Consider the following 144,179-nt stretch of genomic DNA (forward strand, 5'->3'; position numbering starts at 1 on the left):
AGTGGTTTGAATGTGAGGCTAGGATCTGGGGCTGGTTTCACACTGTGAACCATGAAAAAGAAATCCAGCTCAGTTTGATCTGTTTCTGAGCTATCAGACAGCTGCTGCTGAAGCAGTAGGATCCCAGCAGCAGTTCATGGTTGCGCATTCACACTGCTAGCATGCCTCAACCATGGATCTGCTGCAGAAAGGGTTGGGTTTTTGTTTTTTTTTAAAGTCCCCCAGTTTTTGTGCTCAAGCAGAAAAGTGCAGAAGCACTCCTCAGAGAGGGGTTGGAGTGGGGGAGGTCAGGTCAAATATCTTGTGTGAAACCACCCTGGGAGACCCAGATTCCAATCCCCATTTCTGCCAGTCACACACTTTGACTCCTTGGTCATCCAACAGTCCTTCTGCCTCCCTGATTGGTTTTCTGCTTCTAATGTCTTTGAAGATGTTTTTATTTTTTTTGTTTTCGTGTGTGTGTGTGTTTGCAATATATTCCTCATAGTCCCTTTTTTGCCTGTCTGATCACCTACTTGCATTTTATTTGCAAAATCCAGTGGCTCCTTTTATCTACCACACTCAGACTAGTCCTCCACTGCTTAAAGGAATTTATGTTTTACTGCTTCCATTACTTTGTTTATTTACCATGCAGTCCTCTTAAAATACCTATTTGTACCTTTCTAGACCTGCAGTATACATTGTATCAAGGACTATAGTTTCATATCATTTCTAGGGCTATAGTTTCATATAGTCTCTATAATAATAATAAATTTTATTTGTACCCCGCCCTCCCCCGCCAAAGCAGGCTCAGGGCGGCTAACAATATGATGACCAATGGTACATTAATTAAAATAGTAATAAACCACATAGTGATCAATGGTACATTAATAAAACAATTACATTAAGAACATTAAAGTTAAGCATTAATTAACCTTAAAAACCAGTTAGAACAATTAACTAAAACAAACTATAACACTATCATTGACGCTATTCTAGTTAGTGCTGATGGCGGATTTTCTTCATTGTAAAATTATAATTCAGCTGTTCATAAAAGCTAATTTAAAAAGGGTGGTCTTGCAGGCCCTGCGGAACTGATCAAGGTTCCGCAGGGCCCGCACCTCCTCTGGGAGTTGGTTCCAGAGATATGGGGCTGCAGCCGAAAAGGCCCGTGAGCGAGTGTTCTGTAGTTTAATTTCTCTTGGCCCAGGGGTAGTCAGTCTGTTTTTTCCTACTGACCTCAGTGCTCTCTGGGGTTCATACGGGGAGAGATGGTCCTTCAGGTAGGCTGGTCCTCGGCCATATAGGGCTTTAAAGGTAATAACCAGCACTCCAAGTTTCTGCTTACCTTTCCTTTTATTTTCTCCTTCACAAGCCCCCTTCATTTGAGAGAAGTTACCACTTCTAAAATTAAATGTGGTTGTGTTGGTTTTCTTAGGCAACTCCCTATTTACATAAATGCTAAACGTAATAGTATTATGGTCACTGTTAATGTTGATACTTAATCTATGCTTCAGTTCTGTTTTTTAGATTTCTGATTGGTTCTATAACACAAATCCTATTGCATTATGTAAATGTCCCATCCTGTTGATTATATCAACTATCTCTGTGTATATCGACTCACTAAATGAGAAAGGTGGACTATAAAAATGTAAATAAATAAAAAATTAAAATGCCATTTTGAGCAATCTCTGCATATTTGTGTTTTTATGGCTACCTTCTTTTTTTAACACATGGAAATAATGCAAAATGCGTTTTCTTTTAGTGCTACAAAAAAGTTTAGAAATAAGTTTTACAGGTTTATCATTAAGAAATGCCATAAAGAAAAATGCCTTATTCATAATTATTAAAAATCTTTGATGCAACATGAAAGGTGAGCTCACTTTATCATCCAGTGTCTGAGTTGAGCCCACCTGTCTGCTTGATCATCTTGGAAGAATAGTCCTCACGTCCTTATGAATTTCCTACTTTAATTAAAATAACATTTCGATAACAAAATTGCTCTGCAAAGAGAATAAACAGCAGAACAACAGCTGTCATGATTAGCCTGCCAGGGACTTACATAATGGAATGCTGATGAGATGAACTAAACTCTTAGTGAATACAAAAGGAAGGATATTTGGATGAAGCATTTAGGAAAGTTTTTCTTTGATTCTAAAGTGGGAGCTGTATTAGTTCTCTGCAACAAAAATAAACAGGGTCTCCTAGCACCATGAAGACTAACCGGTTAGTGGTATAGAAAAAGATTTCATGGGCTGGACCCTGTTTTGTGAGCTCCATTTAGCAAATATACACATAGAGAGAAGACTTGTGGGGTGCATATTATTTCCCCCTCTTCCACCCACTATTTCATTATTCCATTCCCTGAAAGCCCCCATAGCCTCTTCTTGTCCTGCTTCCTTCTCTCTGTCCCACCCATCAGTCAACGTATCTTGATTTTCCCTACCTAACTCCAAGGAAGGTGTTGATGTTCTGAACTGGGGCTTGAAGTCAGTAATGGGCTGGATGAGGGTAAACAAGCTAAAATTTAATATTGATAAGACAGAGGTTACTTGGGTTAATGGAAAGGCAAACCTGAGACTAGAGATCTCTCCAGTCTTGGAAGGGGCTAGACTCCCACTGAAAAGCAGAGTTTGTAGCTTGGAAGTAATAATTGACACAGCAGTCACCTTAGAAAACTAGGTGCCTTTGTCCAGCATTGGCTGCTGTGTCAACTGTATCAATTTCTGGATCAGTCAGATCTAGATAATGGCCGCGGTCACACTCACCATTAAACCCATCCCTAACCCGTCGCTATTATACCCCGCAGCTTTTTTTACAACGAATTTCCTGATCAGACATCCCTCCATCCTTCAGTTCTAAGCAGCGTTGGTCCCGTCGTTGGTTGATCAGAGGTTTCAACCGGACTTCATTTTTTGAGATGGCATTCCACACTCGCGCAAGCGCAGTACCGTGGATATCGTGCTTGGCGCTTTTTTTTAAAAGGTGCCAGAAAAGGTGGGCGATCTGCCCCCCCCCCCATTTAAACACCCGGAAAGGAAGGGGAAACCCAGGAGCTCCCTTTGCTGTCTCTCCGCCTGGCGGGGAAACAACAAAGGTGGGTGATCTTCCTCCCCCCCCCCCCATTTAAACACCCGGAAAGGAAGGGGAAGCCCAGGAGCTCTCTTTGCTGTCTCTCCGCCTGGCGGGGAGACAGCAAAGGTGGGTGATCTTCCTCCCCCCCCCCCCATTTAAACACCCAGAAAGGAAGGGGAAGACCAGGAGCTCTCTTTGCTGTCTCTCTGCCTGGCGGGAAGACAGCAAAGGTGGGTCATCTTCCTCCCCTGTCAGGGAGACAGCAAAGGTGGGCGATCTGCCTCCTGCCCCATTTAGGAAAGGTCCCCTGTGCAAGCACCAGTCGTTTTCGACTCTGGGGTGATGCTGCTTTCACAAAGTTTTCACGGCAGACCTTTTACAGGGTAGTTTGCCATTGCCTTCCCCGGTCATTACACTTCCCCCCCCCCCCCAGCAAGCTGGGTACATATTTTACCGACCTCGGAAGGTTGGAAGGCTGAGTCAACAATTGCTGGCGCAATGATATCATTTGGAGTGGGCTCTCACAGGGAAGCGGATGTGCGCTTGCAACAAGTCGGCTACAATGGAGCATTCAAACATAGAAAGTACGCGCGGGAGTCGTCGGAAGCATTCTTATTCAGGATTTAATGTACTATCAAAAAAGTCCGCATCTCAATCGTGGCAGTTCGGGACATGAACGAGCCAACGACCATTGCCAGATGCTGATGTTTGGACAACCGCATAAAATCTGACATGCATCTTCCTCCCCCCCCCCCCATTTAAACACCCGGAAAGGAAGGGGAAGCCCAGGAGCTCTCTTTGCTGTCTCTCCGCCTGGCGGGGAGACAGCAAAGGTGGGTGATCTTCCTCCCCCCCCCCCCCATTTAAACACCCAGAAAGGAAGGGGAAGACCAGGAGCTCTCTTTGCTGTCTCTCTCCATGCCCATCTTGTCAGTTTATGTGCATCTGACCTCGGCCATAGTGATCCATGCCTTAGTTACATCTAAACTGGACTACTGCAATACACTGTATTTGGAGTTACCCTTGAAGAGTGTTCAGAGGCTGCCGCTAATACAGAATGCTGCAGCTAGGTGGCTGGTCCAGGCCAGCTGTCAGGAACATGTGCCACAATATTACCACAATTACACCGGCCACCAATCCAACATCACCATGAACATGCATCTCCCCCTCTCACTTTCAGTTTTTAGGAGACAGTTGAAGATGGTTTTCTTTAGGACTGCATTTTGTTAAGTTTAGTAGCAGTCCTGAGTAGTGATTTTAAATTTTGGTTTTATGTTTTTACCCTATGTGCTTTTTCTATGTTTGTAAGCCACCTGGAGCTCTGTAAGGAAGAAAGAATAACTAAACAAAAAGGACCAGTGTTCCCTCTAAGATGTGCATGTGTGTGGCCTCTCATCAACACAGGAGGCCCAGCTCAGCAGCAATCTGGAGCTGTGCAGGGTCTTGCACTGCCCATTTTAAGTCTATAGCAGTTATATTCTGCTCAGGATGTAAACTGCTCTGCTGTGGGGGGGGGGGTGGATTAGAGAGAACATTGATAAGGACTAACATGCCAGTGTCAAAGCTCATAGGAAACTTACACTAGAATAAATTTTGTTAGTCTTTTAAGGTGCCACTGGACTCCTATTTTAATTTTGTTGCCACAGACTAACACAACAATCCCTTTGCAGTTACCCTAGTTTTGCTAAGACTGTAAAGACTAAGGAATGCCCAGTCCTTGTTAAATTCTTGGAAGATGGCATCAAACTTCTTGATAAATTCTAATGCAGCAGTTTCATGCTGGAGCTTTCCTCTGAAGTTTTTTGGCCAGAGATCAGTGACATTTAGAGTATCAGCAGTGTGTCCTTGGAAATGTAAATGTTCTCCCACTGACATCTGAATATTGCCATTTTATAATACCAGTCTGTGTCCTTTTATTCTTTTATCCTACACAAACATTTAAATGGGCACAAGCTAGCCATTGAAAATGGCAAGATGTACAGTTGTTGAAGGGATCTCAGCTACTTGCGACAAAGGACTTGGTGGTCCTTTTCACCTTCCCTAAATCACAGGCAGGGAGTTTTATGATACCAGCACTTGGAAAGCTAATACAAATAATGTCCAGTTTTGGACTTAAGCATTCATACTGAAAGTTACTTTATGCCAGAACACCTTTACTATCTCTGGGATGTAGCAACCACTTTGAATAACACCATCACAGTGAAAGTATAAGGTCATTGGTCTATCTTTGCCAACATCATGCTGCTTTGTTTCCAGTTTCACAGCATGGTTCATGTTTTAAATAGATTATGTACTCTGCTCTGGGCTGCTACTGCTAGCTAATAGCCAGCAGCTGAGTGATAAACTATTGTTACTGACAAGGACCTATAGAGCTCCAGGCTTTGTGTGTGTTTTCGGAAGTGCAATTATCATGCATCGGGTCAGCAAATACATTGCCTGTTAATTATTTTGAGACTGTTGCAATTAAGTACAGTAAGCCCCACTGCCAATGCAATTCATCATGAATACTATCAAGATTAGTTGTTTGCTTTTATGATACCAGCACTTGGAAAGCTAATACAAATAATGTTACTTCTTGTCCTTTACTGTGGGAGCTTATTCACAATAAGACTGTGCATATTTGTTGTTCTTTTCACTGCAAATGGAGTCCAAATAGGAGTGCCTAGTTAATCCATCCTGGGTACTTTTGAGCATAGCTTCATCTAGGTTGCAATATATTGTACAGGATATCACAGGGTGGATCGATTTTCTGATTGTGCCCCAGTTCAGCTATGCACAAATTGATTTCAGTGGGGATTCATATGGCAGAAACAGTTAAGAAAAGACAGTAGACTGAGCTCTACAATTTACTATAATAAGCTGGCTTATAATGACCTATTTATTGGCAACCAGTGAATTGGGATTTTTATTTATCCATTTTAACATCATAACAGAGGACAAAAAAACCCTAAGTACAGGACTAGCAAACTTTAAGTTATTACCAGAGTAGATTAAAAGTTTAGTGTCAGTGGTACATGATATGGAAGTGTTGCTGCATAGATTCGAGCTTTAAAACCATATGCAGGATTTGAATCAAGATATACATATTCTCTATTTACTGCAAGAACCAGAATAGTCTTGCTATATGCCAATGGTCAATCATACAAAACGGTTAAGAGGCAAATATTCTATCCTTCCCATTCATTCCTAAGCAAGTACTAAACACCAAAAATTGCTTAAAAGATTCCAAATATAAATGCTATCATAGCCCCACTTTAGATATTACATTTTCTAGGAATATGCTTAACAATGTAACCTGTGTACATGACAGGCATATATTTAAAAAGATCCTGGTGGGTGGCCGTGTTGGTCTGAAGCAATAGAATGAAGTCTGAGTCCACAAAGTTTAATTGTGGGTATAAGCTTTCATGTGCATGTATGCTTCTTCAGATACATTGAAACAGATTTCCTCAAGCCTTACATACAGGTAGAGAGACAGTGTCAGGGTCAGTTGTCTGGAAGGACTAATTAGAGAGTCAAGATGTACAAGTAACTGTCACTCTAACTAGCCTTTTCTGGTAACTAACCCCCCACCCTCTATCTATATATAAGGCTTGAGGTTGTTTCAATGTATCTGAAGAAAAGTGTAAGCACACAACAGTTTATACTCAGAATTAAACTATGTTAGTCTTATGCCTTTGGAAATATATTTTATCAGGTGCACTCAACAGAGAATCAGGACCAGGCAGTTCTCTGCCAAATGTATACTTGATTGTAAATTTGAGTTTGCAACCTAAAATGCCACAAAGGTTGTCTCCTATGTTTATTGCAGCCAACCACCAAAGAAACCATCCCCATCCCACCAGAACCCAGCAAGCTGCTAACTCCTTGCCTGCAGATAGCTCACCTGCTACACTGATCAGCCACACCCACTCAGAACCAGCAAGGCTGATTTTGGATGGGGAGGGCACCTAATCCAGATGAGTAGGGTTTAGCTAGGTATATAAGAAACTTCGCTTCTTCACAGGTCTATTGGGCAGAAGAAAAGAGGAAAAGAAGTAGTGCCCAGACAAGTTCACAGCTTTTCCCAAGGCAGCATCTGCTACATCTGACAGAAGAGTCACAACCCAGACAGGAGATTCAGAGGAACCTGCAAGAGCCACAGGTAGATGGTCACACTGGAATACAAGTGTAAACCAGAGAGAATGCAGGAGGATCAAACCCACTTCACAGAACTGTGAAGTAACCAGTAGCTGAGCTGATGGGCAAGGAATTAAGAAAGCCAAAATTTTGCTTCTGTGACAAAGAAAGAGGTGTACCTAACCTATGGTTTGTTAGCAGTTTTCTTTCAAATGACCCAGAAGGGCCCAAAACAAATATCCATTGAGTCCATGGAGCTTCTGTCTAGTGAAGTCCCACTTTCCACAACATCATCTTTTCTGCCTTTCCATTCAAATGTAACATGTTTTTTAAAAGTGTAAAATTGGGTATTTACTATAATAGAAAGCGGTGGGATAGAAAAAAGGTAACTCTAGAAGAAAAGCATCAAGAATGTAGACAGCACTAAAGATCTGCAGTGGCAGGCTCTTCTCTCACATTGCTTCTTTATTGGGATGCTGTACTTAGTTTCAGGCACAGATGATGGTTTACAGTGCAAGCCTAAACAGAGTTATAACCTTCTAACCCAGTGACTTAAATAGAAGGGTGTGACTCCGCTTAGGAGTGCACTGTTTGTCTCAGAAAATGCATAATACCAGGCTTACATGCTATGTTTTTGCTATATGAAAATAATCAATAGCACGAAGAAAGCATTGTTTCTTATGAATAGGAGATATTCTTTGCATTGCAAGCAGCTCATTTTATTCTGATCAAGCAATTGCTGTGCACATCATCTTATATCTTATTGTACCAGATGCCCTCTTTGCAACAAAAAAGAACACATGGGCCTGTACTTCAAATTATACCTCACTTATTATCAAAATAAGAATAACTAGCATTTGTAAGAGTAAGAATTATAAATACTATTAAAAAGGCATTTGCAGCATGCAGCTTGCTACAAAATGTGTACAATAATATAGCTTGGATCCAATTAAGTGATACCAGATATGAAAAGCACTTATACTCACACAAGGGAGAGGGAAGTCCCCAATTGAGTTGGTTTTCCCCTTCCTGTTGCAGTGTCCAATGTCAAACGAAGAATCCCCTTGCCTTCCTGAGCAGGTTTTCAGGCATTATGAGGGGGTGCATCAAAGAGAGAGAAGAAATCCTTCATTCCATGAAATGAACTCTGCTTACAGTTTGTTGGATCCAGGCCATGAACTTAGATGATTTGTCAGAAGCAGGCATTATTATCTGATTGCTTTCTCAATCAGGTCTTTAAGTCTTCTTATAGTCAAAAGTATGCAAAAAGGAAATATAAGATGAAATCATCCTAAATGGAAGAACTTTTCAGCTGTACTTAGGGAATCAATGTTCTTTTTTTTTCTGAAGAAAAAGGACAAACCCCCTCCTTGTATCTCTGTGCAAGTCTGCTCGTTAATCTTGTGTGCTATTCTCATTTATTTCAGTGATTCACACTATTAGGTATGAACACTAGAAAATGCATTTTGATTTTTCCAAAACTTAATGTGACCCAACAATATTTGAGCAAGATCATAAATGACTTTGTCTTTTAATACATGAGTATGTTGCCTACATGCCCATTCGCTGAGCAGGTTTTCAGCAACTCTCCAAATGAGAGTTCCATCACCCACTTTTCTTGTACATGAAACACAGATCTTATTAAGCTGAATTTCAACTAGTAAAAATGTTCCACAGCTACATGTAACAATGTCCTCCTACATCACTCCATACATGTGAACTGCAGACAAGGGGGAAAACACTGAACCCTTATTCTCAAGTGACTGCTGAGTAATTAGAAACACAGAAGTCCATTTGGAAACCTGCTGAAATCTTACAATAATTGTCAGTTGCTGTAATTATTGAGCACAGCACTGTAGGATAAAATTTTTTGACATCATTTAATCTTGTTTGACTAGTGAAACATTGTCTCTGCTCTGTAGTCCATAGCTTTCAATACTGACTGATCCTAATTATAAACTTTGTGTTCCTTTCAGATTTGAATTAGGACAGGATGGTCTCTTCACCTGTAAGTATGCATTGGATGGGATGAGAAAATCCACCATTTTACCGCTTGTCAACTAATACATAACAAATATCTTCTTGGCTGTGTGCCTTCCAGGGCTTTTTTGTAGCAGGAACTCCTTTGCACATGAAGCTACACACCACTGGTGTAGCCAATCCTCCAAGAGCTTACAGGGCTCTTAGTACAGGGCTTACTGTAAACTCTTGGAGGATTACCTACATCAGGGGTGTGTGGCCTAATATGCAAAGGAGTTCCTGCTACACAAAAAGCCCTGGTGCATTCAATTAATTTTTAGCATTGACACCATAATTCATTCTCTCCCTTCTTATTATTCCACACCCTTTTGGAATATGGCAATTAATTGATTCTGCAGCTGGGTTTAAAATTCAAAATAAAAGCAAAAATAGCTTTTCTTAAATTCATCATTGATTTTCAGGTGCCACAGGGTTTTATTCTTGTTGTTTCGTTAAAAAAAAACCCAGCTTCCTAATAATTTCTGTTTTCAATTTTTTTACACTCCTATCTAGAACTGAGGTGAAAACAGGCTGATATCTATCAATTTGTTTAAGAGATTGCTTATAAAAATTCAAACATAGTGGTAAACAACAATTCACATATAATTAATTCAGTGATAATCACCAGAATTCCTGTTAGCGTGTTATAGTATAGTCCTATGCAGAGTTACTCTGCTCTAAGCCAAATGAAATCAAGGGGTTTGGACTGGAGTAATACTGTGTAGGGTTGCAGTGCTGGAGAATTAAATTGACAAAAAAAAAGCAAAGTCCTACTACACTCCATGAGGGGAGGAGGAGATTGGATTTATACCCCACCCTTCACTACGCAAAGGAGTCTCAGAGTGGCTTACAATGTCCTTTCCCTTCCCATCCCCATAACATACAACCTGTGAGGTAGATTGAAGCTGAGAGAGAGCTCTGACAGAAACTGCTCTTGAGCTGAACAGCTCTGCGAGAACTTGTGACTGACTCAAGGTCACATCAGCAGGTGCATGTGGAGGTGTGGAAAATCAAACCTTGTTATCCCAGATAAGAGTCTGTACACTTAACCACTACACCAAACTGGATCTCTGAGGTAGGGTAACAAATGTGTCTGCTAATCCATATGATGTTGCTTTCACAAATAGCAGAGTTAATGTTGAAAATAGAATTATATTAATGAAAATTGCATTATTCTGAATTCTTTTATCTTTCTATAAAGTTAGGAATTAAGGGGAACTGATTCTCGTTACATTTGAGAGTCTCTCCAATTATTTAATGTGCAAGCTGGTTACAGCTCTAGGGTATAAGAGAAATTGTACTTCACTTGCTCCTTCAGTCCTTATATCATGTCACAGCAGATATCATGATGATATGGATAAGGTTAGTTAATCTTGTGAATAATAATGACGAATCATGGGTCAAGGAAGTGGAGAACTGGTGTTAAGGCAGTGAATTGAAGCTGCAGATATAAGCAACAAAATTACCCTCTGTTCTAAGCAAGCTGATTACAGTATACATTGTACCTCTGCTTCCTTTACAAGCATTCCCTCCTACCTTTTGACTGGGCTATAAAGACTCAGATCTTCATTCCTACTTGTGTCTGACAAAGGGAACTTTGACTCTCAAAAGCTCATGTTGTATTACTCATTAAAGTGCTACTGGACTAAAATCTAACCAACACAGCTAAAAATTATCCCTGTAATTGTTCATCAGGAAAGACAAAAAGATGTGATAACTACACTAAGACAAAAAGATGTGATAACTACACTTTTTTTGCTTGAGGATCAGTACTTAATAATAATCACAGATGTGAGGAAGATGTAATCAGTTTCATAAACACTCAAATGTTCAGTCAAAACTTGCATTTCCTTTTTAAACTGTTTGCAGAAAAATTAGCTAAAAGGACTGGATATATATTTTAATTTTATTTTAATTAAAAAATGCAACTGTGGAGAAACGCCATCTTAGTTAATGGTGGTGCTTGGTTGGGAGGGAACATGAAACTGCTAAGGCAGGCTTTGTGGCCTAGCCTTCCCTTCACTCCCTCCTCCCTTCCGGAGTTAAACCATCAACTCTAGGGGGAAAGCCTCCTAGAGGGGCAGGAAGTTCTTTTTTTTTTTATTGGAGTGAGGCGGGAAAAGGTCAGTTCTCGGCCGGCCCTCAAGGCGAGAGGTTGTCAGTCTGTGGGCTCCTGACTGTGGGAGAGGCCTTCTCAAGAGGGAGAGGAGGAGTGGACTCCAGGCAGTCAGACCGAGGAAGTCATCCACAAGGCAGGGCAAGTTTAGACCAGGGATGGGAAGATGCGTTTATTTGTCCTTCTGGTTGCTGTTCGGGTGCTGTGCTAAACTGTTACATGCAACTGCTTTTGTTTTTTTCTTTTCTTTTTCTCTTCTAATTAAATATTTTTACTGTTTTGAATGCTGGCAGTCAAACTTTGTACCACATAGATCCCCAACCGCTTTAGACCACGCTGCTTTATGAAGGAGGCCCCGGGGAAAGGGGGAAGGCATGTAGTTGGATAAGGTGCCAATCCTCCAGGGGTTCCTCGAAGAAGTGCTGTGGTCTCTGTGATACCCAAGTACAGGCCTTGAGGCCTGGCCTCAGAGCTGGAGAAGGGGATTGGGAGTCCTGTTCCTCTCAATCCGAACCCCTAGACTGAGCAGGTGGTGGCAGCGAGCCCAAGTGGCTGGAGGAGAAATAGCTCCCTCCAAAAAGGGGAACGGGGTCTGGTAGGCAAACCAGGGCCATTCCGTCACAGCAACCAAGATGGCTTCTCTGTCAAATTACAAATAACATCTGTCACACCAATGATGTCCTTCAGCAGTGTCTATCTAGTCAAACAAATATTTTTCAGCTGTCACATTCCTTTGATCTGGAACATTAAAAATGGTCTGTGGATCTTTTGCTATTTTGTTGGTAGCAAAGCCTGTTCCAGGTTTTCAGAGGCCCTGGGCAGAGAGTGCTTAGCCCCACTCCCTCCACTCTTCTGTCCACTAGCAGGATCCCCATTCAAACTTCCCTTGCTGCCAGTGCTTACAAGCCCCCTGTACACCCTTTCATCAATAGCACTGTGTGGTATGTGCAGCTGGGGATGCTCAGGAGTATCCCTTGCATTACCTGCACACTCTTCTATGGTGGTCAGCCAGAAGCACAGGACATGGAGCACTTGCAAGTAAGCAGGTGTGAAAAGGTCATACAGGCAGGTGGCAGAGAAGGTATAGGCATGAGCATCAGTGGGCCTTGTTACTGGCAGATGTTCCACTTCAGGGTATGCTGACAGCAATCTTGGTATGTAGCACCTTTCAGTGCAGTGCACCATGAATGGCACAAATCTCATAAACTGTCAGGGAGACCCAACAGCCTGTGCCAAGAGAACTATGTTTTCCTTGGGCATTCTGGAAATTTGAGGCATCCCCATCAATTCACTGGCTCTTTGTTTGCAAAATGTGGATAGCCTGACATCATGTAGCACTGGAGACTTTCTCAAAGGTCAGGAATCCCACAGTTATAATATCCTGAACTGAAGTCTGCATCTTAGACATGAAGGTATTTAATCAAGAAAATACAACGGTAGGAAAGCAATTGCAGAATGAAACAAAAAATGGTTATTGCACTGTATAATTGTACACAGTAGTAGTACACAGTCTGTGGCTCATGGAGAGCCACTCTAGCAATTACCAGGGCTTTTTTTTTTTTTTAGCAGGAATGCAGTTCTGGCTGGCTTGGTGTCAGGGGTGTGGCCTTATATGCAAATAGGTTCCTGCAGGGCATTTTCTACAAAGAAAGCTCTGGCAATTACCATCAACCAAAAGTGTCCCTGAGGTACAGGCCTCATGGCAGAGCTGAAGGCAAATATGGTTATATTTGCCTTTATCTCTGGCATGAGGCCTGTACCTCAGGGACACTAACTTACCCATTCCTCCAGTGGTGGTAGTTTTGAGGTGGAAACCATCTGCCAACCACAAGCCCACTGGGCAAGACCCTTGCCCACTTTCCTGAAACATGTGGTAGGTGCCACATTGGGGAATGGTGCTCAGAATAGCCATAGATGACCTGTCACATGACTCCCAAACCACTTAGTGAGTATCACTGCTATGCAATCTAATAAGTCTCTTATTATAAAGCAACATGAACATATTCTTTATTCCTTTGCCGTATGTTTGTTCAAATTAATCCAGGTTGGTGATACAGAATTCACACTACAAACAAGACATTCTTAAGTGATGATATTGCAGCCTCATTGTGATATTTAAATGAGAAGAAACAAGATTAGGTGTTCAACCTGCTGTTGATACTACAATAACATAGTATGTCCTAATAACATCTGGTGTATAGTTATAAAACTATTTCTAGTCATATGCCATTGTTACCGTATAGAACATCTCTTGTCAAGGCTGAAGCATAGAAGACCAGGAAGAGTCAGTATTAGTGAGAGGCAAACTTGTAATTATTTCCCACAATTCTACAAACATTAGGAAAAAAGAACAGACTTTGCTTACTATAAAAACCACAATAATTGTTTGTTTTTAGTGAAAGTCAAATCAAAGTCTGAAATAAGATTTTCCTCCCTACTCCAATCTATTTAAATCACTTACTTCATTCTTGCTAAAGTTAAAAGACAAGGTACGCATCTCCCAACGCTTCCCTCTGCTGGATGGAATTAGAAATGTTAAACTGTTTTCAACTTGGGATCAAAGGCTTTAATGGCTTTTTATCCCAAAGCAATTGAACAAAGCAGGAGTCAAGTTGCACCTTTTCAGAACAACAGGGCTGCCCACTTGGATCTATCCCAAAGCAAGAAGATCTTGCCCAGAGTATCTACTGCAGCCATTTGATCGTTGCCTGCTGTCATTTTTTATTAGTGATTTTACAGCACATTTGTCACAAAGCCATAAAGTATGTAAGAATTTTTGTTACTGTGATCTGTGGGAAAAGAGCTGGCTCACTATCAGTGTGCTCTTGGTTTTGTCCTCCTGTGTTACTGACTGCTACCACGTCAGTACCATGGGGCTTTTTTGGGGGGGGGGGGAGGCTGGAATGGAATTCTGAAACCTCTTCATGGAAACAAAATTCTCAAAAAAGTCTAAAATTTTTTGAGGAGCACTAGGAGAACATTACAGACTTTGATGCAACAAAATATGTTAAGGCATGGTTGCTACAAGATCATCATTCAGCATTAAGCATCAAAAGCAAGACCCAAAAAAGAACTGAGGAAGTTGGTGACATGTCTAAAGTTTGGAAACTGCTTTAAAGTAGAGATAAGTCCATAGTGCATGAAAATAGTATTGTTTTTTAAAAAAATCCCAACTGTTTCTCCTTCTTGGGAATTCCAGCACTTTTTTCCAGAAAAAAAAGCACCTTGTATTATCATAATGATAACAGAGTGGCCTGGGATGTTAAAATGACTCAGGAGGAAGCTGAGCAGTCCCTTCAATACTGGCAGCCTTTCAGGTTCACAGCTGCATGGGAGGTGGCAACAGGTGAGCCTCCAGCTGTTGCCTCAGCCACTGACTGGGTGTCGGCCAAGCCAGCCAGCAGCCTCCCCCGGGGTTCAGCTGAGCTTGCTTCTGGTTGCCAAGAGCCCACTGGGAACTTTGCCAGCAAGTTAAAGCCCTTCCCACACCCAGATAACAAGTGATTTTCAGTGGCAACCTAATGGCTGCGGGAATGTTTGGACCTGATCTAAAAAGACATTTCATTATGTGCCATGAGAATGTGAACTCTTTTCCAAGCAGAATCTTCAGAAAGAACCTTCAGAAACATTTTGATTGTTAGGAGAGGAACCAAACATGAGTTTCTCAGTTGAGCTTTTACAAGTCCTGGCTGTGTATTTGCATGCAGAGTCTGAAGGCATGTTTTATGACTTTGTGGTTGACAAATATTCAATTTGCTATTAAACATATATGCATATGTTATTTGGAGACACAAACTAGGCTGCGGCACTCATGGTTCATTGTGGCATGTGCACTATAAGGCAGTTCTGGCTACCTGGAATAGATTGATTCTGTTCTTTCTGATTATTTTTCAAAGTTGTTGATCAGAATGTATGAATTTGCAAACTTTGTTATCTAAGGGCTATGTGATTGAGGCTGGTGAATTGTAATTTGTGATTAATTCATCAAGATTCCTGATTTCCTTCTTTGCAAAAGCCTTACTCCTTCTTTAGGTTAGTTGTTCCTAGCGCTAACTGGCAAATTTGGAATTCTATGTTCTAGAAAACGTCTCATGAGTGACTGTCATTCAGCCTTCAATATTTCGAAGAGATCAGCCTTGAGGACTCTTTCTTGGGAGTAAGCGCCATGAAACAGACCAGAGTAGATTCGTTTAGGCTTGCTCTGAAAACCCAGAATTGGTTATTCAGCCTTTAACATCACTGGGGAGGCAACTCCCCGGAGAGACGCCCCCACCCCCAGTTTCCACTCCCTATGTGTGGACTGTCGGGGAGGGTCTCTTCTCAGCTTCCTCCTATCAGAAGCCGGGAAGGGCCCCGTGACGGCTCCATTTGCGCTGAGCCTCCGCGGGAGACGGTAGTTGGCACGTGGCCGCGTCAGGAGTGAAGCCAGAGGAGCGGGTGGGCGGGAAAAGTTGCGGGCTGCCTAAATGAGCGCTCCTCGCGCGCCTGCCCCAGGAGTCAGCCGGCGCCCCTCTGGGGACCTCCCCTGAGCATCCGTGGCCGCCCGCGTCCCGCTTTATGGCACTAGGACCCAGGCGGAGCGCGAGCGAGTGCCTCTCGTGAGTCAAGGCGCTCCGCCGGAGTTGAGGGAGCGCTGTGAATGAGGCTGCTGCGCGCGGGCGAAGTGAATGGCTCGCGTGCGTCGGGCAAGTGGCCACGGAGCAAGGCGCTGGGGGATCCACCGCAGCCTGGGCGGCGACGACGACGCCTCTAGCAGCAGCCGCCCCTAGGGGGTCTTTCCACCTGCCCGCAGCGCTGAGGTGAGTGAGGCCGCTGTAGCCGGGCGCTCGCTCGGCGAAGTTCAGGCGCCCAGGTGCTGCAGGGGGCACGCGCGGTCTGCTAGCTGTGGGCGCGGGGGCAGTTCGGAAGGCGAGCCTGGGCTGGGCCTGCCAATTGCGCCCACCTTCAGGGGGGCGGCCCGGTCTCGCCCTTGTCACATCCCCAGAGAAACCTCTGCACGGCGCCCTGTGCGGCGCACGTCTGGCTGCGTTGGGGCTCCGTGCGAAAAGGCGAGAGAAGGAGCGTTTCAGGTTTTGCCTTCGTGGCCCGTGGCAACAAAGTGGCCCGTCTATCGAGGCATGTGGAAGTGGGACTGCCTGGTGTTGCTCGTGGCTCCCCCCGCCGAACTTTTAAAGCTCTCAGACGCCAGGAAGGTTGCCTGTGCAGTCAGCCCTCCCTCTAGCTGCAGACTCCCAGCTGCTCGCCTAGGAGGGACAGGATGCCAAGGGACGGTGCTCACTGATTTATGGCCGCTGATTAAACTGGAGGTGTGTGTGTTCTGAAGGGCAGCCACCGACCCCGGGCGGGAGGGAATGATGGGATCAGGAGACCCTGAACGCAGGTCAGGCTGCTTGGGTTTTTTCTTTTCTTTTTGTAGCTTATTGAAGTTTCAGCCACTTTAATCTTCTTCTGTTTAACTTTAAACCTTCCTTCCTCTTGTCAGGAATTTTGGAAACAAATGAATCCATAAAGTGAGTGTGCTCACTTGCTTATCAGGCTAGTTTTTCCAAGTTGTTGCAGCTTTGGAAGTTCCATGGTTAACTTTTTAAAGGGAGATTCATGGTTGTTTACAGGATATACCGTCCATATAAACTAGAGTAGAATGTAGGTTTCCCAGTGTTTATTGTGAAACCTCTGCAGTACCTTAGCTAAATTGGTATGATTGGGTTGTGGGGTCTTGCATCCTTCAGTTGGCTGAGAAATTCCTTCTGAAGCTCCTCCACTAACTATTCTTTTTATTTAAAACCCACTAGTTCCCATGAGGTGTCTTTAGTGGAGGATCTACTAAGCTATTTTTGAAAAATAAGTGTATTATGATAGTTCGTGAAAGTTGTGTATGTTGACATGTGATGCTGTTGCAAAATGAGGAGTATTTCGTTATGGACCATGGAGCTGTGATCTGAAAAGAATGGACTTATAGTATTCCTTCCCTGATTTTTTTAAACCAAAAGCTGATTGACTTGAATTGGTCCCATGCCATGATAAGCCAAAGATGGTCAGGACCTTAATGTCAAGTGTCACTGTCTGAGTCATCAGTTGACAGTCTTAACATCTGGAGACATTGTTCAGCAATATAATAGTCACTGTCAAAAGAGTCTGGAGAATTGGGATAATGATTATTCAACAACTTGAGAAATGCAGAGAACTCACCCTAAAGGGACAGAATGTGCTTCGCAATGCGGTAGCAGTGGAAGTCATGATGACTTTCTCCAAGCATTAGATACTGAGCACAAAGTGAAATCATCCCCCCCCCCCAGCATTGCTGTTTTTCTTTTTAAGTGGAATATGTTCAGTTTTATTTAAAATGTGTTCAGAGTGGTCAGTAGTCTTTCTTTTTCTTTATATATTTCTTTAAAATATATTCAATGCACGAAGCTTTAACAGATTTTTTTTCTTAGTAATTTAAACTGACAATCAGAGTTTAGGGCTGCATTCAGGAAACAGATTAACAGAACAGGTTGCTGTTTTCTAAGTAGAAAGTGACCATCTTTTGCATCCCAGCATGCAGAGACAAATGGGAATGGTACATATATGACCCCACTTGTTAATGTAGATTTTTTAGTCCTTCTTTCAAAACTTGCATATAAATCATTATATTCCATTTGATCAGTTCCAATTTAAGCAAAAAGACAAAAAAGCAATATCATATTTAGCTTTGTTTATGTAATGTTATGCAGCTTTTTTTTAAAAAAAGATAAAAAGTAGATATGCTTTTCTTAAATATTGTATATTTATTTATTTTATTTGTATACACAATATAACATTTTTTAAAAAATCATCACATATTTCCTTGGTGGAATGTTAACACTCCTGGTGTTCCCTTAAAGTTCTTCTGTAATAAAGAAACATCATGCCATTTAAAGCAATGGTGACCTCTGCTGGCAATTCCCTCAAACCAGTATACTGGGAGTACAGCCATATGATAAAAGTTTAGTTCTTGGTGTATTTAATGAACTCCATTAAATGAGGTTAGTTAATATAAGTCTTTGATCCTAAACACACATACACATAAGTAAATCCTACTGACATGATGAGGTCTTGCTTCTGAGTAAACAAACAGGATCAAGCTATAAAAAACAGTGTACCATCTCTTCACATGTGGTCTTTACTTTTGTGTTGAGCTGTGAGCCAGATTACAGACACATCCCAGTACTGAGCAACAGAAGACATTGCTTTACGTTGTCTGCCAGAAAGCTTTGTGATTCTGTCATCAATCTGAAATGGAGGAGCAATTTTAATAATAAAGCAAAATTTCTGGGGGGAAATTGTTCCACATGAGTATCTGGCATTTCAGATGGAAATAGTTCACTCTGTTATAGGTTAAACATTAAACAGTTCATAGTCTGGAATTAATTCACCTATATAAACTAGGGGGAGGGGAAGTGTACTTTTTGCTCTGGTGTTTTTTGCTAAGACTTTGTATGATTATAAGGAGAAAGAAGGGAACTGAAGTTAAAGAGACAGAAGCTACTTATGGGTATGCATGAAACTGCTTCAGAATTCATGGTACTTACTCAATTGACTCTGGGTCTCTGAGCAAGTATAAATCAGCATAAGAGTGTCAGTGTGATCCCGGGAAATGACAGGTGGACAAATAAAGAACTGTGATGATGGCAGTGGAGTAAACATCAAGGAGACCTCTGCCTTCAGATTAATTTTGTTTACTGGGGCTGGCTTATACTGTTGGTTCAGAATGTGAGATGGATGAGAAAAACAACAGGACTTGGAACCATCAGTTTCTGTATAACAAAAAATTAGGAATGTTTTGCTTAGAAAAATAACCTAAATGTTTGTTTCAAAGCCTTGCTGAAGTGTTAAAAGTGAATGTTGTGTGTGAGTGAGTAAAGGGACGAGATCTTCGCATGCACTGTTCCATTTGGATTTGGTGGTTATCCCAAGGGCCAGCATGTGTTCCCTATCTCAGAAGTTACTTTGAGAAATCAGAACTCCTGGTTGCATTTCTCTTTTTTGGGCAATTATCATAAGACTAAGTAGGGCTGAAGTTATTTTAAAACCATTATCCGATTGTTGCTGCAATTTAGACTGAGATACTACAGCCATCTTTTGACATTGAGAGCAATGTGTCTATGGATGTTTATCTGGGGATAAAGTATAGATGACTGAGGAAGGCAATGGCAAATCACCCCGTAAAAAGTCTGCTGTGAAAACATTGATGCAATATTACCCCAGAGTTGGAAATAACTGGTGCTTGCACAGGGCACTACCCTTACCTTTACAGAGTCTGTAATATGATATACAAGGAGTGAACCCTCCAAATCAGTAAAGATGCTGTATATTTTAGCACTAGACCAAAGAATATAATTATCTTGAAATTTGCCCCTTAAATCAAACTCAGAACTGACTGAGCAACAAAATATCATTGAGAAAGCACTACAAGTCTCTTCAAGATACAGAGTAGCCACTATATTATCTGTTAGCATCCTACTCCTACCAAGATTTGTTTGGGTTTCTATTCTAAAAGTGCATTCCCACTAACAGTTTTCTATTGTAACCATGCCTGCAAAGTATTACTATTAATTCTAGAAGAATCAGCAATACTCCCAAGTATTGTAGGTGAATCAGTGTTGTAATTTTTTTCTTGTCCTGCATTGAATTGAATTTTTCTTATCCTGCACTGAATGCTTTACAGTTGTGTAAACATCCTTTTATTGTCAGATAAAAAAATCCTCATTCTCTTTGGCACAGGGAAAACCTGTAGAGGAACCCTGGTTAAAAGTCAATACACAAGTGAAATATTTAAATCTTTTAACAAGTTCTTATACCTCTCTTTGAGCAAATTAAAGAATCACTGTCAGTTGTAATTGGAAAGTTACTTTGTAACATTTAGTAACAGAATGTATTGTAAAAGAGCATCTGCAGTACCACATCCAATGAGCTGACTTGGGATAAGGCAGTTTCAGATGTATGTTCATTTTTTCCTCTCTATTTGACCTCCCATTGATTCAGAAATCCCAATTTTTACAGCTATCATTCTCAATATGATGTGTTTTGTTGGTCTTGCAACATGCATGTCTGGCTTCATGATGACATGTTTATGAGGACCTTGTGAGTCATAGGTGGTCCAACCCTCCATTTTGCAACCTTTCCTTTAAATGGCCTGTTGTGTCATGAAACTCTCTATCCATGATTAAAACAGGACCTTCAGCTGCTATGTAGATATAGTTACCATGGCAGCATTGCATCTGCCCAGGCCACAGATTTGTGGTGTGCAGATGATGCATGCATAGGCAAGGTAATCTAATGTAAACAAGGTGTCCATCATTTGGAATGTCTCATGTGCATCATTTTGTACATGACTGCTACTACATTTACATCAGGCACATGTCCCATTGTTGTCAGTGGGACCTACTTCCAAGTATTTAATTGTTTAAAATGTTTGTATACCACCTCATAATAACACTCCTTGGCGTGGCTTGGAATCTATTATGAAGTACAATAAAACAAATATGATACTGTGTTTTAAAATAAAAAACTTATAGTATTAAATTTTCAATGTAAATTTCAATCAGATAGCAACCAATAAAAGCAGCTTAAGAATATGATTAAACAGTTATCCATCTCCCAAGGCTAGGGTTGCCAAGTCCAATATAAGAAATATCTGGGGACTTTGTGGGTGGAGCCAGGAGCAAGTATGTGACAAGCATAATTGAACTCCCAAGGGAGTTCTGGCCATCACATATAAAAGGGACTGTGCACCTTTTAAATGTCTTCCTTCCATAGGAAAAAATGAAGGATAGGGGCACCTTCTTTGGGGGCTCATAGAATTGGACCCCCTGGTCGAATTCTTTTGAACCTTAGGAGGTATTTTGCGGAGAGGCACTGGATGCTATGCTGAAAATTTGGTGCCTCTACCTCAAAAGACATATTCAGGAACAGTTGTATTTGGTCAAAGGAAGAAATGACTCCTTCCTTTGGTCAAAGGAAGAAGTGTCCCCAAATTGGCTACAGATCTGGGAGGGATCTGATTTCTTCTTTGAATCTCTCTGAATAATCTGGTTTATCTGAGTCATCTTTGCAAACACTTTCTACACTGCACCCACTCTCTGCTTGTGGCATTTGGGGCCCAGGTTCCATAAATGTGGTTTTAGTGCCTTCTTTTTTGTGGTGGTGGTGGGGGGGAAGGACAGGATTATCTTTGTGCCCTTTCAGTTCTGTGAGTTGCTGTACACAAATTAACAACAGGTTTCTGCAGATATTGTCATACCACTAAATTTTGTTGATATAAGTTTACCATACTTTATACAATCACCAATACGTTACAAGCAATCTTGCTAGGCATATTGAAGCCAATCTTATTTGTTCCATAGTGGGTTTTTTAATATACTTTTATAGAATATTTATTCATTACATTATTTATCCACCTTTCCCACTGAGACTCAAGGGGAATTATACAGAATGAATCAATACAGTTAACAGATTGGAACATTCAGTTAACAGTGAAAGAAAATTTGAGTTGTACAACCAACCAGTAATCTAAAAGACAGAACTGAAGTAAAGCATAAGTGGTAAATTATGCAAAATTTCATAGTAGGATCCAACTTAAAGCAAACTATAGACCACAGTTCCTAATGATTTACCCAAGTAACTTTGTCACTAATTAGTAGATGGCAGTGAGATGTTTTATAAAAGATTATTAATTCACTTGTAAAATAAATTTTACTTCTCCAGTGGTTTAACTGCAAAAGTCTGTGTTTGTGTGATTTTTGCATTAGCCACTATGAATCATTATTTGTCCTCCGGAGAATGAAGGTACAGGATAGGTGTCAGTGTAGTAGATGTCAATGTGGAGGTATCATATGTTGAAGTTTAAACAGAGATTAATTGTACAGTGACAGATTTTATTACTTCTGGAAGTTATGAATGAAAAAAGCCTTAAAAACCTAGAACCACTTGGTTTATATTAAGTAAAATCTAGATGTGTGTAAAATGACTTAAAGGCTCATCACTATAGGCTGCAGCAATATGTCAGCAAAGCTAAAAAGGCAATAATGGATTGCTTTACAATGGCATTGTGGAAAATTTAATTATGATAGCATTGTGCAAGATTAAACTTGCAGAGCCTGATACGTGGTGCAGGCCTGGTAGCCTTATGGTAAACATGTTTACACGGAAGTAAATCCCACTGATTTCAATGGGACATTTCCTGGTAAGAATGGATTGTAGCCTTGTGCTGTCATCCAAAACACACCTGCCAATAAAGTTCTATGGAAATAACATGTTTACAAAAACAAATAAGCCCCTATGGTCTAGATCAGAGGTGGCCAAACTGTGGCTTGGGAGCTACATGTGGCTCTTTCACATGTATTGTGTGGCCCTCGAAGCCCCCACTGCCCTGTTGGCTGGCAGCTTGGAGAATATATTTGAAGTTAAAGTTGCTTTCTTTCAACTTCTCTCTCTCTCACTGATTTCCTTCCCTCCCTCCCTTCTGCCTTGTGGCTCTCAAACACCTGACATTCCTGTCTTGCAGCTCTCAAACATGGATGTTCATGCCTTGCTGCTCTCAGCCGTCTGACATTTATTCTGTGTGGCTCTTGTGTTAAGCTAGTTTGGTCACACCTGATCTAGATACTTGTAGACTTTGTGTATAAATAATAAAATGATTAATTTTATTGTAAATTACCATTCAAAGCAATTAATATAAATATTGGCACTGCAGTAATAAGATACAACTTTTCCTTGTCTTTACTATCATAATAGTTATCTGTATTGTGTATGGTTAAAATTAATATAGAAGTGAAATATGTAAGATCACGGGCCTGTGCAGGAGTTTATACCTCTTATATGTTTGTTAAAATGTGGAATTGCTTTCACCCTTGTCTATGCACTATGTGACTTCTGTGTCTTTAAAATCAGACTGAAAACATACTGGAATCAGTAACTACAAGGATGAGTTTTATCCTGCATTTTAAATTGTATATATTTAATTTATGGTCTTCCTTGAGTTGTAGTCTTTGGAATTTATGTCAAGTAGATGTTCAAAACTAAAACCTTAAAAAGTGCAAAACAGGGCATGCAAAAAGGTTTGCCACTTTATGCATTTCAAGAGTGCCTTTCTCTTAGAGCAATGTTTCCCATTTGCAGGGTCGTGACCCGGTACCGGACCATGGAAGCCTCACTACTGGGCCACAAGAAAAGCCAAAGCTAGCCCCGCCCCCAGAAAAGCTAGCCCCGCCCCATCTCTGTGTTGTGCAGAGAGGAGCTGGGCTGCCTCTCCTTCCATCTCCCCCGCTCCCAGTGTTTGAGAGAAAAACTGGCATCCATTGGCATTTTAGACCCATGAAGTGTTTTTCAAGGTATGAGCTTTCATGTGCCTTGCAGTGTGTTTCTTTGGGGAGGCCTGGATGGCAAAGAAAGGGTGTGTGTGTTTTTTTCAGCTGGGAGGGGTAGGGAGTGCGCATTCCAGTAGCTGTTTTTTTAACCAAATAACCCCTGGGCAGAATTTTTGCTGGCTGGGGTCATGTGATGGTGAGGAAGACTTTTTTTTCTTTGTCCCCCCTCCTTCTTTCTTTCTTTCCCTGCAAATGATGTTCTATCTATATTCTTGATGCTGGGGGGGGGGGAGGGGAGGAAAGCAACCGTGGGAGGGCTTCTAGTGCCCTGGCCTCACTGGTGGACATTCTGGTGCTTTTTGAGCATTGTATGGGGGAATTTTGGACTGGATAGTCCACTGGCCTGATCCAACATGGCTCCTCTTATGTTTATGTTCTTTCTTTCCATGTCTTTCCTTTCCTTTCCTTCCATGTCATTCTTTCCCTTTCTCTTTCTTTCTTTCCTTCCATTTTCTACTGGATGAAACTTTTCTGTTCATCATACTGTTGTTGCAGACACAGGAGCTCTGCCAATGAAAAGTTGGCACCCCCAGTTGTAGCCAGGTGGCCTTCTATGAGAATTCTGTGTGAGTGAATGAGAGTAAGAGATGTGGGACAGAAAGAGATTATTGGAGATTACTGTGGTATATCTCAACAGCACTGGAAGAAATGGTACTATTAACTTGGCACCATTTTACTGGTATTGCTTTTAACAGCTGTCTGACACCAAAACTAAACTCCAGTAGATATTAAAAAGGATGAAAGTAGTTCACTGGCTAAGTATCTGCACAACAGGTTGCTTTTAAAGGAATGGAAACACAGCCAGTAAAAAGCTGCAAGCCCCTCATAAATATCCTTTTTGGAACACCTGCAGAAAAGCTTGTATGAACTTCATATAACTTGAAATTAATTCATTAATTGCAGTACAATTCTCTGCTACCTTTCACAGCAATTTCCTCGTGTTTCAACCAAAGAAAAGTATGAAAAATAGCTGTCAAAAGATTTTCTTGAAACCAAGCAAGCTTGAGATGTGTCAGCATATTTTGAGATAGAGCAACTGCCAGGGCCCAGTGTGGGTGGTACACAGTGCTGACATTTCTGGTGGCAATGGTAACAGCACTCCCAACTGCATACACTGGCCAGTGCTGTTGAGGAAGGGATGTGTAGGTGGTGGAGGCAATTGAACATGGGCATTATTATTTATTAATTTCATTTATATCCCGCCCTCCCCCACCTTGGCAGGCTCAGGGCGGCTAACAACATTCTATAAAGCATACAATAGTAAATAAAACCTTTAGATTTACAATATAAAACATTAAAATTAAAATTAAAACCAATCCAATAAATGCAGTTATACAGCGGTATAGATCTTTAGACCGCATTGGTGGATCCTTAATTACCAACCTTCTTAGCAGTCTGAGTGTGCGAGTTTAAAAAGGGTGGTCTTGCAGGCCCTGCGGAACTGATCGAGGTTCCGCAGGGCCCGCACCTCCTTGGGGAGTCGGTTCCACAGGGTAGGGGCCGCGATCGAAAAGGCCCGTGCTCTAGTGTTCTGATATTTAATCTCCTTCGGCCCAGGGATAGTCATTAGGTTTTTCCCAGTTGACCTCAGTGCTCTCTGGGGTTCATATGGGGAAAGACGGTCCCTCAGGTAGGCAGGTCCTCAGCCATATAAGGCTTTAAAGGTAATGACCAACACTTTGTACTGGACCCGGTATATAATCGGCAGCCAGTGCAGTTCATGTAGCCCCGGCCGTATATGTTCCCGTTTCGGGAGTCCCAACAACAGCCTGGCTGCCGCGTTCTGCACTAGCTGCAGTCTCCGGGTCCGGCACAGAGGTAGCCCCAAGTAGAGGGCATTACAGTAGTCTAGTCTTGAGGTGACCGTTGCATGGATCACTGTTGCGAGGTCCCGGCGCTAAAGGAAAGGGGCCAACTGCCTTGCCCGCTTCAGATGGAAGAATGCTGACTTGGCAGTGGCTGCTATCTGGGCCTCCATTGATAATGAAGGCTCCAATGAAACACCCAGGCTCTTTACCTGGGGCGCTGCTTTCAATGGCACACCATTGAAGGCCGGGAGAGCTATTTCCCTTCCTGGAGCGCCGCGACCCACACACAGGACCTCTGTCTTCACTGGGTTCAACTTCAGCCCGCTCAGCCTGAGCCATGTCGCAACAGCCTGTAAGGCCCGGTCGAGGTTCCCTGGAGTGGGGTCGGGCCAGCCGTCCATTAGTAGATAGAGCTGGGTGTCATCTGCATATTGATGGCAACCCAGCCCAAACCGCCGGGCAATCTGGGCAAGGGGGCGCATATAGATGTTAAACAACATCGGGGAGAGCACTGCTCCCTGAGGCACCCCACAATCTAGTGTGCGTCTCCGGGACCGCTCATTCCCAATAGCCACCCTCTGTCCCCGACCTAGGAGAAAGGAGGAAAGCCATTGCAAGGCCGACCCCTCAACCCCAATGTCGGCGATGCGGCGCATCATTAGGAGTGCTTGCAAGCTGGAGAAGAATACACAAAAAAGTTGGTGCATGCAGGTGTGGGGGTGAAAAGAGAGGACCACCCACTTTTCACCCTCATTTTGGCTCAGCATGAGTTTCAGAGAGATTTTTTCTGAAAATGAATTTACTTCTGAAGAAGAGGCAGGTTTGGGGGAGTGCCCTGGAAGTGACATCATAGGAAAAGGTGGAGTTTTGGTTCAGTGTGCCCCGGAAGTGACATCACTTGGTCCTTGACACCATAGGAAATGACATAATTCCTGTCTCCCGGCTCCACCCCCAAAGTCTTCTGGCTCCACCCCCAAATTTTAGTGGGCCATGAAGGATAGGTGTAAAAATAACCAGGCCACAGGAAAGAAAAGTTTGGGAAACTCTGTCTTAGAGTGATAAAATGCCTAACCAATAATCTTGCCAAGCACAAGTTTCAGTTACAATACCCAGTATTTGATGTGACTATTTTTTTTTTTTAAAAAAAGGAAGTTTTAGTCACCAATAAGACTCTAGTATGAACCTGAAGTTTGTCCTGATCTCCTTCAGTATTTTCATATATATATCATTGTTCACTGTAAGACATTCATTAAGAGGAGAGAAATATGTGCTCCTTGAGGAACATGTTTTTCTTTTCAAGTCCTCTGAGTTTATAGCAGTATAGTTTTTATAGAGAAAAAAAGAGGCAGATGGCCATATCAGATTCTAGACAAAATTCTTCATTACTGGGAAGAATGCTAACACTTTCCAGTTATTCTAAGATATCTGCCTTGGACAGTGGGAACAAAGAAAATGTGGGGTTAAGTATATCATGGTTAATAACTGCATGTATGATGGAGGCTCTTTGATTGCTTTGTATAGCATTATATTGCAATGCTGAATTCTTAACTGTACCAAGTCAGTTTCTTTCTGGAAACCTTTGCTTTGAAACCTTGCACTTTCCAAATAAGATCATGCAGTTTCTCTTAAGCAGTTTCTCTGAATGGACTTTAAAGGCTTGTATCTGCTTGAGAGTTCATTGTTTAGAGAGGTTCTATTGCCCCAAACTCTTAAGTGTGAACCTTTGGTAATATTTTGAACAGGGATTTCAAAAAGATATGTAGTGAAGGTTCCATCTTCTAAAATGTATTTCCTTTTCACAGATATTGTCTGAGGGGAGGGTTGGGCATAAGACCAGGGAGAGACCATGGCTCAGTGGCAGAGAACATGCTTAAGTCCTAGGTGGCATCTCCAGTCACAAGGTCTCAGTCAGGAGATGCTAGGTAAGAACTTTGTGTGCTTGAGACACTAAAGGATAGGTTTCCATTCAAACTTGATTATATTGAGTTTGGTAGACCCTTGGTTTGACTTTTTATAACAGTTTCTTATACTTACGTATAAAATACGTAATACATCTTATAATGTCCTCCTGAAAGGCAAAACAATACAATAATTTAACTAAGAGAACTTAAAACAATTAATCTCTAACACAAGTAATTTCACCGTGAGCAGAAATCTTCCAGAGATTAATGAAATGAATGCTGCAGTTCTCAGAGGTTTGCTTGGCACACTGGCTGTGTAAGGTCCAAAGTTTAATCGTTAGCATCTCTAGTTAAAAGGATCAGGTAGTAGGTAATATGGAAGGCTTCTATCAGGTTCTGGAGAGCTGCTCCCAACCCAGGTAGACACTATTGATAGATCAGTGGTCTGACTCAGTGTAAGATAGCTTCACATGTTCCGATTCATGGTTTGTATTGTGATAGAAGACTGTTGTTCAAGCCAATTAAGATTCTATTTAGTGCTTATAATATATGAAATAATGAAGTAATAGGATCTTGCTTCTGGGTCTATTATTTATGTATTTCAATTTGTGAGGCCGCCTTACCTGCTAGCAGGACTCAGGGTGGCTTACATCAAAACCAAATACATACAAATAGGATCAAGATAATATTAAAATACATTAAAATAACTCCTCTAAATAGACAGTGTTCAAGATGATGGTCATTTCAGTATCTGCAAGCCCCCTGGGTGGAGGGGATATGGGGAAAAGATGTGGGGGAAGTGGGAGTATGAGAGTGCCTGACTGTTGCCGTCCTCAATCAAATACCTGTTGGAACATCTCTGCCTTGCAAGCCCAATGGAAAGGTAATAAATCCCGTAGGGCAAGGATGTTCTCTGGCAGTGACTTCCACCGGGGGGGGGGGTGCAGAAGAGGCCCTGACTCTAGTTGAGGACAGCCAGATCTCTCTCGGGCTGGGGTCTACCAGAAGGTTCTTACTGCTGGAGTGTAGCACTCTTCCAGGGGCATTATTGTGATAGGCGGCCCTGAAAATATGTAGGTACCTGACAGCTGATGGCCTTAAAGGTCAACACCAAAACCTTGAACTGTCTGAATCTTTGTTTTTTTAAATTTTGTTGAAGATTGAAAGGAACTATTATGTAATATTTCTCCCGTGTAATTAGGGGTCCCAAATCCCCCGCTAGGCCTGGAGACCCCCGATTTGGAGCCTCCTCCTCCCGCTGGCCATAAAAGGGAAAGCGGGGGGGAGGGGGAGAATGGCAGCCCTTCCCACCCAGCCCCGATCGCAGCAGCCAGAGCTCTTCCGTTTTCTCAGGCTGCTTCCCGCCCCCAGTCAGCTGGCCGGTGAAGGGAGGGGAGCCCAGCCACGCCCCCAAAGGACCATGTGCCTTTGCACTTCCGGAGGTGAGTGAGTTCTGTCTCCTGCATCAGATTTCCCAGAAAGGGGGGGGGGGGCGGGGGTGGAGGGGGGTGGAGAGGGAAACGTCTTCTCATAGGGTATAATGGGGAATTGATCTGGAGGTTTTGGGGGCTCTGGGGGAGCTGTTTTTTGAGGTAGAGGCACCAAATTTTCAATATAGTATCTAGTGCCTCTCCCCAAAGTATCCCCCAAATTTCAAAATGATTGGACCAGGGGGTCCAATTCTATGAGCCCCAAAAGAAGGTGCCCTTATCCTTCATTATTTCCTATGGAAGGAAGACATTTAAAAAGGTGTGCTGTCCCTTTAAATGTGATGGCCAGAACTCTCTTGGAGTTCAATTATGCTTGTCACACTCTTGTTCCTGGCTCCGCCCCAATGTCTCCTGGCTCCACCCCCAAAGTCTCCTGGCTCCACCCCCAAAGTCCCCAGATATTTCTTGAATTGGACTTGGCAACCCTACGTGTAATACTGCTACAGATGTGAAATTTCTGGAAATCTTGAAAGCCTGGATTCCCCTCCCCTCCCTTTTCCAGAAAAAAATAGAGATTGTGGGGGGAAGTTGAACAATCTAATATCAAGTCTAAATTAATTTAACTATTTTAATCTAAAATGCATGAAATATAATGGAATATAAAATTGTACTTCTAGCAAATTTATGGAATATATTAAGTAGGAAAGCTTTAGTCTTTAAGCAAAATGTCAAAGTCATCTAACACTTCAGAGGGAGATGTCAACTGCTACACCCTGTGCTATCTTACCACCTGCATTGTATTTCTTCCTTGTCAGATAAGGGGGGGGAAACTAAAAGTTTAAAAGCGGATCATACTAAGGAACATATTTGAAATTACCAATGCATGTCATGTTGCATACCCAAATGATCTGTTAGAACAAATTATTCAATCGATATATATTTGTGCATACTTTCCACGATTTATTTGGTTTCCTAAATGCTGGCTTTTAGTTCAGCATTTTTGGCCGAAAACCTCAGGCCTGCCTGAATATACATGAACTAATGTTAGTAACAGATATGGATGATGGAGCATTATATTTTGGTTGGGTAGGCAGGATGTACAGTAAAATTGCCATGAGTGGTTGTCTGTCTTAGTTCTGTTCCAGATTTAGCACATATTATTACTTTAATAGATGCATGCTTTTATTTTTCTTCCCGGCCACTACTTCCCAAGCCAGTACTGCAATTCAGGTTCACAGCTTATGGGAAAGAAATGCCATTTCTGCATGAATTTTTTTTGTCACGTAGGTCTCGTTGGAGGAAAAGAGCTGGAAACCCTGCTCATAGGGCAGAAGGACAGGTTCTAAGAACTGGGAATTCCTAGCTTCTGACTATCTAGCTTCCAAACTGGTATAGGATGATTAGAAAAAATTAGCATAGACATGTATTTGTAAGACTAGGAATAAGGCCCGTTGTGAAGAAAATTACAACGGGCTCTAGAAAAAGGGTCTGAATGAGTGCCCCCCACCCTTGCTATCTTCCCACCCCCCTTCAACTACCACCTCCAACCACCTCTTCCTTTCAGCTGTCCCTGCATCCTTGGCACGCCACTACTCCCCCACCTGTGACACTCACTCACCAGCCACCTTTGCCATCTTCCCCCCACCTGCAACCCTCACCCTTGCTGTCCTCCCACCAATCCAACCCTTGGTATTCAGTCACCCCCTCACTGTTTTCTCACCCACCCCGCAGCTGAAATAGATGCTTACTCCCCCACCACATGTGTATGTATGTGTCCCTGTGTCTGTGGTGACTCAGAGCCCTGAAACAAGCTCAGAATGGAGTGAAAGAAGAATGATTATGGAGAGGTTCAGGGGAGCATGATGACAGTCACACAGACATTGAAGCTCAGCATTGAACCCGCCCTGAGCCTGTCCTATGGGAAGGCCGGGCTAAAAATAGAATAAAATAAATAAATTGTTTGCAGTGCATTGTTGCTGCCTTTTCCTGACATACTCAGCCTTGTGGCATGAGCTTTGTGACATGATCTGAGTTTTTTGGTCTGGCATGGTTCTGCCTAGGAAAAATGCAGTTTTTCTTCACAGTGTGGACCAAAGCAGGAGAGAAGTGTCCTCAGCAAGGTATAATGACACAAAGTTCACCCTACAAAGCAGCAGTTTCTCCAGGGGAGCTGATCTTTGTCATCTGAAGAGCAGTTGTAATTCTGAATGATCTCTAGCCCTCACCTGGAGGTTGGCAACAGTGGTTCTTCAGGCAGAAATGGCTGGTTTAGAGGGTGGACTTTGTGTCATTATACCCTGCTGAGGACACTTCCCTCCTGCTTTGGTGCACACTGTGGAGAAAAATTGTATTTTGCCTATGGCATTGTACCTGTCCGTGGCCCCACTGCTCCTCAAACACCACCCTCTCCTTGCTCTGCCCCTCAAATCTCCAGGAACCTCCCAATCTGGAGTTGGCAACCCTGTCTCCTTTCTAGCCTGAAACAGGCCCAGAATGGAGAGAATAATTATGGCTCTATCAAGGAAAAGTGCAGTCTTTCTCCACAGCAGGGACCAAAGCAGCTTACATCATTCTCCTCTCCCCCTTTTGATCTGCACAACAACCCTGTGAGATAGGTTAGGCTGAAAGTCTGTGACTGGTCCAAAATCATCTAGTCAGCTTCCGCAGCAAGAACCTAGGTCTGACAGACCCTGCTCTGAAGTGCTAACTGGTATGTCACATTGAATGTCATAGGGGAGTTGCCGCTGTTGAACAGTAGCAATCACCTAACCTAGGGCAGTCAATATCCAGGTAGAATCTGAAGATCTCCTGGCATCACAACTGAACTCCAGACAACAGATCTCTCTCCTGAAGAAAATAACTGCTTTGGAGGGTGGATTCCATAGCATTATATTCAGCAGAGGCCTCTCCCCTCCCCAAACTCTGGCTTCCTTAGACTCCACCACAAAATATCCAAGAATTTCTCACCAACCTTGAGCTGGCAACCATAGTCCAATGAGTTTTACCTCAAAAGCCAAAATAGGCCTGGAAAAGGCCTCCTCTCCCTGCCTGTTACTGATAGAACCAATAGAACAAAGTAGGAGTCAAGGTGCACCTTTAAGACCAACAAAGTTTTATTCAGACCACTTTGTTAGTCTTAAAGGTACACCTTGACTCCTACTTTATTATACTGCTTCAGACCAACACGGCTGCCCACTTGGATCTATCTGATAGAACCAAGTTTTCTTGGTTTTCACTGACAGAAGCAAGCTTGGTTGCCTAGCAACAGTCATTGCCTAAGAGCTTCCCCAGTGGCCCAGAGGGTGGGAGAGAGGAGCAGACTCAACCAATGGGAGGTAAGTACAGTTTATTTGTGGTTAACATTCAGTGGCTGATGTGGTACGCATCGCAGGACAATGGGAGAGTCAGAAAGTGTCAGTACACTGGACTTGGTAAATATATATATATATACACACATACATACACACACACACACAGCAAGTCCAGATACTGAGAAAATTCTTGTGCTCTAAAGAGAGGCACCAAAGTGAAACTATCCTCTGCTAAGATTGCCACCAAGAGAGCAATTTGAGAGACTCAAAACTGATATTCAGTATAAAATGTTGGAAACTTCTGAAGTAATTTAACTGACCTTGTTCTTTCTGAATGTTTTCTGAATGTTTTCCTGGTTTTTTGAAGGTTGATACACAAGCACTGGAATTGTTTTGGCAGGTTCTTCCACATGTTTGCCCACCTAGTGCATTATTATAGTTTAGAATCAGTTTATTTTCTTCTGCATATGGCTTAAATAATGAGCATTTTCAAGGGAGAGTGCTATTGTCATCAGTGTCATTATCAGTGGCATCAGATCACCCTTCATTTTTTAAAAAGGCCCTAAAATATAGATATAATGCTGTAGTGTTGTAATGATAGCTTAAGCAAGTTCTTTGAATTCCCAGTTTTCATTTTTTTTAAAAAAGTAAGCCTCTTCTTTCCCTCGCTGAGCTATAAGAGGAAATACATATTTCCATGAGGAACGGTAGTAGAGACTTACTTTTTTAAAATGAAATCTGGGAATTCAAAGAAGTATTTAAAACTATCAACACCACAGCACTATAGCATTGTTTGGGGGCCACTTAAAAAAACCCCATGCATTTTGTGGGGGGGGGGGAGGGAGTACTTTAACAATGATGACAGTCCAGTCATTGAAAAGTGGACTGGAGTTGGGTGGGACAAAGAAAACCAGTAGAAACATGATGCACTAAGAAAAAGCGAACTCAAAATCAGCTTCAAGAAAACATTAGGGTAAAAGTGGTCTCAAAAGAGCTGGAAGGAACCCGGGGTGGAGTGGGGGAACTGAAGTGAAAGCTAAAAGTACAAAACAAATGTGGAAATCAGGGGCTAAAACAAAACAGTATTGGGTCAGAACTGATTTGGTGTGGGGTGGGAGAGACATGTGGAAAAGCCTCTAATGTTGGAACATTTGCACTGGAAATTAAGCCAGCACTACAGACAATTCAGTGAATTCCACTCCTAATGAACACACTGGGCTGTTCCAGTCTGGCCACTGTTTTGTTGATACATATTTAAGGAACACTCATTTTCAAATGAGCATGTTCAGACACAGAGATAGGAATTCACCCAACAGCAGGTTTGGTGATTTATTTGGCATGCTTTGGGGGATTTTCTTCTGCCTTGGTTAAATATGACAAATGTTGTCAAAATATATAATCGCAGGTCTTGCCTCCTAACACTGAGGTGTCATAAACATGACTGCAAAATTCACAGCTTGGCAGTTGGTCATTTATTTTATTTTTGAGAATTGTGCTTGTAAAGCAGGCTTCAGTTCTGAAAGCTGTTATGCTTAAGACTTATTTTGTTTCCCTGTGAGGTGGTGACTGCTTGAGAAACTAATATAAGATTAGTCTTCCTTGACAGCCTTGAGGAAATTAACAAAAATCATATTCCAATGGGAAGTAGATTATAGTTCTGCCAGTTTCATATTACTTGAAATGTATCTGCCTTCACAATATAAGGCCTAACTATGGCTTGGGTTCTTTAACCATTACTATGTCTATTGTGAAGGTTTTTGCCTTGTTTTTACAGCTCTCATTAATTTCACAGTTTTTTCTTCTAAGTACCTGGGCATGAAATTATAAATTAAAAAAAATTAAAGGTTTTTTAAAAACACACACAGACTTCAGCCTCATTTTATATATGCAGTGATAAAGGTATATGGAATCCAGATTAAAGAAAATACAGATTTAGTAGCACCCAGACTCTTAAAGCCTAGCTGCAACACAGTGACATACTGTGGCAGTGGATAAATAAGAAGACCAATATTCAATAGCCCAGGTGGTGGCAGATTCTCATTTATTTTTCACCCCACTCCTCAGATAAGAAGGCAGAATGCTGAGCATTATGCTATGTTTCCTCTTCCATCTGGTAATCCTGTACCGGGGGTCCTGGAAAATCCTCCATTTTCACAGTCCAGCTACTGTACAAGCCTTAAGGTTACTGTGGTAAAGCATCTTCTTCGCATAGAGAAGTCCCAAGATTCAGTCCCTCAAATATCCACTTTTAAGGATCAAGTAGTACGCAATGGAAAAGACCTCTGAATGGACCCATGGAGAGCTGCTGCCAGTCAGAGAAAACAATCCTGACCTTGGTAGACCAGGAATCCGACTCTGTATAAGGCAGCTTCATGCATCCATTTTAATTTTATTTAGAAGTGTTATATGCTGCCTCTGTAGACTGACTTAAGGCAGCTCACAACAATAAAGCTAAGAAGACAGTTGAAAACAAATCATACTTTTAAAAGTCAGTGTAAAAGCTGCCACTATTTCCTAATTCCTAATGTAGCTTCTGTTATTTTCTTATCTACCTGATGAGTTGACTTCTTCCTCCAAGTCATGGACAAACAGAATCTCTAAACCAGGGGTGTCAAATGTGTGGCCTGTGGGATGGATTGGGCCCCCCGGAAGGCTCCTATTAGGCCCATCATTGTCTGCTTCCTTCTCCCTCTCTTGCTTCCTTCTGCATCACAGCTTGCTTTGCCAGACTTGCTCAATCACACAGGAGCTACAGAACAAAGCCTCTGTTTTCTCCATTGGCTAAGAGCGAGGGAAGGAGAGTTTGCTTTGCCAGACTCTCTCAATCACACAGCAAAGCTACTGAGCCAAGCCTCTCTTCCTTCTATTGACTGAGGTTGCTTCCACTCCTCGTCCCCAGGGAATGGAGGGAAAGAAGAAGAACTTCCTTTGCCTAGTTCCTTTAGTTGCATGGGAGAGATATAAATCACCTTTAAGGCTGGTTCAGGGTTTAACAGCTAGTGAAGGGAATATAATGTACTTTTCAGCTCTCAAATTTGCTTTCTAGGGTGATTCTTCAGAGTAAAAAAAAAGGGGGGGGGGGGTCCACAGGGTCTGTCCTGCTTAGATTGCAACCCAGCCTTTCTTATTTCCTGCAGTTGCAAAAGATGCACAGACTTGCATGGGTTCCATTGAAATACATTACAGTTATGGCATTACATTCAACCTTGAATTCCTTCATCTTGTGCTTTCAAAAGCCCCCCCCACACACACACCACCACCACAGCTATCTGACTTGCCTTTCCAGGCCTCTATCTCCCCAGCTAAGTCTGCTAAGGTAGTCTTCCAAAGGGATCTGTTGAGGCTGGGCATCAGCATGGCAGATGAGGTTCAACGTGGCCAAGTGCAAAGTACTGCACATTGGGGCCAAGAATCCCAGCTACAAATACAAGTTGATGGGGTGTGAACTGGCAGAGACTGACCAAGAGAGAGATCTTGGGGTCGTGGTAGATAACTCACTGAAAATGTCAAGACAGTGTGCGATTGCAATACAAAAGGCCAACGCCATTCTGGGAATTATTAGGGAGGGAATTGAAAACAAATCAGCCAGTATCATAAGGCCCCTGTATAAATCGATGGTGCGGTCTCATTTGGAATACTGGGTGCAATTTTGGTCACCGCACCTCAAAAAGGATATTATAGTATTGGAAAAAGTTCAGAAAAGGGCAACTAGAATGATTGATTAAAGGGTTGGAACACTTTCTCTATGAAGAAAGATTAAAACGCTTGGGGCTCTTTAGCTTGGAGAAACGTCGACTGCGGGGTGACATGATAGAGGTTTACAAGATTATGCATGGGATGGAGAAAGTAGAGAAAGAAGTACTTTTCTCCCTTTCTCACAATACAATAACTCATGGGCATTCGATGAAATTGCTGAGCAGTCAGGTTAAAGCAGATAAAAGGAAGTAGTTCTTCACCGAAAGCGTTGTTGTGAGCCGCCCTGAGCCACACTGTGGGAAGGGCGGGATATAAATTATAGAATAAATAAATAAATAAATAAATAAATAAATTAACATGTGGAATTCACTGCCACAGGAGGTGGTGGCGGCTACAAGCATAGACAGCTTCAAGAGGGGGTTCGATAAAAATATGGAGCAGAGGTCCATCAGTGGCTATTAGCCAAAGTGTGTATATATGTGTGTGTGTGTATATATATAATTTTTTTGGCCACTGTGTGACATAGAGTGTTGGACTGGATAGGCCATTGGCCTAATCCAACATGGCTTCTCTTATGTTCTTATGTTTTCCACTATTTACATTTAAGCTCTTTCCTGTTTATTACTTTTTATAGCACACTTTATTATTTTCATGGCAGACCAGTACGCAAATATCTTTCAGAGTTCAGCAGGTTACTGAATTCATTAAAAGTCTTTGATATGTGGTTGGTTGCAAAATATGGCTCCTTTTCCATGGAAAGGAATACTCCCAATGGAATGTATGTGGGTATTGGAATGTATGTAGGAGTGTTGGTACCTGTACTTAGGGTATAGGTATGTAGGACAGTAATTGTTTAAGACTGCAGACGGATGCAGATATGCTAAGGAGTAGGCCATGTTGAATTGTGGGATGTACTTCTGAATAAGTTGGCTGTATGGGGTTTTTTTTAATGTCATAACCAGCACCTTGAATAGGTGCCAAAATAAGGGCAGCAGAAATGACTTGCTCATACAGCCATCCAATGTAGGATGTGTTGTTCCAATTGTAAAAGTATGGCTTTGCTCCTCTAGAAAGGATTGTGTGCTTGATGCTAGACATTATTTAATGTGTCATGTTAATATCTTGTTTCAGCTCTGTTTTCAGATTTCTGCAATCCAATCCCTATTGCATTTTTATTAGACGTTCCATTCCTGTTAATTTAAAATGATTAGCACTGTGTAATCCAGTGGGAAAGGTATACTATAAATGATGTAAATAGATAATTCCCTACACCCTGACATCAACTTCTTTTTTTCTTTCTAAAGAATCTAAATCATTTTATTTGTTACATTTTATTTTTTCCCTCATCCTCCAGTGTTCTGATAGTAACCTCTCTTTTATTGTCATAACAATCCTGTGAGGTAGTTTAGTCTTAAAGAGAGCAACTGGCTCAAAGTTACCCTGTGCTATTCATTGTCAAGTAGGGGTTTGAAGTCACATTTCAACTGTCACCTCTGTTGTTACCTGTAAGGGTGGCTTTCCCACTGCCTATGACCAGCCACACCAAGCTACCTCTGAAGCCAGATTCTTATCTAATGCCTGAGAAGGTGGCTGAAGGAATTGGCTGTCCAGAGTAGCGTCTTTAAATTGTGGAAGCCACCCTAGGGAGCCCACACTTGAAGTTCCTCCATCCCTTGACCAGACTGAACATTGAGGTCATGACTAAGAGATGAAAGGTTGAGAAGCCAATGTAGTGGTTAACATGCTGGAGTACAATCTGGGAGACCCAGGTTTAAATACATGTAGATGTTCACAAATTTGTAGCAGGTTTGTTGCTTGAGAGTACTGCTGGAGTCTGGCCTTCAGTTGGACAGTCAGATTTCCTTTATGTCATATAAGCTCCTTATATAATCTTCAGCTAATACACAACCTATGGCTGTTCCTTGGAAAGTATGAGCTGGCCACCGTGAGCCATGCTCTGATCACATCCAAGTTAGATTACTGTGGTCTGCTATTCATGGGGCTGCCTTTGAAAATCATCCTGAAATTTCAATTGGCCTCAAATCCAGTGGCCAGATCAAAGGTTGGTTACAGGGGTTGTATCACCACTGTACTGACAGATCTGTTTCCAGGCGCAATTTAATGTGCACATTCTTACCTTTAAGTCTCTGTACAACTTGAAACCAGGGAACTGTTCTAAAGGACCATCTCCTTCCATATTATCGCCCTTACCACAAAAGATCTGCCTCTGTGCTCCTGCCTTCAGAGGTGAGGCAGCTGACCACCAGAGATGGTGTTTTCTGTGGTGACAGTGATTTTGGAACATCTTCCCCTCAGAGATTTACCAGGAGCCTACTTTACTGTCTTTTTAGGTGCCAGTCAAACATGTTTATATTTTACCTAAGCTTTTAATTAGGGGTTTTATCTGTCCAGTTGTTTTGTGGCCTGCTTCTAGACTAAGGTCTGTTTTATGGGTAGGTTGATGCTGTTGTTAACTCCCTGAGGGTTTTTTAAATGATTTGTTGTTTTATACTGATAATTTATTATTATTATTAATTGTAAGCTCACTTGAACAGGATTCTGAAGAAGCTGCGTGGAAATTATCTAAATAAATATTTGCTCTGGGTCTGCCACCTCCCTCCTTGTCCCATGCTGTAAAAGCCATGTATAGCCATGTAAAGAGCCTTTATAGAAGAGCTCCAGATGGTTGCAGCTGCATAGGCTCTGGGTTGTTTCCAGACTAAATTAGTAATTTCCACAGATTCCTTCTTCCTGCTTCAGACACTATCCCATGATATTCCTCAAGCCCCTCTGTCCTCCATAAGTAGCATTTCATGGAGATCTGTGTATTGCTGTGGAAAGAGGAAAGCAGGAAAATTCCACTACTCTGACAGAAGATTTAGTCTGGATCCTATCGCCTGAGGCCAGACTCAGGATTGCCCCCTTGTATCAGCAGTGGGACCCTTATGTGCAACTACTTTTAAAAAGCAAAACATGTGAAAAGAACGCAAAACAATTTGTGTCTCATCATTTAAATATGTGAGCTCTAAAGCCTTTAGGTCAGGTGTCTGATGTCCCATCCCAGTTCGTTGGCAACTGAACCCATGGTTATTTTTTGTGAACTGGCTCACAGCTTTCTTTACTTTTTTTTTTTTTTTACTGAGCCCATATACTCCTATAAGTTTTAAACTAGTAGAATGCAGTAGTTAAATGAATAGTTCTAAAAGAAATGAATACTGACACAGATAAAAGTAGAACAGAAGCCTGGAACAGACTGGTTGATTAAGAGAAAAAGACAATGAATGCATAGCATTCAAACACTGAAAGAAAATTAAAAATATGGGCTAAAACTTAGATTTAGTTCCATTTAAATAAGTAGGACTGTAACCAGTTTTTCTATGGATTGCCATCATAGAAAGTTCCTGAAATATCCTTGTATTATTTGATCTTTTGGATGCCCCATTGTTTGGAAGTAATTTATTTCAGTGAAACACTTTTATGTAATATGTTCCAGAGTAGAGAGAGAGTATTGGTACACAGGGACCAACTGGCTCAACAAGATAAATTAACCCTGTTAAAAGATTCTATAATCTCATTTGCAAGATCCGAAGCTTTGCAAAGCAACATGCTAATATTAAAGACTGGACAGTGTGATCGAAAGGTAAAACACATTGCTTCAAAGCAGAAAGGCTGGATAGCATGTGTGCAACAAAAAAAAAAATCTTCAGAGAGCCTGAGAAGTTCCTTCTTCAAGACAAGAGATAATGCAGCACATATTTGGATTACTAAAGTTACAACTGTCAGAAACAATTTAAGGAAGCTTCACACATGAGCTCAGAACAGAAAATATTTTGCAGTTACTTGGGAAACTTCTCTTATTCTACTGAATCTAAACATTGTCAAACATGTTGTAAGAGAACAATATAAACTGCAAGTGAATATCTAGTAATTTCAATTTACAAGTTGTAAATTATGGATTTATAGTATTAGAACATTCAAAATTTAGTTAAAATAAACCATTTGAGGACATTTTTAATATGCAAATCCATAACATTTCTATCCACTGGGTAAGGCATTGCAGGCCATGGCTGGTTGGTTGCATCAGAGCTAGCTGAAATTGAATCCATCAAAGACAGAAGTCCTGGGTCTGGACTGTGGGGGAGCGGGAGTTGGGATCAGGCTCCCACCCTCTGACAGTACCCAACTGGTGCCGTCAACAAAAGTGAAGAGTTTGGTGGTACTCCTGGATGCCTCTCTATCTATGGAGGCCAGGTTGCCACCACTGCAAAGACTGCCTTTTTCCATCTGATGCAGACTCGGCAGTTGGTCCCCTATCTCACCTCTTGCAATCTAGCCACAGTGATTCATGCAATGGTCACTTCCAGATTGTAACTGTCTCTACCCTTGATCCTGCTCCGCAAACTCCAGCAGGTGTAGAACACAGCAGACTTCCACACCTGTGTGGGTGCAGATCCACCCAGTGCTGTGCGAGCTGCACTGGCTACCTCTTGAGTACCAGATCCACTTCAGGTTGTTGGTCCTTACCTTTAAGGCCCTATACAGCCAGGGGTCAGCATATCTTTGAGACCACCTCTCCCCATATGAGCCCCCCCCCCAGGTTCTGAGATCTGCTGCACAACATCTTCTTGTGGTCCATGGTCCTAAGGATGCCTGGTTGGCTTCAACGAGGGCCAGGGCCTTTTCGGTCCAGGCCCCTACATGGTGGAATGAGCTCCCACTAGAGATCCAGGCCCTGTGGGACTTATTAAAATTTCACAAAGCCTGCAAGATGGAGTTCTACCAGGCTTTTAACTAATTTGGCGGCCGTCCTCTTTTTACCAACTAACCTCTTCGATATTTTTACTATCTCTGTGACTATGTTATGCTGCCAGATGTTGGCCTATATGCTGCTGTGTGGCTGTGCCTCCTAAGCCTGTTGCTGATATGTTGTTCTACCCTCAGACTTTTAAGCTGTGTATTTTTATGATGTTTCATATTTATTTGCAATTGTATTGAATTCTGTTGCAAGCCACCCTGAGCCCGCTTGCGGGAAAGGGTGGGAATCTAAATCTAAAAATTAAATTAGAACTCTATCTTGACACCTGGTACCAGAAACTGAATGCCTGAGTTCTTTCAATAAATATAAAACTTCAGAACCTCTCTCCACTTAAGGTAATGGATGGAACACTTTATAGCAAGGACTGCCTGTGATCCAAAGGAATGGAAAACAGCTAAATCAGTTCCATACATGTGGTCTCAGTCCTGTAAATTGTGTAAACTGTATATAGATGCTTGAACAACATGTACATCTGCTTGGTATTTTGAAAATTTTATTGCTGGATGGATCTTCAGTTTTTCACGGTTAGACAGAGCATGCATTAAACATTTCAATAAGGAGTAAAAGCTACAGAACATTATTTATTTAGAATTTTGTTGTTTGTTCCACCTGGAAGCTGTATCTCTCCTTTGACTGTTCTGCTGTGTGTACTGGCACTAATACTCATTCCTGTCATTCTTGCAAATCTCAATGTACCATAGGGCTTCACAGGGCTTTTTTTTTTTTTTAAGCAGGAATGCACAGGAATGCAGTTTATTTATTTATTTATTTATTTATTTAATGAACTTATATCCCGCCCTTCTCACCGAAGTGTCTCAGGGCAGCTTGGTGGCTTGGTGTCAGGGGTGTGGCCTAATATGCAAATGAGTTCCTGCTGGGCTTTTTCTACCAAAAAAGCCCTAGGGCTTCACAATTTAAAGTCTTAATTCAAGAAAAGCTATAACCTTTTTCATGTAATACTTATACTTCAACATCTCTTGTGGAGGTAATTAGAGTGCAGTCCTAAACAGAGTTCTAAACCTATTGATTTCAGTGGACTTAGAATTCTTCTGCAAAGTATTGTGGATGGCTGTACAGCATTAACTTCTTCTCTGATACAAATTTAAATGGTAGCAATTTACAGATCCCTCTGTTGGCGTCAGAATGGAAAGCAGCATGGTATAGCTTGATCTTGGAAGTTAAGCAGAGTCACTACTTGGATGGGAGAGTGCCAAAGAAGACTCTGCAGAAGAAGGCAATGGCAAATGATCTCTGCCTCTTGCTTGTCTTTTTTTTAAAAAAATATTATAAACTTTTTGGGGGAATACAAAATAAAGGGGTAGGGAAAACAAAGTAAAAAGTTAAATTACCAAAACACAAAACAGAGGGCAGTTTTTGCAAATATAAAGGGCAATCCTTGGTTAAAATACGTGTATTTATAGCAAAAATGTGTCATGGTAGCTTAAGAAACCGTTATAACAGTATATAATGGTATTGAATGTGCCAGTCTAGCGTGGGATGTTAGGGAGGGGTTGGCAATATGGCTGGTGTACCGTACGCCTAACGCACCAGCCAGGACCTTACCATCCTTGATGGAGGCCGTAGCAGGCTGGGCATTGGAGTACCCAAGGCTTGTGATCCTGGGAGACTTCAATGTCCATGCTGATGACGCAACCTCTGGTCAGGCGATGGACCTAGTGTCATCCATGGCGACACTGGGGCTCTCCCAATTTGTTACATTGCCCACTCACCAGGCAGGCACATGTTAGATTTGATCTTTGTGGTCGGGGTTTTGGTGGACAATATTACCGCAGAGGCGGTGCCATGGTCAGACCACTCCGCCCTTAAAGCTCGTGTGGATGTTCCACCCCAAGCCCGTTTAGGCAGCTAGCTTATTTTGGCTCGCCCGTGGAGTCTGATGGACCCTAAGCGATTCCAAATGGCTCTGCAGGATCCCTGGCCCCCTGGCAATTCTCTCGATGACCTGGTGGAGTCTTGGTAGGGTCGATTCTCCAGGGCCATCAATGAGATCGCACCTGGGCGCCGTCTGCACCCTCGCTCCAAGCTGGCTCTGTGGTATACCCTGGAATTACGGCAGCTGAAACGAGGGCTCAGACGGTTAGAGAGGCAATGGCGGTGTGCTCAAGATGAAGCGACTAGAACATCTTATGGAGAGTTTATGAGGTCCTATGAGATGGCAGTCAAAGCCACAAAGAAGACTTACTTTGCGGCTAAGATTGCGTCTGCAAGCTCGCGCCCAGCACAATCGTTTAGGACAATTCGGAATCTTACAACACTGCCACAAGGCAGGCCAAATGCTAGGGAATTGGAAATTGGCTGTGAGGCTTTTGCAGAGTTTTTTGCAGATAAGATCTTGTCACGCTGCCGCGACCTCCCCACCACATTGGAAACAGTGCATGAACTCGAGGCCCCATGCCTGTCTTCTGGACCAATTCTGGATTGCTTTGACGTGCTCAACCTGGAGGAAGTTGACAGAATCCTTCCCACTGTATGCCCAACAACTTGTGATCTGGACCCATGCCCCTCCTAGCTAATTAAAGCTTGCCAGAGGGAGCTTAGATGTCCTATATTGGACAGCGTAAATAGATCCCTCTTGGAAGGGTTTTTTCCAACGCCTCTTAAAGAGGCTGTGGTCCGCCCTTTCTTGAAAAAAGCTACTTTAGATCTGGCCAAATTGGCACATTATCGGCCAGTCTCAAATTTACCCTTTTTGGGTAAAATTATTGAGAGGGCAGTAGTGTTACAGTTACAGAGTTTTCTGGATGACGCTTCCATTCTAGATCACCACCAGTCCAGCTTTCACCCAGGTCATGGGACGGAGACAGTGCTAGTTGCCCTGGTGGATGACCTCCAGTGGCATCTGGATTGAGGCGGCTCGGCGGTACTGATGTTGTTAGAACTATTGGCTAAGTTCAATATGATCGACCATCAGTTGCTGACCCGCCGCATCGCCAACGCGGGGATCCAGGGGTTGGCCTTGCAATGGCTTTCCTCTTTCCTTGATGGTCGGGGACAAAGGGTGGCGATTGGGGGTGAACTGTCCCGGAGGCACCCACTTAATTGTGACGTGCCACAGGGGGCAGTGCTCTCTCCAATGTTGTTCAACATCTACATGTGTCCCCTTGCCCAGATTGCCTGGGGATATGGGTTGAGTTGTCACCAATATGCTGATGACACCCAACTCTATCTATTGATGGATGGCCAGCTGACTGTGTCCCAAAAAACCTAGACCTGTGTTCCAAAAAACCTAGACACAGTTGCAGGCTGTGGCAGGTTGGCTCAGGATGAGTAGGTTGAAGTTGAATCCAGCGAAGACAGAGGTCCTTTGCCTGAGTCGCGGAGGTCTGGGCAAGGAAATCCCCCTACCAGCATTTGATAGTGCACCATTGCAAATGGCGCACAAGGTCAAGAGCTTGGGGGTGCTGCTGGAGCCTGCCCTGTCAATGGAGGCCAGATAGCAGCCACTACTAAATCCGCTTTTTTTCATCTTAGGTGGGTGAGGCAGTTGGTCCCCTTCCTGGAGCGCAGTGACCTAGCAGCAGTGATCCATGCGACAGTCACCTTGAGGTTGGACTACTGCAATGCCCTCTACATGGAGCTGCCCCTGTGCCAAACCCGGAAACTACAACTAGTGCAGAATGCAACGGCCAGGCTGTTATTGGGGCTCCCTAGATGGGAGCACATACAGCCGGGGCTGCGGGAACTGCACTGGCTGCCAATAGTGTACCAGATTCGTTACAAGGTGCTGGTTATTACCTTTAAAGCCCTATATGGCCAAGGACCTGCCTACTTTAGGGACCATCTCTCCCCATATATTCCCCAGAGGGTACTGCAATCTGATTCCCAAAATCTATTGACAGTCCCCGGGCTGAAGGAGGCCAAACTGAAGGTTTCAAGAGAAAGGGTCTTCTCGATTTCATCCCCCCACTGGTGGAACCAGCTGCCAGAAGAGGTGTGGGCCTTGTGGAGCCTTACCCAGTTCCATAAACTGCTCTTTTCCAACTGGCTTTCACTCAATAATTTCACAGCAATCAATTTTACTGTTGAAGGGGTACCGTCGCCACGGAAAAACTGTATGATGCATAACATCAAGTTTTTAGCACCAATTTAATCTTAGAAGCTTTTAAATTACAAAATGATTAATTTTATAGTAGTATGATTTTTTTAAAGTTTAAATGGTTTCATTGAAGCAAATTCTTTATAATGAACATGTCATAAGTAAATGCAAAAGTTAGATATGAGCTGAAGAAAAACAGCCAATGCAGTAACAAACATTAAGTATAACCAATGACAAATACTCTTCAGACAATATAAATAATATTTCATAACCAAGAAAAATACATGACAAAACAAAAAAGATAAATGGGACAAACCAATACATAAATTACAGAATTAAATACACTAAAATAAAATTATAACCACAAAAAGTCTTTATACAATTTGCTTTTGTTGTAGGAATTAACATAAAATGGATCACTATCAATTTTTTCCAAGATGGAGAGCCAGGTCGCTATATACTTGGAGTAAGCTTGGTAAGGATCATTAGTGTCTAACGCCGCCTGGATTTTGTCCATTGCTATATGCTCCCAAATTTTCAGAAGCCAGGTGTCGAGGGACAAATTGTTAGAGTTTTTCCAGGATTGGGCTACCGTTGTTTTTGCAGCCGTTAAGAGTTTGGCAATTAGAGATCTTTTCAAGGGTGGCAGTTTTGCTCCGGGCCAATGATTGAGAAGTAACATGGTGGGATCAACAGGAATTATGATACCCAATAAAGTTGAAAGGTGAGAACAGATTAAGGTCCAAAAGGGACTTATTTTGGGGCAATCTGTTGTGATATATTTATTATGTTAGAGTGTAAGATTTCGTTGGCCCAGATAGTCCCATTGATCTGGAGAAAGTGTAGTCTTGCAGTCCCTATGCCACAAGGTCATGTAAGAGGGTAAAGAGGATTCCAATTTGGTTAAGAGAATATGGTATATTCACGAAATAAGACCTTTTGACATCCCACTATCCTGCAGGTGGAGGATCAGATATTTGAAGTCTGTTGCTGGATGGGAAAGTGACTATTTCAATTTGGTGTCTTGGAGTAAGTGTCTAATTTGAAAATATTGAAACCAAGGAGATGGAGTTAATAATTTTTGATCTAGTTTATCTTTGGGTAAAATTTGTTTAGAAGAGGAAAAGATCGAAAAAGAAGACTCTTGAGGAGTCTCGCCAAGTTTTGAAAGAAGAAGGTAGTCGGGCGGGACCTATAATATGTATTTTTAACTGTTGATGTTTCTATGTTGTGAGCCGCCCTGAGCCTGCTTCGGCGGGGAGGGCGGGATATAAATTAAAGATGATGATGATGATTACAACCTACTCAACATATCATTTTCTCATCTTTTTTTATATCAATCTTATCAATTATGTGATAGAACATGCATAATCTCATAAAATGTGTCTGTAATTTTAACATAGCAGTTCATTGTGATACAAATCATACAAAAGATAACTTTCTTAATTTTTCATAATGGAACTGTCATATAATATAAGCTATTCCACTGCATAACTACAAATATCAGTTATAGTAATCACAGAAAACTTACCAGTTATTTTGAGATTAATCTTTTGGTCTCTGATTAATGTAGTTTGTCAGTTTTGCCATAACAGCATATTCTTGCATTTTGTCTAGTTCTCAAGAGTTGGACAATCCTTGATTTTCTGCTTTGCTGCAACTACTGTTCTTGCTGCAGTTATTGTGTACCTAAGCAATTCATGTATTATTCTATCTGTGTTCACTGGTAGGATTCCTAGTAATATTGGCTGTGGTGATGGCAAATTTTTTAATAGGGTTTAAAAAAAAACAACTATGTATTTCTATTCAATATTTACTAGGTTTTTTTGCAAAACCACCACATATGGTAAAAGCTGCCATCTATCTCTTTATATTTCCAATACAATCCTTTATCATTTTTATCCATCTTGATGTCTTTTGGGGTAATGTACGAGCAATTTGAGAGCCAGTTTGGTGTAGTGGTTAAGTGTGCAGACTCTCATCTGGGAGAACCGAGTTTGATTCCCCACTCCTCCACTTGCAGCTGCTGGAATAGCCTTGGGTCAGCCATAGTTCTTGTGAGAATTGTCCTTGAAAGGGCAGCTGCTGCAAGAGCTCTCTCAGCCCCACCCATCTCACAGGGTGTCTGTTGTGGGTGGGGGGAAGATAAAGAAAATTCAGAGTATAAAGCAGGTTATAAATCCAATATGATGCTGCTGTTACTGTTGTTCTCCTCATCCTCCTCCCCTCCCCTCTCCTTCCTCTTTCTTCTTCCAATTTTCTCTAAGTGCTTAACTCACAATATACTTATCTTTTGTCCATAACTTTTCTCATTGCTGAAATGAAATCTCCTTCCCAAAATTTTGCAACCATTTCACCATACATGTCTTCACTTCTTCTGTTTCTGTAGTAGTAAAAGTGTTGTAAATGTATCCTAAAAGATCATCTTTTTTTGTTCAATATTATCTTTTCAAATTCAGTCAGATTTCTTAGTCTGTCTCCTTCTCGGTGTATATCTTCTTTAAGCCACGATGAAAGTTGAAAGTATGTTAACCATTGTAACTTTTCCTCTTCTTCATTGATAGCTTGCTAAGATTTAATTTCCCATATTTGTAGATCACATCTTGATATGTTATAAAGTCATTATTTTTTTTCTCAGGTTTATATAGTAGTGACATTATATTGAAGGACTTATTCTTCTCTTAAGTGACCAAAAAATTTTCAGTAAATTGTCTCTAACAACATTGCCATTACATCTCATAGGAGTTTTTTTGTGTATGTGTGTGTGTTTTCACAGTTGTTTTAATCCAAAGATGTCTGTGTAAGCCTTGGGACAAATCTTTCATTCGGGTTTTTGATCCAATCAAAGATCCAAATCAGGCAGCCTGCTTGTTAGTACAGCTTGAGATCAGGGACTTCTAATCAGCCCTGTAGCTAGCGGCCATGGGGGGAGGGGGCCATTTAAATCATGCAGGAGGCTGCCGTTCCTCCAGCGTGATTTAAACCCCACTAATCAACTGATTTGTGAACCCTTTAAATGACACAGGAAGAGCAGCATCTGCTCCTGGGTGCCCCTCCTGTGCAATTTAAATCAAGCAAAAGAGAGAGGGGCAGCCTGGGGGGGGGTGTGAGGAGCACCCCAAAACTTGTCAGGGGGCCAGGCCCTACAGGCACCTGGTTAGCTTCAGACCTGCTTCTAGTCCTCCTCTTTTTTTTCCTCTTGTAAAACTTTAAATCTGACCCTTGGTTTCTAGCCATTCCATATAAATGTGTTTATCTGTCTTTGCCAATATTTCAGAGTCTTATCATGTATCTCAATTGGAAGCATGTGGAATAGATAATTAAATTTGGAAGAATATTCATTTTTATTACAGAAATTTTTCCAAGTCTTGTTTTGATTAGATGCTCTCCAAATCTTCTGGATTTTCTTCTAAACTGTTTAATAGTTATCTTGAAAAAGTATTTTTTTCCCGGACACATTTATGAATTGGTAACAAAATCACAGCCTGTAACTAACTTAATTATATCTTCTTGTTTTGATAGAAAAATTGAAATTATTTTTGGTTTTCTTCCTTTCTTTAAGTAGACTAACATTCTAACTTTTTAATATGTTCCATAACAGATTGTCTATTATCGCATCGATTTAAAATTGTCTGTAGTACATCATCTGCATAACTCTTTAATTTAAATTATTCTTCATCAGCTCTCAGTCCCTTGATGTTTTGCTCGTGTCTGATTCTAGAAACAAATGCTTCCATTGCAAGAATAAATAATGGTGGTAAAGGACATCCTTATCTTGTCCCCTTTTCTATCTGAAATCCGTCGTTTAACATACCATTAAGATTTGTACATTTTGTTTCATGTATATACTTTGAATCCAGATCAGGAATCTAGGTCTGTAGTTTATATGCTATAATACCCTTATGTTTCATACTTGTTTTGAAAGCCACTTACTGGGGTTGCCATATGTCAGTTGCAACTTGGCAGCACTGAAGTATGTATGTACTATTCTAGTTTCATTGATTTAAGCATTGCTATCATTTTCTAATATTCTTTAAAATATAAAAAGGAGAGCCTTTTCTCTTTTTTTCTTATTAATGGAACTATTCTTTCTTTAATAGAAAACAGTCTCACAGTATTTTGTTGTTGTAATGACTGTGATGCCTCATATCAGCAGTATTTAATTTATGAGTGTTTGCTCTGACAAGTTACAGGTTTGCCTGCCAGGAAGTGCAGTAGTGAAAATTTATCATGCTCCAACCTGACAAAAGCTACTTTCCAAAGCAAACTGTGGCTCAATTAGAGCATTTTTGGATGTTGTTCTCTTCTGCTGAAAAGTATGCTTGTATTAGATTTCCCTCAAATACAAATTTATTGCATAACAGAGAAAAATCTGAAAAATGCAAACAACCCAAGAAATAGAGTGTGCTTAGGGTTCAGGAAATCTGTGCAGGGCTGCTAAGAGCCACCATAGGCTCTCAGACAAAGATTCCATTTGGGCCCTCCATATGACCCAGATCCAAACCAAATATGAAAACAAATCGCTTGGCTCACTGTTACCATGCATCTATAATAAAAGAATCCATATGTCTATCTGTCTGTCCATTTGTGGCAGACATAACTCATTAGAATCTAAAACTAGGAATCTTAAAATGAGAAGATCGTAGGAGTTCCAGCACCAAAAATGACAGGAATTGGAACATCTTGGCCCAAGATATCTCCAGACCTCCTTCCCATGCTATTTGCAATTGACACTAAGCTAAATTCTAACTTCTGTTCCTCATTTATTACCTCTTAAGTAGACTAACATTCTATTATCATGCATATAATGGGTAAATATTAACTCCCCCCTTCTGTTTATAATTTTTACAGTGGTTTGCTGCTATACTACTATTAAATACTCTAAATTGCCAACCAGGATGGATGAGAAGGATTTGAGATTGAAAAATAAGAGGGGAGGAAGGAATTAGAAGTAGGGATAGAGTAATGGCAGATAATGAAAGGGAGTGAGCAAAACATAGGAGAAAAGTGTGGAAAAGAGAGAAATCAAGACAGCAGAAGTTACCACTTGCAACTTTTATTAGACAGGAATGGTTTCCTGCTGCTTCTGAAGATGAGTCCTATAAAATATGGTCACAAAAAGAAGATCCATAGAATCATTGACATTGTTAAAAATGGATAACTTGACAGCAAACAAAATTCAGAAACAAAGGGCAATTTTAGAGAATCATGGTATCAATATTTTCAACTAAGGCAGTGCTTCCCATTTGCAGGGTCGTGACCCGGTACTGGGCCGTGGAAGCCTGACTAACGGGTCACAAGAAAAGCCAAAGCTAGCCCTGCCCCATCTCTGTGTTGTGCAGAGAGGAGCTGGGCTCCCTCTCCTTCCTTCTCCTCCATTCCCAGTGTTTGAGAGAAAAGCTAGCATCCACTGGCACTTTAGACCCATGAAGTGTTCTTCAAGGTATGAGCTTTCATGTGCCTTGAAGTATGTGCTTTTGGGGAGATTTCCCCAGGAGACCTGGGCAGCAAAGAAGGGTGTATGTGTGTTTTTCAGCCGAGAGGGGTGGGGAGTTGGTATTCCAGTAGCTTTTTTTTTTTTTAACCAAACAACCCCTGGGCAGAATTTTTGCTGGCTGGGGTCATCTGATGGTGAGGAAGGCTTTTTTTATTCTTTGCCCCCCTTCTTTTTTTTCTTTAAGTGATGCTCTGTCTGTATTCTTGGTGCTGGGGGGGGGGGGAAGCAACAGTGGGAGGGCTTCTAGTGCCCTGGCCCCACTGGTGGACATTCTGGTGCTTTTTGGGCATTGTATGAGGGAATTTTGGACTGAATAGTCCACTGGCCTGATCCAACATGGCTTGTCTTATGTTTATGTTCTTTCTTTCTTTTTTCATTTCTTTCTTTCCCTCCATTTTTACTGGATGAAACTTTTTTGTTCATCATACTGTTGTTGCAGACATAGGAGCTCTGCCAATGAAAAGTTGGCACCCCCAGTTGTAGCCAGGTGGCCTTCTATGAGATTTCTGTGTGAGTGAGTAAGAGTAAGAGGTGTGGGGCAGAAAGAGATTATTGGGGATTACTGCTATATATTTCAACAGCACTGGAAGAGATGGTAGTATGAACGTGGCACCATTTTACTGGTCCTGCTTTTAACAGTTGTCTGACACCAAAATTAAACTCCTGTAGATATTAAAAAGGATGAAAGTAGTTCACTGGCTAAGTATCTGCACAACAGGTTGATTTTAAAGACATGGGAAACACAGCCAGTAAAAAGCTGCAAGTCCCTCATAAATATCCTTTTTGGGATAACTGCAGAAAAGCTTGTATGAACTTCATATAACTTGAAATTAATTCATTAATTGCAGTACAATTCTCTGCTACCTTCCACAGCAATTTCCCCTTGTTTCAACCAAAGAAAAGTATGAAAAACAGCTGTCCAAAGATTTTCTTGAAACGAAGCAAGCTTGATTGTAGCTTGAGGCAGGGTTCCAGTAGTAGCAGTTGAAGGAAGGGCTTACTAAATGTGTCAGCATATTTTGAGGTAGAGCAGCTGCCAGGGCCCAGCGTGGGTGGTACAGTGCTGGCATTCCTGATGGCAATGGCAACAGCACTCCCAACTGTATACACTGGCTAGTGCTGTTGAGGAAGGGATGTGTAGGTGGTGGAGGCAATAGAACATGGGCATTAGGAGTGCTTGCAAGCTGGAGAAGAATACACAAAAAGATAGGTGCATGCAGGTGGGGGGGGGGGTGAAAAGAAAGGACCACCCACTTCCAACCTCCATTTTGGCTCAGCATGAGTTTCAGAGAGATTTTTCTGAAAATGAATTTACTTCCGAAGAAGAAGCAGGTTTCGGGGAGTGCCCTGGAAGTGACATCACAGGAAAAGGTGGAATTTTGGTTCAGTGTGCCCTGGAAGTTACACCACCCCAACATCTCTTAACTCCACCCCCAAATTTTAGTGGGCCACGAAGGAGAAGTGTAAAAATAACAGGGCCATGGGAAAGAAAAGTTTGGAAAACCCTGAACTAAGGCATTTGGCATCTACAGCCACCCTCAAACAAAGATTAAAAAATAACCTTACACCTTTTGAAACACTATTAAAAAACACATACCCATTGAATAAATTTTTAAAATCTCTATTCTATATAAAATTCTCATGTTTACTTACATCCCTGACATGTTTTCTTACACAAAGTCACAAAAAGACTTACAGGATGTCTTTTCAGAGAACTATTGGGGAAAAAAATGGAATTCACGTACTTTAGGGCTCTTAATATCAAGATCAGAACACAGCTATTTAAAATTATTTCACGGTGATCTCTTACACCAAATAAATTATTTCACATACATCATAATATTTCGAATTTATGTTGGAAAGGCTTTGCTTCACTTGGAACTCCATTACATTGTTGGAGGAAATACGCTTCTGGAAATCGGTTCAATGTTTTATATGGGAAATTCTTCATATTTACATCCTTTTAAAATTTGAATGTTTTGTTTTAAATATGTGGACTTGGCAAATAGCAGTATTTACAAACTATGAGTTACTAGAAAACTTATGTGCTGCAGCTCACCTCAAAATTGTGGCCAATTGGAAAAATTCCACACCTTTATTGGTATCAAACTGGCTTTCTGAGGTTCAGGAAATATGTATACTAGATAAAATAACTGACTCTCTTACTCAAAAGGAATCAGACTCCTACAATTCTAAATTCGTGGCTGTATGGTTCCCTGTTTTAGAGTATCTTGCAATGAAAGAACAATACTCATCTTTGCTTGAAGCAATCAATGCTATTTATTAGCCAAATCTGATTTTGATGTTACTTGCCTAATTGGATTAAGACATCAATATTTTTGTTTACTGTATAGAAACTTATTAATAATATTTATTGACTGTAATATTCAGCTCAAAATCCTTGGGAGGTTTTCCCATTTATGTTGATTTTATGTTATCTTCACATAATTTTGACTAATTTTTGTTGAAGTCTAATAAAGATTTTGTCTTTTAAAAAAAGAGCAAAAGTTTCTTTAAAATTTTGCTACCGCACACAAAGAGGGCTGACCCCTTGCAGGATCTAGCTGTGCAGACAAAATTATGACACTTTATGGAACTAAAGGAAGAGGGGAAGCATAGACTGATGAAGATAACAACCTTATTAGGAGGCTGTATCCTGACAATAATTGTAGCTTGACCTGACTGGTCTTACCATCGTTCAGTTCTGGGTTGGCTGCTGGGGTTAGCAGGATCTGAGAAGCAAGGGTTCTCCTTAGCCTCCCAGTACAGCCTCCTGTTGCAGGAAAACCTGGTCAGCAGGGTCAGAACATTTCCATTTTACTGTGCTCTGCCCTCCCTGTGCCCCTAGTAGCTGCAGTGCAGAAAGAACTGCATTAGAAAAAAAGTAAATGCATTCTATGACTGCAAAATGACCCTGGCTTCAAGGGCCCTCCAGCTGACTCAGGTGCCAGGAATTTTGCTGCACCAGTCCCCCACCTTGGCAGCCCTGAAACTGTGTGCTAAAACACAGTCAAAGCAAGAACTTCCTTCTTGTAGAATGTTAAAGTATTTTACATTGTCAAAAGTGCTCATTTTGGGCACTTAGGCTTCTCTTTAAAGATAGAGAAATAAAAACACTAAAAAGGTCAGCTCAGTTGATGAGAGACATAAAACACAATTACATTTATTTTATAATATTGTAATTAACAGGAAAACCAGTCAAAGTGATCCAAAACAGATTGCTTATATTTAAAATCAATTCAGGGCAGTGTATATGTAGAGAACCAAATCTAAAAATAGCCCAAGCATAAAAATATTTCCATGGGGACTATTAAAACTAGTTTAACCTTGTTTGCAAACATTCCCTATTCCTGAGTCATGGTTATTGCAGCTATAGAACCGTTTTCTTGCAGTATAGAAATAGACATCCTTTGAGATTATTATATCTTGCTCAACTGTGGGGGGAAACCCAAATAACTGTACTGGCTCCATTTACAGTAGCAAGAAATTGGAGTATGTCATATACAGTATTATGAATATTTGTAAGTGAAGGCTTAAATATTCTAAATTTTTTTTCTCCTATACCGCCCAATATGTACATTTTATCAAGTAGGATTTCTTGTCACAAATATTCTGAAGACTGTAGTTAGCTATCACCAGCATCTATCTACATAACTGTTTCCCCTGAGGAATGATCATGTTTTATGCTAGCACAGGATGAATGATGAGTTTGCAACTACTTGACACACAGGCATGTAGCAACTATTTTGAAAACCTCCAAGGAAAGTTTAGAAAACAGTAAGGGGGCAATAGTTAAAAAATGTCAATAGTTATAGACAAAAAGTACATGTTTATTTCAAAAACATATAAAAACCTTGTAGGGGCCCAAATAAAGCCTCATAAAGTACTCAGTGACAAATTTACAAAAAGAACCATATATGACATTACCTGTTTCAGCCCACAAGATCTTTCTTCAAAGGTCAAATAGTACAGAATACAATATGTAACAGTGTTCCTGTTATAAGGCAATGAACAATTGCTATAGGACCCAAAATGGAATGTTCCAATCTGGAATTGAATGTCTCACACACACACAATTTTGGCGCCACAAATGTATCTGGCCTTGTGTCAGTAGCAGTTACATATACTGGAGATAGTAATGTTGCAAATATATACCTTCCAGTTTAAGAGTACAAGTAAAATCCCCCTATCAGCCTTTCCTCATAGGAAACATATACTTTGCCTTTTTCACTACTGCTGCACACTGGGTTGACACTTTCATTGAGCTATCCTCTATGACCTCAGGATTATTTTCCCTCTCAATCTCAGAAGGTTTAGACACCATTAGCCTATAGTTGAAGAAGATGGGATTTTTGGTCCCAGTGTGCATTACCTTACACTTACCAACACTGAACCTCATTTGCCACACTGTCACCCACTCACCCAGTTTGTGGAGGTCCTCTTGGAGCTCTTCACGGTCACCCTTGGTTTTCACCATCCTAAATAATTCTGTGACATCTGTAACCTTGGCCACTACCCTACTCATCCCTGGTTCCAGATCATTGATGAATAAATTAAATAGTAGTGCCCCCAATACTAATCCTTGTGGGACCCCACTGCTTACTTCCCTCCATTGTGAGAACTCCATTGCTTCCTGCTTTTTGCTTCCTGTCATTTAACCAGCTTTTAATCCTTTTACCCCATGACTGCTAAATTTACTCAGGAGTCTTTGGTGAGGTACCTTATCATAAACCTTTTGAAAGTCCAGGTATATAATGTTTACCATGTCACCATTGTCTGCATGCTTGTTCACTTTCTCAAAGAACTCCAAAAGTTTGCTGAAGCAGAACTTCCTTTTGCAGAAGCCATGCGGATTTTCCCTCAGCAGGCTTTGTCTCTTTATGTGCCTAACAACTTTATCTTTGATTACAGTTGATCCTAAATTGCCCATGGTAAACATTAGGGTGATGGGTCCTGGTTCTCCTCTGAGTCCCTTTCTAAAAATTGGCGTCACATTTGCTACTCTTCAGTCTTCTGGTACAGGAGCTGAATTTAGTGATAGATTATATATACAGATTAGTAGATCAACAATATCACATCTGACTTCCTTATGAACTCTCAGGTGTATGCCATCAGGACTTGGAGACATATAGGTTTTTAATTTCCCCAGAAGGTCTGGAATTTCAGCTCTGGTCCCCTCAATTTGACTCAGCTCTTCAGACACCCTTCCTGAAAATAGGGGCTGTGGCATATGTATGTGCCCTACACTTTGAGCTTCTTTAAAACATGTTTATTATTTGTCTTGATGCTTTTAGCAACCCTCTTCTCAAAATCTATTGTTGCATGCCTAATGACTGATTTACATTTTGTTTTCCCAGAACCTGCGGTCTCTCCTTTTCAATTAATTGGGGCAAACCTTCCGCTTTTAAAATGAAGCCTCTTTAGTTTTTATAGCTTCTTTGACTTGTGTTATTAACCATGCAGACTTGGTAGTGCCTTTCCTAACCTGTGGAATGCATTCTATTTGGGCTTCAATAAATGTGGTTTTAAATAGCTTCCAAGCATCCTCTAGGGCAAAGGTGTCAAACATGTGGCCCATAGGCGGGATCCGGCCCCTATGCAACTTCCTTTTCATGCTTTCTTTTCCAGGGCTGCTACTGCAGCTGCACTATAAGCTTGCTTTTCCTCCAGCTTTCCCAGTTGTGCTTTGCTTCCTGTTGCCTGCCTCTTGCCTTCCCTCCCCCGTCTGTCTCTTCCTCTCTCTCACACACACGCGCGCGCACACACACACACACCATGGCTGTTGCCTGCTTCATGTGGGAGAGATAAGAAGACAAGCCTCTCTCACACAGAGATGCACACACAACTTCCACTTCCTTCTCTGGGGCTGCTCCTCCTCTTTTGTGGAGGAAGAGAGTGGAAGAAAGAGAGAAAAAACAAAGTTGGAGTCCCATTGCAGGTTTAAGGCCAATGACCAGGTATAAGCTTTTGTATGCAAGCACGCTTCTTCAGAGGGAGGGAGAGTGGATGGATTCTTCTGACAAGCACAATGTACATTGAGGATATTATTTTGGCCTATTCTGAAAAGTTCTTGTTTTTATTTTAAAAAATCAGATTTCTCTGTTCCCATCTGGATTTATTTTCTTTATTTTCTTAACAGTGGCAATAATGTATTGTGCTACATGAATAAGACCTCAAACACAATCCATTGAGAAGACTGAATAGTAGCAGTCCTTCTTGGTTGCATAAATGAAATTCCTGATGAATCCTGTCCTTGGTCAGAAAGAAAATTACATTTATAGCACTCTTATATTCCACTACTTTACTGTAAAACTACCCTATTAGTCAATAAAGAGTCATGGAGAAAATAAATGTAATTTAGTTCCAGGGGAATTATTCCCCCTTCGGTTGCAGTGTCTAGTAGCTGATCTACTTTCTTCAACAGAACAGTGATCCACTTGGTCAGTTTCCTGATGTCTGTTCCAGAGTTCATCAAATTTATATTCCCTGAATGCATTGTCTTAAATTGGTGACAGATTGGAGGGATGGACTTATACTGTTATCTAGGAATGAGCACAATTGGCTGATGGCCTAAAGTCCATCACAGATTTTGGCTGGTTCATGGTTCACCAGGCAATATTCATGAACTGAAGAACCACCATGAACTTTTACTCATTTTGATGCCATTTATGGTGGTTCATGAAGAGCAGAAGCTTCCTACTTTTCATGAAAAACAGCTCCCCAGCTGTTTGGTTTAAATGGCTGGGGGCCATTTAAACCACTGTTTCCTCTTCCAGCAGGGAGCAGAAAGCAAGTTTAAACTTTAAATGGCTCACAAACTGATACGAACCAGGTCAGTTTGCAAAGCAACCTCCCAGTTTATATGGGTTCATTTTACTTCTTTTCCTCCACCAGCTGTGGCTTTCAACCAGTTTTCTATTCCATTCTGCAGTAATCTTTTTTCTCATTGTCCTGTGTACCCACATTGTTCTTGTAACTCCTTTACTCCACTTACACTGATAAGAAGTTATGAGGCTCAGGAGATTTTAAAAATATTTGTTTGTTTACTTCATTTGTATTACACCTTTTGCTCCTATAGGGACCCAAGAGGGCTTACATCATTGTAATCTCCTCTTTAATTTCCTATAATTGTTCTCCTTTATAACAATGGGGGGGGTAAAATTTTCTGACTTGGCTTGGCTTGGCTACTGTATAATTTAAGCCGGGAATTTAGGAGGGTTGAGGTAGGGACATGGTGTGGGGATGCATGTTACATGTGTGATGACATCATTTCCAGGGAATACCTGGAAGCAACTGCAGTAGTTCTAGGAATCACTGGAAATGTTATGGTTTTACATAGTGTTCTCCCACAGTTCCTAGAAGGTACCACTGTCATCATTGCTCAAGCAATTCCAGTGAGTACTTTAAAAAAAAAAATTAACTTATCTCCTTCCCCTCACTCCAAGCAGTGGTTGGGAATGGGAACTCGGGGTGGGGGGTTTGCCACCTTGACTGGGGGCTTAGCAGCCCTAATTGGATACTGACACATATCCCTCCATTTCATTTCCCTTTATTCCCCCCATTTCTTTATTTCCCTTTATTACCCTTTCTACACCCTTTCTCCCTTCCTTCCTTTCTCTCTCTCTCTCTCTGTGGAGCCTGTGTCGTGGGCATTGTGAAGGACTGCTGCTGGGGTATATGGGTGCCTTTACAGGTCTGCTAGGAGCAGTGGCAGTTTCTGCATGAAGGGAGAGAGGGGTGGCAGGGATGGGGGGTGGGAACCAACTACCACCAGTTCAATTTGCACTTGATTATCCCAGATGGTGTGGCCTAATATTGTAATGAATGTGGTCTAATATACTACTGAGTTCCTGCTGGGCTTTTTCTACAAAAAAAGTCCTGGACCTATGCATTTGCCTAGGGCGGTGGGCTGTGTGTGTGTGTGTGTGTGTGTGTGTGTGCGTGCCAGATTAGGCTCTCCCCACATGACCTCAAATAGAAAAACAATTATTTGCATTAATTTTGCTGTCCAGAATCATTCTTCCTCAGTGGAGATGTTTTTTAAATTGATAATTTTGTATGGCCCGTGCATGATGTTATATATATCCATATGGCCTTTGGCAGATTAAAGGTTCCCCACCCTTGCTTTATATGGTGCACTAGCAGGTCAAAAGATGTCAAACTCTGTGGTATTATCTACTGGTTGGAAGGCATATTCAAGTTTTACAAACTTGGGATGGAGGAAGCAACAGTACAGCTTGCAGTTGAAAAGGGTTCTGTGACAACACTACTTAGAGTTCAGTAGCTGATAGATTAATCTTGAGTTTTGTAGTCAGTTTCTTGATTGTGCAGAAATACGTAAAGTTTTAGGTGTTTGTGATGTTTAAGGCTGTATTCCTATACATATTTATTTGAAGTTAGATGACAGGATTTGTATCTGAGTAAATTATTATATTTTAAGGCTGTGGTCCTTATCTTCCTTTAATTTTCTATTAAAGGATCAAATAGTAGGTAATGTGAAAGTCCTCTGTCTGAGATCCTGGAGAGCTGTAGCTAATCAGAATAGAACATGCTGACCTTGATAGACCAATGGTCTTATTTGCTATAAAACACCTTCAGATGTTTTATAATTCAGTGACAGTAAGTTTAATGGAGCTAGTGAAACCCCACTGAAATCAATAGGAGTTGTGTACACAGAATAGGAGACTGAATGTTGCTTCAGCTGTTTTCTTTGCTATGCATACTCAGGAAATAATTTTCTTTCTTCCCTGCACTGCTCCTGAGGCATAGGAGTCACAGGCTAGCATAGGCGTCACAAGCTTTTACCCACCAATCAGCTGATCGAGAGGGGGCTTTAAATAGCCCAGGAAGCCGTGGCCGCTCCACCACCCCTTTACAGGCATTGAAATGGTGAGGAAGGGGGGGAGGAGGAGGCTGGGGAGCCAGGGAAGGACCCCCACAGCCCTCCAGCCACCTAGGGCCCCAGTTCAGGGGGCCCCATCCTGAAGATTCAGGGGCCCCCTCATGGCTACATGTCTGGGGATACTACAGCTTGAATTAACTTGATTTTGATCACCAGTGATGCATCTTTATGCTTAAGAATCTTTTCTAGCTCCTTCATGGCTGCCCTTCCCAGTCTCCTTCTGATTTCTTGGTTGCAGAGTCTCCCTTTTGATTGATGACAGAGCCAAGAAATTGAAAATCTTAAACAATTTCAATATCTTCATCATAAAGCTGCATAATTCCCCAATAGTAATTACTTTTGTCTTTTTGATAGGGTTACCAATCCCTGGGGGTCAAGGGATTTTCTGGGTTTGAGGCCCTCCCCCTGCTTTAGGATGATCAGAAAGTGTGGGGGGAGTGAACAGAAATGTCTGCTGGTCACTCCCTTATACCCTATGGAGACCAATTCCCATAGGGTATAATGGAGAAGTGATCTGGGGGGACTCTGAGGGGGATTGGGGGCTCTTGGGGGGTTGTTTTTTGAGGTAAAGGCACCAGCGTTTCAACATAGCATCTGGTGCCTCTCCTCAAAACACCTCCCATGTTTCAGAAAGATTGGATCAGAGGTCCAATTCTATGAGCCTTAAAAGAAGGTACCCCGTCCTTCATTATTTCCAAACTAGGAATAAGGCCCATTGTGGAGAAAAATACAACAGGCTTTAGAACGAGGCTGTGGGTGAGTGCCCCCCACCCTTGCTGTCTTCCCACCCACCCAAGTGAAGGCTTTTACTCCCCCCGACACACCTCGAGGGGAGCTGATCTCTGCCATCTAGAGAGCAGTTGTAATTCTAAGTGATCTTCAGTCCTCACCTGGATATTGGCAACAGGAAGAAATAGTATTGTACTTGTTTGAGGTTCCACCCCTCCTCAAACCATGCCCTCTCCAGCTCCCACCCCTTAAATCTCCAGAAATTTCTTAACCTGGAGTTCGCAACCCTATCTCCTAACCTTTATCTGCCCCTTTGACTTTAGCTTTCCATCACTTTCCCCCTCCCTGCAGCCTCTACATAGGAGAAGGACAGTCATTCTCCAGGGGGGGGGGGACCAAAGCATCATTGTCCTCTCCCCACTTTGTTCTGAACAACAACCCTGTGAGGCAGGTTAGGCTGGAAGTCTGTGACTGGTCTGAAATTACCCCAGTCAGCTTCCACAGCAAGAACTTGTGTCTGAAGCCCTAACTCCTATGCCCTACTCAAACTCCACCACAAAATCTCCAGGAATTCCCCACCAACCTGGAATTGAAGGCCTTAGTCAGAACTGGCCTCAATGAGTTCCTCCTCAGAGTGATACCTTTCAGACTGTCTATCTGTGATAACATTGTTGGTGTTAATCACAGGACTTCAGTATCTCTCTGTGTCTCTCTTTCCCTCCATATCTCCCTGTATCTGGTCTGTTGCCATAGGTTGCCATTTTTCCCCCCTTTCCAGAAGACAGGGAGGAGTCCTCAGCCAATCACAGGAAGCCTTTATTTGGCTGTTTCTTTCCCCTTCCCTCCCTCAGCCAATTGAAGGAAGGGTTTCTTTCTCTCCTCTGAATCATTGCGACAGGCGGCTCAGCCAATGGGAGTGTAGGGAGAGTCAGTAACTGTCAGAACTAAGGTTGGTTACCTTTTACTGACGGAATCAGCTTTGCTGACTAGCAGCAGCCACTTAGGTAGGAGAGAGGAGAGGACTCAACCAATGGCATGCATGTACTCTTGATTAATAGTTTGACAGGCCAAAGGTTGATGCACCACAGTCCCACCCAGTCCCAATCAATCAGGTTGCTCAGTTTTGCCAAGACGAAAGGGCTTTTATTATATCATAGAACATAAGAGAAGCCATGCTAGATCAGTCCAATGGCCCATCCAGTCCAACTCTCTGTGTCACACAGTGGCAAAAAAAAAAAATTATACACACACACACACACACTGTGGCTAATAGCCACTGATGGACCTCTGCTCCATATTTTTATCTAAACCCCTCTTGAAGGTGGCTATGCTTGTGGCCGCCACCACCTCCTGTGGCAGTGAATTCCACATGTTAATCACCCTTTGGGTGAAGAAGTACTTTCTTTTATCCGTTTTAACCTGTCTGCTCAGCAATTTCATTGAATGCCCACGAGTTCTTGTATTGTGAGAAAGGGAGAAAAGTACTTCTTTCTCTACCTTCTCCATCCCATGCATTATCTTGTAAACCTCTATCATGTCACCCTGCAGTCGACGTTTCTCCAAGCTAAAGAGTCCCAAGCGTTTCAACCTTTCTTCATAGGGAAAGTGCTCCAGCCCTTTAATCATTCTAGTTGCCCTTTTCTGGACTTTCTCCAATGCTATAATATCCTTTTTGAGGTGCGGCGACCAGAACTGCACACAGTACTCCAAATGAGCGCACCATCGATTTATACAGGGGCATTATGATACTGGCTGATTTGTTTTCAGTTCCCTTCCTAATAATTCCCAGCATGGCGTTGGCCTTTTTTATTGCAAACGCACACTGTCTTGACATTTTCAGTGAGTTATCTACCACGACCCCAAGATCTCTCTCTTGGTCAGTCTCTGCCAGTCCAGAAGATGGAGGGAAGGCATTTAAAAGGTTCACGGTCCCTTTAAATGTGATGGCCAGAACTCCCTTTGGAATTCAATCATGCTTGTCACAACCTTGCACCTGGCTCCACCTCAAAGACTTCTTGCTCCACTCCAAAGTCTTCTGGCTCCACCCCCAAAGTCCCCAGATATTTCTTGAGTCAGACCTGGCAATCCTACTTCTTGACATTGAACTATAATTCTGCTTTGGCACTTTCTGCTTTAACCTTCAGCAGTAGTTGGTTCAAGTCTTTACTACTTTCTGCCAGTAATGTGGAGTCATCTACATATCTCAAACTGTCAACACTCCTTCACCAGTTTTCACATCATGTTCATCCAAATCTAATCCAGTTTTGAAGGTGATATATTCCACATATAGATTGAAGAGATAAGGAGATAAAATGCATCCTTGTCTGACAACTTTGCCAATTGGAAACCATTCTGTTTCTTCATATTCTATCCGGAGTACAGTCTCTTGTCCGGAGTACAAGTTGTACATCAAAACAATCAAATGCTGTGGCAGACCCATTTATTTTAAAACCTGTCATAGCTTTTCATGATCCATACACAAAAGCTTTCCTGTAAACTACGAAACACAAGCTGATTTTCTTCTGAAATTATCTCATATTCTCCAGTAACCAGTGTAACTTTGGAATACGATCTCTAGTGTCTCTTCATTTTCCAAATCTAGTTTGAACATCTGGCATTTCTCATTTCATATATGGTAACATATATGGTCTATTCCTACTAGTTAATTAATGCTGGCTTGCGGTTGATTGGAATATGGATTTTCCATGAGATTTAATTTAATTGATTCTCTGGAACTACAGGAGTGCACACAGACTTGATGTTTGTGTTTATGCACATCTGTGCTGTGTTACCACTATGGTCCAAGTGATCACAATCCTATTCTTTTACACTACATCTAGTAGGGAAAATGTGAAGGTCAGGGAGAAATCAGAGTTTAAAAGAAGTCTTTTTCACTTATTTCCAGGGAATTCATGGAGCAACTAGGAAATTTTGCAAGCACTTAAAACAATTCCTATGAAATGTTTTCACTTTTGAATTGAGTGAACTGATTTTCAAGACAAGTTTCTACAAACTCAAAATGCTTAGCATGATTATTTTTATGCAAGACAATCTGGAGTATTAGCAAGTGGCATTTCCTATGCATACTATTAATATATGCAGTATATTTTAAATGATTTGTTTATTGTCTAAAAGGGAATAGTTTTGGTGACATGATATAATGTTTTAGATAATACACATTAGTTCAGTGTTCTCAACATGGCAAAGTTAAATATTCAGGTAGTCCTATTGTAACTGTATGTGATGTTTGGTTTTGTGTCAAACCCAGGGCTTGAATTCAGCAGGAGCTCACTGAAGTACAGCTCCTGAACATCCAGCCAGGGTCTGCATGCAATGGGAGTTCTCAGATCCTGGCAAATATGGAAATGGGATATGCTACTGAGCTCCTGCACCTTCTTTACTACAATACAACCCCTGGTCAAACCTAAACTTATTTCACTGCTTTGCTCAGAAAGTAAGTTGTACATACATTTCAGTTTTCCCAAAAATACTGCCCCCCCCCCAAAAAAAAAGAAAGAACCCTCCCCAGGACTCAACAGGGATATTGGGTTTTAAAAAATCTCATTACATATGCCAGAGGTGTCAAACATGCGGCCTGGGGGTGAATCAGGCCCCCAGAGGGCTCCTATCAGGCAGGCCCCCTAGCAACTGGCTGTCATGTTAGTTTATTTGATTTATATCCTGCCCTCCCTGCCAAAGCAGGCTCAGGGCAGCTCATAAAACATAATAGAGTAACAATAAAAACATCTTCCTTCTCCTTATTTCTTGCTTCCTTCTTCATAACAGCTTGTTTTGCAAGGCTTGCTCATTTGCACAGGAGCTACAGAGCAAAACCTCTATTTTCTCCAGTGGCTGAGGCTCCTCCCTTGGGGGGGAAGGCAGAGCTTGTTTTTCCAGGCTCTCTCAATCGCACAGCAGAGCTACTGAGCCAAGTCTGTCTTCCTTCCCCCTCCTGGTCCCCTGGGGAAAGAAGGAAGGAAGGAAAGAGCCAGAGCTTCCTTTGCCCAGTTCCCTGGATCCCATGAGAGAGATATAAGGAAAGCACCTTTAATACCAACAAGTGCTAATGTTTTAAACATGTTTTAAGGTGGTTTTTAAAAAGTATTTAATTGTGCTTGTCTGTATCCTTTATAAAGTCTGCTACCTAATCTTAAATAGATAGATCCCAGTAGGCAGCCGTGTTGGTCTGAAGCAATAGAACAAAGCAGGTAGACAAGTTTCACCTTTAAGACCAACTAAGTTTTATTCAAAATGTGAACTTTCGTATTCTCTAAGCAGACTTCATCAGACAAAATCAGTAAGACAAACAGCCAATATCAGCCAAAAACATTATTCTGATACACTGTTCTAAAAGAGAAATACATTGGAACACTGTGGATGCACAGCTATACTCAGTGAGAGTTGGTTTAGCATATATAATGAGATAAAAAAAACAATACCCCTGTTCAGTCCTGGGGAGGGGTTTGTTCCAAATTTCATGATAATTTGTAATTCAGCAATTTCTCTCTCCATTCTGTTCTTGAAGTTCCTTTGCAGTAAAACAGCTACTTTGAGGTAACCTCTCTTTTAGAACAGTGTATCAGAATAATGTTTTTTGTATGTGTGTTGACATGGTCAAATAAGGGATGTGGGCTGTTTGTCTCATTACATATACTAACCCACCTTCCACTATATTTTAATGCACTCTGTTTTTCTAATGGTTAATATGTATTTATCTTTTAGAACAGTGTATCAGAATATTGGGGTTCTTTTGTTTTTGTTTTTTTGTATTGACATACTCAAATAGGGGATATTGGCTGTTTGTCTTATTGCATATACTAACCCATCCTCCACTGTATTTTAATGTTAACCCATCCTCCACTGTATTTTAATGTATTCCTTTTTTCTAATGGCAAACTATAATGGATGTTATAACCTCTTGAGAAACCATGCCCTCTATTCAAACTAACAAAGCCAGAATGTTACCTAGATTTATGGCACTTCACACCTATGACAGCAGTCTGCTTTTTATCACCCTCCAATGTTGTTTCAGCCCTGCTTTGTTCTAACACTATAACTAACAAGCACAGATCCCAATCTGTGATTATTTTCATCTGCTAAAAACATTCCCATGATTCTATATACCAACTCACTGCCCACTTATATTAAGAATTACTGCTTGCCATTCCAATTTTGTCCAGTGAAGTCTGCTTAGAGCATACGAAAGCTTACATTCTGAATAAAACTTAGTTGGTTTTAAAGTGAAACTTGTCTACTGCTTTGTTTTAATCTTAAATAGGTATACACATGGCCTGACCTGACATGGCCCGGCCCAACAAGGTCTCATTTATGTCAGATCCGACCCTCAAATGAGTTTGAAACCCCTGATTATGCTAAACCCATTATCACCAAATAGAGCTATGCATCCACTATATTCTAATGTGTTTTTTGTATTAGCGTATTGGAATAAGTTTATAATATTATGCAACATATTAGATTAGATTTGCCTGACAGAACAGAACACCTCTAAGAAAAATATGTTAACCCATGCTTGTGAAGAGACCAGTGGAGCAAGACAAGAGACTCTAAGTGTATTACTCTTTACAATTAAGGAACCTAATGACAGCCTCTCACCATCATGGACACATCAACCTCCAATTCTGACATATTTACGTCCTTATGATGATGTTGTTTCCACCCCCACTGCCAGATTAACCCTGTGATTTCTAATACTGTGCCCCATGTTGGTCCTGAGAACAATGTGAGACTGAGGAAGATAAGGGTGCTGGGAGGCAGGTAAATTCACAGTCCTTTGGACTCATTCCTGTGTTTGATTAATCTTGGCTTTATATTTCAGTAATAATCAAATCTTCCTCTGAAAGCTTGCTGAATTCCTGCATCTCAAATCTCTGATTTTAGGCTTGAGGGTCTTTTCTTAACAAAGTATAGACCAGTGTTACCAGGGCCTTTTTTGTAGAAAAAGTCCAGCAGGAACTCATTTGCATATTAGGCCACACTCCCTGATGGAACCATTGTTTCACACAGGGCTTTTTTGTAGAAAAAGCCCAGTAGGAACTTATTTGTATATTAAGCCACACCCCCTGATGCCAAGCCAACTGGAACTGTGTTCCTGTGCGTTGTTGCTCAAAAAAAGCCCTGATTGTTACATAACTCAATGAGTTAGTGATTTGGGGTGGCAAAATGGCATGATGGGGAAAAAATTATAGTGACGCTCCCCCCTCCAAACATGGACTGCTCCCCTTAAATTGCAGCCTCAGTAGACACATTTTTGTTTTAAAAAACGGCAACAAATAATTGTAAAGCTAAACATAAAATATTTAGTTCCACTCTCAGGTATTCTCTCATTAAATATCACTGTAGCTTGATGTGTTTCTATTTATTTTTTCAAAGTGATTTTTCAAGAGCTACCAAGGAAGGCTTCCACATTGCCAAATAGCTGTCTGCAAAATTTCTAGCAAGCATTTTATAGACTTCAGTTTCTAAACAACATCTTTTGAACTATGAAACAAATTTGCTTGGGGCACATGGCAGGTACTGACTGACAAGCTTAGCAGCACTGATTATCAGTTCAGATACCTAAACGCTTCATTTTTGAAAACTACTGTAGAAACTTGTAATAGAACTGCCATTTTAGAGATGAGGCTTCCTGTTGCCTGTAGGACTAAATTGTGCTCCCTGGAAAATATTTGCTTTAAACATATGCTATTCTTCTCATAGAACCAGAGTAGATGATACATCTGCCACAAGCTGGGTCCAACCCAGCTTGAAGACAAACATTACATAGAGGGAATTAATGGTTCCAAACACGCCAGGTCCCAGCTCAAGAGTGTGGCATGGAGAGGGATGGGCTTCAGCTTTCCTGGAGCCAAAACAACCAACCCAACTAATGGCAAATGTATTGTCTAATTTGGCCACAAGGTGCTGGTACATTGATCAACTTGTGTTGCTGTGCAGGGGAAGGATTGTGACTCAGTGGTAAATCATATGCTTTGCATGCAAAAGGTACTGCAGCACTAGTTAAAGGATTGTTCTGGCAGACTTTGGGGAAGATCTTGTTTTGTTTGAAAACCACTGCTAGTCTAACAGCAAGATAGGCAGGCTAATGGTATTGCTCATTTTGAAGCAAATTTATTCATTTGTATGTGGTGGCAGAAGGGAAATAGTAGCAATACTTAGTGTTCTTTTTTTATAAATAATTTTTTGTTTTAGTTTCAACTAAGTAGTACAGAAAGTAAAAGCAATAATAAATATTACAAAATTAAAGTTCATACAATAAGAAAGCAAGGATTTATATACATTCAAAAGGAGGAGAAAAAAATAAATTAAGCTTCTATAATAGTGTGGTTTTAGAACTATATTATGCTTTGCCATATTATGCTCTGCCGTTAAAGGATACCATACTGCCACTACTTTGCTTTCATATTGTTCAATAGATGAGTTTGAGAGATTATATGACATCTTATATAAAATAAAGTATTCCCAAATCTTTTCATGCCATTGTTTTTCAGTGGTGAGCTATCCATTTAGCAGCCAGAGTCAGCCTGGCCGTTGAGATAAAAATTTATATTCTATTCTTTTCTTATTTAACTTGGGATCTATACCCCTGCTTAAAAGTATATTTTTTGGAGTAGAGTTTAAAGCATACCGTTATTTCTGCTATCTGCTGGAGTACCTTATGCCAAAAAGATTGTATTTTAATGCAGTTCCATCAAGAATGTGACAGATTGGCTGGTTTACTGCAGTTTTTCTAGCACAATGGTTTATATTCTTTGTTTATTTTAAGTGTTATAGTAGGGGGAAGATACCAATGCATCATAATTTTTATTGCTTGGTGCTTAGTGTTCTGACTATCAAGTACTATTAAATGAGATTTATTGTTTTATTTATTAATTTAAAGCATTTATTAGCCACATTTTTCCTTAAGTAGCTCAAGGTGGCATACAACATAAATAAAATACATAAAGAACAAAAAAAATCAACATTTAAAAGCACAATTTAGGACTCCTGGTAAATTTAACCAAATATGGTCTTAAATTTTCTTCAGCTGCCTCTAAAGATCAAACTTGAGGCCAGGCACGTTTCCCTGGGGAGCTTGTTCCATAATCATAGGGTTGCCAGCTCCAGGTTGAGAAACTTCTGGAGATTTGGGGGAGGGAGGGAACTTTAGCAGGGTATAATGCTGTAGAGTACATCTTCCAAAGCAGCCATTTTCTCCCAGAGAACTGATCTCTGTTGCCTGGAGATCAGTTGATATACTGGAAGATACCCAGCCACCACATGGGGCTGCTACTGAAAAAGCCCTCTCTTATGTGCCCAACCAAACAAGCTTCTTTCATTGATGGGACAATCAGGAAGGCCTCTCCCTGTGATCTTAATTCCCAGGTAGGAATTTACGGGAGAAGTAGGGTTGCCAGATCCCCTTGGCACATATCTCCCAGTTTCTGGTGCTCCCCTCTGCTGCCAGCCAGCTGGCTGGCAGAGGAGAGTGACCACCCCAAATGTGGCATGCCCATCTCATCTGGAAGTAATGAAGGAACATTGGTGACATCGGGGAGTGACACTCTGGTTCAGGGCAAAACTTAATGGTAAAATTTGCTTAGAGCTTTGCCCCCAAAACCAGGGCTTCACCCCTGACATTGCTGACATGCCTAAGCAACTTCTGGGTGAGGTTGGCATGTCATGTTTGGGGCTGTCACTCTCCTGGAGCATCCTGGTAAGTCCCCCAGCAACTTGTTCTTCAGATCTGGCAACCCTAGGAACAAGACAGCCCTTCAGCTATCCTGGTCTCAAGCCATGTAGGGCTTTAAACGTCAAACCTGACATCTTGAATTGAGCTCAGGAGTGGATCAGTAACCAGTGTAATTGCTGCATTATGGGAGTCACATGCTTCTGATAACTGGCCCCAACCAGCAGGCTAGCTGCAGCATTCTGCATTATCTGTAGCCTCCAAGCACTCTTCAAGAGTAGCCACTAGTAGAGCCCATTGCAACAATCCAGTCTAGATGTAAGTAGGCTATGGATCACTATGGCTAGATCTGACTTACTCAGGAACAAACGCAGCTGATGCACCATCCAAAGCTGGGCAAAAGCATTCTGAACCACAACAACCATATGGTTTTCCAAGGATGCTGCTGTGTCAGGTATTAATCCCAAGCTCCAAACCTTGTTTTTCAAAGGAAGAATAACCTCAGTGAAGACATCAAGTCCCATGTGGTTTCTGTTAACTTAGAGATCCTCTGACTTGTCAGGACTAAATTTCAGTTTCTTTACTCTCATCCAACCCATTACTGACTCCCAAGCACGGGTTCAGAACATCAACAACATCCTTGAAATTAGGTGGGAAAGAAAGGTGGAGCTGGATATCATAATTCAGGGGTGGCCAACGGTAGCTCTCCAGATGTTTTTCCCCTACAACTCCCATCAGCCCCAGCCAGCATGGCCAATGACTGGGGCTGATGGGAGTTGTAGGCAAAAACATCTGGAGAGCTACCGTTGGCCACCCCTATCATAATTTATTTAATATAATTCTAGTGTTGTATAAGTAGATCACCATCCCCAGGGTAGGGCCTGGAGTTCTTCCGGAATTACAGCTGATTGTATTCTGCAGTATATAGTAGAAAACTGAGCACACTTCTACAAGTACCTACTAAAATAACAGGTTTACAATCTGAAGGGAAAGTTTTTTTGATTTGCAGTTTGGAATGATTGAAGTTGTGTGTTAGACTATAATATTTCATCACCTTTTACTTATTTACAAAATGTATACCCTGCCTTTCTGCCCCCATCAGGACCACCAAGACAGCTAACAGATTAAAACCATATATAATAAAAACATATCTGAAAAGCCATTCAAGCCAAACAAAAACACATCATTAAATCCAAGTCAAAGTTCACATACAATGCATTGCAATAAAATACATACATACAAAACCATCATTAAAATATAGGACAAAAAGGAGGGAGAGATTACTGAGGGAATACCAGATGAAGCAAAAAAAAAGTCTTCAGCCACTTCTGTTGGAAATGGCAACAGAAGGGTGCAGACAAGCCTCTCGTGAGAGAGAGCTCCAGAGTTTTAGTGCCATGACTGAGAAGGTACTCTCCTAGATTGCTACATACCTGATCTCTGAAGGCAGGGCCCTCCAAGCTGTGCCTTTGAAGATAATATAGTGGTGGGACAGGTTCATAACAGGGTTTGCAATCCTTCATGTATCCTGGCCCCAATCCTTTAGGACTTTAAAGGTTAAAACCAGCACCTTGAATTGTGCCTGGAAACAGATTGGGAGCCAGTGTAGATGGGCCAAGACTAGAATTACATAGTACCTGTAACCCACTCCAGCCAACATCTGGGCTGTACCTTTCTGCACCAAATGAAATTTCCAAACACTTTTCAAGGGCAGCTCCATGTAGTAATCTAATATAGATGTAAACAGAGCATGCATCACAGTGGTCAAATCTTTTCTGCCCTAGAAAGGCTGCAGTTGGCTAATCAGGTGAAGCTGGTAAAAAGCACTCCTGGCCATGGGTGCTACCTGCTTATCCAGCAGTTGGCCTGGGTCCAAGAGCATCCTGAAACTACAGATGTGTTCTTTCAAGGGAAGTTCAATCACATTCAGAATGGGGGATACCTTAAATCCCAGATCAAACCTTCCTCTCATCAGTAACACTTCCATCGTGTCATGATTAAGCATCAGTTTATTAGTCTGCATCCGCTTCAAAACTGCCTCGAGCCACTGGTTCAGGGTTTCTACAGCTTCCCTGGCATCAGCTGGAAATTCAAGATATTGTTGTTAATATGGTTATGATTATTCATTCTCGCATTAGATCTAAAATGACAGAAACGTTTCCTAAACATACAAATGTGGTGAAATACCTCTAAATGACAAATCAGATACCTTATGAGAAATCATCAAGGCATGTCAAAGTAAAGCTATGTGATCATTCAGGGGGAAGCGAAAAGGATTACTCAGTTACAGATGGGATGTGATATGGCTTCTATCATCCTAAATGCCTGCAGCATTATAAGTGGATTATGTGGATGCCTTCAGAAGATACTGTGTGCTTTATTTTGCTGCTTGCTAAAGGCACAGTAGATGTGATAATCTGTAATCACATCTATTGGGTAAACATAGCAGTCTTGTATGTTCAGTTATAGCTGTTGAAGATATACTGGTCAAGTGATATCATTTAGAGTTCATTTGTTTTATTCAAGTCAGTATTCCCAATCCAAGATGATCCACTGTTCCTCCTGATGATACTGTCTCTGCCTTTATTTTGATGATCTGGTAGACATATGTGTATGCTTCTGCCATCAGAGCATAGAACATTGAACATTTATGCCTTAGAGCATAAAACATTGAATGCTTCTAGCTCTATTTGTGTAATATGATCTGAAATGCCAACAGAGTTCAAAGCATGGTTTTCTGAACAGCCAGTGAGAATTACAGATTTTGATGAACCAGGGATACCGTGAATTTTCTGATCTTTTTTATGTTTGTGGAGATATGTATCCTGAGACACAGGACACAACATATTTTCCTTGGTTTTGTAGAAGCTTTTAACACAATGAGTGTATTAAATATTGTTTATTGGAAAGATGTCAGAAATTTAGAACAAACTCTCCTGAGCAACAAGTTAAGAGTATGCTTATTGTTGAGGAATGGGACCTGCGTTTTGATCACTATGTGACAGTGTTGAACTGAATGGGTCATTGGTCTGATCCAATGTGGCTTCTCTTATGTTCTTACTGTTTTTCTTTATTTAATATAATTCTAGTGTTGTATAAATGGATCACCATCCCCAGAGTTCTTCTAGAGTTACGGTTGATCACTAGACTACAGAGACCAATTTTTCTGTGGAATCACATCTCTTTTGACCTCCCTCTCTTCCCTAAACTCTGCCCTCTCCAGATACCACCTCTAAGTCTCCAGGAATTTCCAAAGGTGGATTGGTAACCCTGTGGGCTAAAATCCAGATAGCAGCTTTTAGGCATACCAAGCATGTTCAATGGAAAGGCACTGGGAAAGAATGCCCATGATTCCTGATTTGATCCGCACATGAGGAGAAGCCAGAGGCAGGCAACAGTTTTGAAGCTGCCAATTTGCCCCCACAAACCACAAAAGATGGGAACAGGATGGCTCCGCTGATGGGCTGCCCCAGACAACCAACATTTCAGCTGAGAGAACCCTGTGCAATTCCATGCACCCCATCTACCATGAGCCCCCTGCATAGCCACACAGACAGTCTCTTTGGCCTTTCAGATGCCAAAAGTGCTGTTGGGGAATGTGAGACCCAGGGGCTTTTCTCATGCTGGATCAGACACATCTGTCACAGAGGTGAGCTGCAGTGCATGAAAGCTTATAGTGAAGGACATGTCATTAGTCTTTAAATTGCCATTTGACTGTATTATATTTTGCAACTAAACAAGGGCACCATGAAGACTTGATTACAAAGATCCCCACATGAGCTTCCCTGAGTCAAAGCTCAGCCCTTCAAATCTGTGGGAGACTATTCCATGAGGCACTATGGAAAAATCACAGCAGGGAGCAGAGAATGGTGTGCTTTGAGGGGTGAGAATGGTGTGCTATGAAGAGTGGCATGGGGTGGGAGGGGGCAGGGAGCAAACTTCCTTCACTCAGCAGCAGACAGAGAGAGTTGTAGATCACTCCAGTCCAGACTAGGGATGTGCAATTCAGATCCATATGAACCCGAAAAAAGATTTATATTTTTATCTGGCCCTCCCATGCATGCAGGTAGTTTTCAGTATCCCAAATATATATCTGCCCAAAATCCCAGATATATTCAAGAATTACAGGGTAGATCCAAAAACAGCAGAGAGGCAGAACAAATTGTACCTTTAAAGTTTAAAGGGACTGCAGAAGACAGCCTAAGGATCATTTGTACAAGTGGAGAGCAGACTGTTCCTGCTGGCTCAGCTTGGGGGCTAGCTTCTCATGCAACCAGGTTTAAACCAGAGGAGGGCCCTATGGGATCTTAATCAGTTCCGTAGGGCTTGTAAAACCGCCCTCTTCCAACTTGTTTTCTAAGGTGGAATCTTGGCAATGATACCCAGCCATCTTTATATATGTACTGAAACTGTAGCACCATTAATTTAATTTATATCGGTTTTAAATTATTTATTTAACTTAAATTAATGAATCTGTATTTAACTGTATTTTATTGTATTAATTGTATTTTATTGTTACATCATGGTATATGTATCATGTCTTGTAAGCTGCCCTGAGCCTGCTTTGGCGGGGACGGTGGGATATAAATAAAAATTTATTATTATTAAACTAGGCTGCAGAAGAAGCCAGCCTTCTGTGCTTCTGGGAAAAGATTTCTCCCCGCAGGCTAGGCTTTGCGCTGGCTTCTTCAGTATGGTTTGAACCAGATTGCAGGAGAATCCAGCCCAACCAGGAACTCTTGTGCCACATGGAGCAATGTGGTTTGTATAGTACAGCAACTCCTGGGGCTCGCTTCTCCTACGAACTCGGTTTAAACTTGACTGTAGGAGAAGCAAACCACAGTGGGATCGGCTGTGCCTATGGGGAGCAGATTGTTCCCCACCAGCTCAGCTTTGTGCTGGCTTTTCCAGCCTGGTTTTAGCTGAGTGGCAGGAGATCATGCCAGTGCCAGGATCAGGCTGGCTTTAAAAAAAACAACACCTGGTATTTTTCTTCTCAGGTCTATTGGACCTAAAAAAATTTACAACTTCCAAAAAAATCCCAGATCTGAATACTATACTGGGATTTGGATCTGGGATTTTTTGGAAATAATTCCCACCCACCACCCACCCCCCAAGGTCCAATAGACCTGAACTGGAAAATACCAATTAAAAATCGAATGCTTCTTTAAATCATTCACTACAGAGCACAGGTGGCATGATGCTGTTTCAGTCTTTCCATTTGTGGGCCTTCCTAGAGGTAGCTGGTTGGCCACTGATTGAAACATAACACTGAAGCAGAAGGTTCTGGGATATAAGGTCTGATCCAGCATGGCTTTTTTTATTTTCCTGAGTACACTTTCCTGTAAGAAACGCTCATGGAATGGGGTATATAGCTGGGTGCAACTGTTTTAGATGTTTCTATATGCACCATTGGCCTTGGTGGTAAGGGGTCTAAATGGTTGAAGTGGTGCTCAGGGTGTGTGCAAGGAGGAAGAGTGCTGAGCCTGCTGGATCCCTGTCCCTATTCACCTGTTAGTATGTAGCTGCTTCTTGGAAGGAGACTTGCTCCCCCTTCCCTTAGGTGTAAGTGCTGAGTGCATTGTCTATTTTCTACCACCAGGTGAAATGCTGTGTGCTTTAATCATGCAAGTTCAAGACAATTTCAGCTGCCCACCCTATCATCTGAGCTATGGGATGTCCTGACTCAGGCTTGGATGGGGGGGCGGGGTTGGTTGGCCACTACTGGGGAATGGTGTGATTGGCTGTGGCCATAGCTGGCATCCTGTGCTATGCTGAGTCTTGTTAGCAGTAGTGCACCTGGGGAGAAGGCATTTTGCTTGTTCTGTTGCATGGCTGCATATGGGCTGTGCTGCAGTTTTGACAGGATAAGTTTTTGCCAGTTTGGTGGTGGTTGGAAAGTGTTTCCATGCTGAGATGGTTTAGGATGCTGACTAGTTCCTGTCCTACTGTGGTGTATGTCCCTTCCCCTGCCAACACAAAGGATTATAGTGCAGTGCTCCGGTGGGGATTCACAGCATAACTGCATCAGCAGCCTAGTTGCAGTACAGTAGTAGCAGGGCACTCCACCAAGTATATCTCTGAGTTATACCAACATAACAGTTGGTCAGCTCTCTGAGTGAAATCATGGTGTGGTTTAAAAAAAAAATAGTTTATTTCTAGAAGCTCATTTTTCCCTTAATATGCAAGGTTACCTTATGACAATGTTACAGAAACCTTGAGCTGTTCCATTTTATTATTTGAAAACTCCTGTAGCCTTTCCAGTGGTATAAGAAATAAGATGGATCCTTTTCAATCTCCCAGAAGGCTGTGCTGAAGATTACAGGTGGCACAGGTTGTTTCAGTGGGAAAACTAGAAGGCTCCAACCCACAGTCCTTGGGAGCTGAGTTCATGATGACTGTATATTTGAAGTGTTGCTGTCAACAACACCTTTCTGTATAAGTAAATAAGTAGTTCCTTCCAAAATTAATGGTATTTGGCCATAGGGTACATTTTTGTGATATCTTTAGAATCACTCTCCAGTTAGTGTAGGACTTGTGCTTGCTGCCTTTAACTTTGCTCAGTACACCAGAGGCACAAAACAAATTATAGTAGTACTCTCTGATACTAAGCTCAGTGTTTGATAAAAGCAATTAATGATGCCAAGTCCTGCTGCATTTCCTGCCAGCCATGTGGAACTTTATCCTTAATGGGAAGGGTTCCAGGATTCCCTTTAAATTACTAAGGCCTTTCTTTTATTTTCTTTTTACTTCTGGCCAGATCCCTGTTCTTCTTTTGGATGCAGATGGTTCTTGTTTCATAAATAAAATAAATGGTAATGTCAGTGATCATCTGACCAGACTGGCCACTGGATTTACAGAATGTGCATGTAATCAGTTAAACCAGAGTGTATTCAGAACTTTGCAGTTGCTATGCCTTGTGAAATACTTAAGCTGAATCAAAACAGTGTTTGGGACATGGCTACACTGCAACAAGCTACACTGGTACAAAAAAACAAAGCAAAGGTGTTACCTGGAAAGTTCAGGGGACTTATTTCCTATGCAAAGAGCATGAATACTTCCCTGCAGACTTTGTTACGAGTGACCAGGGCAAGCAGAAATGAGCTGTGAGTGTAGTGCCTCACATCTGATGTACATCAGAATAATTTAAAAACTGCCACGTGGGTGCATTCTAAGCTTATTCATTTGCTCTGTCCTATTTGCACATGAAGGTTTCTAAGGCCATGAAAGAAAGAGAGTGGAAGATAAAATTGAGTCAGTATACTAATATTTTGGACTCATATTTCTATTAGGGGTGTGCAGCAGGAAAAAAAAATCGTGAAAATTCGTTTTGCGGGGTATTCGGGGCTAAAAAATTTGGGAGGCCATATCTCCTAATTGCAGAGGCACTTTTCCTACTGTAATAGGTGGGGAAAGTGACTGATTGCTTTCCTCCCATCATAGGGGAAAAGGGCCCTGTTTGGGTGCCCCTAGAATTGGACCTCCTGGTCCAATATTTTTGAAACTTGGCAGTTCTGTGAGGGGCAGGCTCCTGCAGCAGCCCTGCAAATTAGGAGCTTCTACCTCAAACCTCCTGCCCCCCCCCAGCTGCACTTCATTGTATCCTATTTTGTCATTGACTTCAATGGCCCATTTGGTATAATGGAGGGGTGGGGGAAATCCTCTTTGGGTGCACCTAGAATTAGACTTCTTGGTCCAATATTTTTGAGACTTGGGGGTTCTGTGAGGGAGAGGCTCCTGAAGTTTCCCTGAAAATTTGGAGCCTCTACCTCAAACCCCCTGCCTCACAGCTGCACTTCATTATATCCTATTTTGTCGTTGACTTCAATGGCCCAAAGGGTATAATGGGGCCGAATGGGTATAATGGGGCCGAATGGCCACTGCAGTATATGGCTCCTAAATCAGATCAGAGAATCTGATTCGGCTCTATACGGGATGAATTCAGCCAAATCAGCTGTTTTTCAGGAGTGTATTCGGTTCAGCTGAACCAAATACACATCCCTAATTTCTATGTGGAAAATAATTTGTCTTAGTGGTAGCAAGATTTTAAGGTATCAATTTTAAGTGATCTGTTCCTCCTTAAAATACTTTCTCTTTTGAGAGAACCACAGACCAAAGAAATAACTCTTACAACCAGACATGAAAAAATTCCCCCCACTCAGGAAGGTTTGGGTGTGATCTGTGTAGGCTAGAGACCAAAATCCCTAGCTAATTATCCTACCTCTGATTAAAATAGCCTGCATGCGTTTTAGAATTGAGGAAATTATCCGCTTATAATAGTGAGGGTAAGGATCTGGTCATAGAGACAATCCAGCCCCTGAAGTCCCTCACTAACATACTGTGTGTGGGCAAGAAAATGGCCTGCTTTGTGAGGTCTATAACAGCTGTTTTCCCTCCACCAGTGAACGGAAAAGGAGAACCACCCACTCCTGTGTGTTCCCCAGTTCACTCCTAGGATCTGAGGAGTTTATGCCAAGTAATGGTTTCAGTTCAAGCCTTCCCTTCCTTCCAGGCAGTAGCAGGTGGCCTGTATAGGAATTGACACCTTCAGATAGATTCTAGTGGAGAACAAAAGGTATTTCTGGCTTGATTGAGGTCCCTCCTGGTTTCTGATTAGATCCTAGTGAATACAGCTGGAAGCATTCGTTCATCCACAAGCTGTGCTGTAAAAACAAAGGCTCTCTCATGGACTACACTATCACCTCACAACAGAGAAGTTATTGTTTATCAGTACAATGCCACTTTTTTACATTCCCTTCCTTCTACTTCCAAAGGGTTGCTCTAGAAAGTTTCAGTACTGTTGAGAGTAGGGTAGAAAGAGTCTAGCATTGATAATGGATGTATCACAGAAAAGGTAGGAAGCTGTTGCAAGCTAGACGTTAGGATCTTTCAAACATAACGGGGGGGGGGGAGTTAATAAGGGGAGGTAATGAGATTGAATTGTACTTAAGAAATTGGACATGTTATTTTTTTTAAAAAAAAATTATTTACTTCATTTGTCTCCTGGTTTTCCCAAAGGAGGTTACATTGTTCTCATCTTCTCTGTTTTATCCTCACAAAAATCCTGTGAGGTAGATTAAACGAAGAATGAGTGATGGATCCAAAGTCATACGGCAGGCTTCCATATCACAGTGAAGATTTGAGCTTGTGTTTCCTAGTCCAGCACTCTAGCCATTTCACCCCACTGGTCTTGCTTGCCTGCACTAGTGCTGCCATCTTGGACCTACAGCAAGTTCAAATATAGAAATGCAGTGCTAGACTTTCCTCTGTCCCGGGAAAGGTTTCAGATATGGAGATCTGTAAATCCAAAAATAAATAAATCCAGAATATTCTCAATAGTGCATTCTTTATATTATTTGCCAAAGTTATCAAGTAAGTAGGTGAAATGTTTTTGAGCATTTGAGTATATAAACACCTGCAAATGTGCTGAAATATTTAAATGGAGCACAAGAAATGATAATATATACAAGTTCAAATGTAGTAGATTTTCTAGAGACAAATTCCAAGTATTTCTAAAAGAAAATAAATACTTAAAAATAGTTTTTTCAGTTTGAAGTGATGGTTATGTTGGAGACAGAACTAATGCAAATATTTACCCCACTTAAAAGTGACTGGATGTTAATTTGATTTCAAGCAATAGTGCAAGTAAACACATATTACAAATTAAATATGATGAAATAGCAATTACGGTATTTATCAAATATTGCTGCCTGCCATTTTTTTGAAAAACCTCTCTGCTTCTGTAGACTCTTTGGAATTTAGACTTCACCCAACAAAACCTCTGCAGAAAAATGCAAATGTGATATTTCCCAAAAGTGATGCAAGGTTCACTTCACATGACTAAGAATTGCCTGTGTTAGCAGATAAAAGAGGGTTGTTTGAGGTTATTATTTGTTAGCCTATATTTGAAGGAGAGCTAAATGTATCAACTTAGTTTTAGGAGCTGTCCAGGTCTGCTTCACTAACACTTTATCAAATTGTAGTATACTCAGGTAAAATGACTACTCCCAAAAACAAAATCTAACACTGATGTGCCTTTTTAATTATGTGTCCCAAGTAAGCTCAATGGTGAGGAAAGTTCATTGCATAGAGTAAATGTTTCTGAGATTTTGATTTTGTTAGGTGTTTGATGCACACATATCACTAAATGTTAAATAACATGTGCAACAATCTTCACTTTTAAATGTTAAATAACATGTGCAACAATCTTCACTTTTAAAAGCTTAGAAGTGCTGTGAAAACTGGTAAAGGATTGTGAAGGGTTAATTCTTCACAGAGCCAGAAAACCTTGAGTGACAGGCTGTTCAAGAAATTTGATTGGTTAGTATCAGCTGAGCAGAGAAAGACCTCTGAACTGGATGCTTAGGAGACTTCAGTCTGATTTCAGCTCTAGGTGAGATGAATCAAGTACTGACAGTTTTGGATTTCAACCCTGACTGAGAGCAATTTAACACAGACAGGAGAACTGGGAAAAGTTAGCAAGGGCCAGTGGGTAATTAGACAGAGACTCCCATTCAGGTCCAGGAAAGAGGATAGATTTTCTAGAGAGAGAAGAAAATTCTCTATCCAGTCAAACAGGGAGTTAGCTCTGAACAGTGCAGATATCCCTGGCCTACTGTGGTTAGGCATTGCCTTTAGAGACCTTAAGAGTCAGTTAAAAAACTCAAGATGAGTACTAGTGTTTCAAAAGAAGGGGACTGGGAACTGGAAGAAGTGTACCAGCCTTCTGGAAACCAAAAGTAAAAGAATACAAAAAAAATGTACTGCAGTTTTTTGGGGAAACACTGGAACAAAAGCCTCTCAATATAAAGATTTAGGTCACTATGAAAAACTTATGAAACTCTCAGTAGCCTGAAAAGTATATGAACAAAGTCTGTGCATATACTGGCTTTACTTCAGAGTTATCTATATTGAATTATTTAAGAAATTTCATCCGCTGATTTCACCTGACCTTTCCCCTATATATTGAATAAAATATTAATTCTGAATTTTAAAACATCTCAAGTGTCATGTTCAGTGGTTTAAATTAAGGGGATCCCAACCCTTCCCTCAGGTTCCTAGTCTGATCCAGCAGTAAAATATCATATTGACACAGGATAGGACAGCCAAAGCTCCTCAGGAAAGAAGAAAACAGACTGCTAGGGCCACTCATTCTGAAAGGGAAAGAAAAGTTGAGAGAAAATCTTGCCTCGGAGGGAGGGTAGTGGATGGGGCCATCATAACATGTAACTCAAGCTTTCATTAGACATTCTGTTACCTTTTTTCCAATCCAGATAGTGTATTTTCAGAACTGTAACCTGAGGCAACAAAGAGAGAAGGAAAAATAAGCCCCTAAGATTTCATGTCTCTTTCATTTTGAACCATTGAGGAATCTCATTAAAGTAACCATAGACCAAGAGCACATCTAATACAAATAACAGATGCTGTTTGTCATGTTTGTTCTTGGGATCTATTTGGTTGCCTGACCAATGATATAGCATTCAGAAAATAAACAGAAGGTATGCCATCAAAGTGAAATTAAGAAGACAATTCTGAAAGGATTAAGAAGTATTGAGCACTTCTTAATGTGGTGTCATAGGGCTGTCAGCTTCCAGATGGGGCCTGGAGATCTCCTGCTTTTACAACTGATCTCCAGCTGACAGAGATTGGCTCCCCTGGAGAAAATGGCTACTTTGAAGGGTGGATTCTGTGGCATTGTACTATGCTGAGGGCCCTCCCCAAACCCCACACTCTCCTGGATCCACCCCCAAAGTCTTCAGGTATTTTCCAGTACAGACCTGGCAACCCTATCCATGGCCCATAGAAGTAAATTCTAGATTAGAGTTTTCTATCATCTAATCAGAGGCAGTGGTCAGAAGACCAGCTGAGCTCACCTTTGTCAGATTTAGCAACAGTTTTGTATATGAAAGAGCCCAGAAGTTTATTTTACTCCAGAATGATACAAAAGGCAAATACAAAAGTGCCTGTGAAGCTGAAGTACCAAGCATTTTCTGAGACCTTATGGCTACTGGTTGTTCAAGGACATCATACTAGTCTTCTTGGCAGGGTTTAAGCCTCTGGGTATCATGCAGCCATCCACCAAATCAATGACACAATATAATATTCTAATTGAGCTTAACAGCATTCTAATTGACTTGTGCTGGTGAGGGAATCGGGAAATACTGTAGCTCCCATCTCAGTGAAACTGTGTTATGTTCTAATCTCATTTCAAGCTGAATTTGATCATCATACATAGAGGAAGGTCCTGTTAGAACCAATGACACATTTAACTTGAGAGGTACCAACTGCCACTCCAAAGAAGGTCAATGGTGACCTTATAGGTAGTCTCCTAATCAATTGGGGGAATTAGCAAAGAAGACAGAGTTAGAGGTGGGTAACTAGGATTCTTTACCTATGTATACTAAGATTTTTCCCTTTAAGAAAACTCTTGAAATAAACCAGGAAGACATTCAATCAGAAATATTTTTATTAAAAAGAAATTAGAAAAATACAAAAAAATGCATACACACAGATATACATACAAGAGCCAACAAAGAGAACACAAGGAGGAAAGCTTTTTAGGGAAGGGCAGTTACTGATCTTGAAGAGATCCACAGAAACAGCAAAATGACCAGCTTTTTGAGAAGCAAGAGATGAGAGCCCACAATGTGGTGGTGTATGTGGACATCCAAGACACATATACACACTGCTGGGGCAGCATGATAGTCGAGGTAAAGAGCAAAACATATCCTCTGGCTGGGATTATGTGTTTGCCAGAATACAATACCGAAATGAATTAACTAGAGGTAGACAAAAAGTTGTGAGGGGCTTGATGGCTCTACAAGCACTGGACAAGAAGGGCAACTGGAAAAGTAAAAAAGATTTAAATGTTCATTAATTGCTGCATAATCAGAGAGTAGTGAGTGAGGGGAAGTGAGGCTGGAGTGATGATGGGGTTATTCTGACTGAATCAGTAAGTCTTGGGGGAGCCATTGTTCTAAAGTCATACATCTTTCCAGGGCAAGGAGGGGGTTGTAGCCAGCCAGCCACTCTTGACTCACATTTCAACATTGTTTTCCCAGACTGACATCCACTAAAGATGATTCTGCCCCCTACTCTGGAGATACTGGTGTTGGAGTTATCAGAATCACCCCTTCATGTGATTGATATTACTACTATGTCAACCACCATCCCATTCTTGCTTGTGTTCAAAACTGGGTGTATGGGAAGTTTGGGAAGAAGTTCAGGCCATTTACATCAAGCAACATGAACTGCGTTCTCTATATTGCAAACTTATCAAGCAGCTTTGGGTCTGCCGGCATCCAGCATGCAAGATTGTCATGAAATACTGGCTGTTGGTTATTAATGCTAAATTGTTATAAATATGAAAACTATGAATCTGTTCACTAATAGTTGAGGAAGGATTCCTGCATTTTATATTGATCAGGGTTTGTATGTCCCAAATAGTTTATTATGTTTTTAGAACTGGGTCCCACTTTTAAAAGTTTGAGAACCACTGTTCTATCAATGCCATCCTAAGCATTACCCTCTTCTAAACCATTGACTTCAGTGGATTTAGAAGAATGTAATACTGCTTAGGGATGCACTACAACCCAATTAAAATGTTATAACCACCCTAATATGAGTGCAGTCTGTAGTTTGTTTTCATAACCTTTGACTAAGCAATTCATGCACTATTTCTTAGTGTTTGACTTATGAAACTTTGTAAGCCCATCTGCAACCTGAAAGGCAGAGTTGTTTCTCTCTTGTTAGCTTTGTGGTTTAATGTCATAAGTTTGTATAATCAGTGTTATCTTGCTTTTTGCCCAGTTCTCTAGGTGTAATTGTCCCAACATTATTGCATGTCCATAGCCTCTCTTGGCTAAAGCATCATGCACGAGTCCTTGGTTCTTTAGCAAAGGAGGCATTTTCCACAGCTGTGGAGAGTGGCCTTCCCCTTTACTATTTTGGTGGGCCTCTTGGCATGTTTGGACTTAACAGTGCTAATTTTAGACCTGTTTGTTCTGGAGCTCATTTTTGTCTTTGGTATCTAATTTAGATTACATTATCTTTACTGTCAGCATAATTCAGCAGTAGCTCTATCACCATGTTAGCACTTGTCACAGCGGCTGCTTGGCCTTGTGGCATACCTTTAACAGAATGGTGGCATCCTGAAGGTCATGGATTGCTCCAAAGCTCAGGACTGTCCTATATTTAATGAACTGAGGGCCAGTTTAATTACTGCTTTACTCCAAATGATGGAAAAGTCTGACAAGGCATCTGATAGTACAAGGACACAGGTGACTCGGTTATTATCGAATACAAATGATTCTGTTACTCTTTCCATGGCAAGATTTGTAGTAGCAACAGTTAAAGGGGAGGGATGGTGGCTCAGTGGTAGAGCATCTGCTTGGGAAGCAGAAGGTCCCAGGTTCAATCCCTGGCATCTCCAAAAAAGGGTCCAGGCAAATAGGTGTGAAAACCTCAGCTTGAGACCCTGGAGAGCCGCTGCCAGTCTGAGAAGACAATACTGACTTTGATGGACAAAGGGTCTGATTCAGTATAAGGCAGCTTCATATGTTCATATGTTCAATAATATAAAGTAAGGCTTTAGTTTAGTTTAGTTTATCACTATTTTCTGCTTAAGGCTATAGCTGTATGAGCAGAGAGAGAGAGATCCAAATAGCTCTCTGATGTAGTTGCTAGATTTCAAGATAGATGCTGGCAAATTCAAGGACATTGAGATTGGGAATGGGAAGCCTGCATTTGGTTATCCTTTATACAGGTTCACATAGCTGACAGTGCCAGGATAATCAACAGTCTCTGTTTACTGCCAACTTTCTGAGAAGCATCCAGTTTCATTTATCACTCCCTCAGTATCCTCTACAAGGGTGTTTCCCTTTACCATAGTTTCTCACCAAATAAAATTGGCTCTGATTTCAGATTTTCAATCTGATTTTCATGCTATCTGCCAATCATACTGTCAGCTATTGTTGCTTAGAGTTTGGGCTGGTTGCAGAAAATGAAGAGGCGGACAAGCTTATAGCTTCATTATCCACACCCAGCCATCTGTAAAGCAGGAAAGTGCTGCAGCCTTTGCTACCCTGTTTTTTAAAAATATCACACTTCATTGTTGCAGCATTGCACTGGTAAAAGAGCAGCACACTGCATAGATAAACGCAAATGCAGTCGAAGAGGAACTGCAGAATGCATGCATTTTTACATTTATGTGATGATTTGTGTTGCTTTATCAGCCTTGAAAAGAAGATAAGATTTCCTACTTTTCTAACTCATCCAGTTAGGTAAGATCAGCAGGAATTAAGACTGAATCTACATGATGTGTTTATAAGCAGAATGGGATAGGGCTGCCGGTTAAGTCACTTAAGCCTTTGAAGTGACATTTTACCCTGTAATTTACACATGGTTGATATGCTTTGATTTTTGCTTACATGTGTGAGGAACCCAGTCAGAGGCTTTACTTGGGAGGGTGACCACTTTAAATTTCTCCCCAGTCACCTTCCCTCCATTCCTCAGTAACACTCCCAGAAATCCTGTCAGAACTATTAATAATTGACACCAGACAGTTTTAAAGTTAAAAAACCACAGAATATTTATTAGGTAACAAAAGGCAAGGAGGGGGATGAAATAATATTGATTATAACTGTTCAGTATTAAAAGGCAAATCAGTTGGCAGCTGGTTGGCAGAATAAAATAATTACAGAGAGTAGAGACTTTTTCAGGCTAAGGTAAAAATATAACAAGACTTTGCCAGAAGATCCTTAAAATAAGTATAAACTAGGCAGATTTCAGAGTCCCACTAGACTCTACTTCACACAGGCTGTCTGTGCCTTCTGGGCACTCACAGTGCTGTTTCTTCAAATGTTTTACCCTAACTTAGACAGTGCCAAATCATATAAATAACAAACTTCAATCACTCTTCCACACACACTCCTGACTGGTGTCAGTATTCTCCCTCACAGACCCTTTTACACTAGCTATCTTCCAGGACTTGCACCCCTCAATTCTGATGCGTCTCAGCCCCCCACAGCTAGTCCTTTGGTCTGAGTCTTGGGCAACCCTGCTGACCACCAGAATCCAGTTCTCCCCTCAGTGTGTATTTGTGTGATCTTGTTCATACCTGGAGATTGCCTGATGCACTGGCAAGATCTCCCACAGAGAGTTTCAAACCACTTGAAAACTCTCTCTTCCAGACAGAGTCCACTCAGCTCTGTCTGCCACAAAGAGCTCAGCCGCTCTGGCTGCTCTCAGCCCCTCGTCCAGTTGGTTTTACAACTGCCTTGCCTAAGCCCACTGTCTTCACTTCAGACTGGTATACTGAAGACTTTACTCGAAGACACCGTGGCTGAAACTAAAAATCCTGAGGTGATTTTCTGCTGAGCAAACCTCCAAAGGATACTTTTCCGTTGCTTGGGCAGGCAACATTCCAGCCAATCGTTGCAAGCCTATTTCTCAGCTACTCAGGCTAAGGGCCTAAGTCCGTCACAACATGTTTATAACTATCTTGCTACTGTGTGTACTGTGAGCTGAACCAGATGTTTTCCAGGTTCAGGTTTTGCCTTGAAAGTTGTGAGATCAGAGAATCTGAAAACAAACCCCTTACTCCTAATGTTTTTGTGAGTGCTTACAACAGTTGAGCAGCCTCTGATGCTCTCACCACCACCACAGTCTTGAGTGGAATCAGGTCTTTAAAAAGCAGTTTCTTTTCCTGCAATTCTTGTGGCACTGTATGGACTGCCAGTCCAGTCTGGGAAACATAGACCCAATTCTTTAAAAGTCATAATGTCTAGTTTGAGCCTGGGATGTCTGATAGGATTTGTACAGTAATCTTTCTGGATATGCTGAGTGTGATCTAACGTATTACAAATACAGTAAATATTTGCATTTGTCAACTAATAAAAGTGCTATTTGTTGTTATTAATATTAATTAAAATAGGGAAACAAACAGCATTTATTAATATTAACTATTTTGGTACCTGGCTTTGTGGCTTAGAGAATTAAAATAAAGTTAATACTTCTAGGGAAAAGAAAAGAGTCAGGAAGTACTGAAACTCACAGGGAACTGACAGCAGAGTAAAATGGGTCTTCTATCATAAAAACTGTTTCCTGATAGGTCTTTGTTTACACAGTATTTCAGCAATAGCTGCAGCCTTGGGAAGTGCTTTTCTGAATCCAGGATGTATTTGCTGTGTTAGTGCTGTTATTTTTGAGATTGGGGGCGTTTTCGCACTGACCTTAATCGGCAGCGACGCCCCTCTTCACCGTGCAGGATCTGTGCGGATTTCGCACCAATTGCTGCGGAGCACCCGGAAGAGCCGCAAAGTCCCGTGGCTTTTGCGGCGCAAATGGAAACCGCCAAAAAACAGTTTCCATTTGTTTTCAAGTTAGTTCTCAAGCTTTGCAAATTGTATAGCCATTATATGACTCACCTACGTGAAAGAGCTATGATTCCTTTACTATTTTTGCTAATTTGTGAAGAAATATTGCTAAAATAATATATAGTTAAGTGCTGCTAAACTATCATATCTATAGGGTTTTTTTTCTATTCCTTTGCTGTTAGTTGTATTTTCGTATAAGCCTCTCTGTTAATTTTGTGCTCTATAAAGCTATCAGTGTCATTGCCCTGTGTGTTACTGAGGTTCTTTGCAGTGCACACACTCAGTGTGTTACTCACTGCACTGTCCACAGATATAAAGTTACTTCCATTAATATTGCAGTATTTGTATTTTTCACTGCCTATCTTCATCTGAACAATGCAAACCTTGGTGCTGGGATTCCAGCTTTTCTTGGAGTGCCAAATCAAACCTCTTTCCTCTTTCTGTGCAGCTGTTGCCTAGGATTATTCATTGGATAATAACTAATCAATATCTGACTCAAATCTAATTTCTTGTTTAAAAATAGGGAAATGTATATCATTTATTAATATTAACTATTCCAATACGCCTGGCTGTGTGACTTAGAGAATTAAAATAAAGCTAAGACTTCCAGGAAGAAGAAAAGAGATGGCTGTGATTTCTGGCCTTTGCTGACTATAGCAGATCTTCAGATCTGATCTGTATTCTTGTGCCTTGCTGTCTGTTTTCATTTTTCAACCAAAAAAAGCTTATTTGGATGTATTTACTTTAATGGTTGCTATTGTGATTGGTTATACACCACTAAGAAACTTTTGATATTTTCTAAGTAATTTATGGGTATTGTTTTTCTCTTTGGGCGCAGTTGTTTTTCTACCTGTTTTCAGTTTCCAGGCAGCAAAGACAGATGACATCCCTACCATGTACATCCCTACTGGATCACTTTCTAACTAGAATCTGCTGATGTTCCTACTGTACAGAATCCATCCTCACTGGCATTTCTGTGTACTCCATTTTCTTATTCAGTGTTCCTTTTTAGTGGCTTCCGGAAGACCTTCTAATTCTGTGTAATAAGGAATAGTTCTTTGCTTGTATTTACTGGCAAGCAGGTACAGGCTTGAGAGGGAGGGATACAAAATGTCCAGTTTTTTCTTCCTTTCAGTGGTAGACTTTTTTCCCCTGGGGAAGGGGGAAAGATACAGTTTGTACTATTAACCATCAAACGAAAAAAAAGCTATGTAGTCTTGAGGGGAGGGGGAAGAAACAGTGGTATTTTGCCTTTAATTTCATGAAAAAGCAGCCTTATCACCATAAGAACATAAGAGAAGCCATGTTGGATCAGGCCCATCCAGTCCAACACTCTGTGTCACACAGTGGCCAAAAAACCCAAGTGCCATCAGGAGGTCCATCAGTGGAGCCAGGACACTAGAAGCCCTCCTACTGTGCTCCCCCAAGCACCAAGAAGACAGAATCACTGCTCCAGACAGAGAGTTCCAATAATAAGCTGTGTATAATAGACACTGATGGACCTCTGCTTTATATGCTTATGCAATCCCCTCTTGACGCTATCTATGCTTGTAGCCACCACCCTCCCCTCATATACAGTTGATAGTCCTGGTAAGCAAAAAAAAGTCAGACAATCTCTTTGCATGTAAAGAAAATTAGGAGAGGGTCTGATTTTGTACAAAAAAATGGGAGTGCACAAAGGAAGCTAAAAATAGTCCCATTCTATGCTTTACTCTGACCCTTGAAGCATTTTTCTTCTGGCCAGGCTCAATACTGGAAGCATGCCAGCATGGGAGAAACATTCTGAAATAACTAACCACAGCAAAATAAAGTGAGGCAGAGGGAATTTTATTCTCTTTACCCAAATAATCTGTTTTTGTTTACAAATAGATCACCATAAGATCTAAAGCTTAGATAACAGGAGATTAGACAGAATTGTGGAGAACTGTTCCATGAATGGCTACTAGCAATTAGCCTTTCCACAGCCAAGATCAGTTATTCAGGATGACCAGTGTAGTTTCAACTGTAATCTCTAAGGTGTGCTTCTGATATGTATTTTCTTTGAAATGTTTTCAGTATGATATTGCTCTCTGTAACGTCCCTTGGATCATCTCTAAGGAAAGGGTGCTGGAAAAGATTACCAAATATCTGGGCAAGAAGCACAATCCATTGTTCTCTGGTTTGTTGCTGTGATGTTGTCTCCAGTCTGTAGCATGTAATAATCTGGCTCCATGTGCTTGGTGATAAAAATCTCTGAAGTCTGCTTACCCAAGCAGTGCTTCTTGTTAAAACATTCACTGCAGGGTACTCAGTACCATCCCAGGAACTCATCCCTTAGGTTGTGCATTCAGTTATGTATTGATGGAGCTTCTCATGATGCTGCTCAGACTCTCATGGGTACTTTGGCAAGCTCCTGGGGTACAGAGGAGAAATTTCCATGTTACATCCTGAATGCTTACGTTTACAATTACCCAGGATGCAAGGGAGAAATTTTTACTTCTGGGTGGAGGGGGACAGATTTCACAATTGTGCCTCCTAGCAAAGAGGTGTGTGTCCCATTCCCCCCAGCATCAGGAAAGCTTCTGCTGTTTCTTGGGTGGGTAGCCTTCACAGCCAGAAACTAATTCAGGTGAAAATGTTTCAGTCCCTGAGCTTTCTTCCCATAGAGTCTCTCTGCCCCCTAAGCCCATTTTCATTTATCAGATAATTCTATTAACTGGCTAAAAAGAAGAAATTTATGTGATGAAATATTACTCAGTGTGACTGTCTGTTTTTTAAAAGTAGTAATGAATTGTGGTGAACCGCAGAATTAAATGGCTGCTTTGCCATCAATCACTGGAAGATTATCTTGCTTTATTATCACTATTCATATTAAGCACTTGTTGTGCAAAGAACTATGCAGTCTTTATTGCCTTCATCTTCACAACAGCTGTAAGAATTAGGCCATTATTATTTTTTCATTGAATAAGTAGGAAATGAATGACTTGTTTAGGGCTTTCCAGTGAAATTGTGGTTGATCTGGGAATTAGGGGTGAACCATATGTTATGTGGAAGCTCATGATTGACATTTACTTTTAACATTTAAAAACAGGCAGGGGGGTTAGATCAGGTTCCAGATTTAATCTTTCCGTGTCCCCTATTCAGTTCCTTGAATGAACCCTCCCCCAAGCTGCTGTTTGGCCAGGTGGGGGGGAGGGAGACATTCACATGCATTATACCTCTCTTTTTTCTCCTCTCAAGACCCCAAATATGTGGAGGCTTTCTGTCAATAAATGGTTAAACCTCTGCCATATTCCAAGTCGCCCCACATGTACATAAGTTTCTTTTTTAACTAACTCCTTATTCTGTTCAAGTGATCTTTGTTTACTAATAGAGTTTGGTACATATTGGTCTTTCTGAGCGACTATCATCCAACAAGCAGAGTAGACACACACTGTATTTGCAAGAAATGAAACATGTGAATTGCACAACAGTACAAGCTGAAAACCTGCTCCATATCCTGACTGTGAGGATTTGAAGCACTGAATGGAGTGTATGTGACCCCTAAAAGGAGCATCATTGCAATGTACCCTTAGACATAGGATTAAAGTCTTTAAGAGTTATTCCACTTATATTGCATGAGATTTGTGATTGAAGTGTCTAAAAAGGACCACAAAGAAGCATAATGGCAGCCAAATATGTGGTTTGTGTGCTGGGAACCCCTGAGGACATAATACCGAAGAGAAGAGTTAAGCACCCAGAATGTTCCAAACTCAGGGGACCAGACCATCTTCTGAGGGCCTGATCCTGGATATATGAACTGCTCTGTATATATAAGCATATTCACAACAAGAAAATGAAGAGTTAAGGTGAAAGATCACTGTTGCACTGTTACATAAAAAGAAAGATGAAAAGAAAGACCCTCTTCAACTGAGGACACCTTATTAATGCGCCTGCTTCCATAACATGTAGTAAGTATAGTTATCTCTGTTAATTACAGCAGGAGAGAATTGTTGGTGCTTTATGTAATGCTGGACATAGGTGTGCAAGAGCCTTTGGAAGAGTCTTTCCCATTTGTTTCTGATAAGAATTCTCGGGATATTCTTGTTGCCACTTATGCCTGTAGGGGACTGTGCCATCAATTATGTGACTGTTTTAAGCATGTCCTTATATAAACTCAAGACCTTGGTTTCTTTATTTCATGTTGGAAGCTGTGCAAGACCACTCTATGGCTTTTAATTACTGATTATGCAACTCAAGTTTTAATATATTTTCAAAGTTTTCCATGTTTCATTACAAGCTATGACAAAGCAATGAAATACCTTATTTACTAAGCTGAGGAATTCAAGGAGTAAGACCTCAAAAGGAAACTGAGCATTGAAGGAGAATGTGGGCAGTGCAAATGCATTCCAGCCAGACACTGTGAGAATTATGAGGTGTTAATAGCTAAAGCATATTTTGGCTGTATCAGGTTATTGAAGAGAATGTTTCAGGACTCATGTTTACACAGGAATTAGCAGTTTATCAGCATTCATATAACATAATTGGTTCTACCCAAAACCAACTGCACGGCAGTTCATACCTGTGTGCATCTAAATGTTGTTCAGTCACACAGTCGAGTCCGACTCTTTGCAACCCCATGGACAAAGTCACGCCAGGCCCTCCTGTCTTCCACTATCCTCCGAAGTCTGCTCAAATTCGTGCTTGTTACATCAGTAACACTGTCCAGCCATCTCATCTTTTGCCATCCCCTTCTTTTGCCTGCTGTCTTTCTTAGCATCAGGATCTTCTCCAGGGAGTGCTCCCTTCTCATTTGGTGGCAAAAGTATTTGAGCTTCAGCACCTGACCTTCCAGTGAACAGTCTGGGTTGATTTCCTGTAGGACTGACTGATTTGAACTTCTTGCAGTCCAAGGGACTCTCAAGAGTCTTCTCCAGCACCACATCTCAAAAGCATCTATTCTTCTGCACTTGACCTTCCTTATGGTCCAGCTCGCACAGCCATATATTACTACTGGGAATACCATCGCTTTGACTATACAAACTTTTGTTGGCAGGGTGATGTCTCTACTTTTTATTATGCTGCCCAGGTTAGCTATAGCTGTCCTCCCAAGGAGCAAATGTCTTTTAATTTCATGGCTACAGTCACCATCTGCAGTGATCTTGGATCCCAGAAATGTGAAGTCTGTCACTACTTCCATGTCTTCCCCTTCTATTTGCCAAGGTGTGATGGGACCAGATGCCATGATCTTAGTTTTTTTGATATTGAGTTTCAAGCCTACTTTTGTGCTCTTCTCTTTCACCCTCAACAAGAAGTTCTTTAGGTCCTCCTCATTTTCTGCCATTGGAATACTGTCATCTGCATATCTGAGGTTGTTGATGTTTTTCCTGGCAATCTTAATTCTGGCTTCTGCTTCATCCAGGCCAGCATTCCACATGATGTACTCTGCATATAAATTAAATAAGCAAGGTGACAATATACATCCTTGTCGAACTCCTTTTGCTATTCTAAACCAATCAGTTGTTCCATATCCCATTCTGACAGTTGCTTCTTGACCCTTATACAGGTTTCTCAGGAGACATGTGAGGTGGTCTGGTACTCCCATCTCTTTAAGGACTTGCCACAGTTTGTTGTGATCCACACAATCAAAGGCTTTAGCATAGTCAATGAAGCAGAAATACATGTTTTTCTGATACTCCCGTGCTTTCTCCATAATCCATCAAATGTTGGCAATTTGATCTCTAGTTCCTCTACAAAACCCAGCTTGAACTTCTGGTAGTTCCTGATCTACATACTGCTGAAGCCTAGCTTGTAGGATCTTTAACATGACCTTGCTGGCATGTGAAATGAGTGCAATGGTGCGATAGTTTGAACATTCCTTGGCATTACCCTTCTTTGGGATTGGAATATAAACCGATCTTTTCCAATCCTGTGGCCACTGTTGTGTTTTCCAAATTTGTTGACATAATGTGTGCATCACTTTAACAGCATCATCTTTTAGGACTTTGAATAGCTCAACTGGGATACCATCATCTCTGCTCGCTTTGTTGTTAGTAATGCTTTCTAAAGCCCATTTGACTTCACTCTCCAGGATGTCTGGCTCAAGGTCATCGATTTCACTGTCATGGTTGTCCAGGACATTGAGAATCCTTCTTGTATAATTCTTCTGTGTATTCTTGCCACCTCTTCCTAATCTCTTTTGCTTCTGTTAGGTCCCTACCGTTTTTGTCCTTTATCATAGCCATCTTTGCACGAAACATTCCCTTGGTTTCTCCAGTTTTCTTGAAGAGATCTCTTGTCCTTCCCATTCTTTTATTTCCTTGTTCCTTCAAGAAGGCCTCCTTATCTCTCCTTGCCATTCTTTGGAAATCTGCATTCAGTTGAGTGAATCTTTCCTTTTCACCTTTGCCTTTCGCTTTCCTTCTTTCCTCAGCTATTTGTAAAGCCTCATCAGACAGCCAGTTTGCTTTCTTGCATTTCTTTTTCTTTTTGATGGTGCTGATTGCTGCCTTCTGTACAATGTCATGAACCACCATCCATAGTTCTTCAGGCACTCTGTCTATCAATTCTAGTTCCTTAAACCTATTCTTCACCTCCACTGTATATTCATAAGTGATCTGATCAAAGTCAAACCTGAATGGCCTAATGGCTTCCCCAGTTTTCTTCAGTTTAAGCCTGAATTTTGCAATGAGTAGCTCATGATCTGAGCCACAGTCAGCTCCAGGTCTTGTTTTTGCTGACTGTAAGGAGCTTCTCCATCTTTGACTGCAGAGTATATAATCAGTCTGGTTTCCGTGTTGCCCATCAGGTGATGTCCACATGTAGAGTCGCCTTTTAGGTTTTTAGAAGAGGGTGTTCGCTATGACCGGCTTGTTCTCTTGACAAAACTCTATTAGCCTTTGCCTGGCTTCATTTTGTTCTCCAAGGCCAAACTTGTCAGTTGTTCCGGTCACCTTTTGACTTCCTACTTTGGCATTCCAGTCCCCTATGATGAGGAGGACATCTTTTTTTGGTGTTAATTCTAGAAGGTGTTGTAGATCTTCATAGAACTGGTCCACTTCAGCCTCTTCTGCATCAGTGGTTGGGGCATATTACTGTGATATTGAATGGTTTGCCTTGGATACAGACTGAGATCATTCTGTCATTTTTGAGATTGTATCCCATTACTGCCTTCCTCACTCTCTTGTTAACTGTAAAGGCCACACCATTTCTTCTACGAGACTCTTGGCCACAATAATAGATGTAGGGATCCTCTTGAGTTAAATTCACCCACTCCTGTCCATTTTAGTTCACTGATTCCCAAGATGTCAATGTTCAGTCTTGCCATCTCTTGTTTGACCACATCTAGCTTACCTTGATTCATAGATCTTACATTCCATGTTCCGATGCAGTATTGTTCTTTGCAGTATCGGACTGTTCTTTCACCATCAGACACATCCACAGCTGAGTGTCCTTTTGGCTTTGGCCCAGCTGCTTCACTTTTTCTGTGTTTACTTGGACGCTCTTCCCCGGTAGCATATTGGGCACCTTCTGACCTGAGGGGCTCATCTTCCAGCGCCATAACTTTTAGCCTTTTGTTTCTGTTCATGGGGTTTTCTTGGCAAGGATACTGGAGTGGTTTGCCATTTCCTTCTCCAGTGGATCACATTGGGTTCTCAGCTTTGGCCTGTCCATCTTGGGTGACCCTGCATGGCATAGCCCACAGCCCACAACAAGGCAGCAATCCATGAGAGGGGTGCATCTAAATAGAAGTCTCTAATTATTAGTTTTTACTTAAAACCAAATGGGTTTGCACATGAAATATCTATTAGAGCAAAACAAAATTTCCATCCTTGATTTTTCCCTCCAAAGCACTCCATAAACCCTATATTCATTTTATAGCCTATGTTATAATTATTGTACTTGTTCCTTTTGTTATTAGTATGTATTAACAAAAGTAACAAGCACAATAATTATAACATAGGCTATAAAATGATTTATCAATCCATGTAAGTGTAAATAAGCCAGTTTGGTGTGGTGGTTAAGTGTGTAGGCTCTTATCTGGGAGAACTGGGTTTGATTCCCCTCTCTTCCACATGCACCTTCTGATGTGACCTTGAGTCAGTCCCAAGTTCTCACAGAGCTCTTCCTCTCAAGAGCAGTTTCTGTCAGAATTCTGTCAGCTCCACCTACCTCACAGGGTGTCTGTTGTGGGGAGGAGAAGGGAAAAGAGATTGTAAACTGCTTTGAGATTCTTTCAGGTAGTAAAGGGTGGGATATAAATCCAATCTCCTCCTCCTCTTCTTAAAACCATTATTCCATCAATTTAAACAATGAGATGTGGATTAACATTCCATTTTTATGTGATGTTTCATTCTAGTTCAAACCCATTGTTTTCCTGATCTGCTGCTACTTCAGCGCTATTTTTATTAGGTAATCTCAACCAATCAAGGATCATGTAGTAAATGTGATAACATCACAATCATTAGTCAGTTGGATTTGTTGTTGCATGCAAACAAGCATTACTACCCTTACTTCCAAAGTTCCAGTCCAGCATTATCCATGTCAGAGTGCATATTGAAAGGTGCATTTGGGTTATACATCTGAATGCACATTAAAGCATGCATCTGATTCAGAGCAATATATTGTAGATAAATAAATAACATCCATTTAAACATTCAGTATCTTGACTGATTCACTCTGGTTTTGTAGTAGAATACTACAGTGGTTTAACTGTTGTAATATTGAACAATAATCAAGTATTTACCGCATTACAGAGATAATTGCCTCTTTCTTTGCAAAAATATCTGTGGTCTTTCAAGTTTCCACATATCACCAGAAATGGGAGACACTTATCAAAGGGACAGGAGTGCTTAGGAAGCTCCGGTTCTTAATTCAGTTCAGCTCTGGCATCCATTCATTCAATAAATGTGTACATCTAAGTTTTGTATCTAGAATCCCAGTAACAGAAACCTGAAGAAAATTATAAAGATGTAAAACAAGCTATTGCATTTTTAAAAGCAGAAAAGGTCCTGTGTGCAGGGTTATATTGTGCTGAGTAGCAGATATTATGCAGAAGTTCGAGATGGAGCAGTTACTTAGTAGGTGTAACTTTACTGCAAAAGGAGTTATTTATTTTTCCAGGTCATCAACAGGAAAACTTTGGATGGAGAACTGAAAATCATGATACTGAAATATTTGATGACTCATGGAGAGAGGCAGGAATCTGGATTGAGCTGCTATAGCAGTATTCCAGAGACTATAAAATGATACCAAAAACTAAACATTTCAGTGATGCTCAGATTTGAACTTTTTCCTATATGTGAATTCTGTGCAGTATGGATAGTTTGGGAGGTGTCAGTTTTATTAAGAAATGAAACTGATGTTTCTTTCCCAAAACTAAGCTTTAAGCATTAGGTGTAATTGAAACAAGATAGTCAAGTACAGAAAGAGACAGACTGCCATTTCTGCTGAGAACTGTTTGATTCATTTTTTTTTTTTTTAGTCTTAAATATCCAAATTGCATGGAGTTAGTGGTGAGGAGACAGAGTGCCTGTTTTCCTTCATTCTATAGGTGTGGGAAAAAAAGAAATCTGCTCTTAATCTCAAGGATTCTTTTACTCAAATAACCCAAGTCTCTTGAGGCAGATGGGTTCTATGGAGTTCTTGTTAATCACAGAGCCAATTCCCTAGATGGAAAGTTGTTCTTTGTTCATGATGTCATGGTCAGATGGAACCAGAAATACAGAACATTAGATGATTGTGACCCCTTTCTCTCTTTTTTTTGAAATGCAATTATATGTGTATCAAGTAAATTTAGGATAGCAGGTTTTCATCTCCCCGACCTCTGGTACTGAGTTAATGAAAGGCTAGATGAATCCACTTTAAATATAAGCTTCAGAATACCTTTGATATTCTGTCTTCATGAGAACTAACTGTGCAGTTGACATTTCATCAGATACCAACCAGGTGTGTGTAATTTGTTTAAGGTTCTTGAATCCTGCCTCTCCAGGTCTTGAGACAGCTTCCAGAAAATAAACCATAAAACATTACCAGTAAAAAAGCACAATTCTGAAACAGCCATATCGTGAAAAGTAATGCTATAAACAGTGCATTCTATAGCATTCTAACAGAGCAGAATACCTATTGAACAACTATAGATCTTTTGAATGAGAATTGTTTTGCATCCTCTCCACACTTCAAGTCTTCTTGGACAGATTGATCCATAATTTCTTGTAGAAACCGTGCTAAAGTACCTGCTCCTCACCACTGATATTTTAAACACAGACAGAGCCTGTTCCAATAGCAGTTATTTCATTATAAAAACTGGTGCTTCAAATCTGTCAGAAACATGCAGAATAAAAATTGTTGGGGTCCTGAAAAGCGTACATAAGATTGTTCTCAGCATAGCATTCAGAACCAATTATCACCCAAGATTATCACTTCACTACTCTGAGGGTGAACTAGAGATCGAAGAAGTAGAAATGGAGGCAACTGTACACATGAAATTATATACATGAAGCTGCCTTATACTGAATCAGACCATCAGTCCATCAAAGTCAATATTGTCTACTCAGACTGGCAGTGATTCTCCAGAGTCTCGGGTAGTGGTCTTTCACATCACCTACTGCATGGTTATTTTTAATTGGAGATGCCAGGGATTGAATTTAGGACCTTCTGCATACAAAGCAGAAGCTCTTCCACTGAGCCACTAAGGCAGGAAATGTAGTAGTGGATGATCTGGTATTTTCCTTGTTTGGACTGCCAAGGGAAACTTTTTGCCATTTATGGCTTCTTTGCTGTTTAGCCATATTGGCATTCCCTTAGGTTTAATAATATTTCTCCTAATCTATAGTATACATTCTGTCTGCACTTCAATTACTGTAGCTTCCAAGCATCTTGAAGAGATATGATCCCTTTTGTGCTCAGCTTCTACTTCCTTTTGACTCATCTCTCTTGCAAAAAACTTCCTCGGCTGAAATCAAATGTGGTCATATTGAGCAATTGGAGCAACCTTAAGTTCACATAAATGCTAAATTTAGTAGAACTGTGATCTCTGTAGTTAAATATAAAGCAATGCACATTGAGGCAAAAAAATTCCTAACTTTACACTGAGCTTTAAACAGGCAATGACTGATCAGAAAAGAGATCTTAAGGTTGTGGTGAATAGCTCAATAAAAACATTGACACACTGTGCAGTAGTGGTGGGCAAGTTGTACACTAGGGATTATTAGGAAAGGGGCTGAACTTAAATGGCTATATTATTATAATGGTTTCTTAAATCTATGGCGAGACATGTTTTGAATACTGTGTACAATTCTAGGTGCCACGTCTCAAAATGGATATTGTAAGCTTGAAAAAAAAAAAGCAGCCCCGTGGCGCAGAGTGGTAAAGCTGCAGTACTGCAGTCCAAGCTCTCTGCTCACAACCTGAGTTCAATCCCGGCAGAAGCTGGGTTCAGGTAACCGGCTCAAGGTTGACTCAGCCTTCCATCCTTCCAAGGTCAGTAAAATGAGTACCCAGCATGCTGGGGGGAAAGTGTAGATGACTGGGGAAGGCAATGGCAAATCACCCCATAAAAAAGTCTGCTGTGAAAACATCATGATGCAACGTCACCCAAGAGTTGGAAATTACTGGTGCTTGCACAGGAGACTACCTTTTTAAACTTGAAAAAGGTAGGAAAAATACAAAGAAAATAATTAAGGGGTTGGAATACCTTTTCTACAAAGAAATTCTAAAAACATGTGGGGTTTTCCTTTTAGATAAGATAGATAATCACCACAGAACCTTTATTAGGCATTTGTTACAAATACTAAACAATCTAAAATTCTACTTAGCGTATAAAAACACACACACTGATAAACGGTCTGTAATGTACTGAAACCCGAGACGGTTTGAAGGCAACATTCTTTATTGCGAGCACATTACAAAGGTGAGTACACGCGGCCGAGGTCCCGCATATATACATTTCCCCGGACGGCCCCCCCCGGTCTGACCAGGCCAATCCTGGTCGGTTAAACTTCCCGCCACAGATGTTGAGGGGCGGGGCCACTGGCAAGCCACATCCGGAAACCCGAGGGTCTCCTTTAGGTGACCATCGCCATGCGGCCCGGCCGCTTATGTACAATACATAACACTCCTCCTCCCTTAGCTCAGGACACATAATCCCTTAAGTATGCGGGGGCCGTACACTCCCGGTTGGACCTCCGTAGGCTGGCCGGCGGAGTGGGAGCGGTGGCCGCCGTCGTCGGGATCGTGGCTCCCGAGCCTGGTGGAGCGGCAATCCCCCTGCTGGGAGGAGGCGCCGGCCTGCGGTTGTCCCTGACTGGCTGTTCCGCCGGTGCTCCTGCCGCTGCGCTGCTCTCGCCCTGGTTGGGCACCGCTCTCTGCTCAGCCGGAGCGGGCGGAGGATTGGGGCTATCTCGCGGCGGACCTGTGGCAGCGGGCGCCTCTGTGCTCTGCCCTTCTGTTGGCTCTTCTTGCACGGTGCTGCGCCGTATCTGATCAATATGCCTCCGCAAGAGGAGGCCCCCCTCCATGGACACATCGTAGTGACAGGACCCAGTTACTCACAGTACCCGCCCCGCCACTCGGGACCGCTCGCGTAGTTCCTAGCGTACACGGGGTCCCCCGGGAAGAACCCCCTAGCCGTCTCTCTGCACTCGGGGGAGTTTCGGATGTCGGTGGCCCGGTCGGGGTGCAGCTGATCTAGCCTCGTTATGAGTTTCTGTCCCATTAACCCCCATGACGGGGTTGGGAGTTATCCTATTGTCAAATAGGAATGCGGCTAGGCGGTGATCCCAGTCCCCCTGTACTATGCGGCCCAGGGCCTCTTTTGTGGTGCGGACCATCCGTTCTGCCTGGCCATTGGTAGCTGGATGGAATGGGGCGGACCTTATGTGATGGATCAGGTACCTCTGCAAAAACTCCCGGAATTCTCGGGAGGGGAAGCCGGTTCCATTATCAGAGACAATGGTGTCTGGGATCCCGTGTGTGCTCAGGACCCTGCGTAATGCCCGAATTGCCACAGCCGTGGATGTCGAAGCCACCGGGATGACCTCCAGCCACTTAGTGTAGGCATCTACCACTATAAAGAAGATCTGGCCCTGGAAGGGGACCCATGGCTTTCTGTGTGCTTCCCAACACTGAGCGGGGGTGCTGGGCGGTTCAGGCCAGGACTCCTGACATGCGGTGCACCTCCGGACACATCCCTCGATTTCTTCGTCCATCCCTGGCCACCATACGTAGCTGCGTGCTAGGGCCTTCATCCGGACGATCCCTGGATGCATTTCATGCAGGACCTCCAGCACTTGTCTCCACATCGGGGGGGGGGGGGACCACCACCCTGCTCCCCCATAACAGACACCCCTTGTGGGTGGCTAGTTCTTCCTTTCTCGTGGAGTATGCCTTGAACTCCTCCCCCGGTTTTCCCTCTGGCCAGCCCCTCACCACCCAGTCGAGGACCCGGGTGAGAGTCTTGTCTCGCCCCGTGGCTTTTGCTACCTCTGCTGCGTGTAGGAGCCGCTCTGGCAGCGTTTCCATTAGCATCACATGGTTGGCTGAGGCCGGGTCGGGGTCTATGGAGGGAAGCGGTAGGCGACTGAGGGCGTCTGCGTGACCCATGGCCTTGCCCAGCCGGTGGACCAGGGCATAGGTGTAAGAATTAAGGAATTGGTTCCATCACAAAACGCATTGCGATAGAATCCGTGGTGTTTGGCGATCTGGGGCCAGGAGGCCCAGGAGCGGCTTGTGGTCCGTGGCTATTGTGAACCACCTCCCGTACAAATAGTCGTGGAACTTGCGCACCCCCGCAACAATTGCTAGGGCCTCTTTGTCTATTTGTGCATAGTTCCGCTCCGCTGTAGTTAGGGTCCTGGAGTAATAGCCTACTGGGACCTCCCTCCCGTCTGGGAGTTGGTGACCCAGGATGGCGCCCACCCCGTACGACGATGCGTCACATGCTAGGATCACCGGTAGGCCCTTATCAAAATGGTGGAGCACATCGTTCGATGTGAGTAGGTCCTTTACCGCTTGGAATGCCGCTGCCTGTTTCTGTCCCCAAACCCAGGGGGCATTCTTATCCAAGAGTCTGTGGAGGGGTTCTGCAATGGCGGCCTTGTGGGGCAAGAATGAATGGTAAAAATTTAATAACCCTAAGAAACTCTGGAGGTCCGCCTTGCTCTTCGGGGTTGGGGCTTCCACGATAGCTGTGGTTTTGTTGGGCGTCGGGTGGATTCGTGCTACGTCCACCACAAACCCCAAGAACTCTACCCTGGGCACCCCCAGGGAGCACTTTTCCCGCTTTACTTTCAGGCCGGCCTCTTGGAAACAGTGGAGCACCTCATGCAGCCGGTTGCAGAATTCCTCCATGTCTGGGGCAGCGATCAGAACGTCGTCGAAAAACGGCTGTACCCCGGGGATCCCTTTGAGGAGAGAATCCATCAGACTCTGGAAAACCCCCGGGGCCACGCTCACCCCAAACTGCAACCTCCGCACCTTAAATGCACCCCTGTGGGTGACTATTGTCTGTGCCTCTGCTGTGGCAGCATCTATGGGCAGCTGCTGGTATGCCTGGGCCAGGTCTAGTTTCCCAAAAATCTTGGACCCCACCAGCGCAGCCAAAACGTGGCTGATGACTGGGACCGGGTAGGGGTTATCCTGAAGTGCCTTGTTAATAGTGCACTTATAATCTGCGCATATGCGCACGTCCCCATTCGGCTTCACCGGGGTCACGATCGGAGTCTCCCATTCAGTGTGGGAAACGGGTTCCAGCACCCCCTGAGCCGTGAGGCGATCTAGCTCGGCCTCAATCTTAGGCTTTAGTGCAAACGGAACCCGCCTGGCCTTTAGCCTTACTGGCCGCACTTGGGGGTCGAGAGGTAAGGATATGGGGGCCTCCTTATAACACCCCAGGGCCCCATCGAACACTTCCGGAAACTCTTTACACACATTGTCAAAGCCCAGCGTCCCCAGTTGCTGCACCCCCACTATTTTTATTCCCAGCGGCTGGAACCAGGCTAGCCCCAAAAGTGTGGTGAGCTGCCATTTGACCACCAGTATTTCGAGGTTGCCCCTGAACCCCTTGTACTCCACCCCCACCGTTGCTCAACCCAGGACTTGTACAGGGTTCTTTTGAAAGTCCCGGAGCACGAACCCGGCCGGACGCAGTCTGGGCTGGCCCCGCGAGCACAGCCTCCTCTCCGATATTATGGAGATGGAGGAACCCGAGTCCAGTTCCATCAGGCAAGGCTTGCCCTCTATTCTGATTGAGACCTTGACCTTGCAGGGGGTCTCGTCGGGCAAGTTCATTACCTGTACGCTGGTAGATGCTGTTGCGTAGTCCCCGGTCGATTCCTGGTTGGTCGCCTGGCGGTGGTGGGTGCCCTTGGACCGGCAGGCCCTTGCTATGTGGCCCATCTTGCCACAGCTCCTGCAGACCACGTGGCGGTAGGGGCAGTCCCTTCGCTCGTGTTGGTCCCCGCAGCTGGCGCACCTGGTCGAGGCTGGTCTCTCCATCGCCCGGGGTCGCTGGGTTACTCGTGGGCCCATCCCTCGTTGGCAGCGCAGCTGGAGTGCCTCCTCCTCCCTCCGGTCCGTAGGGGTCCATCTCTCCCTGGTGGACGGTGTCGGTTCTTGTTTTGGGAAAGGTCCTCGTGGACCGCTCGAACGCCACTGCCTCGTTGAAAGCGCTCTGGAGGGTGAGCTCTTCTCTCGCGAACAGCTTCTGCTGCAGCCTCTCATCCCTCAGGCCCCAGACGAAATGGTCTGCCAGGGACTCTTCCAGCTGTGCGAAGCTGCATTTGCCCGCAATTTGGCGGAGGGCCGCCAGGTAGTCGGTGGCCGACTCCCCCGCCTCTTGGTCCCGCTTGTGGAAGAGGAACCGGCGGGCCACGCGTGAGGGCTGTGGCAGGAAGTGCCCAGTGAGGAGCCAGACTATCTCTTCATAGGACTTCTCCGTGATCCTCGCGGGGGCCGAGACACCCTTGGCGATCTCGAACGTGGCCACCCCGCAGACGCTCAGGAGGACGTCCCGCTTCATGCAGTCTTCAGTTATGCGGTTTGCCCACAGGTAGCACTCGACCCGCTCGGTCTCCCATCCCTCCGGAGTAGCGGGGTTGAATTCTTCAAGACGGCCCGTGGTCCCGCTCTGGGTAGCCATGGTAGCTGTGGCGGCGGCCGTGTTCGCTCACGGGTTGCCTTGGTTGTCTCTGTTGGATCCGTTTGAATTTGGCGGGCTAGGATCCCACCTTCATCGCCACTGTAATGTACTGAAACCCGAGACGGTTTGAAGGCAACGTTCTTTATTGCGAGCACATTACAAAGGTGAGTACACGCGGCCGGGGTCCTGCATATATACATTTCCCCGGACGGCCCTCCCAGTCTGACCAGGCCAATCCTGGTCGGTTAAACTTCCCGCCACAGATGTTGAGGGGCGGGGCCACTGGCGAGCCACATCCAGAAACTCGAGGGTCTCCTTTAGGTGACCATCGCCATGCGGCCCGGCTGCCTATGTACAATACATAACATGGTCATAAACTTAATGCCAGGTTTTGAAGGCAAAAAAAAAAGCCTTATGGGTAGCAAAGATGTAAGATCGCATTTCAAGACAACCCAAACAGCACTCAGTTGTGAAAATATGATAGAACTGTTGTACCCAGGGTTTCCTGGAGATTTGGGGGTGGAGCCTTGGGAGACTTGAGAACATACCAACAGAATCCACCCTCCAAACCAGTCTTCTCCAGGGGAACTGATCTTCATTGTCTGGAAATCAGTTGTAATCCTAGAAAATCTCCAGACTCCACCTGTAGGTTGGCAACACTAGCTGTTCCAAAAAAACAGCATTGCAAAAGTTCAGCATCTGGCTTTTTATCTTTGTGTAATCTTCAACAAAGAGCCCTGTAGTGCAGAGTGGTAAAGCTGCAGTACTGCAGTCGGAGCCCTCTGCTCACGACCTGAGTTTGATCCCAGCGAAAGCTGGTTCAAGTAGCTAGCTCCAGGTTGACTCAGCCTTCCATCCTTCCGAGGTTGGTAAAATGAGTACCCAGCTTGCTGGGGGGAAAGTGTAGATGACTGGGGAAGGCAATGGCAAACCACCCCGTAAAAAGTCTGCCGTGAAAACGTTGTGAAAGCAACATTACCCTAGAGTCGAAAATGACTGGTGCTTTCACAGGAGACTATGTTTACCTTTAATCTTCAACAAGTGGAGCAGCAGCTTTTGCCCATTCAAATTTGTTCATCCTGTCTGTGTACATAGCTGTTAAAAGGCAAAAGACAATAGTTCTCAAACTGCATTCTAGGGAGTTGGGAGGTTCTTTGGGTGCTTCTGAAGGTTCCTCAGGCAGTGTATGAATTATAGCAGAAACATAGCTCTTGTCAACTCTTGATCTTCTTTTACAATGTACAGAAGTAAGAGTGTGTGTTAAGAATACACCTTCACCAGTGGGGCAAGCAATGATCCTTTGCACAACATGGATACTTTTCTAGATGTGCAATGAAGTATATGGTGGTGGTAATAGTTTCAACATTTGGCACAAAATATTACCATCTTAGAAAAGGCTGGTCATTTGTACAATGAGGGTGGATTGGTCATTTAACTCACAGAGACATTTTCTGGTGAGCTGTTGCCCTAGAACGTCACTGGCAATGGAAACTGGCATCAGCCCACCAAGAGGAAACAGTGGAGGAAGCAAGGGATGAGCTAATGCTCAGTGTTGCCACCGCTGAGCTTAATGACCCTGCAACTCCAGCTTTTATTGCACTGCAGTGCTGCACTCAGTTTGGCTTGCCCTGATGCACTTACAGCTTTTCAATTCATCCTAACTGGAATATGTAATTCAGTATTCAATAGCTGATCTGTTCTTGTAGTTTTTCTTCCTATTTTGTAAGCCTTGTCTGGCAAACCAGTTTGTTCTCTAGTGCATAAACAAAGCCTTTGTTGGGGGATGAAAATACAGGGTTGGATTCTGTACACAATTTCAGCTTGTGCCAGCAGAAATGCAAGAAAAAGACTGAGATAGCCACTTGTGCTAAGTCAAGCTCATTGTATCCCCAATTGCATTTCCGTTTGCAGAAGATATTGTGCAACTGGGCACTATAATATGTAGGGAGGGAAGAGTTTCACAAGATATTGCGAAAGCAGAACTGTGCTAAGTCTGTTTGTTTTCTGCTTGTGCATTATGGGATCCAGTTCATAGATTCTTACCATTAGACTTAATAGATTTCAACTACTTCAAATAGCAGTGGAGATGAGGAAAGAATTTATATCTGGATTGACAACTCGTGAAGAAAGCTTTCATTTTAGTGTATGATGTTAATCTCTGAGAACTGGGCAGACAATGGAAACACTGACAGATGCTGTCCTTAGCATTGTTTGCTTGACATTGCTTCATTTACTGGATTTGGTCTTGATGGCAAATCCAGAATATAGAGACAAAAAGAACATTGAAAAATTGCTGAAATGGGAACATTTTCATGTGGTTAAAATGAGCCGCCAGTTGAAATACAGGCTTTATTTTCTTAGGGTGGTAGTGCTTGGAAACCTGTTGAATTATTTTTGGCATAAGCCTGTAATAGTAGCTCTGTGATTAACTGTTTAAAGTGGTGGCCTCTATGGCAAAACTATTGTTATTTTAATAGGATAGCTCTGCAAAAAAAAAAAGGCAATCACATATTTTATACTATAAAGTTTTTATATTTTGCGGAAAGAGGAGAAGCATGTGGGGAATGGCTACCCATTTTGAAATACCGTAATTCTATTAACCAGGACAACTCCACAAAACCAACTACAAAATATCCATTGTAATGATGTAGGGGAAGATTAATCACATCATAGTATTTGTATGGAATCTAATTAAAATATTACAAAGTACACAGGAGTCCTATGGCACTTTTAGGACTAACAGATTTATTTAAAGCATAAATATTTGTGTACTACAGCCCAGAAAAACTTATACTTCAGTAAGTCTAGTTTCAGAGGGTTGCCATGTTGGTCTACAATTTTTGTTGTTGTTGTTCAGCTGCACAGTCGAGTCCGACTCTTTGCAACCACATGGACCAAGTCACTCAAGGCCCTCCTGTCTTCCACCATCCTCCAAAGTCTGCTCAAATTAACGTTAATTACATCAGTAACACTGTCCAGACATCTCATCTTTTGCCATACTCATCTTCTTTTGCCTTCTGTTTTTCCCAGCATCAGGGTCTTCTCCAGTGAGTGCTCCCTTCTTATTTGATGGCCAAAGTATTTGAGCTTCAGCTTCAGCATCTGACATTCCAGGGTACATTCAGGGTTGATTTCCCTTAGGACTGACTGATTTGATCTCCTGCAGTTCAAGGGACTCTCAAGAGTCTTCTCCAGCACCACAGCTCAAAAGCATCTATCCTTCTGCGATCGGCCTTCCTTATGGTCCAACTCTTACAGCCATACATTACTACTGGGAATACCATCACTTTGGTTATATGGACTTTTGTTGGCAGAGTGATGTCTCTACTTTTTATTATACTGCCTAGGTTTGCCATAGCTGTCCTCCCAAGGAGCAAATATCTTTTCATTTCATGGCTACAGTCACCATCTGCAGTGATCTTGGATCCCAGGAATCTGAAGTCTGTCACTACTTCCATGTCTTCCCCATCTATTTGCCAAGGAGTGATGGGGCTGAATACCATGATCTTAGTTTTTTTATGTTAAGTTTCAAGCCTGCTTTTGTGCTCTTTCACCCTCAACAAGAGGTTCTTTAGGTCCTCGTCACTTTCTGCCATTAGAGTGGTATCATCTGCATATCTGAGGTTGCTGAAGTTTTTCCCGGCAATCTTAATTCTGGCTTGTGATTCATCCAGGCCAGCATTCCACATGATATACTTTGCATATAAATTAAATAACTGATTCTAGTTTCCCACCCAAGACTAGCCTGATTGTATAGACATCTACTTAGAAATAATTCCCACTGTGTCTTACTTTTCTGTGTGAAGTATGCCACATTGTCTGTTTTTCTAGCTTTTTGATATGGACCTTGCATTAATGTTTTTGAGTTCTTTATCTTTTTTAGTAAAAGATTTTTGGTTATAAACGATGTCATTTTTGTATACTACTAGAGAATATCAAAGTAACTTCATACCATGCACAGACTATATATTAATTCATTATACAAGTAATTTTAATCTTTAACTAATTTTAAAAGTATAAATCTGTACGCACATTTGAATTAAATTTGATTGTATTTTTTTTTACTTTGTATTAGATCACCTACTGAAGCATGTATAGTGAAGTGCTTAAGGATCTAGAAGATAAAATAAAACTGCACTAACTTGCTCCTTTTTTCTTACTTTTACATAAACATGAAGGTCAAGAAGGGTGTGGGGGAAGGTGTTTATGAAGTTTCTGCATTGTTTGAGGGTTAGACTAATGACCCTGGAGGTCCCTTCCAATTCTATGATTCTATGGTTAGAACCAGGTTGCAATTTGAAGGAAGGTGTCTAATATGGTGCCTGATTTAAAAGAAAAAAATCCAGTCATTTTAATAGTGAGGCTCTTGCTTCATTTTCAAAAATCTCTCTATTTGAGACATACCAGGTAATTAACATCACTTTTGTATGACAAAATGGGTTTCTTTAATAAGCCTGTGCTACTGGGAAGGGAACTCACTTGTGGTTTTCCAAAACAGCTCCAGCAGCAGGATGCAATTACTTTTAATAACTTTCCTGAGATCATCTTCAGTTTAGCAGTGTGAAACCTTCCTTTAACACAAATTGAAACCTGTTCCATATGTATTAATCTGGAATGACTTCTGTTCCCTGTTCCTTTTTCCTGATCACTTACGCACTACAAAATACTTCCTTTGACCTCTATTGTGCATTACAGACGCTTACCACCTTGATTTACCCTAGTTGTTAATGGAACAGGATGATTAAATTAAAGCCAAGTATATACACATTAAAAGGAGCCCTGTGATGCAGAGTGGTAAGCTGCAGTCCAAGCTCTGCTCATGACCTGAATTTGATCCCGATGGATTTTGGGTTCAGGTAGCCAGCTCAAGGTTGACTCAGCCTTCCATTCTTCTTAGGTTGGTAAAATGAGTACCCAGCTTACTGGGGGTAAAGTGTAGATGACTGGAGAAGGCAATGACAAACCACCCCATAAAAAGTCTGAAAAGAAAACATCATGATATAACGTCATCCCCAAGGGTCAGTAATGACTCGGTGCTTGCACAGGGGACTACCTTTACTTTTTTATATACACATTATCAAAGTTATTTTTAATCTTTTGATTACTCAGAGAGAATTGTTAAGTGAGTAAACCGAAATTATGTATTGTGCTCCTGATGTTTCAAAAAGAGCATATGTATATAAGTTCAGTGAATAAAAAGTAATGTTCTGTAGCACCCTTTAAGGAGGAGTAGAACTTATACCAAAATAAAAAAGTCATAGAGATGGGCAGATGTTGATATTTCCTGGATGTGAAAAAACATACTTGATTCTAGGAAGAGACTCCAAATTAAGTTTCTCTCAGATATGGAGCAGGGGAGTGGTCTTTTTGCTGTTCTGCCTCCTTTTATAAAATGTTTTGGACAGGTCTACTCATTTGGAGACAGTTTTCTAATTGTTATGACAGCAGAGGCTGATCCAGCTGGTATTCCCATCTGTCAGAGCATATTTTCTTCCTATTAACACAGCAGTGACATTTTTAATGTTAAAACTATTGAGAATATCCTTGGCAAAATTTGAAAGCAGATATGCTTGCACTTCATGCCTGCTCCTTCTCATTCTTACTTTTCCATCAACAAAGTGTTGTGTATGGCGTCCCATATGAAAATTATTAAAAAATTAAGGGTGGTGCCACATCTGTGAATAGAAAAACAGAAATAATGTCCTGTGGTCCCATCTCTGTATTTAAACCTGAGGAACCCAGAATGTATGTATAGTACAGAATCTGTGTGACACTCCATCCACAAATGACAGCACCTGACTTGTTCGCTTTGCTTTTTCAATTCTTCTTCATTTCCTACTGATCTAAGCATAGAAAGAATGATCCAATTTATTTTTTGTGTGTTTTAGGAGGCTAAAAGCAAAGATAACTTGGTGCTAGTTAACTAAACAATAGAAAGTCCTAAGGCAGGGAAGTAACTCTTTCCTTGAATGTTGTGTTTCAAAGCAGCATATTCTCCTTACACACATCCAAAACCAGTATTTTATTACCAACCTTCACTTCTGTTATGTATTGGAATGGGAGTTTGGCCTTAGGGCCAGCAGACACTTGGCTGAGCTTGAGACCCTAAAACAATAGCCACCTGGATTCAGGAAGGAGGCTCATCAGGGATCGTTAGACCAGCTATTAACCTGTAGTTGTGTGATGGTAATGGGTTTTTGGGTGGGGAGGTTTGCATGCATATAAGCAGGGCCATTGGTCCTGCCAGACAGTTCTGTTGCTATCTTACTATGCTGAATCACTGAATAAAGAGCTGAACTCACTATCTCATGCTTTGAACCCAGTACGTTTTAACTTCCTTATCCTTTCAGAGTGGAGTTATAAACAAAGGGCTCAGGGGTAGCCAAGGGTAGCTCTCTAGATTTTTTTTTTGCCTACAACTCCCATCAGCCCCAGCCATTGGCCATGTTTGCTGGGGCTGATGGGAGTTGTAGGCAAAAAACATTCGGAGAGCTACCGTCCTAGATTCTAGGACATAAACACAGAAAGTAGAGGCTGCTATAGGGGTACTTGAATTGTGTCAATATTGCTTCACAAACCATATCTTTTAAGAACTGTGTTGAAATTGGAAGACTTACTTGAGTTGACCTGAGACATCTGACTTTAATTTGAATTGTGTCAAGGAAGGAGGGGCTGGCCAATTCCTGCAGTGTGTGGCAATTGTGCTGTTCTTTGCCCTTACACAAACAGCAGCAGTAGCTTTGCTCCTTCACATAATAGGAGACTAAGCAGCTCTGGGCCTGACTTTGAGTCTAAACACAGCTTGACTTGGAACTGCCATTTCTCCTTCTGCATTCAGGATTTGTCTCTCTATTCAAGCTTTTGTGGTGAAATTGCTGTGATGAGGATTCCGAGGTTCCTCTCTTAAAATTACAGGCATGGCTGCTGGGGAACTAGGGAAATAAAATCCCAAAGGCCCATGGACCCTCAGTTCATTTTCATATGATGACTGGTTTGTGTCTGGTTGCTATTGGAGGAGGGCAGAGGGAATCTTTATCTAGGGACTCATTGTGATTTTCGACAGCCCTTATTTTAGGAACCTTCTGTTATTCCCACTGCTTCATAACTTGACCTTTTAAAATACATTACCAATGTTATGTAAAAAAAATTCCGTCAAATCTTCAAAGATTGAATGACCTTAAGTTCTTCTTGGGATAATGACCATAGTGAATGAATGCAAGGAAGGAGAAGCTGTTCGAAGCCTTTCTGCTGAATGATCCTTGCTGGAAGATGTCAAAACTGATGAAGAAGCTACAGTAAACATTAGGATTGTGTAAGAAGACTTCCCTCTGTCATATGTCTAAGGAAGGCTAAGCAGAATGATAGGATATAACTAGGAATGGAGGTTACTGGGGAATGCAAGACTGGGGGCTGGGGCTGGGGGGGTAGCCATCAAGCAGTGGCATGATGTCACTCCTGGGGAAACCAAGAAGTGAAAAAACCATAAGAGTTCTGGTGAAATTGTGGAGAGATGTGTGACATCAGTCAATGGCCATTTTTAAATTTTATTTTTCTTCCTCAACTTCTCTGAGCAGAGGTGAGAAATGCTCACTGGGAATGGGATACCCCCTGCCCTACGTGGGGTGCGGCAATCATAGCTATAACTCAATAGTAGTTCAGCTTCTATCATGGCCACAATGCAACACATAGTTAAGTATCCTGAAGCCCACTAAAATCAATGAATTGTCTGAACTTTGTGCTTGTAATTCTTCCCTTTATTGTATTGGTGTTTTGTTAGAGAAATCAGGAAATTCTTCCGTTACTGCAGTAATAGCTTGTATATTGGTTCAGTGTGCTACCTTTCTATTAGTTTACAACTTATTGTTTGGGGGTGCTTTTTAGAGGTTAATTATGCTCTCCCTGCACATCCAAATGTCTGCATATGTGTTAGAAAGATACCAGTGCTGGCCTTTCTGCTGTTCTTTAACCATATTTATGATGTTGTGTCTTATGACAGCCTAGAAGAAGATAAAAGATTATAACCCTTCTTTTAATTTTTACAGTGGCTCTTGTCAAAGAGGGTCCAGCATAATTAATGGAGATTTCCAACATCTGGTCTCCACTTTAATAACCCCAAACAAATGCATTGTAGATAATCTTTTAATAACAACAAATACCACAAGAATTAATGACAATCCTGCTATTTCCCAGTATTCCTACTTTATTAAATATATCAGTATTATTATTACTTAAAAAATTGAAATAAAAAAGGAAAGCCACATCTGCTATCCACATGCAGGGACTTATGAAGAACATGAAATATCATATTGTATGTTTTCACTAGCACTGCTGTATCAGCACATACCCACCAGGGTAGGAATGGGCCCCTTATAACATCATCTTTTCTCACAGTAATGTTCCTGTTTTGTTTGTTTGTTTCCTAGGTGCATAGCGTAATGTCCATGCTGTGCTACACTCTGATTATAGCGTTTCTGATTGGCATATGGGCAGCACCAAAATCTGAGGATAATGCACCATTGGGGTCTCCTGAAACATCTGACATTTCAGAAAGAAGCCAGACTAAAGCATACCATGTTGTGAAAACGGTGCAACACAGAGACCACAACCAGCCTGTTACTAGGAAAGTGGAGGACAGAAAAGTTGGGCAAGCTGCAAACATCAAAGTGGATCCAAAGCTTTTTCAGAAGAGGCGATTCCAGTCCCCTCGGGTTTTGTTCAGCACTCAGCCACCTCCTTTGTCAAGAGATGGTCAGGGTGTGGAGTTCCTGGACAGCACAGACTCTCTCAATAGGAATATCCGAGCCAAGCGTTCAACACACCCCGTGCACAACCGTGGGGAGTATTCTGTGTGTGACAGTGTTAGTGTGTGGGTGGCCAACAAAACCACAGCAACAGACATCAAAGGCAAACAGGTGACTGTAATGGTGGATGTGAACATTAACAACAGTGCTTATAAGCAGTACTTTTTTGAGACCAAGTGCAGAGACCCTAAGCCAGTGTCCAGTGGGTGCAGGGGCATTGATGCCAGGCATTGGAATTCCTATTGCACCACTACACATACCTTTGTTAAGGCATTGACCATGGAAGGCAAGCAGGCAGCATGGCGCTTCATTCGGATTGACACTGCCTGTGTGTGTGTAATCAGTAGGAAAACAGATAACCTCTGAAATAGACCAACTATCCTCTCCTTGCCCACTTACTCCTGTCCCCTACCTCAGCCTGTAAATTATTTTAAGTTATGAGGACTCTATGGTATATTTATAGTTTATACAGTAAAGAAATGAATCCTCATTATTTATTAAACTCTTTTGAAAACTGCCCTTGTTTTGTGTACTTTATTTTAATGGAATATCTCTCCTTTAAACAGATTCTTCTTACAAACCTGTTATCCATATACTGCAAACCAATCTTGCTTTTTCTGCCAAAATGTGCCTATCTTTATATGCAGTACTTTGTCTTGAAGTAGACAAATAGCACAAGTAATCATGTTAGTCTGTTAGAAAGTTTCCAGATAGAAACAGTAGCATGCTGTTCCCTGTCTCAGAAGCTGTTGTCTCTTCAACCAGGCCCAAATAAAAGCCAAGTAAACCAAGCAAAGTATTTTGATATTTGCACTCATTCAGACCGCATTCCCAAAATTCATAATAAATACATAACATTGTCATTTTTACACTTAAGCCTTTGCTTGGATTTCTTCCTGTTTATACATTCTTATAGATATGGAGCTGGTCTCTTGCAAAGCTTGTTTTAATTTCATCAGTTTCCCCTGTCTTAAATCTTAGCATATTTTCATAACTTATAGTGGCCAGCAGTCCTTTTTTTAAGGAAGTCTCCGAGCCAATGTTTGTAACAGTGAATTTTTTTTCCTAACATGTAGTAAAGGCAACGGCCCTTCTTTCCGTCTTAAAAAGATTTTCAGACATAGGCACTATAAAGAATTAAAAGTTCATTCATAAAAATGGTTTTTAATTGTAGTACCTGTTCAGTTATTCCAACAAAAGTACCAGTATAACAAAACTTGTTAAAAACAGAGTCCAAAGTCTTACATTTTCATTTTCTCTAGAATTATTCCTTTGTGCTTCCACATTAACTTGTAAGTCTTTATCTTACCCATTAGCATTAAAAACCAACCTTCTGCATTCTGTTTTTGATTCTGGCTGGTTACACCCAAAACCAGGCTCTGATCCAGCTAACAAATTTGGAGCCACATCCCATATTAAAACAATGGTTACCTGATTAAATTCCATCCCTTTGATTTCAGTGGAATGTGCAGCCCCCAATCTTACTCTAAAATGAGTCTAATAGGGGTAACTCAAGAAAGTTTACATGAGACTGTAGCCTGAACCGGCAACTAACCTGCCAAATGTATTCAATGGAGGTTCATTTGTATGGATGAAAGTAATATCAGTAATTTATTATCCAAATATTTTAGTGTAGGGCACACTGGAAAACAAAAACTTCCTATAATCATAGCCTATTTGCAGATACTTGGAGCATCCACTGTATCTTACTAAAACAATAAAATGTTAGCATCCTGGTGATGTTAGCAGTGGTTGCCATTGAACTTATTATCAATTATGTGAGTACTTTTTTCAGAGCAGGCAGAATTTGGAAGACTATCTGGAGACAAGGACATAAATCTGAATTTGCAGAGAATTTCTGAGCTAGGTCACAAAACTGTTAGTATGATTAATAATCAATGTTAGGCTGCTGGGCCTACAAGCATTTTTCTTCCAACTATATTAATATAGTTTACAATGCAGTTGTAAAAATTTCAGAAGACTCTTGCCAAAAACTTTGGTTGGGGGGGAGGTGTCTGTATTTATATAGTGTGAAAAAGACCATTTTGGCCATTCTTGAGGGAAAATCATCCAAACAATTCTCGATTTTTCTGCTCAGCTGGAATAGGAGCTTTCTGCTCAAAAGACCTCCATGGTGTAGCCTTTGGGCTGATGGCTGTGGTGTGTGTTCCAACCCATAGAAATCGCCTAATATTTTTCTAGTTCTATTGTTTCCTTTGAAAAAGCAGCTGCTGTCCATTCAAGAAAGCAGTTCAAGATAAATACCCCATAAAGAAATGGGGACTTTCAGAACCTGGGTGAGCAACTGGATTTAGCTCTTCAACAGTAACTGCATATTTCTAGGCTTATCTTTAGCCTCTTATTCATCCCTACATGCCCAGGTCAAGGAGTTTTGAGCTTTGTTCTTAGTGATACATTTCATTGAAGAACAAAATGGATCTGCTTTTACAAGCAAATCATTGTCTTATTCTCAACTCTCTCTGTGTGTTCTACAAGAAACTGCCAAACCAAACCAAAAGCATGCTTTAGAATTCCACTTGTTAGAGTGCTTGGCTTGTGGAAGGCTTAAGTGATCAGAACTTCCTGCTTTTTAAAAAATGCAGTTATTACACAGATGAGGCTGAATTCTAATCAGGAGCACAGTGTACCAACATGGGGAAGAATTTAAATATTTTCTTTTGACCATTTTATTGACTTGAAATGGTCCCAGGGTGCCCTTTCGGACCAGAAGGTACAGGTGTGGGTTCCTCTAAATTTGCTTCACTGGATCAAATAGCAGATTTCTAGAATTTATTTATTTATTTAGGCAATTGCTATTCTGCCCTTTCCCAAAATGGGCTCAGGGCAGATCACAACATTCTAAAAACAATATAAAACAACAGTTAATACCTAATCAATGTATCAAGACAATTTGATAGATCATATGTTAAAAATAGCAGCTCAGTTGGGCACATGTTATATAAACAGAGTCTAAAACCGTAGATAGAATAAAATTCATATTACAGCAGAGATGGTACTGTAGCATAGGGCCAGCTGATGGAATAGGATGCCTGCTGCCTCAACCAAAGGCCTGGCAGAATAGCTCCATCTTGCAGGCCCTACGGAAAGGTAACAATTCAGTGAGGGCCCAGATCTCTAAAGGGAGCTGATTGCACAAGGCTGGGGCCAAGGCTGAAAAAGAACAAAATGGATCTGCTTTTACAAGCAAATCATTGGCACATATGGGTTGGGAAATGGTACATAGATTTATTTATTAATTAATATTAAACGTACTTATATCTTAACTTTCTTTTTGGCTCAAGGGAACTTCTGAATCCACATTTAAAACATGCACAAAGTAAAATAAAAAGTAACTAATAACACCCTTCCTGTGCACTACAGTCTCAAGGGGGTGAAGGCTGGTTTGGCCCTTAGTTCTCTCGAAAGACATGAGAGAGCAAAAGGAGATAAGTGGCTCCAACTCTACCCCCCCCACACACACAATGGACTTTGGGAAATTAGCTGAAATGATAAAGCACTGGTTTATTATTTATAAATTTATAAATACAAGTTGATGCGGTGTGAACTGGAGACTGGCCGAGAGAGATCTTGGGGTCGTGGTAGATAACTCACTGAAAATGTTGAGACAGTGTGCAACTGCAATAAAAAAGACCAATGCCATGCTGGGAATTATTAGGAAGGAAACTGAAAACAAATCAGCCAGTATAAATCGATGGTGCGGCCTCATTTGCAGTACTGTGTACAACTTTGGCCACTGCACCTCAAAAAAGATATTATAGCATTGGAAAAAGTCCAGAAAAGGGCAACTAGATTAATTAAAGGGCTGGAACACTTTCCCTATGAAGAAAGGTTAAAACACCTGGGGCTCTTTAGCTTGGACAAATGTTGACTGAGAGGTGACATGATAGAGGTTTACAAGATTATGCATGGGATAGAGAAGGCAGAGAAAGGTAGAGTACTTTTCTCCCTTTCTCACAATACGAGAATGCATGGGCATTCAATGAAATTGCTGAGCAGTCAGGTTAGAACGGATAAAAGGAAGTACTTCTTCATCCAAAGGGTGATTAACACATGGAATTCACTGCCACAGGAGGTGGTGGCAGCTACAACCATAGCCAGCTTCAAGAGGGGTTTGGATAAAAAAAATGGAGCAGAGGTCCATCAGTGGCTATTAGCCACAGCATATTATTGGAACTGTCTGTGGCAGTGATGCTCTGTATTCTTGGTGCTTGGGGGGGGGGGCAAAGTAGGAGGGCTTCTAGCCCCACTTGTGAACCTCCTTTCTTTTTTGGCCACTGTGTGACACAGAGTGTTGGACTGGATGGGCCATTGGCCTGATCCAACATGGCTTCTCTTATGTTCTTTGTATAACAGGCTCCATGAAACAGGCTTCCATATGCAGGAGACAGATGTAGGATGGTTTTTCTTGGGTTCCATATATGAACAAGAAGTGGGAGATTAAAGCTGTTCACTTTTGCTCTTACAAGCAGCTTCATTTAGGATCAGAGACTCAAATACTATGGAGAACATCACCAATTTCTCACTAGCGTTGCTTTGCCCCCAGGCTTCTGTTTTCCCTGGGGGCAAGTGATTGATTTCCCACAAATTGCTCCTTGGGCATATTTTGAGGTGCGGCTCAAGCATAGCTTCAAGAGGGGATTGGATAAACATATGGAGCAGAGGTCCATCAGTGGCTATTAGCCACAGCATATTGTTGCAACTCTCTGTCTTGGGGCAGTGATGCTCTGTATTTTTGGTGCTTGGGGGGGGGCATAGTGGGAGGGTTTCTAGTAGTCCTGGCCCCACTGGTGGACCTCCTGATGGCACTTGGGTTTTTTTGGCCACTGTGTGAAACAGAGTGTTGAACTGGACGGGCCATTGGCCTGATCCAGCATGGCTTCTCTTTTCTTCTTATTTATTTAAGGCATTTATTAGCCATCCTTCTCCCTTGTTGAACTCAGGGTGGCTTATAATACAAACAAAATATTATTAAACCAATTATAAAAACCCATAAAAATTTATTCGACCCAATTCTTTTGGCATTTTTCCACCTCAGTACTTGCTGTACTATGCAAGATTATTTAATGATTCCTCATTATTCTAGGGCATTTTCTCTGGCTTGTCTTAATGCTGACCCTTCTGAAGCATTGTGCAGGAGGTTTTGTAATATTCCATTATTTAGATCATCGTAGCCTGGGTAAAATTGATACTTTATCTCATAAAATTCTGGAATGTTCCTTTTGTACTTTTTTTTAGGAATCAATTGATTTTACCTTATCACATTTATCATTCGGTAATTCCCAAAAGGATGCTATTCCTTATCTGATGCTAGACAGTGACAGTGATTGGTTGCTGAATTCCTGTCTTGTCATATTTTGCCTCAGAAATGGAGTACTCTTTTAGTCATTAATCAAGATCTATTGATCAGAGGAGTCCTGAAAAGGAAAGGAAAACCCCATAAAATCACAATTTAAAAGCTCCGATTAGGATTGCCAATAATAAATGCTAAATCAATCCACCAGAGTTTAATAACTCCCATTAGAACTGCCAATAATAAATGCTAAATCAATCAAAATGCAGTCCTAAATAAAACTGTCTTCAACAGCCTCTTGAAGATCAGCAATGAGTGGACCAATTGCACCTCACTGGGGAGGTTGAGTCATAATTATTGGGCTGCCACGGAAAAGGTCCTCTCTTGTGTAGCTACCAAATAAACATCTTCAATTTGTGGGACAGTCAGGAGGGTGTCTCCCTGCAATCTTAATTCCCAGACTTAGCATGTGTAGAAAGAAGAGTCAGTATTGGAGCATGGGCTGTGTCTGCAGAGGAAAAGACTTGAAAAGCTAGTGTTGTGAAAGGCTGCTCTCTGCATTTGACTCTGGATGGTTGATGTTAGTCAGAGTAGGGAGTACTGAACAGATGAACCAGTGTTTTCATCTAGCATCACTGCTTGAAGAGCCAGATCTGGCCGAGGGGCTACCAGCTGCTGATCTCTGGTTTATATAGTGCACATAGAATAACAAATGGCAGCCACAGACTTCTCAAAGGCAGCTTTGCAGCCACATGACCAGGCACCAGGAAGGAAAGGTGCTGCACGTTCTTTGCTGTGGTATTTCCCAAGGCTGTGGGATGGAGCTCAGGTTGTCTTTTCTGCAGCCAGGCAATGGCTGCCTGGTAGGGATTGCATCTTGATGCGGCAGAGCTTGAGTTCCACAGGCGCAGGCTTCATTGAAGTCCACTCCTATTTAAAGCCACATGTCCCAAGCTCCACCGTCCAATTTACTTTGGGCATCTTACCTTCCCTCCCTGTGCCTGTGTGCCTGCCTCCCTGGTTGGGTACCCCTTAACGAGAGCTGTTGAACTTGTTTGTTTTGAGGGCTGGATATGACATAAATGAGACTTTGTCGGGCTGGGCCATGTGTGTCATAAAATGTAATGCCAGGAAGCACAGACATAATCTTTATAAAGGGAACAGAAAAACACAATGTTTTTTTTTTTTCTTAAAATAAAACATGCTTAAAACATTAGCACACTTGCAGTATTTTAAAAGTCTGATAACTGACACCTCTTGCTCTGAATTATTGCATCAAAAACTGGAGACAATATCTGAGCTGTAGCAATCTTAAGTATGTTGTTCAGGTGTGCATCTGTAAGTTGCAAACCTACTTTTGATTTAATGTCATTACAGAAATCTCATGGCCAATGCTTTGATCCTAAGACCCAGAGGAAAACATGCTGGGCATTGTGAGCTTTTGTACATAAGTTGCTTCATGTGCTGCTCAAGAACATGTGAAGGCACAATGAGGGCTATATGTTTGTCTACAAAACTATAGTCTTCCCCAGAGAAATTACTACAACTCCTATAAAGCAGTGCAAAAACAAAGACGCAGCCATGTAGTGGTCAGTATCAGCCTACTATCTGGGAAGTCTAAGTACAAAATCCCCAATTAATCAAAGGAAAATGTGAAAGAAAAATCAAAGGAAATGTGCTGGGTAAACAGTCTGGACACACACTCTCAGCCTAATCCTGACGTTGTTATTCCTCTTCTAAACAGTTCACATGCTTTCCTATTAAGAAAGACTGGATCATGAGATCATGAATAAAGGGGGAGGTGGCAAACTCAGGTGCGCCCTTAACAAGCCCAACAAAACAAACACACTTTCTCTGTAGCAAGGCAAAAATTTATACTTTGAATAAAATGTTGCTGGTCTTAAAGCTGCTTTCTTTGTATCTCTCCCGTGGGATTGATGGAACTGGGCAAAGAAAGCTCTCCCTCCTTCCTTCCCAGGGGAAGAGGAAGGGGGAGGAGCCTCAGTCAACAGACTCAGAGGCTTGGCTCAATAGCTCCTCTGTGTGATTGAGAGAAACATACACCACAATACTGTGATTAAACAAAACTGCCACTCTCTTTACAAATTATTATTCTGTTTATAAAGCTTGAATCTCCCACATCTCACAATTATGTTAATAATAAAAAACCACACAATTCATAACAGTATAAAGTGCCACAATTGTTAAATATTCAGTGTCCCAAAAAATTCTCTTAAAGCCCAAACTCCATACTTGAAAGACCAAAAGTGCTTGTAACATTCATACTTCCATTTTTACTGGGTAAAGAGAATCCTTGTGCCTCCTCCAACAGAGATGTCAGCTTCAATAGAACTCCGTTTCCAAGAAGATCTTTATCAAGAAGGGATCCAGAAGAAACTCACAATTCCAATATGTTTTATATCATTCACTATTACAAGCACCCATTCTTTGGCGATAACAATCCCTTTATATTGTTATGAATTGTGTGGTTTTTGATTAGTAGCATAATTGTGAGATGTGGGAGATTCAAGCTTTATAAACAGTATAATAAATTGTAAGAGAGTGGCAGTTTTGTTTAATCACAATATTGTGGTATATCTCCTGTCCATGATTCTCCTGTGTGATTGAGACAGCCTGGCACCCCAGGCTATTTCAGTCACACAGCAGAGCTACAGAGCCAAACTCCTCCATTGACTAAGGCCCTTCTTCCCTTTGGAAAGAGGGAAAAAAGAAGAGGCTGCTTTGCTCAGCTGCCTCATTACAGGAGAGAAATAAAAAAAATGGTGACTGAAGGAAGCAGATGATGGCCAGTTGCTGGTGTGCCTGACTGGAGTCCTTTGAGGGCCAGATTAGGCACATGGGCCATACATTTGACACCCCGCCTTAATGGGTCTTGGGGTCAAGCCCTTGCAGTGGTGTGCCCAGCTTGGGCCTGATTACAGGGCTCCATGTCTAGGTGGTAAGGGTTTCCATACAGAAACTTGTGCCTCATGTAGAACCACTGGCTCGCTTCTCCTGGTTCCCCCAGCAAGCGGGTTTGGGATATTTTTCATCAGCCAAGAAGCACCTGATGTCTGGATCCATGCAATATGCCATACCAATGCTCCTGTGTGCTATATTCAGTAAAGCTGTGGCCTGTTTTATTCTATACTTGTCTTCTGTGCATAATTATGTTTTGCATTCCATTTCCTTTCCAACTCCCAGCACTCCCACCTGCCCTTAGGACCAAAGTCTCATTCTGTCATTGGTGCATGTGTCATGTTCTATGGTTATTTTCTCTAGAAACCAGAGATAACTACATGACTTCATACTGGCCTCAGTGTTTCATTGTCTGAACTGGCTTCTCAAGTTGCTGTGTCTGTACAAGCTCCATTTTGTTCCAGCCACTCTTTCTACACCTATGAAAATGTGTTCTTCCAAACTATATGGTGGGAAATCTGTCATTAGGCTTCTTTACTATTGTTTTAAAACACCATGCAGCTACAGAAATCTCAAAGCAGATTGGGGTCCCAGTGCTTGGAAAAATAGGTTTAACATTATCTCCCAATGCCTTTTCTGTGAAATAAATCATCCCCTAAAGCTGGTATTATTTGTGATGGGAATCCATAAATAAGGGTACTCATAGTGCACCTCTCTTTTTTCTCCTTCTAATAGCTGCTTTATGTGGCAACTTTTTATCAGTGAAATTGTCCACAGCATCTCATCCAAATCCCTCCCTCCCCAAATATTCTTTTAATTTTAAAATATATATATTTTAAAAAGACAACAACAACAAATAAGATAAAAAAGAGTAGAATACAAATGAATAATATGATATGGACATTAATGTTAAAAATTCTTACTAGTTCTCTGAGCTTTAACTAAAATTCTTCTATTTCCATAAATGTGATTAATACATCACTCAAAATCAATACATGAAACTTAAAATAAGTCAGCCTAAATTAAAATGTCTTATCTTCTTCCTTTCCCTCCCCTCCCCCCTCTCCTCCTCCCTTCCCATCCCTCACTGTTCCTCCCCCTCCCCTTTTCTTCTCCTTTTAATTTTAAAAATATAACTAAATTCTGTAATAATTATTAGCTAGTAGCAATCCTTGTTAAGTCAAATAATCTGTAATTGGGTACCATATTTCAATAAAAAAATATCATCTTGTTTTGTTGTTTGGTTCATATATGGATTTTCAGCTATTTTCCCCAAAACAAAATATTCCCATAGTTTCTTTCACCATTGTGTTACTGATGGTAATTTTTTACCTTTCCAATAATGTGCATAGTGAAAGTAAAATTGTGATTATCATATTTGTTCTCTTAGAGTCTTTTAATTTTTTTTTAAAGTGAAAGGGCCACCTAGGTCTCTTATGCAATATGCAGTTTATCCTTTCACTCTCAAAGAAAAAAAGAAAATTCAGTACACAGTAAGCTTCCCAAGTTCCCCTGTCCCCAGCAGGCCCTTCCTATCACTGCTCACCAGGACAGCAGGAGAAAAGCAGAGAAAAAGGAACAGAGGAGAATATGCTGACATCATTTTCCCAGTAACCAGTTATGACATCAGCATATTTTCAGGGACACTAGCATTTGGGAAAAACTCTATTGTTAAAATTCTGTGGCCAAGTAAACAACAATTTAAGAGCTTAGATTATGATGGACCTCTATATAAAAAAAATTACTACATTATTTGAGGGTAGTGCGGTGGGACCTCATAACTTAATTTAGTTTAGGGCCTCAGTATGTCTTAATCAGTCTCTGACAGCAACCTGAATGCCCCCTCTGCAGTGGATCTGTTTCAGTTTTGAATTGGTCATGGTTAGTTTCTTGCTTTTGGATTGAAATAATAAGCAGTGATGTTTAACTGCAAGGAGACCTCCTTGACATAAGTGTCTGAGCAGTGATGCTGTCAGGGCTGGGCTTTGGAAGGAGTCAAAAGAAGGCTAGCATCGCAACTGAAAAGAGCAAAAGTCTGGTAGCACCTTAAAGACAAAATTTAGTATGAACTTTCATGACTTACTGCTCACTTCTTCATGGAAGTTCATACTCTGCCACAAATTTTGTTAGAATATCTTTCCAGAGAGATATTTCAAGAAATATTGCAGGAAGTCCCTCATTATGAAGATATTAGCCTCTTGTTACAAAACCCTGAAGCAGAACACTAATCAAGCACACTGCTCCAGAATCTAGGAATGTGTTTGAAACCTTTTAATGCATAAAACAGTATTTTATACCAGCGTCAACCACTATCATTGGTGTTAGGATGATTTGGCTGACATGTCCAGTAATTGTTTTTCAGATGTTACGTTTACTACATGGTGTGCAACCATATATCACCATATAGCAGTATTTTTCAGCAGCCTTCACACAGGGGTTGTTGTAACATATGTTCCTCTTAAATGAAAAGTTGGGGGATGAGTTTACAGGGCATGACTTGTTGGGAGTTTTGGGAGGGTGCTGATTTTCAGGGTGCTTTTGATAAACAGCAATAGTTAGGATGCTGAGTAGAAGAAATACTCTATCAACAGATAAATAAAATGACATATGACACATTTTTATATTGTGAAAAGGTTTGATGCTTTTTGTTGAATAATCTAATAGCACCTTTTCCAGAGGTGAAATGTGTATACAAAGGTTTTTTTATGTTACCTTCAAGAATATTGTGCCAACAGTGTAAATGGCACTTTAAATACCAGGGAACATTTAGATTTAAAAAAAAAAGATTCTGTGACAAGCACGTTGAGAACTGACACTGGAAATGCAGAGAATTTGTAAAGAGAGCTGATACAATTTAAACATGTTATGCAAAGTTATTTGTGGAGACCAGCTTATATGACCTGTCTGGGTTCTAAGCCCTTGGGGACCACATTGTGGTTAGAGAGTAAACAAACTATAGTTCTAGACTTAAGTTTTCTTGGTTCATTGAGCTTCAGTGTTACTACTGCTATAACAGGTCTGCGGCTCTAGTGATGTGTCCAGACTGTATTAATCTGAAACAAGTGTAAAACCTGGCAGCTCTTCAAAGAGCTTGGGAAGTCTGACATAGGCTCACTCTCCAGATTGCTATAGCAGCTAAGGAGCTGGCATACATACTTCAGCTGCTTTTAGTGACACCTACAGAGCAGATTTTTGCCAGGGAAAAGATAACTGCCAATCAGTTTAATTTGCAAAAGACTTTATAGCTTGATAAAATTACTTGACAGCCTTTCTTATCCACTTGAATTCTGACCAAATATTTTCAGCATTAAGAAAGTCTACTTTCTCTGTTTTAAAGTTGGAGATATTTGTACTGTAGAATCTGTACCCGTGGCAGTATGATGAAGATATTTGCTGCAGTACATCTGTATTAAATTATACTATCAAAAGTTCAGAAGAAAAAGAAAATATAAAGCAGTTGCATCTCCTCAGGATTCTAGAAATAACAAATGGAATTCCATATCCCAAACTTACCAGATTGGTATGAACCTTGTCCCCATGCTGCTTTTGCCCAATGAAGGAGACAAAATAAAGAATGTAATAATAATAATGCCTTTTGTTTAGGAAGGCTGTTTTGATGATACAGAAGTCTGCTCAAAAGAATTCTTTGTTAGGGAGAAGTGTAAAAATGTAGCAATCATTACTCCTTAATATCATGTACATAACTGAGTAAAAAGTGTTAAGCACAATAGCAATGTTTATGTATGATAATTAGAAATTGTCCAGACTTCTTATGACCCTGGAAGCTAAAAGCAATGTTCTCTGCATTTTAAACAATCATAAATTTTTATTCCAAGACAGGTGTATTGGTACTAGCAGGTAAGCCCCAAGGCCATAGTTAGCAAGAACAAGAATAAGCAGTTATACAGTTTTGCATTAAAGCTTTATGTCTTCTGCTACAAGAAACCCTGCAAAGGACTCCTGTGGCATTTGACTGTCAGCTGCGTTCGACACGTACTGAACCCGGAAACTGCAGCTGGTGCAGAACGCAGCGGCTAGACTGTTGCTGGGACTCCCTAAACGGGAGCACATACAGCCTGGACTGCGTGAGCTGCACTGGCTGCCAGTTATATACCGGGTTCGTTACAAAGTGCTGGTCATTACCTTTAAAGCCCTATATGGTCGAGGACCTATCTACCTTAGGGACCGTCTCTCCCCATATGAACCCCAGAGAGCACTGAGGTCAGCCGGGAAAAACTTGCTGACTATCCCCGGACCGAGAGAGGTGAAGTTGCAAAGCACCCGTAACCGGGCCTTCTCCTCCATAGCCCCGAGCCTATGGAACCAACTTCCAGAGGAAATGCGGGCCCTGTGGGACCTAGAACAGTTCCGCAGGGCCTGCAAGACCTTCCTCTTCAGACTGGCTTTCGCTGATTAAAAAGGAAATTGCGAGGGAAACCGCCATCAGAAAAAGTAAACATAGCATTAGCACTTTTAAAAATTAATTAATTTAATTTTAAAACTTAACCAGATTTTAATTAAACGCTTATAATGTTTAATGTAATTTTATCCATTTGTATAATTCAACCCTGAACTATGTTGTTAGCCGCCCTGAGCCTGCTCCGGCGGGGAGGGCGGGATACAAATAAAATTTGTTGTTGTTGTTGTTGACTGCATGAAAATCTATGATTGCCCCATGAAAGCAGCCTAGTCAGAGAAAAAGAATGGGAAATGTAGTGGCAACTTTGGAAACAGCATAGCTCAGTGGTGAAGCAGGATAATCCGGATTCAATCTCTGACATCTACAGATTCATATAGCAGGGCTAAGAAACATCTCTATCTAAGACTTCCAAAAGTAACTTCCTGTCATAGTAATATCATTGCCCAGTGGCTAAATGCAATTCTAGTGGGGGGGGGGCATGGCTCAATTACAGATAAGGATTCCACTTACCCACTGGTAGGAGTAGAATTTCTGCAGACTCAGCCCAGTGGACCAGTGGAAAAAATGTCCAGATTGAAAATGACATCACACAAAGTGTGACCACATCCAGCTGAAACCTAGATGTGATGTCTGAACACTGGGAGAAGCTCTGGCCATCCTGGAAAACTCCAGGCTGGGTTGTTGTCATATGTTGCACAATGTCATTTTGTCCCTTGCCCCAACACCAAATCTCCAACCAATGCTAAGTGACAACCTGCCATTCCCAGGGCTTTTTAAATAGAAAATGTCCAGCAGAAACTCATTTGCATATGAGGCCATACTGTGAGGAGAATACCCCTATTTCCCGAACATCGTAGACACCCGTCTGGTTGCCAGGGTGCCTGGAGACTCAACTCATACACATCTGCCAGGAGGACGTGGGTTGTGTCTACCAAACTGGAAGGGACTTATGAGTACCAACAGCCATAACGCTACATCAGCGCTCCGTGTCTCTGGAGGAGTGCTAACAAGGAGGACAAATGGTTTCCAGTCTCTCCATGCGATACCCATCTCAGCCGTGGAGCGGAAGAAGCTGCATCGCCAGGAACTGTCCAGGCAAGCGGTTTTCAGCCTTGACCATAGACTCCATTTTGGGAGGCTAACACCACAAGCAGCTATCTTCCTGCCGTGTCAGACTCCATTTTATCGAAGCAAGAGGCCCACGTACTCAACAGATGTCACCTATGCATAAGAGCCATCAAGCTTATTTTAGGCGTGGACCCTGTCAGACCGCCTAAGCCTTTGTCCAACGGAACTCAACACAAAGACTGGTGTCAATAGAAGATCGAAGAGGAGGAAGAACATCTTCACCCAGAGCCAAGTTCCATTGTATAAACCGGGTGTTACCTAGGTAGCAATTTGGCCATCTATTGTCACTTTTTTAGATCAGTTTGATAGACTTAAGTACCCCCCACCTTAACAATTTTTCCCATTCTTTCCCTTATCGATCATCCTGGCCCATTGTTACCTGGAAGTCCAATCAGGTAACCAGGGCCCAAGCTTGTTCATTGGTCAGTTATGGGTACCCAATTAGCTGCCACCAATTAACTTGCTATTGGCTACTGCTGAAGTCCAGCCCTTATGGTCACTGCAGAGCCTCCCCTTTTTCCACCCCTGTGCCTTCCATCCCCTGAGGGCTCAAGGCAGTCCTTATAACCTGTGACCCACCTCCTCACAGGTGTGCATCTAGCAGTACCCCAGTTCCGCTGTCTAGATCCATCCCCGATTCCTGATCAGTTGAGGGTCCCATCCCCCTAGTCCTTGCTTGTCGCCATTGGAGCCTTCCTTGAAGACTATGATAGGTAATTATCACCCTGTTTGTCTATCCATGTATTGTCTCTATATCTCTCTCTATTTTTCTTAGGATTGTATGTATGTTTCATGAGCACATTGTCTTGTATGTATGCCTATATTTTTCTGGAATAAATTTTAATTGTTTTGCTTAATTAGAGTCCTTGGTAAATTTAAGCAATAATTTTTGGACGTGTATCCTGTATGCATAGGTTAAAAGATCCTGTTTAAGCCAGGTGCCCACCTCGAGGTTTCCCCAACCTCGTTTTGAGGGCATTTTGGCTTACAATACCCGCAACACCAAGCAAGTCAGAACTGTGTTCCTGTGTACTGCTCAAAAAAAGCCTTGGGCATTCCTAATGACAGCAGATTTGTTTTTAATAGAGGAAGTCCAGTTTTACTTTCTAGCATCTCCAGTTAACAGATCTCAGATGTTAGGAAGGCCTGTCTTTACCTGAGAACTAGAGTCAAAATAGATAGTTCTGTGTGAGATGGACCAGCAGTCTGGCTCAGTGTATGGGGTATTTGCTGGGCTTTTTTAGGTTGGACGTTGTGGTGTTACTAAGACAGACAACCCTGGAATTCCTCTGCAGGAATGGGGGAATGAGTGTTTAGGGCTGCCAGTGGGAAAAAAATGGAATTTGCTCAGCCCCAAATGAGGAACCAGGATTTTCAGGTTCTGTCTGATTTCTAATGTGAGAAACTTCACACAGACTAGAAACATTGTCTTTATTGTTAAATTCTAAAAATATCCAAACTCCTATAGTCAATGAAAGTCTGTGTTTAGAATTTATGTAGTGAAGTATATATTTAACTTCATTTTATGTTTCCCATAGAACATTTTAGAGTTTTATGTTAAATTATATTTGGTAAGGGGCTAAAAAAATGAACAGAAGTTTATCTAAAGCCTGCTTAGGAGAATCAAGTTGACTTTCTTACATCTTCTGCGTTCTTCCTCCAAGATTTTAGCCTCATGATATATCTGAAAGATAAATTTGAGTGGTAATAACTTTCCAAAGGCCACCAGGGAACTTAATAACTGAGCAAAGGATTGATCCTGAACATCCCATGTATAACACACCACCATGCTGCCTTTGCTGCACACATAGGAAGTGGCAGAATCTTTCACTCATCCTGACATGAGCATTTACTGCCTGCTTTGGAGCTTGGTGACCTGCCCTGACTGCAGCCCAGTCTATGCTTGTTGCAGTTTTATTCTCAGCCCTTTCAGATTCCATTCCCAGCCTAGCATGCAGACACAATGCTGGCTCAAACCCAATGTTTTCTATTTGTCTCTATCACAATGACAGTCTCCCTGCCAACTGCATGATTACAAGCAACCCAATCAAAGCCTGATGGCCTCCCAGTTACTGCCCAAATTGAGCCAAAAAGATCCCTCTAGTCAATTGACTTCCAAATGGATCCCTATAGCCTTGTTTTTTCCAGGTAAAAAGCTGGCTGTTGCATTTGTAAAACTGGATCCATCTGGATAAGGATCCTGCCTTCTCTTCCCTTTCTCTCTACATATTCTATCCATAAGAAGTGACATTTGGAGTAAAGGTTGCTACTGTATATTCTTCTTCCCAGCTGTAGATTACATCTACTCCTTTGAGCTCAACCCATAAAATAAAACATTTGAAAGACATTTTGGTCCATGTATGAATATGTGTGAAGGGGAGAGAGAGATGCAATAGAGAGGTAATAGCTGCTCTTTTCTTGGCTGTCTGGCACAATTTTATTTCTAAGATTCCCATAAAGGGCACCTACTTCATGGTTGCTACACACTGTTATCTAGATTGTATTCTTTACAAAGGACCAATCTAAAAATGTAGTTGGAGGAGAGAAGGTACTAAAAGGGATGAGGCTAAAACATGAAGATTCTAAAATATGAATGCAGCTCTAGCAGAAGCTTGGCATACCACAAACAGTGGGAAAATATCACCTCTGGTAAGAGAAACACATTTACAAAAACTCTTTGTCTACTTGAGTATCTGTTTCTACACTAAACCATAGGTCATGGAGTGGGGCCCTAGCTCAATAGGCAGAGCATTTGCTTTACATTCAGAAGTTCCCAGGTTCAATACCCAGCATCTCCAGTTCAAAGGATCAAGTATTAGGAAAACCTCTACCCAAGACCCTGGAGAGCCGGTGCCAGTCAGTACAAAATATTGACCCTGGCATATCATCTGTCTGACAGTATGGCCAGTTTCATATGTATTTTTTATTATTTGCATTTTGTTTGAAGAAATTCTTCAATTCTTAAGGGCAGAACTAGATGTTGTCTTGGAAAATGCCTGTTCCCACAGTTGCCAAGTCACTTGTGGAAAGATCCATGAGTGGAACCAATTCTCCCCCTGCCATTTCCCTGTTGTTGCAGGTATTTAATCCTGGACCTGGCCAGAGGCATGAGCCAAAGACCTTTTTGCCTTTGGCTCTTAGCCTGTTGCCCTGAATGAGTTGGACCAGTAGATCCAGGAGTAGCCCCAGAAATGGTATATTATACTTCAGGTTTGTCCCATTGTTTATTTAAATTGTATTTCTGTTTTTTGTAAACTGCTTTGGCTTGCCGCACATTAAGCCTCTATTAAAGGTACATGCCCCCCCCCCCCAAAAAAAAATTGTTGGCAATCTTATACTTTCGGAATCTCTCCATAGAGGCTGAAGGTAACTATTTGGAGGGGACACTGTCAATCATAGTACATCCTCAGAATTCCTATTTGATCTCATTTCTGCTCTTCTCCAACTGTATGTGCATATTAGAGAAGTATGTGGCATATGTTCAGATCTCAGAACATTGTGTAGACTTGTGAGACTTTCTGCAGGCCTTCAGGCCCATAAGTAAATAATTAATGGATTATGAGAGGCACAATTATATTTTAATCATTAGTGGATTAAATCTTTTCCCTCAGTGCTGGGTGAAGTGAGCTGTTCCTGATGACCTGGAACTTCTACACAGAAACTGAGAAAAAATGAAGAACATATTTGAATGCACAATAGCTATGATCTGATCATTTTCTCACACCAAATTCAGCTTCAAGTGATGGCTGTTCTCATGGCAGATACTGATCCTGGCTCTTATTTTCACACATTACACACTCATTTTAAAAAATGTATTTGCCTCAAGTCTTTAACAAAAAAAGCAGGTTTAAAATTTGGATAAACAAACAAACGCTCCTGATAGATGGCTGTGGCCAATAAAAGTTCACCATGTTTCTGCTCTGCCTAGTGTTGCCAGTCTCCAGATATGGAGTTCTCCTGGATTTCCAACTGATCTCCAGGCTATAGAGATCAATTCCCGAAAAAAATGGGTGTTTTGGAAAGTGGACACATCTCCCTGCTGAGCTCCCTCCCTTCCCCAGGCTCTGACCCCAAATCTTAGGGGATTTCACAACCTGGAGTTGTCAACCCTTGTTCCATCTCTTGACATTTGTGTTCAGCCACAGAACCATTACCGTCTCTGTGCATAATTTTATGCTGCTGTATGTATTTGCTGCAATTCATGAGCTTCCAGCTTCCCCTACTTTGAGTTCATAGCTGCAGGGCCTCTGGCAGCTGAAGCTTCCCAATCCTGATTAAACAGACTTCTGAGCTTCCTAGGCCACAGGCTACAGCAGAATTGCTGAGAAGTTAAGCAACTGAGTTTCCATGTAATGGTGGTTATGACCACAAAAGCCATAAAGTCACCTGCTAATGTTGCTTGGGTTTTTTTTTTACATGAATGCTGTTTCCTATTTTGCCATTTTATCACCTCTGTCACAATGAAAGGAGAAGGACTCCACAACTTTAGGAAGTGGCAGCTAGAGTTTGTGCTGTTACCCAGCATCCGACAAAGGTGTAAATTACTTGTTCAACAAAGCACATCATAATGGTAATATGGCAGGTTATTTCCACACAGGACATTTGTGTTTTGCTCTGGCATTCTTCTGTAATCAGCTGGAAGCAAAATTAAAATGTCTGTTCTGCATAACACTTAATAATAACATTACATTCTGCACAAAAATTCAGCAATGTACATCCCCTTGGGAAAAAATCCTGCTATATGTTTACTTGATAATGTTTCATTCAGCAAAGATCTTGCTTTCTCCTGCTATGGTCCATTTACATGTAAATCCTGACTTCCTTTGTTGCTGTACAGTTACCGTACTTCTGTTTCTTGACTTGATTTGTTGTAATGGTTCCTATTTACTAGTGGTGACCACAACATTCCTGAATCATTTCTATGTTGTTGTTTTGTTTTGTTTTTTGCGGGGGGGGGGGATGGCTTAATTGCCGATGAGGCAATTTCCCCCCTTTTTCATAATCATAATTTCATACTCATTCAATTACAAATACTTTTTAAAATTAATGAAAAAGCACTTTGGCTGCAGAGGGGAAATTAGTAGTCAAAGTAGTAGTTAATAGTTAAAGCCTCCCTCCCCACTTCCCTGGAACAAAAACTGATTTGTTCAGGAATGCCAGGACCACTGAGAGTGAACAAAAAAATTCAATATGGAATCCTATTATTGCATATGTGGACCAAATGAAAGCCTCTAATTTTGGTCAGGATGATTTTTGTTTATTTTTACAAACAGGAGATAAATTTGCTTTATTCTTTCTGTGTTGCTATGAATATTAAAAACATAAGAAGCTGGGGGAGGGGAGGGATGGTGGATCAGTGGTAGAGCATCTGCTTGGGAAGCAGAAGGTCCCAGGTTCAATCCCCGGCATCTCCAAAAAAGGGTCCAGGCAAATAGGTGTGAAAAACCTCAGCTTGGGATCCTGGAGAGCCGCTGCCAGTCTGAGAAGACAGTACTGACTTTGATGGACCAAGGGTCTGATTCAGTATAAGGCAGCTTCATATGTTCATGAGATCAGTAGTGCCTCTACATAGCAGTCAATCAGTTGCCCTTGAAGGTCATCAAAATGGGCATGGAGTGGCCCACGTCTTCCCATGGTGCTGCTTTCTAGCATTGGAATCTGGAGGTTTGCAACTTTTGTGAATGAAGGTTCTCTTTACTAAACATGGCTAGCAGCAATTGATGAATCTGTTTTCCATGAATCTGTCTAATGCCTCTGAAAGCCAACTACACTTGTGTCCATCACTACATCCACTGTCAGTGACTTCTACAATTTAATCACTGATTGAATAAATAAATATTTCCTTTTGTCTGTCCTGAACCTATTGTCTATCAACTTCATTAGGTTCTCCCATGTTCTAGGATTTGGGAAAGGGAGATAAACCTCTCTCCATATCCATTTTTTCCACCACATACATAATTTTATAAATCTCTGTCATGCCCCCCACACACACACTTAGCCATCTTTTTTATAGACTGTTGCAGCAGCACTCCGTGTCTCTGGAAGAGTGCTAACCAGGAGGAAAGTTGGGTTTCCAGTTGCTCCGTGCGCTCACCATCTCGGCCATTGCAGCGGAAGTAGTTGCACCACCAGGAACTGTCCAGGCAAGCGGATTCCAGCCTTGACCATAGAATCCATATGGGAAGGCTAATATCACCAGCAACTATCTTCCTGCAGTGCCAGACTCCATGACACGAAGCGGGAGGCTCACGTACTCAACAGATGTCACCTATGCATAAGGCAATCAAGATTATCTTAGGCATGGATCCTGTCAGACTGCCTAAGCCTTTGTCCAATGGAACCTGCCTCCTTCTCTGTCACCTGTTAGTACTCACATAAGTCCCTTACAGCCTGGTAGACAAAACCCACGTTCTCCTGGCAGATATGTGTGAGTCGAGTCTCACTACAATGTTCTGAAATTAGGGGTCTTTTTCTCACAGGGGATTGGCCATTACAACTGCCATCAGGGTCAATTGCATTCCCCTTAGCTTATACCAGTCATGGAGATGCTGCAGTGGAAGTAGACCCTGCCCCTGAGGGTGGGCCCAAATGCTAGGTTTAGCTTTCAAAGAGGTAGTCTTGAGGGACTTCCAGGGGAGGAAAATGTCGAGCTGAGCTGCTTGTCATAACGGGAGCAGGCTGGAGCTTCTGTTCGGGGTAGTGGAAGGCAATTTAATGCCTACTGCCTACTTTTCTCAGTCAGAGATTAGTCCAAGATATGCACAGGAAACTTTGAGGAGATTTACCTTGGCTAAAAGGGAGTCCGGGGGGGGGGGCTCCTTTGAGGGGTCTCCGGGAAGAGTTGCATTTTCATCATCTGCAGAAGTTTTCAGAGTCATTTATTTGACATAAGCTCGACAGGATCCTCACCTTCTTGGACATTGCTAAACATCTAAAGCTTTGCAAGACTGGTGGGAACTTGGATAATTGGAAGAGAAGGTACAAATTACTATCTTTCATTCCAGAACTATTTACAGCTTAATGGAATAAATTTAAAAGGTGGGAAAGGAAAATCTAGAAAGTCTGGAAGAAGAGGGGAGGAAGAGGTGAAATTTGGACTTTATAAATATAAAAGACAGTGTTAAAAAGTGCTAAAAAGTGGAAGGAATTTATTGTTTAGTCTACTTGCAGTTTTGAAAAAAGAGCACCATTGTCACAGACCTGCAGCACATTCAAGCAAGACAGGAAGTACGTCAAGTATCGTGAGATCTCCTTACCAGTGTGAATGAGACTTCGTGGCAACAAAAGCAGGAAGTAGCGAAAGGAAAACCTACTCTAGGAATTTACTACAATTGAGAAACATCGGCGGCCATTGCTGGGAGGTCAAAATAAAAACAATGTTTTTAAAGAATTCGGGGCATTAAAAATTATTGGAGTTAACTGAGAAGAGGGTAAGAAGTTAAATACTATTGGTCATATTATTTGTGTGGACCTCAGATGTTTTTAAAAGGGGAGAAAAATTGGAAGGAGCAGTAAAAAATTGCGACCGCCATATTGGAAGATTTAAAAAATTTAAAAATAAATATCTTGACTTTGGGAGCTCCAAGGACAGCAAAATTGGGCTTGTTATAAAGGACAAGTCCTACTCTTTTGAATCTGATAGTCGAATTGGAAATTGGTGAAGTCCAAATTTTCATTGTTTTTTAAATGTCTGAACACAAGCAGTCCCGTACAAGGGCTACTTCATTGGAAGAAATGCAGGATCAATTGGAGGCAATAGAGGCAAGAATGATGAAAGGGGTGAGAGAGATGATAAATGAATCAGAAAAAAAATTATTGCAGAGATTAACAAAGATATGGAAGATCTCAGAAAGGAAACTGAGGAAACATCTAAGAAAGTGCAGGAGGTAGAAAGCAGAATGAAAGTATATGATTCCACCTTGTTGAAAATGCAATAAAAAGTGACAATCCATGACTGCAAATTGATGGAGACTCAATGTCTGAGAGGAGTACCTGAGAAGGAGGATGGTGATTTAAAAGAATATATAATAAAAATAATTGCAGAATTTTTAGAGGAAGACCCTGAAGAGTCTAAAAATATGTATGACTATATGTATAGAGTGAACTCGCTTTATGCCAAAAAAATAACTTACCAAGAGATGTTGTCATAAGATATATGACAAAGGAAATGGTGGGAAGGATCATGAGTAAAAACTTTGAAAAGACATTGATAGTGGGAGGCAGTAGAGTGAGAATCATGAAGGAGCTGCCAAGGCAAGTGATAAATGATAGAAGAACATATAAAAAGTTGACAGAAAAATTGAGAAACAATGGAATGAGGTTTAGATGGATAATACCTGAAGGCTTGAGCTTTGAACTCTAGGGAAAAAGAATCATAATTAGAAAATGCACAGGATATGCATAGATTTTTTGAAGAAAATAAAGAATTTGCACCATGATGGATTACAAATTATTGTCTTGGAATGTAAATGGACTAAATTCACCACAAAAAAGAAGGGCAACATTTCACTGGATTAAGAAACAAAATTGTAATATAATTTGTTTGCAAGAAGTGCATATCAAACAAAAGAATTATAAATTTTTATGGAACAAACAATTGGGAGTGGGATTTTTTTCATTGGCTGAACAGAAGAAAAGGGGAGTGGTTTTTTATATTAAACAAGAATTGGAGCCAAAATTAGTATTTAAAGATAAAGATGGAAGATTTGTAGCAGTAGAGACAATATTAGATGGAAAAAAACATTGTTATTGGGACTTTATGCGCCTAATGGTGCAAAGGATGTTTTTTTAAAAGACATTATACAACAGCTTGATGAATTGACCTATGAACAAGTTTTGGTAATGGGAGATTTTAATAGAATAGTTAAGAACTCATTGAACAGATCGGGAGGGAGAAAAAACAATAGTAAAGAAGGAAAATTGCCAGTCTTTTTTTGAACTGGTTAAACAAGAAAATCTGGAAGATATATGGAGGAAATTTAACCCTGAAGTTTGGGACTATACTTTTTTTTCTGCAAGACACAAAACTTTTTCTAGAATTGACATGTTGTGGGGAACTAAAGATTTAGGTCTTATAAGATTGGGGCTGACCATAACCCAATAATGTGGATTACCAAATTGTCCAAGAAGGTGAGAAGATGGAAATTGAATGAAGATTTGCTACAGAATAAAGAAACAGTGACATGCCTAGAAAATGAAACTAAAGCTTTTTTCCAAGTGAATGACAAAGAGGATATTGACTTTCAGACGGTTTGGGATGCTTATAAAGCAGTAATGAGAGGAATGTTGATTACTTTGAATAATAAAGATAAGAGAGTAAAAGAAAAACAGTTGTTGGACATTCAAAATGAAACAAAGAAAAAGGAAGGAGAGTTGAGGAAAAGGCCAGGGAAAAAGAAAATTTTAAGGGAAATTACAATATTACAAACTCAATTGAGACATTTGTTAAATAAAGAAGTGAAATGGAGCTTGAAAAGACTTCAGCAGAAATCCTTTGAGGGAGCAAATAAACCGGGAAAGTATTTGGCTCGGCAATTGAAGAAAAAGAAAGAAAATAGAATTATTAACAGAATTATGGTAGATTTATTTATTTATTTATTTAAGATTTGTATCCCGCCCTTCCCACTAGTGGCTCAGGGCGCCTTCCAACAATTAGTCAAACATAAAAGTAAACAATATTTAAATATATAAACAATTAAACATTTAAAACTGTTAACACATTAAAAACCAATAAACATTCCAGATATATACATATAAAACAAGAGTCTGGCAAGCTACATTGAGTTCTCATCTTAGCTAGATGTAAGCTAGCCGGAAGAGGGTCGTCTTACAGGCCCTGCGGAACTGAACAAGGTCATGAAAGAGAAGTGGTTACTCAAGAGGGAATAAAAAGAGAATTCTTTAAGTACTATGCCAAATTGTTTAAAGGTGTTAAAATAAAGAAAGAGAAGATGCAGGAGTATTTACAAAAGATAAAAATAGGGCCCTTAACTGAAAATATGTGAAAAGTTTTGAATGATCCAATTGAAAAAATAGAAATTGAAGCAGCAATTAATGCAATGAAGAATGGAAAAGCACCTGGGCCTGATGGATATACAGCTATATATTTTAAAACTTTTAAAGAAGAGTTAATACCAAAATTGCAGAAGTTGATGAATACGATAAGAATAAAAGGGAACGTACCAAACACATGGAAAGAAGCTGTTATTTCACTGATACCTAAGGAAGATAGAGATGTCACAAATGTAAAAAATTATAGACCAATTTCGCTATTAAATAATGACTATAAAATATTTATAAGAATCTTGGCAGAATGGCTTAAACAACATTTGATAAACTTTATAAAGGAAGATCAAGCAGGGTTTCTTCCCAAAAGACAAATAAGAGACAATATTAGAACTGTTGTAAATATTCTAGATATTATGAAAGACATCCAGAAAAAGAAGTAGCATTATTCTTTGCAGATGAAGAGAAAGCATTTGATAATTTAAATTGGGACTTTATGTTTGCAGTAATGGAAAAAATGGAGCTGGGTGAAAACTTTATAAGAATGATAAAATCAATATATTCTGAACAAAGTGCAAGGTTGTGTATAAACACAGATCTTACAGAAGATATGAAAATTAGCAAAGGTACTAGATAAGACTGTCCACTTTCACCATTGTTGTTTATAATGATTCTTGAAATATTATTGATGCAGATTCAAGAAGAAAAAGAAATAGAAGGATTAAGAATAAAAGGATTTACTTACAAATATAGAGCTTTTGCTGATGATATAATGTTTATAAATGGGGAGTTGGCGGGACTTCTACAATGGTCTATAGAAGATGAAGTAGTGAAATCGCAAATGATTAAATGGGCAATTAATGTAAATAAAGAAATAGAGATGGAAACTTGGGAATATTTGTGGAAGAACTCTATGAAACTTTCAACATGTCAAAGTATTAAAGAAAACTGTTTTAAGATGATGTATAGATGGTATATAACTCCTAAAAAAATGGCAAAGATGAATAATAAGATGCCAGACAGATATTGGAAATGTAAAAAGCATGAAGGTTCTTTCTACCATATGTGGTGGACTTGTGAAAGAGCTAAAATGTTTTGGCAGGTGATTCAGCAAGAGATTTCTAAGATCTTGGGATATGAGTTTAACAAAGTTGCAGAGACTTTTCTGTTGGGACTACAAATGGAAAAATTTCCAAAAGAAGATAGAACTTTAATCTGGTACTTGCTCTCAGCCACTAGGACATTGTATGCGCAGTTGTGGAAGCAAGAAAAAATACCAGAGAAATGGGATTGGATTATAAAAGTTATGACATGGAGTGAAATGGACAAATTAACAAGAATATTAAGAGACTATGATTCAGAAGTTTTTAAGACGGAATGGAAAAAGTTTAGAAGATATGTAGAAAAAGAGTGGAAAATAAAAGGACATTGGACAATCTTTGATAATGATTAAGTTTTTTTAAAAAGAAGAATATAAATTTTTGCTTTAATAGTTAAGGGTACCTTTAAATATTTGCATTTTAAGTAAATAACACCGGCAGGGGTCAAGTAATGAGGGGAACAGTGGGTAGAAAGTAATATATGGGATAGATAAAAGAAGGGGTTTTTTTAAAGATGTAAGATATAGATTTATTACCATATGTTACCAATAATGTTTTAAACAAAAAGAGGTAGTCTTGAGGAGAATATAATGGGCAGAGTGAGGAGTGAGTTGGATCCTGGCCAAGGAAGGAGTGAAACGACTTCCTGGCAAGAAAGAGCTTAATGGAACTTGGTTTCTGTTTGTGGTGAAAAACTATTAAAGAGGTTGTCTACATGCAACTGGAGTTAATTACTTTTTTTGTCAAGGGGGACAAGATGGACCAGTGTCTGACCACAAGTGGGCTGCACTCCCCGATGCTGTAAGTCACCCACGTGGGGCTGGGCCTCCCCACTTACAACTAATAAATGTGGATATAAATAAATAGGCAATTTAGTCAAAGTTACTAATTAAAACTTTGGAAAAAAGAACAACAAAGGAAGTTAGTAATAAGCAAAAAAGACCAGAAGCTACTAAAAACTGTTTATAACATAATTTAAGGAATTCCAAAGAAAATGCTGTAAAACACTTGGGTAAATGGAAAGAACTTCATAGGCCAAATATTATCAGTTAGGAATATTATCAATGCAAAATGGAAATAAATGAATTAAAGTATGGTTAACTAATACCAAGACACAAAGTTATTGGGGGGAGGGGTTTGTTGATGCGCCAGTGTTTCGTGAGGGTAGTCTTTAGTGACGCAAGGAATGAAGGCTTGCACACAGCAGTGGTAAAACTACTATATACAATTTATTTACACCTCCACTCTTCAAACCGACAGAATGCTCCGCTGCAACACCACCATACATAACCCACACAGAGTAAAGTGTCTCTGTACATTTATACAATTCATCTCCCCAGGTGACCAATCAGCTTGCTGCTGAGTCATGCTGACATTGTCCAGGCTGATGCAATCTGGCAAGCAGCCACCTCCTGTCACCTAGATGATCTACCTGGCAGATCAGTTACTTTCACTTTCCCAGCATGTGCTTAGAAACTGTCATTGTCCTTCCATAATACTGACAGGGTTCTGTAGTGGCTATGTAGGAATTAATTAAAACATGAGGAGAGAATAAAAGGTAAAGGTAGTTTCCTGTGCAAGCTCCAAGTTGTTACTGACCCACATCCTGACGTTTTCTTGGCAGACTTTTTACAGGGTGATTTGCCATTGCCTTTTCCAGTCATCTACACTTTACCCCCAGCAAGCTGGGTACTCATTTTACTGTCCTCGGAAGGATGGAAGGATGGTCAACCTTGAGCTGGCTATCTGAACCCAGGTTCCACCAAGATCAAACTCAGGTCATGAACAGAGCTTGGACTGCAGTACTGCAGCTTACCACTCTGTGCCACAGGGCTCATTAGGAGGAGAGAATATTAATCTGTTTACTCAGTTAAATGGGCATTCAGATGTCAGAGCAAGAAGGAAGATTAATAGAATAAGAGATAAAGTGAAAAGAAAAATTCTCCCAGAGAGGTAATTTAATAACAAGTCATATAGAAGTCTAAGTAATTTCTGTCTTATCTTTCAATTGCTGTGAAATTTGCAGATAAATGCAGAAAGATGGGAGTCTGAAGAGCAAAAGCTGGCTAGAATCAAACAAATGTCAAGGGAATAAAAAGATTTCCCCCAAATTAACAGTGTTTCACATGCAATCTATTTGTTTTGACTGCAAATTGCTTATGGTATTCATTAGTGACCTTTTTACATTGGGGAAAGAATGACAAAAATTAGAGAATGTCAAAGACTGTGTAAAAATGATGATGAGAGGATTTAAGTACTATTGTTTCATGTTCCTAGTTCTCCACTCAATTAGGAATTTTATTTTCTAAGTGCCCATTTTACAAGCATATAGGAACGATAGATCAAGGCAATGAAAACGGCTTTGAAAATGTTCCAGCAATTATGAGTCCTGGATCAAGTGGCCTGATCGGGGGAATTTATACAGCATAAAAAAGTGAGGCAAAACCACTTCAATACAAGTGATAAGGAGGGTAAACATTATTTATATCAACATTCTCTGATGTTAAAATCCATTTAATACTTAACATTCAAAAGGACCTGTGAGACAAAGCACCCTGATTACCTTCAAAGGTTAATGTAATTACTGTATTAGCAGGCCTGCTCCAACTTACTGGTGTTGGTAAATGGGCCTTCCTGCCGACACTGCCCTTATCTCTTTCAAGGCCAGATTCAAGAATGTGGTAATTGGTTAGTCGTGAGAACCTGTGTTCAGTTGGGTAGCTAGATGGGAAAAGGGATCAGGAGTGGAGGTTTACATCTTCTGGAGAGTTCCATCGAGCGAGTTCCTTGAGTGTATTTGAGAAACCACCTGGTGCTAAGGGGCAATAGACTATAAAAAGGCTATAGGCCAGAGTGGAGCCATGTTATCTTTGTGATTTTACCTCACTAGTATTCTTTCTGTGTTATGCTACATCACAATGGACAGCTGTGTAAAGAATGTTTAAGCCCTAGCTTAAACTCTTATATTCTAAGAAGATGTGCTATACCAGTGGTCCCCAACCTTTTTGGCACCAGGGACCGGCTCCAGGGCCAGCCTGCCAACCGCAGCCACAAGCAGGCAGAGTGGGGGGACCCAATTCGGCCTCCCCCTCGCAGCACCTCTTCCCTCCTGTTTTCCTTCGCCATTTTCCTCCTCCCTCCCTGGCCCCCTCCCATGCAGCCTCATCATTTCCTCTTCCCCCCATTTTCCTCCTCTCTCCTTCCCCGCCCCCCATCCAGCCTCGCCACCTCTTAAAGGTGCAACTTGAATCCTACTTTGTTCTACTGCTTCAGACCAACATGGCTGCCCACCTGGATCTATCCCCCCCCCCGTTTTCTTCCCTCGCCCCACCCCATGCAGCCTCATCACCTCTTCTCCCCCCATTTTCTCCATTTTAAGGCTGGGGAAGGGGTGGTTAAGTCCTCTTAGGCCACCCCCCCTGCCAAACAGCTGCAGGGTGGAAACCACCACAGCCAGTGGCAGCCTAGGGCACGTTGTGCTCCAGGTAGTCACCCCCCAAAGCACTTAATACCCTCCCCCCCCGGGCCTGCAGCGCTCACCCCTTCCTTCCCTTCCCTTTCTGTCCCTTTCCGTCACCTCCCCCTCTGCCCTCAATCACAGCATGCCGCCGCTGCCAGGGCAGCGGGGGGGGGAGGCGACAGGACAGGAAGGAAACTAAGGAGGGGGAGGGTGGTGGGCTCGGATGAGGAAGCAGACACGCCATGGCTGGCAGGGCAAGGGGGAGGTAACAGGAAAGGAAGCGAAAAAGGTGACAGAGGAGGAGGCAGGCACACTGCGGCTGCAGAGCCCAGGCGCAGGGGGGCAGGAGGCAAAGAGACAGGAAGGGAAAGAATGGGTGACTGGCAGCGGCAAGCGATGCTGCCCTTGCCTCCTTCCCACTTGGGTAGGAGGCAAGGGCAGCGTCGCTTGAAGCTGCTGTAGCAGCTCTCCCGGCCAATCAGCTGATCGGTGGAAGGGAGGAGGCGGGGAGGCTGTGCCGGGGGCGAAGGAGGGAGGAGGAAACAGGGGGGAGGAGGAGGCCCCCGGGGGGCGGCGAGGCTGTGCGGCCCATGGAAAACATGCAGCGGTCCACTATCGGTCCTTGGCCCAGGGGTTGGGGACCCCTGTGCTATACAATACCAGATATTGAATGTATTAGATAGAAAGTTTGGGGGTTTCATAGCTTTGCTACTAAGCAATGGACACTGTGCTGCATAGTAATATTCTGTTTTAAATCTATGCAATAAATCTTTATCCATTTTTATAAGGGTCTGCTTTATTTGTGTGCATTTAACCTTGAGAATTCATTGGGCTGAGTGCTGCTCATGTGCAAAAGAACAATGACCCAGGGGAACCCAGGCTTGGGTTCTTAAGAGATCCTTTCCTCTTTTTTATCACTGCATTCTTGGACAGAGATATTAAGATCACAACAATAGCTGGAATGTTAAATGCTATTTTGTATTTTTAAATTGTAAGTTTGTGGACAATATTTGTTCTTTTAAACGTATTTATTGCACAGCACATTTGAGGTCAAAATTTATTGTTATCATTATTTTAGCTTTGAGGAAGCAGAATTTTAAAGGAACAAATATTTTTAAATGCCATAAGATGTGCTATCAATTCGTTCCAAATACACTATCCCTTGTACTGACCTTTTTGAATGTTGAAAAGGCCTTTGACAGGTTAGAAAAAGATAACTCCTAGATGGCCTTATATACCTTTTGTTTTGCTAATGTCTAAAACATGGATCCTGTAATGTTATAACGTGTTTTTATGTTGTGAATATTCTCTGCCATAGGGCTGATTTGGTGAATTAGGCCCATCATGAGAAGGAGAGCAGGAAGGATCGCATCAGTGCTTAGGTTTTGTGGCCCTTTCTTACATGCCCAGGGAAATGCTGATTGCCACTTCGGAGCCAGTCAGCAGTTTTTCTCCAGACCAGTTTGGCAAGGGATCCTGGAGGTTTTTGCCATCTTCTGGGAATGGAGCATGGGTCACTGGGGATGTATGTGTGTGTCAGGGCGGTATATGTAAAGTTCCTGCATTGCACAGGGGGTTGGATTAGATGACTCTGGAGGTACCTTCCAACTCTATGATTCTATGATCCTTGGTTGGATGAAAAGGTGGCATACAAATGTTTATATAAATAAAAACAAATAATTATCAAAAAGCTAAATTATATATAAATGTGAATCTTACTAGTGTTGAGATGAAAAGAGAAGTCTGACAAGCTGTCCACTATAACACAACTTTTCTGCAATATCATTAGTAATCCATTGACAGCACAATTGTTATAGCTCAGCAACTAGAAGCTCACAAGATGAGGGCAAACAAGATTGTTATGTATGTGGACTCAAGGGAAGACTTTGGGTGTTCCTGCCTGGCTCATACGGACTGAGCTTGGGAACATGGGAACAATGGGCTGCAAGATCCCCCACCGGTTTGAATAGCCCAATTACATGCTTGCATGGGAATCCAGAGATGTATATAAATTGGCCCTGTGACCCCAGCACTCAGCTTTGTAATGTAGCCTCATACTATACTACTCCTATTAAAGAGCTTGTTATCACTGATCCTGAGACTCCTCCATGCGTAGAACCCATTATACAATAAAGATGAAACTGAAATCTAACATAATGGAGGTGCTACTGGTAGGGGGAAGGCCTGACCTGGAAAATAGGTTGTCCCCTGTTCTAGATGGGGTTGCACTTCCTCTAAAGGAGCAAATTTATTAAATTATTTTATAATTTTAAATGTTTTTAATTGTTCAGATATTCTAATGTTTTTATGTGTACTGCCTTGGGGACCTGAATTAGACAGAAAGGTGGAATGAAAATGTTTTAAATAAAGAATAAATAAATTGTTAGAACAAAATATAGCAATTGTGCATGTTTAAAAGAGTTCTTTCAGAATGCAAGGTCTAGTGTCTGTAGCTACACTGAAGAACATTGCCATTTTTCAGTAAATATGTACATTCTCCCCAGCAAGCAAAAGAGTAACTAGCTATTTGCTGATTGACCTGGCAACATAGAGAAGAATGCAAAAATCACATCATCTATAACTCATTTATAAAAATTACAAAACAACAGCACATGAGATACAGCGTTTATCATACCTGTGCTGCACAGATATCAATGATCAATTGGAGGGATGTGCTTGTACCAGCCCTCAAAGACTGCCGACAGCAGAGCATTACAATATGCTAACTTAAAAGTGTTCCTATATTTTAGTACACTTCAGGTTTTTAAATTGTTAGCACATCACATTCCTTAAGTACTGGAAAGTTTAGAAAGTTGAGTAAGTAGAGACAGAGAGCTGAATGGGGATATAACAAATGCATTCTTCCTTTCTAATCTCCATAACATGCTGCTGCACTATCTACATGTGGTTGTGCATAGTGCCAAGGAGAAAAGTGGATGGTGGGGAGGGGGGGGAACAGTTCTGTTCTGCCATTTGGGAGTCCTGCTGAAAGGGCAAGGATTGTGCCTATGATACTTGAATTTGTAGAAAGTAGGGCTTCTATTCACCCAGGTTCCTTTGCTAGAGCTGAACTACGTTTTGGATTGAAGATACATGTACTTAACTGTCTCCCTGTAAAAACTGTACTAGTTGCTGAGCTATAACATCTGTGCTCTCAATGAATTATTAATGATTTCCAAAACTTCCTAAAAACTGTCACATGAGAAGCTGCATATATTAAATCATGCAACCACAATACAATTTATCAGTGCATTCTTGGTTCTACCATGTGTATATATTTGCAACACAAACTAAGTTATTTATATTTTGTAACTGTACCAAATTTCAAAATACAAATGCTCAGAATACATTGTAGCCTCCATGACTCATTGTGATTGGATGAAGATTGGTTCTGAAAGGGCTCACTGGGCTCAATTCTTCTTTCTCCAGAAGAGACTGACTACTCTTTCCAGTCCAAATTTATAAATGACAGTGGAGAAGCCTTGCTGAAGCTTTGCCTCCATAAGCCCCTTGGATGATGCTCTAGAACTAGGTTCACTGGACAACATAGGTTCCTTGGGATTTATGCAAGCACAGTAGTATGCCCTCTGCCAGGAACCCTAAGAAATACATTTCCAAGGGGACTACATTTTCCTAGTTCACCCCCAGAAGAATACAGTGGAGCTCTGGTCAAAAAGCTCCTTCATCACAAGCTCCCGCCAAAGAAATTTTGAACAAAGAGAAGGTGGTGCTCAAGCTCATGGGGAAAAGCTTGGGGAATCATGAAGAATGGCAGTCTAGTCTCTTTATATTCCCAGTTACATCACTGGGAATAAGATGGGACTCAGTTCTGAGAGGAATCAGGAAAGAAAATTATTTACTTCAGTTTTTTCTTTTGTTTTTAAAGAAATTAATTCATTTCAGCAAACTCCATTCTGCATTGAGAGATCACTAATTATATCAGGCTGGCTATGACAACCGATGTGCAGGATGTTGACAAAAGCAGGTCATCTTTGCCATACGCTCTCCCTAGCAACCCCTCTGATCCTCAAATAGCTGATACTGAGGCTCTCATGGGCAAAATGGCATGCACCAATGGGGTGGCAGTGAGGAAGAGAAATCAGGCATGCCTTCCTCTCCCTCGTTCACTAGTAAAGAATCAGCTTCCTCTGCTAGCACAAGAAGGAGTGATGATTTTGCCCAGTTTCTTCTCAGTACACTTCCTTTTGTATTGCATGGTGTTATAGATACAATAGTTCTGACCTTCAGCACTGGCTTTTTGGGACCACAAGGGGCCGCTGGGGGAAGGCCAGGACACTCCTTTGGGGTGGCACTTTGTAAGATTTCAACCAGTATACTTTAATTAACTACCACATTTTGTTGCATTATATTCTTGCCTTGTAACCCTCACTTCTGAAGAAGCTGGCTTGCATGGCTGCCAGTGTGGTGCAACAATTCAAGTGTAAGACTAGGAAACCCAGATTCAGATTCTCAGTTTGTCACAGAAGTTCACTGGGTGAACTTAGGCTCTCTCTCAGCCTAACCTACCTCAGTGGATTATTGTTGTTAAGAGGAAAAAATGTAGACAGGAAATGCTGCTTTAAGCGACTTTGGGTTGCCACAGGTGAGGAAAATGTGATATAAATATCTGAATTAATATATGTTGTTCTCCCGCAACATAAGAAGAGCTCACGTGTCCCAGATTTTCAGCCCAGGCAGTTCTACCCAGGGAAGCAGAATGAGAAGCAGGCACAAGTCCAAAAAGTAAATCCAGCCTCAGGCAAAGCAACATTTTCATACCCAGAGGTGGGTGTAGCAGCCAGGGAGGTATGTCAAGACTCTCTTATGCCAAGCATAGTCCAGGACTAAATTTGAAACTTTGCCAGACCAACAGAAAGCAATAGTTGCAGATGGAGTCTCTCTGGGATGTGAGAACATATATGTAATCTAGAGACGTTTCTGACCTGCAGGCCTGGGTGATTCACAGATCCAAAGATCCCAAGTTCTGGTGGCTCTTGACATTAAGCTCATGGTCATATTGAAAGCACTGATGTG

At 41.5% G+C, this 144,179-nt stretch overlaps 1 protein-coding gene across 1 annotated transcript; it reads left to right on the top strand.

Annotated features, from left to right (window-relative positions):
• Positions 1 to 9,119: 9,119 nt before the first annotated feature.
• Positions 9,120 to 111,319, top strand: NGF (nerve growth factor). Its single transcript, XM_060231169.1, has 2 exons — positions 9,120 to 9,181; positions 110,425 to 111,319. The coding sequence occupies exons 1-2, from the start codon at positions 9,167 to 9,169 to the stop codon at positions 111,166 to 111,168; spliced, it is 759 nt and encodes a 252-aa protein (XP_060087152.1). The 5' UTR covers positions 9,120 to 9,166; the 3' UTR covers positions 111,169 to 111,319.
• The last annotated feature ends 32,860 nt before the right edge of the window (positions 111,320 to 144,179 follow it).

The sequence above is a fragment of the Heteronotia binoei genome, chromosome 2 (assembly GCF_032191835.1).
Source record: "Heteronotia binoei isolate CCM8104 ecotype False Entrance Well chromosome 2, APGP_CSIRO_Hbin_v1, whole genome shotgun sequence".
Classification (NCBI taxonomy): domain Eukaryota; kingdom Metazoa; phylum Chordata; class Lepidosauria; order Squamata; family Gekkonidae; genus Heteronotia; species Heteronotia binoei.